Source organism: Cylas formicarius, unplaced genomic scaffold (genome assembly GCF_029955315.1).
Source record: "Cylas formicarius isolate icCylForm1 unplaced genomic scaffold, icCylForm1.1 PGA_scaffold_2__14_contigs__length_35257938, whole genome shotgun sequence".
Lineage (NCBI taxonomy): Eukaryota > Metazoa > Arthropoda > Insecta > Coleoptera > Brentidae > Cylas > Cylas formicarius.
This window is the reverse complement of record NW_026844319.1, coordinates 5,029,522-5,173,700: the sequence shown is the minus strand read 5'-3', so window position 1 is coordinate 5,173,700 and position 144,179 is coordinate 5,029,522. Positions and strand designations below refer to the sequence as shown.

The 144,179-nt window shown below is 34.8% G+C and overlaps 6 protein-coding genes across 18 annotated transcripts; 3 read left to right on the top strand and 3 right to left on the bottom strand.

Annotated features, from left to right (window-relative positions):
* Positions 1–60,045: 60,045 nt before the first annotated feature.
* Positions 60,046–66,762, bottom strand: LOC132697928 (syntaxin-6). 3 transcript variants are annotated; one of them, XM_060663697.1, is made up of 7 exons: positions 66,556–66,762; positions 66,231–66,400; positions 66,068–66,162; positions 65,956–66,015; positions 65,678–65,901; positions 65,531–65,625; positions 60,046–60,227 (listed from the first exon to the last, which is right to left on the bottom strand). In XM_060663697.1, the coding sequence occupies exons 1-7, from the start codon at positions 66,588–66,590 to the stop codon at positions 60,139–60,141; spliced, it is 768 nt and encodes a 255-aa protein (XP_060519680.1). In that variant the 5' UTR covers positions 66,591–66,762; the 3' UTR covers positions 60,046–60,138. The 3 variants fall into 3 exon arrangements, with proteins under 3 accessions (XP_060519680.1, XP_060519681.1, XP_060519682.1); XM_060663698.1 differs by having other exon boundaries at positions 60,046–60,181; XM_060663699.1 differs by lacking the exon at positions 60,046–60,227 and adding an exon at positions 64,875–65,478 and having other exon boundaries at positions 66,556–66,761.
* Positions 66,763–66,953: 191 nt separating this feature from the next.
* LOC132698066 (probable glutamine--tRNA ligase) lies at positions 66,954–85,592 on the top strand. The gene is made up of 9 exons (XM_060663918.1): positions 66,954–67,285; positions 67,344–67,875; positions 68,570–68,905; positions 68,958–69,145; positions 71,555–71,778; positions 71,831–72,142; positions 72,330–72,716; positions 85,164–85,353; positions 85,411–85,592. The coding sequence occupies exons 1-9, from the start codon at positions 67,169–67,171 to the stop codon at positions 85,456–85,458; spliced, it is 2,334 nt and encodes a 777-aa protein (XP_060519901.1). The 5' UTR covers positions 66,954–67,168; the 3' UTR covers positions 85,459–85,592.
* Positions 85,593–101,394: 15,802 nt separating this feature from the next.
* LOC132698531 (uncharacterized) lies at positions 101,395–102,879 on the top strand. The gene is made up of 2 exons (XM_060664664.1): positions 101,395–102,658; positions 102,767–102,879. Exons 1-2 carry the CDS (start codon positions 101,782–101,784, stop codon positions 102,784–102,786), a joined length of 897 nt encoding a protein of 298 aa, XP_060520647.1. The 5' UTR covers positions 101,395–101,781; the 3' UTR covers positions 102,787–102,879.
* Positions 102,298–105,893, top strand: LOC132698529 (uncharacterized protein K02A2.6-like). Of its 9 annotated transcripts, none has more exons than XM_060664657.1 (3): positions 102,298–102,987; positions 103,043–104,340; positions 104,392–105,893. In XM_060664657.1, the coding sequence occupies exons 2-3, from the start codon at positions 104,337–104,339 to the stop codon at positions 105,651–105,653; spliced, it is 1,266 nt and encodes a 421-aa protein (XP_060520640.1). In that variant the 5' UTR covers positions 102,298–102,987; positions 103,043–104,336; the 3' UTR covers positions 105,654–105,893. The 9 variants fall into 9 exon arrangements, with proteins under 9 accessions (XP_060520640.1, XP_060520638.1, XP_060520637.1 ...); XM_060664655.1 differs by having other exon boundaries at positions 102,298–103,026; positions 103,099–104,340; XM_060664654.1 differs by having other exon boundaries at positions 102,298–103,026; positions 103,073–104,340.
* Positions 105,894–109,890: 3,997 nt separating this feature from the next.
* LOC132698492 (cap-specific mRNA (nucleoside-2'-O-)-methyltransferase 1-like) lies at positions 109,891–115,296 on the bottom strand. Of its 3 annotated transcripts, none has more exons than XR_009618379.1 (11): positions 114,870–115,292; positions 114,505–114,819; positions 114,292–114,453; positions 113,941–114,240; positions 113,708–113,891; positions 113,417–113,651; positions 113,173–113,363; positions 112,716–112,838; positions 112,230–112,634; positions 111,890–112,180; positions 109,891–111,053 (listed from the first exon to the last, which is right to left on the bottom strand). XR_009618379.1 is itself a non-coding variant. In XM_060664595.1 (11 exons), the coding sequence occupies exons 1-11, from the start codon at positions 114,990–114,992 to the stop codon at positions 112,095–112,097; spliced, it is 2,073 nt and encodes a 690-aa protein (XP_060520578.1). In that variant the 5' UTR covers positions 114,993–115,296; the 3' UTR covers positions 109,891–112,094. The 3 variants fall into 3 exon arrangements, 2 of the variants coding, with proteins under 2 accessions (XP_060520578.1, XP_060520576.1); XM_060664595.1 differs by having other exon boundaries at positions 109,891–112,180; positions 114,870–114,913; positions 114,965–115,296; XM_060664593.1 differs by having other exon boundaries at positions 109,891–112,180.
* Positions 115,297–125,862: 10,566 nt separating this feature from the next.
* On the bottom strand, positions 125,863–133,077 carry LOC132698114 (uncharacterized). The gene is made up of 4 exons (XM_060663993.1): positions 133,034–133,077; positions 129,201–129,382; positions 127,333–127,454; positions 125,863–126,798 (listed from the first exon to the last, which is right to left on the bottom strand). The coding sequence occupies exons 1-4, from the start codon at positions 133,075–133,077 to the stop codon at positions 125,863–125,865; spliced, it is 1,284 nt and encodes a 427-aa protein (XP_060519976.1).
* Positions 133,078–144,179: the final 11,102 nt, after the last annotated feature.

Sequence of the window (144,179 nt, the reverse complement as noted above, 5' to 3'; positions counted from 1 at the left end):
CTACCTGACAATTATGTTTTGATTTCATTGAATGTCGTATCGCTCTTTACTAATATTCCTCTCGAATTGGTAAATCAGATTTTGGATAATGAATGGAAAAAGATAAAAGAACACACTATATCTTACAAAGACAAATTTTTTCAAACTTATAAAATTTATTTTTGATAACACCTATTTTAGTTTCAATTCAAAATTCTACAAACAAATTTTTGGTACCCCAATGGGTTCTCCCATCAGTCCAATAATTGCTACCCTAGTATTGGACCATTTACTAGATCAGATTATACCCAAATTACCTTTCAAATTACCTTTTATTTATAAATATGTTGACGATCTTCTTTGTGCGGTACCATGTGACCAAACAGATATAACCTTGAGTATTTTTAATTCTTTCAACACCAACCTACAATTCACAATTGAACATGAAAAAGACTCCTATGTCCCCTTCTTAGATACCAAGGTTATTAGAACTAACAAAAATGAAATTATTTTGGATTGGTACCAGAAAGAAACTGCCTCAGGTAGATTTATTAATTATTATTCCTCTCATCCACAGAACCAAAAATATAATACAATTATAGGCATAAAAAACAGAGTTACACATTTGAGCCATGACAGTTTTGTTCAAAATAACCTGAAAAAAATTTTCAACGTTTTTGTCAATAACGGATATCCAAAACATATACCAGGAACCAGACGCTCGGATGTGTTACAGAAAGATACCTTATATTAAAAACCTCACAGAATCTATCATAAATATTTTCAAAGTATTCAAGGAAATAAAAATTGCTAAATATAATACTGAAAAAGTCTCTAAACTTATTTCTAGAGTGAAAGATCCAACTCCGCTACTATATAACTGTAATGTCATATATCGATTGACGTGTTTGGGTTGTCAAGGCTGTTATATTGGACAGACCTCACAGTGGTTAAAACAACGTTTAACACAGCACAAAAGTGATTGCCGTATTCATAAGAATACTTGTGCAGTAGTTGAGCATTACATAAAAACAGGACATGAATTTGACTACAGCAATCCAAAAATTTTGCAATGTGTCAATAATTATAAAGCCCGATTGTTTCTTGAAATGTGCCATATTAACAAAAACAAAGATTCAATTAATTACAAGTCTGATACACAACAAATAAGCAATATATACTGTAACATTTTTCAGTTAAACCACAGATAATGTAATGTTCGGCCACCGAGTAGCGTATTCGCGTTGCGTTGTTGATCCACGGAGTAGGTTATTTTGATGCCCCCTTTTTTTTGTCATTATTTAGATCGATTGTTTTTTCTTTTTTTTTTATTGTTTTTTTTTTTGTTTTTTTTTTTTTCGCTACCCCCGTTAGCGCAACTTTTGCCTACCATTATTAAGAATTGTATACTAAGTGTTTATCCGTTTGTTTCATTATGTCGCTTCGTTCATTTACCTTAACTGTAAAGTATGGTTTTTGAGGAACTATGTGGTAGACGCTAATTTTGTAAGTATTTCTCACGATTGTTTTAATTGTCTGTTGTTTTCATTAAATTTTAGTTCACTCCTGAAGAAGTCAACAAATAAATTGACGAAATATTGAGTGTTAAAGAAAAAAGGAGCTTTCTATTTTAACCACGGACCGCTACCCGATATCCTTTGAATTCAAATAAGTTTAGTACGGTCGATATAAGAAGAAATTCCAAGTGTTATATATATATATATATATATATATATATATATATATATATATATATATATATATATATATATATATATTCTCACGTATTGATTCACGGATGGAAAAATGTGATGACACTATATTCCGGGATATTATTTCGCTGTGCCACTTGAATTTTCTTAAAAGCTGCCGCAACCAGAACTTGCTGCCAACATTTACAAGGTTGTCTTATCACACACGCACCAGAAAGACACAAGCTATCCTGGACAAAGCTAGCAAGGCCCTACTCCAAGACCAGATCAGGCGGACCCGGTACGAAATTGGTGAGACTGAGCTACAACTTTTCAGACTCCACCTGAAACTGAGCAACAAGATCCATCAGTTGCTGTGGGACCGCATAGAATTATTAACATCATGGCGCACTGAGAAAGACAAGGACATCACGTCAAAACAACTGTGGAAGAAATTAGAAATCCTTCAGATCAATTCCAAAAAATCAGGACAAGTGCCAAATACAAACCGAAGCAGTACAGTTCATAATATTTCAGCATACCATCTTTCCGATACAGAAGTCAGCGTGCTGAATAAGGGATTTAACTATGCAATAGCTCCAAAAAGAGTACCCGTTGAAGAGATCGTTTCCAACGTCGAAGCAAGTCTTTGCACCATAGACGAACAAGATGCGGAGTTAATTAGGCAAGATGTCGCCAGAGTCTTAAGACAGTCAAAACCACCGCAACCAAACTTAAGCAGAGAAGAAATGCATGCCTTAAGGAATCTAAACAAAAACGAAAACATTCTAATAATGCCAGCAGATTATAATGCAAAATTGGAGGATATTTTGAACGACCCAATATACAAACTAGTCACCAGAGATCCCACGACATATTTGGAAAAAACAACTAAGTCCAAAATTCTCGATTCATTAATAAATGAGGATACAAAGAAGAAACTTATTCCGAGGGAAAAATCAAGTCGTTGCCCAAAATTCTACGGGCTCCCAAAGATCCATAAGGACGGGGTTCCCCTCCATCCAATCGTAAGCGCCTTTAACTCACCATTATGCAAGCTGGAAAAACATCTGGCCAGTGCACTTCAGCCTATAGTGGAAAAGGCAGATTCCTATGTTAAAAACTCAGAACATTTCACTCAGATTTTAGGTTCTCTCAGGATGGACAAGGAGGACATTATGGCAAGTTTCGATGTCAAATCCCTCTACCCGAGTATTCCAGTAGAAGAGGCACTCTTGCTTATAGAAGAAAACGAAGATCTTCCGCCATACATAATGGATCTGTCAAGACATTACCTGAAAAACTCTTACTTTATGTACAACGGGAAAATTTACCAACAAATAGATGGAGCAGCAATGGGATCATCTCTCTCACCTGTGATTGCCAACCTCTTCATGATTTACTTCGAAAAGAAAGCAATAGAGAAGGCAAATCTGAAGCCAAAACTATGGACAAGATACGTTGATGACGTATTTGTTGTATGGCCTTTTGGCAAGGAGGAGCTTTTGAAATTCCTAAATCATCTGAATTCCATTCACCCAAGGATTCAATTTACAATAGAACTTGAAGAGGATAACAGTCTGCCCTTTCTAGATGTGCACATCACAAGGACCGAAGATGGACACTTGGAACACACTGTCTATAGAAAACCAACACACACTAATAGATATCTGAACGCTAAATCTCATCACCACCCATCACAGATACAGGCAGTGGCAAATACATTAATTGCTCGGTCCTTCAGGCTCACAAACGAGAGGAACAGAGATAAGGAACTGAAGAAAATTACTACCTGTCTTCGACAAAACGGATACCAAAGGCGCACCATCAGCAAGGCAATCAGTAAACAACAACAGCCGCAGCAGAGTGTGCAGGACGAGACCCAACGAAGATCGATCGCTGTCCTGCCATACATCAAGGGGGTTACTGACAAAATCGGCCGAATATTACGGAAACACGACATATCAACGGCATACAAACCTGACCATACCATCGGAGCAATACTAAGAAACCCAAAACAAAAAATTACTCTGGAAAACCAAGGAGTATACAGTGTAGCATGCGGATCGTGCAGCCTGACGTATGTGGGACAGACTAACAGAAGGATTTCAGCCAGGCTCGAGGAACATCGTTTAGCCATAAGAAACAAACAAACAACATCTGCTTTGTTTCAGCACCAACATCAGACAGGCCATAAAATTGATTTCGGCACTTGCAAACAAATAGCTAATATTCCTGATTTTAGGACTAGGATTATACGAGAGGCCATCGAAATAGAAAAGTCCGGACACCTCAATACGAGAGACGACGCTCTGCATTTATCCAACACATGGAGAACGATAATCAAACAGCAGAGCGATGCGCAGCAGCCAACGGGGACATCGCAACTACGATCGGGCGAAATTAACAACGCGACAATTCAGGGGGCGGAGCCACCTCCACCCACGCACAAGCAGCACCGTTACCATCTCCGGCGCAGAGTATAAATACCGCACGTACCGCCGAGAACCTCCCAGTGTTCGAAGTGTTTTCGGAGCACGAGCATTGAAGATGCCAAGTGAGATTTTGGCGAAACGTCTGCAGGATTCCAGTCGGATGCAAGATTTGCAGGATTCCAGTCGGATGCAAGATTTGCAGGATTCCAGTCGGAGTTCAACGAGCGAACGGATGATATCCCGGAATATAGTATCATCATATATATGTCGGAGTTCAACGAGCGAACGGATGATATCCCGGAATATAGTATCATCATATATATATATATATATATATATATATATATATATATATATATATATATATATATATATATATATATATATATATATATATATATATATATATATATATATATATATATATATATATATATATATATATATATATATATATATATATATATCCTCATTTATTAATGAATCGAGAATTTTGGACTTAGTTGTTTTTTCCAAATATGTCGTGGGATCTCTGGTGACTAGTTTGTATATTGGGTCGTTCAAAATATCCTCCAATTTTGCATTATAATCTGCTGGCATTATTAGAATGTTTTCGTTTTTGTTTAGATTCCTTAAGGCATGCATTTCTTCTCTGCTTAAGTTTGGTTGCGGTGGTTTTGACTGTCTTAAGACTCTGGCGACATCTTGCCTAATTAACTCCGCATCTTGTTCGTCTATGGTGCAAAGACTTGCTTCGACGTTGGAAACGATCTCTTCAACGGGTACTCTTTTTGGAGCTATTGCATAGTTAAATCCCTTATTCAGCACGCTGACTTCTGTATCGGAAAGATGGTATGCTGAAATATTATGAACTGTACTGCTTCGGTTTGTATTTGGCACTTGTCCTGATTTTTTGGAATTGATCTGAAGGATTTCTAATTTCTTCCACAGTTGTTTTGACGTGATGTCCTTGTCTTTCTCAGTGCGCCATGATGTTAATAATTCTATGCGGTCCCACAGCAACTGATGGATCTTGTTGCTCAGTTTCAGGTGGAGTCTGAAAAGTTGTAGCTCAGTCTCACCAATTTCGTACCGGGTCCGCCTGATCTGGTCTTGGAGTAGGGCCTTGCTAGCTTTGTCCAGGATAGCTTGTGTCTTTCTGGTGCGTGTGTGATAAGACAACCTTGTAAATGTTGGCAGCAAGTTCTGGTTGCGGCAGCTTTTAAGAAAATTCAAGTGGCACAGCGAAATAATATCCCGGAATATAGTGTCATCACATTTTTCCATCCGTGAATCAATACGTGAGAATATATATATATATATATATATATATATATATATATATATATATATATATATATATATATATATATATATATATATATATATATATATATATATATATATATATATATATATATATATATATATATATATATATATATATATATATATATATATATATATATATATATATATATATATATATATATATATATATATATATATATAAAACTAATAAATAAAATGTAAAAATAACTCTTTTTCAAATTGCAAAATTAAAAAACAGATTAATATAATCGGTGAGGTGCAACTTACAACTAATAGTAAGTAGTTGTAAGTTATAGTAAGCAGTTGCAAGTTAGGGTCAACTTATGTACTTATGTACGGGCAGTATTTGCCCCGTATAGGTCCTTTACTGCATAAAGTTTTTTTATGTAAATGGAATTTTTGGCAACAAATACTAATATTATTATTAAAACACAATTTGTTAAGTTAACAACTTTGTTAATCTTTTTCACGTAAAATTTTGAATTTGTTATATATAACATTTTTATGTTTATAAATTTTAAAAATATTTAAACCAATTGCGATTTTTTCCTGACGAAAATTTCCTTTGTTATATTGGTACTAGTGAACAAATTTCAACTGTACTCTACATTAAAGTCAATATAAAGTCCAAGAAACCTCGGCATTGTTTGGAACGTTCAAGCGAATGCCAGTAAGCCGACCAGGGATTTCAGTAAATCGAAATCGACTTTATCTTCGACGCTTAATTATCGATCGACGTTAATCGTAAACCAATTGATAATCTTGGCATTCCGCCTGCCTACCCCGAAAAAATAAACGGCGCGCGCAGAAAAAACCCAACGAACCCGTTAGAATCACCGTTGCCGTGTATAATTATTTAAATATATAAAATTTTATTAGACATTAATGACAGAGAAATTATACGGCTTCAATAATATCCTGCTGCATTTCTAAAGGCTCTAACTTCTGCGGGATGACTAATTAGCCATACATTAATGAGATGTAGGAAATAATGACATCGGGAGTTGCATTGGCGTCGTTACCAGTGGGAGAAAGTGTCAAACGGCATTCGGGATTTTAAAAAAATGGCACGATATGGTTATTTGATGTTAATATTTACTGAGGTTATTGATTTAATAGAAAAATTATGATAGATACAAAATCACGGTAAAAATCAGAACTGGTCTTTTGTTATCTAGGTAAAAGTTCAATTTGAGATATTTTTACTGTATTTCATGTTGGAATGGAATAATTATGATAGATTTCTAATCAATAACTTCTTTTATTTTCTAGTTATGACATAAACTTTCTATATGCAATTCGTACTATTTTTTTTCAAACGAACATTTCGTGATTTGGTTTATAAAACTTTTACAAGCAATAGGATATGGTCAATACACATGGAAGATAGGCACTGAGCAGAAGGTCAAACATAGCTAACGGCTTATAAATGAAAGGATTTTGAAATTTTACTACTTATAAGGCATAAAACATCGAAACAGTAGTAACTATATTTTTATTAATTTTGGGTTTGGCAGAACCAATATAAACAAAATGTGAAAATAAAGTGTGGTACTGTTTGTTAATAATTTCTAATGGCCACGCCTTCAATAGGTAACTATGGTCCAAAATCCCTAAAGGAAGCCTTTATAAATAAAGAGCCTGGAAATTTCCATCATCCTCTAGATATAATAACATATAAGTAATAGAATAACACATCGCAAATTCATATACAAAGGCTTAAGACGAACACGTACAAAATTATAGGCACTGCGCATCTATCGATTCAGATAACAAATATACAAAACAACATTTTATATCAAACGACATTAATTTCAACCGATTTCTACATTTTATGGACCCGGGCAGGAGCAACGTCCGCCATGTACCGTGGTTCCTAATTTGCCAACTTCATAAATTGTGGTAGTTGGGTTTGCCTTCTTCTTGGTAATACGTCACCCGATCAGCTATATGATTTTGCATATTGTAGAAATGATCGTAATCATCAAGATAAAAGTTATCACGGAAATTATATTTTGACCGTTGCGTTTCAGTATATAAAATTATGGGTACAGTACGAAGATTTTGATTTGATTTTTGGGGAGTTGTTTAACGAACATTTGAAACGCAAAATGTTTCAAATGTTCGCTTTCCACCGCACGCCATTGAATCCGGAATAATTTATCTAATACAGTTCGCGAAATCGATTGGATATGCAAATCATAATAAGCGGCATAATGAACGCAATTTTGTCCGTGACTTGATCAGTAAATACATCTTACTGTGTGTTTAGAGCGATAGCGCGCAATTTGCGAAATTTATATTCAAGAAAGCAGGGGACATCCTGTGTAATATTTCCACCACCCGTTAATTGAGAAATTGTAAATTGAAGAAAATTATTCCAACGAAAATTATGGTATCCTGCTGCGCGGCAAGAAATGCTAATTTTTACGTAGCGCATATTCCTTGAATTTTCCGAGACGCAATATCAAGACATAAAATGTTGGTAGAATATGTGTGATATACCAGGTGACTGCGAATGCTCTGTCAGAGAATTTGAAAATTAACCTATTATGTATATCATACAAGATCTTCTTGATTTAATCTGAAATCGAAAATATTCCTAAAATTATGTAAATTGTTGGTTATATCATATATCTTATTTCTCTTCACTATTCATTCCTTATCACCTCTTTTTAGTGTATTTTCATAATTGTCCCGGAACTTCATTTTAAGTAAAACACCTGGTATACTTTTTTTTCAAGGAAACTTCCACGGGCTACTGTAATACTGTCTACAAAACTTCTGGATTCCTGCTGCGTCGGTTGTTGTTGAGTCGAACTTGCATGAAATCAATTCTTCTACCAACGAAAAATCCGAGAATCTATAGAAATCTATAAGCAACCTAACAATCTTAACCGCGACTCAGGTCTTTACCTGTCATTAATATGGGAATCAGTCATCCGAGACAAGTTTATGTCCCGGATTAAGCTTCGCCCCCCTCAAACAATATATAAGCAGGTGCAGAGTAAAATGCTAGCCAATTTCGGTTAAGCTCTGAAGAAGCCAACAGTATGATTGGCGAAACGTTAACTAGTTCGACTCAACAAAAACCGAGGTAGGAGGAATCCAGAAGTTTTGTAAATAGTACTACAGTAGCCTGTGGAACTTTCTTTGAAAAATTAAGAAGCCTTTACGGAGAGGACATCAAGCGCAAAGGCAAAAAGTTAGAAGACTACTGACTGAAACTGGTAAGATTACTTTATACACTGACCTTTTTGTCACGCTGTGAGGACCATAACGTTATCCCCCATTTTCTTAAAACATCCCATCATGTCAAAACCTCATCCGCTTATAAATTTTTTAGAAAATATAGCTCTGCTGTATTTCGAGAAATAATTTATTACACCCGTAAGTAAATAGACCAAATCAATAAGACTTTTCTGTCTCTGCATATTGAAATTGCTTCCATCTTGTCCCCATCCGAGTTCGATACCCTTTCAAACATGAATCATGATAAAGCTTTAAATCTTTGTTTATCTTCTACCCAAAATGACATTCGGAAATTTGAAAAAATTACGTCAATAGCAGTGAAACCATCAAACTTTTCTCGACTACCACACACTGTGATAAATGTATCATCGCACCAACTTTCGGACAAGGAAAAATCAGTTCTTGCAAAAGGTTCCGACTTCGTCCCTGCCCCACGTATTATGCCAAAAGGGGAAATCATTTCAAATGTCGAATCTATCCTACACAAATTACCATCGCAAACAGCCAATAAAATTCGATTTAAAACCGTAAAAATCCTTAAAAAATCAAAATCTCTAAAATATAATCCCGACTTCGTAATCCTAAAAGCAGATAAAGGAAATGCTACGATGGTCATGAACACAAATGAATATCAGGAGATATTCTTACAGATGGATCATATCGTCAACTTGAAAAAGGTCCTAGGCCATCTATGAAGCGCAACCTTAAATCTGTTATTAACGCTTCTTCTCTATGAGACTCCGTGAAAAAGTCTGTCACCCCTCATGACTCTAAAATTCCTCGTCTCTATAGACTCTCCTAAGATTCACAAATCAGGATTACCCTTTCGACCTATTGTCAGCACCATTGGTTCCCAAACATATTCTCTAGCATAATATCTAGCTTCTACATTAAAACCTTTTACAGGGAAAACTGATGGTTTCGTACTTAATTCCTTGCACTTCATTGAACAATTAAAAATATTAGATTCACAAGATATTCTGGTTAGTTTCGAGTTAGAATCCCTCTTGACTAAAGTCCCTATTCTTAAAGCTCTCAACATCATTTCAGATATATTAAAATCCGACAATCTGGATTCAAACCTTCTCACCTTAGTTGAAAAATGCTTGTATGGAACGTATGCTAACACAGAACAGCTATGGGCTCTCGACGCCTTCCATCTAAAATCGAAATTATAGAATCGTTGACACCTTTGTTATTTGGCTTTATGGTCAAAAATCCCTACTAGATTTTCTTAGACTTCTAAAGTCTATACACCCTAGCATATGTTTTATTTTTTATTTATTTAGATATTCTCGTCAATAGAAAAGCAGGCCTAGCATTGGGTCATTGTGTTTACAGAAAACCTACGTACACAGACCAATACCTTGATGCGTTGTCACATCAACATCTGGCCCAAAAAAACTGCGTTATCAACTCTCTTGTTTACAGAGCCGTAAAACTGTCCCAGTCCGAGTCACTGAACTCAAAATTAAAACACCTTACCTCTGCTCTTCTCTCTATTAATTTTCACAGTAAAGATAATAAGCATTCCATGACAAAATACACTTCACCGCACCCTTCCAGTAGCAATGAGTCTGAAAGCAACTCCTCATTTGCCACTTACATTCAAAACAAAAATCTCTTATAACATTCGATCCGTCAAAGATAAAATTTCATTTGAGATGCTAGGAGTTTACGGCATTCCATATATATGCTGCAAAGAATACATCGGAGAGACTTAAGACTAAGACAAATAAACTCATCAGCAGTTCCAGAACGCAATCGCGAAACCGTACATAAAATTTTATTCCATAAAACTAACCAAAACTAATAAACGAAAAATCCGAGAATATATAGAAATCTATGGGCAACCAACCTTACAGTCTCAAGCGCGACTCAGGTGTTTTTCGTTTAGACAAAAAAGAACTTTAATGTGTTCAAGGTTTTACCAAAAAATGTAAGTTTGTAATTAAGTTCCTTTTGTCCCTTTCATACCACGAATGTTTTTAAATGGGAAACAAGGAAGTGAAGAACGGGACAAATAAAATCACAAATAACTCATTGAATTCAACTTCTCAGAAAGAAAACAAAATAAATCCTAAAAATAATACAAAAAACTTTTACATTAAGGACAGTTTATAAAACTGTATAAATACTAAAGAAATAACTGCCAATCCCTAATAAAGATAAAAGAAATATTTAATAATTCAACCAATGACGCATTGTGCCATAAAAATGAAACACTACCTTTATTCCACATGACTCGCATACCCATTTCTCACACAGAAATCAGAATTCTTGTTTTACGATCGCGATTCAGATTTCTTCTATAAAGGCATAGCGCTGTCAGGAGCCATCATTGCAATAATCTGATTCCTCATAGCTACTCGTGGATCTTTCTTTTTTTTGTTTTATAACATTTACTCGCTTGATGCTTTTACTTTCGCTTTTGTTTTTTGGCGTCTTTCTTTAGTCTTTTTCTCCTCAATTAATTTTGAAAAATTCATTACCATAGCGATATCCATCCTTCCTGGAGTTGCAGTGATTGTAGCTTTGGGTCGTTGTTCCGGATTCTTTCGTTGTAAAGCTATTGGGAGAGGACGAACCATTTCTGGACTAATTAGAATACATGCTTTGCTGGATTTAGGAACGCCAATCCTATTTTACGTGGATGATGCAAGATTGCTGCCTGATCAAGTTAATGGTGTGGTGTGGCAACGTCGTCTTTTGAAGTTGATAGTGTAACAAACCAAATATCTATATTCAGGATTTGTCTCTCTTGGACCCCTTCTAAAACAACATGCTCGGTTGTTTCCGCCGTTTGTTCAATTAAGGAATTTTATTTATTGATCGATTGATTGAATCATCTTCTGTAAAAATGTTTATGATATTATGTTCTGTAAACTGAACGCAGAATAATAGGCATCCTTAACAAACAGCAAAACATTATGAATAGTAACACATCCAGTTGTTCATTGATGCGTTGTATCTTGGCTTAAACGGGTCAGATACTGTAACGTCGAGGGCAGCTTCTGATCGATTCAGTGTGGAGGGAAAGTAAGAATGATTAGGTGATTTTGACGAGCAAATAGGAGTATATTTAGTTATATAATTCTGGTGATTGTCTACTATCATAAGAACTGGTTCCTTTTCTGATGGCTTAACTTGTTTTACGAAATGCTTTAAAGACTCTAGAAAACAATCCATTCCGATTGATTGGCAAGCCTTAAAGAACCAGTGGGGCGATTTTGAAGTATATTATTCTTGAAATGGACGCGCGGAAATATAAAAACTGGAGGAATACTATCTCCAGCTGCATTGGTAAATGCCAACATTGTAAACAACGAACCACGTTCAGAGGAGCTAATTTGACCATCCCTTTTGATATCCGCGCAAGCTATAATAATGTCATATCATATTTGGTAACATTTTTCCAGGTTAGTTTTGGTTAGTGATAAAGTTTTATTTAATAATAATAATAATTATAATAATAAATATATTTATTGATTTGCCAAATATACATATTATTACGCTACAAAATATTAGATGGTACTACTTTTAAGGCAAACAAAAGGCCTAATAAAACGCAGACATCCAGCAAAGCCAGAAACTGTTCAAGCCTCAATTTGATGTAAACCAAATTACCTTAAGAACAAGAAAAAAAACAAAATTAAATATGTTTCGCAGAATTTATAATAGATTAATCATTAAATATAGTTTTCAATAAAGAGAGAAGTCGCAGCACAAAGGAGAAAGGAGGGGGTAGGGTAAACAGCAGTTCTAAGAGGATATTTTTTATACGGTTTTTAAAAGTTATGGTTGATATTGTTAAATTGGAAAGACTTAATTAATTTATTGTATATGCAATGCTATAGAAAATGATATTTTAAACATTTCTTTTCAATGTTGTGGTATTCTCAACATATATATTTTTGTTAGATTCAAGTCATGAACATCTATACGTAAAGTGATTTTGTTAAAAAGATATTCAGGAGATATGTGCTTAATTAATTTAAAATAGAATGTAGCACAGTGCAACCTAAACCTATTGCAGATGTTAAGCCAACCTTAAACAACCAAGTATAGAGAAATAGGACCCTGTCGGTGAACTCCATAAACAAGCCGCAAACATGAATTTTGTATTTTCTGAACACAATATTAAAAAAAAATTAACCACGACACTGGCAATCTTCCATGTAAGCCATTTTTCAGGGGCAATTTCTAATTTGACTGGATACTGATATGCTAAGCACATTTTTGCAGAAAGTTTTAGATAATCGGACAAATCATTTGCCTTTGATTATGATGAAAAAATTTGCGATTTCCAATGTGAGGACTATATACAAATTGACTTTGTAGTAATGTTTTGCCTTCTTTAACAAGTCTTGCAAGATGTTGTAAGAATTTGCTTTTGATATATTGTGCTGTAAAACATGATTAACTGCTTGTTGAATTGTTTCAGCTTTAACGCGGACTCTTCTTTTAGGTGGCATATTTTGTCCCGTGAAACATACAGGGTGTTTCTTAATTCATTTAGGAGACTAGCTCGTAAGAATGTATATAAGTACCTAGTTAATGCACACAAAAACAATAATTCCCAAAAAAATGAAAAATCTAAAACAGTTAAAATTTTCTTACCGTTGATTCCTCTTTGTTGTAGCGAAATGGACGACAAAATTTAATACAGATAAATACTGCGTACAGAATGTAAATTAGTATTTTTTCAGAAACTACAAATAAATCCAATAATTTTACTTTTATGCACCAAAATAAACAAACATGTTCTACAACGTCACGAATAGACAGTTCATGGCCTCTCTCTACTACCTACTACTACTAGTTTCTAACATCGCTTGTATGATGGTAATAAAAATAACGCTCTTATTGTGTTTCGATCACCAATCACAATTGACGGAATCTATGGACATCAAATATTGGGTTGCGCAGGTGAGACTTCTGACATGTAAACTCGGATTTTCTTATCTAACGCAAAATCCACATATAAGTAGTTTGAAGCGAACTTCGCCTAACACATTTATAAACGCAAGGAAATTTGCTTTCAAACCGCGCTTGACTATTATCGAAATTCCCACTAAATGATGTTCTACAACAGCTTAACCACTGTTTTCCCATACATCTAGGATTCTAGCTCAACTTAGACTAACGAATAATTATTTTGTCTTATAAACTCAATCATACTGAACTGGGCATTGCATATAATCTCCATGAAAATGCTTAGATGTCCTCTTTATATTAAGAGCTAACCTGTTTAAATAGGAGTTTTCATGGAAAAAAGGTAAAAAGGTATAATCTTACACCTAGAGCGGAGGAGTCCGGGATATCATCCGTTCGCTTGTTGAACTCCGACTGGAATCCTGCAGACGTTTCCCCAAAATCTCACTTGGCATCTTCAATGCTCGCGCTCCGAAAACACTTCGAAGATGCCAAGTGAGATTTTGGCGAAACGTCTGCAGGATTCCAGTCGGAGTTCAACAAGCGAACGGATGATATCCCGGAATATAGTGTCATCACATTTTTCCATCCGTGAATCAATACGTGAAAATATATATATATATATATATATATATATATATATATATATATATATATATATATATATATATATATATATATATATATATATATATATATATATATATATATATATTCTCACGTATTGATTCACGGATGGAAAAATGTGATGACACTATATTCCGGGATATCATCCGTTCGCTCGTTGAACTCCGACTGGAATCCTGCAAATCCTGCATGCGACTGGAATCCTGCAAATCCTGCATCCGACTGGAATCCTGCAGACGTTTCGCCAAAATCTCACTTGGCATCTTCAATGCTCGCGCTCCGAAAACACTTCGAACACAGTGTTCGATGCAGGATTTGCAGGATTCCAGTCGGATGCAGGATTTGCAGGATTCCAGTCGGAGTTCAACGAGCGAACGGATGATATCCCCGAATATAGTGTCATCATCATCATCATATATATATATATATATATATATATATATATATATATATATATATATATATATATATATATATATATATATATATATATATATATATATATATATATATATATATATATATATATATATATATATATATATATATATATATATATATATATATATATATATATATATATATATATATATATATATATATAATTTTCGTGCCAGTTCGAAACCAGTTTTGTCGTAATACATGTAGGTCTTCAGCATAGGTTGAAGTCGCTACGTCCCATTTCTCCTTCCATGCCGTCTGGATAGTAAAATAAAGTACCGAAAGTGCTGCGTCGTTCCTAATATTGTCATACTCTTCATGCAGGGTTTCCTACGAGGGAATGTGAAATAGTTCAGAATCAATCCAGCTATTAAGTCAGATCGAAACACGGGAGTCCGCAGCAGAGTATATCAGATATTGTAAAAACTGTCGGAGAATGTTGTTTCTGGTCCTTAGCTTAGGGGTAGTGTTTGGCAAGTATTACTTGTACCTTGTTACACTTACGTATTTTGCAAAATTGTTGTGCTTTAGTCGGGTGTTGCGAGATGGACTCCTAGTTCTCTGTTGGCCGGTCTGTTGGGGCAACAGGGAACCTTTATTTTATGTGGGTTTGACTGAAGCTTCCATTTATGTAAAAGCTGTAACAAAAAAATGAAACAACTATCAGACAAGTAGTTCTTTAACGTATAAACAATAAAAAACAAGGGACTTATAGTTTTTGCTACTGTTGTTAAAATTGTAAGCAACAGGAATTATCATGGCACGTAAACAAAATCTAAGTTATTTCACAGTAAAAACAACAACGCTCTTTGGTCTTTGGGAAATAAACAAAAACTACTATTTTCAAAGCAACTAAAAATCTTGACATTTCAATCCTTGACACTTTTCAGCCTATTATAACTGTGACTGACGTTTTTCAATAGCATTTCCTTTTAGCAAATCATAAAACTTTTTCTTTGGAATTTAACTAAAAGATGTTTTATAGAAAAATGTGTCTTGTTCGCGGTTTTTACCAACATTAAGTAGTCTGCGGCGATCACAAACACACTAGTGGCACTAACTCTCTCTAGCGGAACGGAAGTAAAACAACTATGTGCCGCTATTGTTCATTGTTAAAATACAAATTTTCGAGTTTTTTGGTACAATTAACTAAAAATAGCTATTCTTTGATATGTGCTATGTGCACCCAGTGAGCGATATGTTTAGTTGGAAAATACGGATTAAGGGTCCGAGTCTTTAGGAAGACTGTTCGTAGCAGTGTTAGCCATTGCGATTTGCGAAGATTGTCTGGTAGCCAGTTGGTGCTAGTTCATTTAGCGTTACTCAGGGTGCACATGTAGTATTCTACTACGGACGCGAACTAGCATTGCAGTCTATGTTTGTTTGTTTGATAAAGTTGCATTGTGCTAAATCTCTATTATATCGTAAAACTGGGATTATCATCGAATTTATCCTATCCGCTTTATAGTGAGATCTCTAGTTCGTCATCCTTGATAAGCCAAAGGGCTCTTTCACGTTATCCGTTCTGTCAACAGACCGGTAATCTGACGGAGCGATGAAATTGCCGAGGCAATGTATACCAATTTAACGATTAATGATTTTATATTTGATTTACCGTCGCCATAGGCGCAAAAAGTGTCACAGCAGAAGATTTGGGGTGCAGCCAATAAATTTACAAAGGAATGACATTGGCGCTTTTGATATTATATCCATCCCTGTTTACTGTACGAAGAACAATAGTTACTTACGGATGACAATTTCAACATTTTGAATTTTACTACATCGAATGGAGTCATCCATAGCTCGACAAAATACGGTCATGAGGAATGCAATAAAGACTCCAGAAATGTTAGAGGCCACTTTAATCAATTATGATAGGTATACTATAAAATATAAATTTTCAGCAATAAGCAGCAATGTATTCTATACTTATCAATAAAGGCCTTATTAATTAACTGCAACATTTAATCGTTATTATTTTTACATTGTGTTCCTTCTTTTAGTGTTTGGCACTGTATAAAATGCTATTATCGTCAAAGGTAAGTCGTAATTATGGCATAAACCACAATCATGTCTACAAAACCACAGCGTTGAGCGTACATCTGAAAAAAAATTCCTTTTAGACTGTTCCATGTAAGTTAAGACTTTTAAAACATTCCGAGCATGTCTGGAAAAGAAAGTTATTTTATTCATCTACATTTGAGTCGAGATTACAATAAAGTATAGCTAAATTTCTACATGTATTTCTACTTTTAGCAGATAACAATTTTTAACTGGCAATTTTTTTTATGGCAGACATGATGCAATTTCTTCGAGCAAAATATGCTTGCTTATTTCGATGAAATTTCATTTTTGAATGTTATAATTTTCTTGGTAATGTTTTCCAATACCTACAATTTTTTAAACAAATTGTCCATTGGCACTTTTCATAATTATATTTACTAGACTTAAGGTGTCTATAGGAGTTGCTTCTTGAGACAACGTCGGAATTTGCAATTGGAGCTGCCATTGGTTAAAAACGAAATTTTAAATTTAGCGCATACGCGCACGTTGAATGGTCCTTTTCAAAAAAATATATTCTTGCTGCATTAATTTCTGTACTGTTTAGTTTATAAAATAACGATATGGATAAATGATGGTGCTCAAATGTGTTTTTACAGTATGCGGTAATGTCATCGGTACGTTGAAAAAACCGATAATGTGAAAGAGGTCTGAGGCGTGACCATTGGCGGCTTAGACAGCGTCGTCGTCTCCCGCCATACCGTCCGACCTGCACTTGATTAGCCTCCCCCGCCGTTCAGGCTTCCCCCGCCCGCTCTCCGTCCCTCCTGACCGGGCATCTCGCATGCATTCATCTGCATTAACACCTGCAGGTACGCGGCGCATTTTTTCCACCGGACCCGCCCGGGGCCCAGAATACAAGATCCGCGAACTGTAGTAGGTATACGACCACAGACGGAGAACGGCGCAGCACGAAAGACCGATTTTGGAACATATTTTCGCAAATCGAGCGAGATTTTAAAATAATCCACTCAGGCCAGTTCGTTTTCTTTTTCGGAGTACAATTAGATTGATTACACATGCCAACAAATATTTTCTGATTTGGTATTTTTCATATTTTGGGAGTTTTAGAGACTAAACTAATAGAAAAACAATGTTTTTTCTTTCTATCAATTAATTTTTGAGATGTCATATTTGTTGTTTTAAAAAGGAAACATTATATAACACTCTAAAAATCGAAATTGCTGCGCCACTGGCGTACATTTTGCATAAATTAACAGAATATTAGAGGTGAATCCCCGAACGTAAGATATAGTTTCTGGGATTCCCAAATATGTGGTCAAAACATTGCCGCGTCGGGTAGTGACGGCGTGTCTTGAAGAAAGCCCGTTTATCGTGTAATTGCATTTGTTGCTTATTTTGATGATCAAGACAAACCTTAGGCGCCAGAAGGTTTAAGACATTGAAATAATGAAACCAGGTAATCCTATGATATAGACAGAGCCAGAGAGGTCGTGGATATAATACTAAAAATTTGAAAAACATTGATTATCCGAACCTTAAGTCTGCAATTAGGCCAGCGTCACATGACCCGATGTCCCAATCCCTGAGAATCCAGCCAATTTAGACGATACAACTAGTTTTTCAGAACTGTAGATACCCTTAGTAATATTGGAGTGTTTCTCAGCAACCGCGGTTATTTCCACAATCAGAATTTAATAACTTAGCGAGAGACTTAGCTTTGCCTAAGGATCTTTAAAAAATTTTGGCAATTAGAATTCGAAATAAACATTTACGAGCGCAAGACGTTAAAATTTCATATTTCAGGAAGTGCGAGACACAATTTGTAGGCTATTTTGAACAAAGTGGCTTACTTGTTTATTGCACCGATATTTGTAATCTATAAAAGAAGCTTGGTACAGACTACAGACTGAGGACTGGAGACTTTTTATTGACACATAAAAGAAAAACCTTGGTAATCTTTTTTTTTGTTTATATAGGTAGGTATAATCTTATTAAATTAAATTAAATTAAATTTAATTTAAATTTAATTGTTTCACTATCATAGTCGTTATTGAGATTAATTATAATAGGATTTATGTTGTTTTGTATAGAAATGTAAGAGTCCTCAATTTTTCTAAGGTGCTGTACTGAATTTTTCCAGCTCTCAGTTGGTATGTAATTAATAACATTTTTGATCAAATTTATAACACTAGGACTTAAAATAGGAGTAACGTTTTCTGCTCCGACTTTTAATTTTACGTGGTTCCACAAATGGACCACGTAGAATGGTATACCCAGGAGCGAAATTATCCCACACATACTCCTTTTGAATTGCATATTACATAAATAAATATCACTTTTTAATAAATATTCCTGGATTTCAATTTTTGAACGTGAGGAAGCTGATGCTTTGCGTAGCAGACGGCTGTGGTAGCTTTCGTTATACATGACATTTTATAAAATGTTTTATAAAAGACTGTTTTTAAATCCATTTTCAAAAAGTTCGGCACTTGTATCCTAATGCTAGAATTATTAATATTCTTTGCAGACAACAGCAAGCAGTTTGGGACAAATCCGTCTTCTGACCCAGCATGTATTATGGTGATACGTTTTCTTTTATTTTGCAGGTGTTTTCGTCTTACAGTTTAGAATGGAATCAGCTCATCCTTGGGATACATTGTCGTATGTATCAACATAGGTTTTATCAAGGTAGATTATGGATCTGTTGTCTAATATCTTTTAATTTGGTAAAGGTAATTAAATCTCCAACAGCGTAATCTGTGTGATTATATTACTACTTGCCTTTTGTCTATTTCGTGGTACTTAAATCTCATTTTACAAACAACTCTATGGAGGGTGGCACGGCTTATATTGGTTTCACCTTCTTCTAGCTTCAGTTTACCCAAGGTAGGAACAACTTCGCTTTGACAAGGACAATATATTTTTCTTCTTATTAGACCCTGATATTGATTATATTATCGACGATATTGGCGTTTTTGTAAGTAAACAGGTTCCTTTTAACGCTTCCTGTCCCCTACTGATTAAAGTTTCATATACATTTTTTACAACCTGTTTTGCATCAAGATACAAATGATTTCGAGGCGACATTGTTATGTTTTCATAAAATAACTTTTCCGAAAAGCACAGTAACCACGCTAATTCAACACTGCCACAAATTGTCAACACTGAAGAAATACAACAGAAAGAAAGAAATATACCTGGGCCACGCCTGCCTTGTCACCCAAGTAAGAATAACTTTTTTGTTAATGGCTTTACCCAATAACAATAGGTAATAACATAGTTAAAGTTTTATTAGGAAGGATCTATCGAAAGTCAACACCATGATTGAAACAGACTATATGTTGCTCATTTTATGCTACGAAAATCTAGAACTACTGCTGGGGAGAATCAAATACGAGGATACATTGTGGTGACTTAAGACTTTTAGGATTTCTACTAGTTCAGCAGTCCCCTGTTTTCAGTATGAGTGGAACAGTAAAAACAGACAGCCACATTGGGTGAAAAAGAACTGGCCAAAAAGAGTTAATTTAACTCCCGGATCAAAACCGTCCCTGCTTCCTTTTCAAACCTGATGAAAGTTTTCATCATCATTTATTCTGATATTTCCTATCTACAAAGGCCAACAGTACCTCTCGCATTGATGGAAGGAATATTGAAGTTGATCTTCAAACGCTGAATTGAAAGTGCATCTCTCTGCGCTAGTCCATTGTTTCTTTCGAGGTTTTGTTAATAGTACGTCATCCAATCTAAACCTAAAGTAAAGAACATCCAAAGAAAGTAATATAATGTAAACTGCATGATATAGCAAGAATAAAGCACGACAAAGGGCTAAATGCAATCCGTGAACTTTGAAATTCGTATGACATACCCCCCTTTCCAATTGTCATTGATATGTCCCTATGGGAAACTTATTATTATCTCTCTTGAAAATATAATGACATGTTCCGTGGTAATAGTATGTTACTCATTACAGCAAAGTCCTTGACAGGCTTGATCACAGTGTGTTATTCACTAAAATATTTTGCACTCGGGAACAGGCGCTACGACTTTCTTCAAAAGTTACTTCTCTGATTGGTGTCAAAAAGTGTATTTTAATAACAATTATTCTAAATATGTCCATATTTCCAAATGAGTGGCATGAGGTAGTGTTTCGGGTCTAATGATGTTCTCTAGTTTATCTAAAAGTCGATCTATAATCTCATGATGGTGTCTTAAACACAGCAATTGGGTTAAATCTGACCGATACTGTCCAATATATGACTTTGTAATGTAGTCTATTCGCCTGCCTTACGTCAACAAGACAAAGTCAGCGTCTTTAGAATTATTCTGCAGGCTAACTTTAAACGAATGACTTAAATCGCAGGCCTTAGTTTTAAGTAAACAATAATCACTCTCTAAAGGCTTAAAAGGGGAATTACTCCTAGTTCAGGGATTTGTCCAGTTAATATTCGCCAGGTTCTATTTTTAAGCATTTTTTTTCCACGGGTTTTCTGGCGATAGAAGCAAACACGGGACCGCGTCCAAGGAATCTGCTCAGTGGATACTACAGGGACAATAATTTTCGGACAATTCGACAACTGTTTGAGATGTTTCGTAAAGTTTTTGTGTACAAGCCCGCTAGCTGAGATAATGAAAGGCAGATAATGAAAGGCACATTTTTAAGTTGTATAGTGCTTTTAGTTCGTAGGAAAGCTTTTCGTATTTTGCTATCTTTTCGCTCAAAGTTTTGTGTACATTGTCATCCAGACCCACGACTATATCAACGATGTACCTCTCGCGCTATGCTTTGTTGATAATAACAATATCCGGTCTATTGTGGGCTAGGGTATTTGCCGTTTGTATTAGTGTGTCCCAATACACGGTTGCAGAGGCAGTTTCGTGCTTCCAAGCGGGCGAGCTTTGTTAAGCTAAAAGTTTTGAGATTTCTGCTCACTCCCTGGTGGATGACCTTTGCGATCATGTCATGTCTGTCTAGATATTCCCGCGGCGCGAGGGTTGGGCGTCTGGGGCTGAGAGTGTCCAAAATATTCTCTTAGTTTTTGCTCCCCCTTCCTGCACATTTTCGAGATAAGTAGAGCCTTGCAACTGACGATCGCGGGTGATGAATCCTGAACCTGGGAAGTGTTGTTGTTATTTCTTGGTCTAAGTGTTGTAGTGAAGTTGACGACCACTTTATGACTCCGTAAGTGTACAATAACAGCTGGGAAAGCCCAAGGGTTGAGCGCTTGAATTTTTTTTTTTGGAATTCAACTTTGTGTTCATTACATTTCTTATCCAAGCTTTTAATTTACTGGGACCTAATTCGCGAGTCCTGACAATGGGGATGTCATAATGTTGGGTTATTGCTACATACTTGTAATATTTCCCTATCGGTGATTAGGGTTATCGGTCCATCGTTTTCTGGCTTTCTTACATCCTCGCCCCTTCTCCCTGCAGCCCACCTGTTTCGGTGCCATTACTTTATTCGATGTCAGGTGATGATTGATCTTTATTATACCTGTTAAAAGTTTTCCGTAACATGTAAGTGACTCCCTCCGTCAAGAATTCCGGTGCGCTCAGAGCGTTTTGCAATAACTGGTTAAAGCACTCTGCTACTTTTGTGTGAATTAGCTAAGCCTCGCCACCAGATTGCTCACATTCTTCCCCGATATTTGAAAAACTTCCATTTGTTCCACATCAGCTTGCAAATTTTTCAACTGCGCTATTCAAAGATTGTTAGGGTTGTATGCTACAGGATCCTCCCAAAATTTAGCCCAGAACTGCGTCATGTCCTCCCTGGTTGGCCCTGATTGCACACTTTTTAGGCCGCTAATTTTCTTGGTGCCTGCGTGATCTTTCTCTGTAGTTCTTTAATTATTTAATAAAAATTAACACAATTGCTCTAACCGTTTGTTTAAAGCTGTCAATTTTGACAACGCAGTGTTTCGCGAATCACAAGCGTTTTGCCGTAAGGGCATCTATTTTTCGGCTAAGTCCAGTTGCTGGTGTTTTTGTGTTTAGAATGGCTTGGAGGGAGTGTTTCGATCTTTTTATTCAGCCTCTGTTCCTACAGTGGCTGCATTACAGCCAGAGTAATGCAGTATACTCAGTGAACGTGTGTTTCCAGTGTATTAATCCGATTAAGTTTTTCTCTTAACAGCAAGTTCGCTTGCATTATTGTTTCAGATGATCTAAGTTTTTTGGTACAATAATTAATAGGAAGACCATCATAAATCATTAGAAAGACCTCGAATTTTTCCTTCACCTTTCTTGCTTCTATGTGGCTCCGCTCGGTAGGGTTAATATTCCTAATTAGTCGTTCTGGGGGAGGTTGGTGGGACACTCGTATCTCAGCTGTTGAAGCTCTACCTCTAATAACGTATCCGGCGGTTCGGGCAGCGTTGCGTTGTTAGTAGCCGCTCTGTTCTTCCTCCCCCCACCCGGACATCCGATCGAGGGGATAGTTTACGTCCAGAATTCTTTGATCCAGGAAACATCTTGGGTTGATGAGGATATTGGAGGGTAATTTGAGTGGATGGATGATAAGGAAGGGGTCAGCAGACAGCTGCTAAGTTGTGAAAAGAATGACCCGTAGCCCTCGTGACCTAATAGCGTCGGGGTCGGAAGAAAACAAGAGCTGGTCAAGAGAGGCTGTATAGGTAAGTAGATAGAAAAAGAGGCTCGCACCCAAGACTAGGAGAAGCAAAGTGAGAGACCAGCTAGGGTATCTCGGGAGCGCCAAGCCCATACTCACCAGGTGTGAGCCTCTGAGTTATTATTATTATTATATTCCACAATCAAGAATTACAATAAACTCCCTCTTCAACTCAGATTAGCCACTTTAAATAAAAAGTCAAGTAACATATTTTTCACAATAGACACTACTAATATTTTATTTATTGTTTTATTCATAGCCTTTTTGTCTTTTTCTGTTTCTACTGTCTGTGATTGTCGTATGCCATCTTATTATTATTAGTTTTATATAGGTAGTTATTTTTTATTGAGCTTACCTTACTATAATGATTCGATATTCATTCACTTTAATAATGATCAGTAGTGTATATCTGTGGTGATTTGCCAAAATTCACAAAATTCAGAAACGCCCTGTATATTTAAGCTTCACTTATTCAGTGCCTATGAGGTTGATTAATAAGGTTTTTTTTCCTCTTTCCATCCCAAATAGATATGCACATTTGAATACCGACTGGCCCTAAATTCCCGACAGATACCAAAACACGACATCGATCAGCATAAACCTTAACAATTCGAGTTCAAACTACACTCTTTTCGGCCACGCACACTCGTCGACCGTAAATAACCCAACCCTGGTCAGTCGTCAAGTCCAAAGCAAAAATCTGTCAGCCTTTTTAAAGCCGATCCAGTGTTCTTGTACGCGTCTGTCTCTCCTATACCAATTTGCAAGCTGCAGCTGGCGGTCTCGCTGACTGTTCTGCCCGATGAAGGTCACTTGTGCGAAAATCGCATACATATATATATATATATTCCTCCTGCGGCGTAATCTGAGTTATCGCAGCATCTCTTCTTGCGAGGGCGACCGAAGGCCGGTTTACTGGTCCTACTAGCCGCCTCCCTTCGTGGTCGAGCAGCGATCGAGTACGGTTTATTCCATATGACGTGTCCACGATTACAGATAAAGTTCCGCAGATATATATACTTTGTCCTTCACTTAGGGTTTTTGATATCCTGTTTCAATTCATTTGTCGGAAAAGGTACGTATTATCAGTCCAATTTTTGGATAGATTTTTTTAGAGCCTGCAAAAGGAAAGCAGAAATTTACGGATAAACAGAGAAAAAGAAAACTTTTGTCATGAGTGTCCTATTAAAAGTTTATGGAAAACCGGAACAGTTGGTTACTTTTGTAAGCGAATATGAGCTACCTGTGTAAAATATTTTTATCCATGCGGTGTTACCAAATATACTAGTAACGTATATCAACATCCTTGTTTTAAATGGAATACCCTGATAAATTATTGCATTCTTAGATTCTGCGAAACATTCTGGAACTTTTTTATGTAACATGTACCATACCTATCTTGAATATTTTCGAAGACAAAAAATACTTTTTAAGAAATTTGGCAATAACCCGATATAAAATATTTATGTAATTAATTAATTATATTAAAATATTTTTTTCGCAACCCGTACTTGAATTTTTGGTTGCTGTTCCCCATTAAATGGCTTTATCATAATATAGTATGAGAATTAACTTATGGCGTGCAGGGCGTTTATAAGGTAAGAGAAAAAAATCCATGTTGAGTTTCAGAGCAAATTTTTTAGTTATTTTTTTGAAAATGGAAGTTGAGGTATTTAACTATTGGTTTTTGGCAGTACGTTGCAAAATTTGCAACCAAGATAATTACATATTTTTTATAAATTCATTATTGTGTTCGTCTACAGCAAAGTTATTCCTATTTCGTGTGTATAAACCAGTATTTTGTATATATAAATGCTAATTACTCTCAGTATTTCATTGTTTTTAAAAGCGTGTCTACATCTAGCAAAAAATGGCATGTTAAATATTAATCGAATTAGACGTTTTTGAGAAGATTTAGGTCTTGTGCACTTCCCCATACGGCTATGCCTTATTCAATGTATTAATATGCATGTGCATAGTAAACAGAGATAAGGTTAGATCTACCCATCTTTAAACTTTTGATCGTGTAGTAACTTTTATTTATTTTTTTTTTAATCCCACTCCAAGCGAGTGTCTACTGAGATTTCGAGGAACTTTAAACTATTCCTGAAATGTAGAGAGAGATATTATATTTATGTCAAGTGGTTCACGCAACTTCGTTTTGAATTCCATTAAGTCTGTTTCAAGTTGATTATAAGTTTATTTATTTATCATTTCACTCATTTCATTCATCACAATTCCTGCAGTGAATTTTTTCCTGTAGATCGTGGTCGTTATTCGCCGAAATTAGAATGGGTTTTTCATACGCTAACGTAAACACGAGTCCATAATTTCGATGTATTCAGGAAGGTCATTGATATAGAGGAAAAAGTCCGTAGGACACTTTCCTACGGAGTACCTATGTGTATTTGACTCTCTAGTCTGTGACAAAGTGTTTCCAATTTTGATTTGAAATTCCTGAGTAGTAAGAAAGGAATTTAAACATTTATTCAAAGGATCGTCAATGCCTATTTTTTAAAATTTTTCATTTACAAATGTTGGCTTAATGGTGTCTAGGCGAATAATCCTGCATCGACCCTTTCACCCTTATCAAGTTTACTATTTATTTTATGCACAAAGTCTATGGTACAAGTTTCTGTCGAATGCCCTTCTCTTAAGCCATGCTAACTGGCAGTTAAACTATCATTTTGTATAGAAACGAGTTAAAAAAATTTGAGTAGTTATTTAAGAATGCGATAGTGCGGTAGTTTTCTACTGAAAGTCTATGGTCCTTTTAAAAATGAGAAGTACGTAAGCTTGTTTCTAATAGGCAAATTAAAGACAGATACCCACACTTCTCATCATTGCCATCACTAACCGAAACTTAACTTGACTTTGCTTGAAATTTTAGTGAGTCGAAAATATTAAGTAGGCGAAGCAGTCACTATTATTTAATAATAATAATTATTATTATTATTATTATTATTATTATTACCAAAAATTCCAAATAAATAAAAAATCTTTTTACAGTAAAGGAACTATAGTGGGCAAATACTGCCCGTACACAGGTTGGCCCTAAAATAACTTACAACAACTTACTATTGGCTGTGAACTGACCGATTATACACAATATAATTTTACAAATTGAAAATGAGTTATAGATAGTTTGAATTTAATTTTGAAATTTTATTTGTTCAATTGTAACACTTCTAATGTTTTCTTTAACTCTTTGTCCAAAACCAATCAAATAATCCTTTTATTATACGAGTGTTCATTTGGTTTTGTATTCATTCATTTTTTAGTTCACTATATTGATACACTATAGAATGCACCGCAAACGCTTGTTTGTTAGTCAGTGGTCTATCTGCATCTTGTTCCTTTACTCCAATAATTTTAAGAATACGCTTCTGAAGCCGATTTAATATGATGAACAGCAACCCTGTGGAAAAGACTCTAATAAATTTGTAACTACTGCTTATTTGTTTTTTTGACAGAGTCTCTATAGTTTCCCAAGGAGAAAAATCAGACTTGTCCGTGTTGAGTACCAGTTCATTTTGATAGAGATACCCAGAGTTGATGACATGGCTGTTGAAAGTTCGGGCTATGATTTTGCTTTAGTTGGGATTGCAATATCATCCAAATATGCTATTATGGTATCTTACAAACCCAATAAGTTATTTACCAAATTGTCTTAAATTTAGTATGTTGTGTTTAATAAGAAAGTTGAATAACCCGACAAAAATATTTTTTTCAAACATCTTAGCAGGATTTGAAATTAATGCAATCGGACGATAGTTGTTAACCAAATTTCTGTGACCTTACTTATAAACTGGACAAATTCCAGCTATCTTGAATTGATATGGACAAGTACTTAGCGCCCTAGCATTATTTATAATGTGAGTCAATACTGAGTTATGAACGGAGCAGCTAACTCAATTATGCATGCATGAATGTCATCACACCCACCAGCCTTATTTTTAAATCCACTAATAGTCTGATAAACTTCTGTGTCATTTGTTGCTGTGCTAAAAACAGTCTTTTCGGATTATATGGTATATCTGGTATTGTATGATGTCTTATTGGAGGAGCCACGCTTTCATTATGTTCAGATCTCACTGTGCTAAAAACTCGTCAAAATAGTTTAAATATTCTATTTATTTGCTCATTTTTTGTGCTACGATCTAATTTTCTATTTACATATCGCCACATTTTTTTGGGGTCATTTTTTACAACTGTCTATCTTCATGCCTATTTTTAGCAAACCTCAGCAGCGACTTAAGTTTTCTATTCATATGGTAGGTACTGCTTCTTTTTAACCAACCAAATTATATTGATTGCTTTTCCACACTTTCTATAATTTGATTTTATTATTGACTGAATTGATTAGAGTAATCCAAGTGTTTCTTGATTTTTGACTTTTGGGACTACTTTTAAGTTATAGCTTATAGACATTTTGAACTTTCTTTATCAAAATTTCTAATTCTTCTTCATTATTAGGTGTATGCAAAATTTGTTGCCAATTTTCAGAGGCACATAATTTCCAGATATTTCTTGAAGTTTGCATTTTATATTATTCCCATAAACGTAAACCAAAACAGGGTAGTGGTCGGAGATTGATTTAATTAAATAATTGAATCAATCTCCGTCAGGTAAAATTACCTGACTTTGGAATGTTCTCCGCGTGAAAATATGATCAATGCAGGATCCATCATCATAATTCCTAATGTTTTATTATTAACAGCAATAATATCCAAGTTAACATCCCCCATTATTATGTCATTTGTAACGGCTTTATTGCTTAGTATGACTTTCTCGTTGTTACGATTTTCTTTTTGTCTTTGTTCGTATGCCATTTCTCTTTTCATTTTTACCCTTGGGGGAGGTAGGTTATAGATCGATGGGGCTTATTAAACTGTGCCAACCGCTACGCTCAGTCAAATTCCATGTTATAAAGTGCATAATTTTGATAGGTTTGGTTGGTTTGTTAAAATATAGGATATGATATCTTGCCTTGTATGTGTGTAGCATAAATAATTTTTGTAGCGCTGCTAATACCTGAATTCGAATTACGACCAACTAGTAACGGACGGTGGGCGCGCCGAGGGTTGTAAACTCTCCCGGTTTCTAAAACTCCGTTTAAAAGCCGCATTTCCTTCGTTTCGGTGCTTGTTTTGAAGTAAACGAAAACCGCTGATGCATAGTACTGCGTACCCTGTGTGGTGGTCACAGACCTGCAATAACTCAATTGGTGGTGAATAACGTTATATTTCTCTGGCGAAATTAAAGCATTGACCAGCGAATTGCTAGCTGTTGTCTGTGGCATAGCGTTGTAATGGTGATAGCGGCGATCGTTCTCTGGTCCCTTTTTTTTTTCTTTGGCGGTTCTGGTGTTCTTTTTCCCGCCGGTAAGCAGCGTGCTTCCTGTAAGTTTTCCCTTATGCAGGCTGTTTTTGTAAGGAGTCGCTTAAAGCTCACGCATATTGCGGATTTAGAGGGATACTGATAACCCTGATCTCCGGAATAAGTGGGTAAACAGACGTGGTCGTTTGTACCCCCGACTTGGTCGGATTTAGCGGAGAGAGGTTTTCAAGGATAACGCTCAACCTATAAGGCCACCTCACATCGACGGCCTTCTTCTTTTTTTTCCTTTTTAATTTGACTTCCCGTATACTATTTGCACTGCTCGTTGCATCACATCAAGGATTGTTTTAACCACTTCACTCCTGGGGCTTCCTACTCACTGTCCTCGGATTACGTCCACGCACGGTCGCGGCCACAGATCGCGCCCACTAGAGCTTGAGCCTGGTGGAACAAATTGTATATGGTTGCAGCAGACAAATAGTTGTAGAGAGAGTAAAGCCACTTGACCCCGATCAGACGGTTCGCAGATAAGTACCTACGCGCCCAACGCCCCTAGTTCCACGGATAGTTTTTATTTAATTCGAATTTTAAAGCATGTAATGTCGAGCGCTCTGCGGCAAGCGTAATATTTGATGCCTGAGCGAAGGCTACTGTTTTTGAGTCTCAGGCCCTCCTCCCTCTTGGTTTTGAATAAAGTATTTGTTCGGAAATTGAGCAGCTGCTCGTAAATTTTGTTAATAAGTAACATCGTGATCATTAATTAACTTATTGATTTCTTAATATTAATTAATTTCTTTATTAGCACAATTTAAAGATAAGTGTAACAGTTTTCAATATTGTCGAAGATGGGACACCCTGTATAAAGTTGACAAATTCCTTCTTCTACGGGGGTGGCACGAAAACATCTAAAATCTCGTAAGAGACGCTTATCACGGAACAAACCGTATCCGAAGGACCAAGTACCGCCGCTTTGCATATAAGTTCTCCCTCTCTTTCCGGCCGAGTCTCCTTCTTCGGTTCAAGTTCTTCTCGTTATATTTTTGCGAAAGTCCGGCCTTCGTTCGCTGCTGCCGCTGCCGCAATAAGGTCAATGTTAATTACTTACGGACCGACCAAACGACCAATCAACTAACTAATAAACTCGCTATCTTCATGCATCTTTCCTGCGGTTTTAGTGCTCGTTTTATTTCGTTTTCGTGCACGCATTTCGCTTTGTACTTATAGACTAGAATATAACGACGGTCCGTGAATTAGTCTTTGATTTTGGATGAGATTTTGTAAAATAGATCTGCCTTCTTTAAGGGCTCTATTAAGTATCCTAATAGACGAATACAACCAGATAATCTCTATAGTGTTTAATGGAACGGTTGGATGCTGGTGGTGGTATTGAATATGAAAAACGGAAAGTGGTAAACCGGAATGTTACCCTGTAAAAAGCCGTCCGAATACAATGTTGTAGGTCCATTCTTTCCCAAATTTTGTTAAACATTTTGTAGCAATTATAAGAAAAAATACCTTTCATATAAATGTAGATTCATAAAATAAGAAATAACGTTGCAAGCAATGTAATTTTTTTTAAACAGAGAACCAGTAATTTCAAATATCGTCTTCTTTAGGTGCCTTGTTCATTACTGTCCACTTTTTTAAGTTTTTAAGCCATGAACATTTTCGTCTTCAGGGATCCCGACATGGCGATCACCTGATTCTACAATGTTGTGTATCAGTTCTTGTAAGCCTTCTAAAGTGTCTGCAAAGACGACCGTAGTAAATGTTAAATAAAAAAAATGCGAGAATACAGGCCTGTCGCACTCCTCTTGTTATTGGTGTTACTGACGATACGGTGTCACCAAACCGAACGAAGGCAGTGTGTTTCCACTATAAATTTTGTATTAGTTTAATGTCTCCGTAATCTAGTAGCTGTTTTTGAGTAGGTATAACAGTATCGAATGTTTGATGCGATCAAACGCCTTTTCATAGGCCCAGCAACATTTTTCAAATAATACTGTTAATCCAAAAAGTCCCTAGTCCCAAGTCTTAATCTGAATCCAAATTGTTCGGGACTTATATTTTGTTCGCATTTCATATAGATACGTCGATGTAATATTTTTAGCATAATTTTCATGGCTCATTAAACTAATTAATCTGAAATTGAATTGATATGAATAATGACTTGAGCCAATTAAGAAGGAAAGTTCCTGAACTGTAGATTTTGTTAAAAAAATTGGTGAGCTGTTGGAAATGTTCTTGATCAAACAATTTCAACATTTCTTTATATACGTTTTGTGATCCAGCAGCTTTTCCGCTCTTAGCTGTAATCTGACCTTTTAGTTAGACTTGAAGTGGACATTGATTGTCTGAAACACATGAAGTTTAAAACAACTAGTCCTAAAAATTGCATCCACGTTAAAAGTATGGTCAAAAATTCAGAATTATCAATCAATGTTAAATATGTCTTTTGAGGCAGCTGCGCAGGTACCAGTCATAGTACTGTGGGAAAGATAAAAATATACTTATGTTATTACTAAATAGTGATAGGTTGCTTCTGTTGATATCCGCCTGTTTTTTACCTACAAAATATTTTATTTAATAAAATTCTATAAATATTTGAAGACATGTTTTTGCTTGCATTTTAATAACTGGTATTTTTTTTAGGATGTTATCAGACCATACATTAACTTTACATATAGATTTGTATTTAAGGATTTTGAACCGGAAGAAAACTGTAGCAGTCTCAACTAGGTACATCAACCAAGAGCATAAAAGACACAGTATTTATTGAGTCTCATGACTATACTACAAACGGAAACACTGTATGTAATACCCTACAGGCAAAAATCCACCTTAGGTTTACCATACATAGTCGTGCCTGTGGGTGTTAATAAATTATAACTGTAGAAAAATATTGTTTTTCTCAATCTTTAAAGTGTTGGTTTGGAAAGATTTTTAGACCGTCAAGACCCTAATAGAATCCACGGGAGAGAGAAAATTGATAGTTAGCTACGGAGAAAGCAAAGAGTTTTTACGGAACCAATTAGTGGCATTAATAATAAGAAATGAACTTATAAACAATGATAAAAATAGTATATTATGCCACAAGTGCGGTAGAGGGCATTTGAGTCACGAGTCTATTTGACACGAGCGGACCGCAGCGGAGCGAGTTTTTAATAAACGAGTGAGTTAAAAAGTTTACCGAACGTGTTGCATACTATACTTTTTCTACGAGCGTTAGTTTTTGGGTACATTTTCCCAAAACAACAGGAATACATTCACGGACATGACCGTCAAAATTGACAAACGTCAAAACTCAAAGCGTGGGAAATATCTCCGAAAACATCCGATTGCTCCCAAATTCGTGCTGTAAAATCCCGGAAATGTCCCAAGTGGATCGGATCCGTGGGAAACGAAACTGACGTGGTAAAGTGACGCTTCCCGCACGCTAGATTGGTGGGTAATTAGGTATTTTACAGACGGGAGTAGAAAAAGATAATTTTTGATCAATTTTTAGGTTGTAAAATATTTTGCCTTAGTTTATTCTTGTTATACGTTTTATTTTATAATCAATTGCGTGTTGCTCAAAAACTTCACAGTAATTGGCTTCATCTTATGGCCAGGTCAAAAATGACTTATGACGTTTCGTTTTTCTCAAACCACCATCAACTTTATTTTTTCTTATGGTCGCCATATTCGATTTTTTCAGTGTTGAATAGCCCGTATTATTACCTTTTTATGTATCACAAGTTGTATTTGTGTTCTCTCAAATTCGAAATATTGAACAAAAATGTTTATACCAAATCTGTCAATGACATTTTAATACCTAGTGCATCTGTCGCTCTACTGATTTTTGTCAGGCAAAAAAACATTCATAGTATCAAAGAAATTGGTTCAGAGACACTAATTTACAGTTTCAAAACGGTTTCCGACTGCGGTTGGAACAAAGTCTCCTAATGGAAATCGCTTAATTTCGCTGTGGTAGCTCCTATTTTTTATTAATGTCGAAACCACAATCCATCGGCCCAATGTTCTGTACTATTTAGCGGATAGGGGTTTTAATTGAACAAATTTGCATCCTTAACTTACTTAAGTATAGTGAAGTCATTATAGAGTTACGTGGTTCAAATAAATTCAAACGAAAGACGTAAACATAACCCTACTTTTATTTTGGGTTTGAGACGCTGCAAAACTAGTGCTAGTCATTCGGAAAATATACAGAACTAGTTCTCTGCATTTTATATTGCGCAAAACTATTTTTTCTTGTTTAGTAGTGCTCAATAACCGTATGAAATTCATATTTCGGTTTCGGAAATATTTCTTTTTTTAAATTAAAAAACAGAGCGATTAAGGTTATGTGTGGTATGCTTTATCGTGCCCATTGCGGATCCCTTTTTCTCAGCCTTTGTCGTGCATCTTTTTTAATTTTAACCTAATTGAAGTTCATCATAAAATGCCAGACTTACCATCCACAGGGTGTCTTTCTTTCTTTTTCGAGTGGTCGGTGATGTTTTGAATATAGGGAAGGACAACAGTGGCAAGTGTGGGATTGCTTTCGGTTTCATTGCTATTGGATGATGGAACGCTTAATATCTTTAATGCTTAGAGAGAAGAGTAGAGGTAAGGTGTTTTAATTCTGGTTTGAATCCCTCGGGCTGAGATAGTTTTACGGCTCTGTAAACAAGAGAGTTGATAACCGATGATTTTTGGGCCGGATGGTGATGTGACAATGCATTAAGGTATCGATCTGTGTGCGTAAGTTTTCTGTAAACACAATGACCCTATGTTAGGTCTCATTTCCTAAAACGTATGTTAGGGTGTATAGAGTTTAAATGTCTAAGAAAATCTACTAGGGATTCCTGATAATGAGGCCAAATAACAAAAGTATCATCGACGTAGCGTTTCCATAATTTTGGTTTTTGATGGAAGGTGTCGAGACCTTTGTTCTCAAAGGCTTCCATAAATATATACGCGATGACTGTTGATAGTGGAGAACACATAGTTATTCCCGATGTTTGTTCAAAAATTTGACCATTATAAGAAAAATATGTTCCAGACAAGCATTTTTCAATTAAGGTGAGAAGGTTTGGTTCCAGATGCTCGGATTTTAATATATATGAAATGATGGTGAGAGTTTCAGGAATAAGAACCTTTAGTTCTTGTTCTTATTTTAAGACTATGTCTTGTGTTTTCAAGGAAGTAGCCTAAGTTGTGACTCCGAGGTCCAGCTCATACCAGCGCTTTGGTGGTCTGCCGGGAGGTCTACTTGTATTGGGTCTCTCTTCCTTTGCGATTTTCGCCAGTCGATCGTCTTCCATTCTATTGACATGATCTCTCCATGCTCTTCTTCTAGTTCTGGCCTATCTCACTGTATCCGGAACGTCTCACAACCTTTTATCCGGGCTTGGGACCGGCAACATGGGCACTGAGCTACTCAATCCACCCAGTGACCATGTTGACCATGTAATAATTTTTATTTGTTCAGTGAAGTGAAAAGAATTAAGTACAAAACTGTAAGTTTTCACTGTAAAGGGTTTTAATAAGGAAGCTAGATATTTGACTAGAGAATATGTTTGGAAAACCAATGGTGATGACAATAGGTCGAAGGGGAAATCCTGTTTTGTGAATCTTCTTCTTAACCGCTACCTGCCACCAATATGGCTATCAGTCACGGTGCTTATGCTCCTAATTTAGCTTCGCCCTCCTCAAACAATATAAAAGAAGGTAAAAGTAAAATAAGAGCTAGTTTCAGTCAAGCTCTGAAGAAGCCATCAAGATGATTGGCGAAACGTTAGCTAGTTTGATTCAACAAAAACCGACGCAGGTGGAATCTAGAAGTTTTATAAAAAATATTACAGTAGCCTGTGGAAGTTTTTTTGAAAAATTAAATAGAAGTGTTGTTGGAAAAAAACGGTAAGCATCTAAAAAAATGTATTTTAAATATTTTAATATTATTAATATTTACTAGTTCTAGTAATATGAACATTTTGCCAACCAATTTTTGCCTCGTTGTCCATGTCCAATAAAAGAGGTTATATTTATCGACGGTACATCCACACAGGCAATTAAAACAATTGAAAAATAATCTTTGTAGATAAAAAAGAGCGAGCGACTCTTTTTTGGAGAAAATATCCTTATCCTTCACCAGTTGTTAAATAAGTTATAATAATAAAAATTATTGCTTATAATATGACTAATTAGATATAAAGGGTTTCCCAACGAAAATTTTAGACGTCGATTTTTTTTAAGGGAGAGGGGTGTGCCCATACCTTACTTCCAAGGTATCATCGAATAGGTACTCTTTGGTCATAAAATTTCTCGTCCAAATTTCCATTAGTAACGAAATGACAGCTACAATATTTTATAAAATATTTTTGAAAATTGTGACAAGAAATTTTAAAATTAAAGAGCACTCGAAAAAATCTTTAAAATGAGGTATCGCAACACCCCTCATCCCTATTCCAAATGAGGGATTTGAGGATAAGGGAATTCAAAAAAGCAAAAAAGTTGTTCTGCTATTTTAATTTTGAAACTGGAAAATCGAGGTGTTAAGTTTTCGATGGTACACCCTGTATATATTATATTATAATTAAGTTTGTGGGTTTTTTAAATTAAACTTATTACTTGCCTATTTTAGCTGAAGAATGTAAAATCCGATGGAGAAATATAAGAGACAATTATTTCAAGCATATAAACCAAAATAGCATCTTCACAAGCAACTGACATTTCTAGAGTTAGTGAAAAATAAAAGAAAGTAAGTTTTCAATATATCCAATAGTAATAAGTTTTAGCAATTATCCAAGGGCAGAAATTTCTCAATCGGAGGTGGATGAATTTATGAGCCAGGAAGATGAATCACAGAGCTGACAATTTTCGTACCTAGTAATACTTCTCCAATATACCAAGAATTGCCATTGAATAAAAGAAATAAATTCTTAGCGATGCTACATCTCAATCTTCAAAAAGTAATACTTCCTTCAATAGAAAACAAAATAAAAGTGATGATTTTTTAAGGTATGGAAGAAAGATCACGAACAACGAAGATGGCGAGATAGATTTATTTTTTAAGAGTATTGCTCTTAAAGTTAAAAAAATGGAACCCCACTTTATAACTCAAAAACTCAATTAAGAGTATTAACGGTAATCTCTTTGGTAGAAGAAGAAGCGCAATTATTTACAACTGAAGCAACCACTTCCTCGTGTTCAATTCAAATAAATACTCAATCATTTCCTATTCAAGCAAACACGTACTCGTTTCCACCTCAAACAAACCCTCAACCCTTTCAAACGAATACTTACTCGCTTTCTTCTGAAACAATTTAACATACAATCACCGAATACTACATGCCCTCAAAATACCAATAAGAAACAGTATCAGCCAGAACCCAGAACACTGCAAAAATAAGCCCCATAAGAATCATTCCTTAGTAGGATCTTTAGTAGTTATTTTGTTCTGTGACAACTTTTTGTTTACCTTGTATAATAGTTTTTTTATTTAAAAAAAAAGTTTAATTGATTTACTATATAGTGAGTACGATAGTGAGCCACCCTGTACCTAATTTACTTTAGTTTTATTTTACTACTTTAATATACCAATAAAATAAAACATAATTCTCCCTCAGCTGTTATGGGATGCCTTACAAATCGTGTTGACATTTTGTGAAGATCTTCTTTTACAAAGCGTAATACAAATTGACTCTGAATTTATGATCATCCTCGTTTATATAATTTCTTTTTAAAATCCTATAGTAGCCATCTGTGGCTCGTTTTTTAAAAATATCCTCTGTTTTCTGACATTTTTCCTCCAATAACGTCAAATATTCTCCTTCCTCCCCCTCTTTCAATACAAGAGCAACCAACAAGCGTTCATCTTTTACACTATTTCGCGATATTTCTACCTTGGTGTCTTTACTCGTTAATATACAGCACAAGACTGCCAAGTTTTTAAAGTCTGAACGCATAAGTGAAAACACTCACCCGCACGGCCAAGCGCTTCAGCCGGCGGCGGCGTCCGTCAGATGCAAAAGTGAAACCATACCTTAACCTAACTTAATCTAACTTACATCTCCTGTCCTTCCCCACACTACCGCATGAGCAGAGACCCATAACATGCATCGACAACGAAAATTCATAAATCACCTAATAGGCGGGTCGGTTACAAAGTAAAATGATGATATAGTACACCATCAAACCTCTATCCCAAATAAAACTAAAAACGCATCTGAAAAAAGTTGATAACCCTAAATGAGACCTCTGGCGGATAAAAACGTTTATCTTATTTGGAAGTAAAATATGCACTGGTTGCGTTTGTTTCATATGAGTTTCATGTTTTCGTTTTGTGATTTATGTTGATATTGCTTTAAAAAATAATTCGCGATTCAGTTTACACTCAGCTTACCAACTTACAGATTATTAGTCCGGCGAAATCCAAATATTGGATTTAATAATACTAGAATTGCCCCAATAATCTTAGACCTATCCACCGAGAAATTAGAAAATCCGTAAATCGTAGTGTATGTATGTTGCATTTTGTAAAAAAAAAACGGAGATTGGATAAAACAATAATTATTGTTTCTTAACGACTGATTTAGAGGCACGGTCTTGTCTGAACAATTTAGTGTAGCGTAAAAACTCAAATTCATATTGAATGAATTCTACCCAATATAGTGAACTCTTGGAACCTGCAAAAATTGCAAGAGAAGCAAAATCTAAATATAGAATACAGTATCGACGATTAAAAAGGTTCGATATTTGTATAATTGGCGGTATTGAAAGGCTTGTTTCTCCAGCGAAACAAACATATTATAAAAATACTGCGTGAAATCCATTAGGCAAGAAATATCAAAAAATAGCAAGGAATTGTGTTCATATGGTAGATGCCATATGGTAGATGCCATCAATGGTAGATGCCATATGGATTGAATAGACATGCAGTCAATCCCAGATGAGGTATATAAGTTTATTACGGACTATCAAAATCGTCCAACAAAATTACCACCGAGTAGTTGTGCATGACGTGGGGAGGACTAAAATTGTTCATGAAAAATCGAGACATAGCCAGCCACAGGTAAGTGAATCAAGGCCTTCAAAATAAACTCATGACATAGATGAAAGATGAGAAAAGCAGAAAAGCAGGAAATAGACAGAAGCTTTGCGATTGGTTCAATAGATCGTATCGTGATGGCATAAAACCCCTCACCTATGCTTGGATCGGATGTCGAAGTTGGACTTAGACCGTCTTCTTTACCTAAAGAGGTAATTCTATATATCAGTAAATTAAATTGCACAGTCCTTAATTTTAATTTCAGGTTGTCCAAGGGATTCGCACAGAAGAAGAAACATATAATTAATGCAGTAGAGGCTCTTAACAAAGAAGGGCTAGAAAACGTAATCGATGAAGCGAAAACGAAAAAGCTGTTATTCCATAAAGCAGCACAAAAATTGGTGAGAGGGAGGATGAGCCTGAAAATCGCTATTCATATTACAACACGAAAGGTTCTTTAACAGGCGAAACATGTTTAATTTATTCAAGAAAGAAACACAGTATTAAAATTTAGGCAAAGAAAATGATGCAAATATCGGTTGTCAAATTCTCTCAAGCAATGGCTTAATGTCTGGATAAATAGCTCTATGCTTTAGCTAAGTAATTTCAAATCCTTAAGGCACATCAGTTTTGGGCAATAAGAGTGGAAGAGTAGAACATATGTTTTTAAGGATCCCGTTGATGGCATACGAGAACCAACGGATTGATATGAATTTTCATCTCAAAAAATACCTTTACAGCAAATTGAAAATCGTCATTCAAAGTCTGGAACTCAAGAATATAAAAGATATCTATGTAGAACAAAATGTTTTACGCTTAAACATATTTTTTAAAGTTTTCATATTTATTCAAGTATTAGTACCCTTATTCTAGAGTAGCTTTTGCCCATTGGTTAGATCTAGAATTGCTCGGATAAAATCAGAAATTATTTAAAGCCTCGCATATTACCCAGCCGGTTATTATAATACACGAAATGTCTGGTTAAAACTAAATTTATATAATTACGGGCCTTATAGATGGAAAGGAATATATCCATCGAGTCTCTACCAACAGACACGAGTACCAAACCAGGTCAGTTAATTTGATGACCCTTCTCCCCAATCTAATCAAATAAATGTATATGATATTCTCCCGTCTAATCTTAGAAAATTAAAAAAAAAAGACTTTTTTATTCAGGATGCCCTTTATAACACTAACGGATACTTGGAGCTACTTAGGCTACTGGTATAACACCTCGTATTTTGTTTTGTTTTATTTTGGACATACGATTTGTTCTATTAGGTTTTATTAAGGTCTGCAATTAATAACTTTATCAATGACATCACATCATGTTTTAAGCATAGTCTTTTTTCCTTCTTTTTGCTGACGACTTTAAAATTGCCCTCATAAGGCTAGATATTTTGTGAGCTTCGCCTATTGCATTGGATTTGAGCGTCCTATCGAAATCCGACTTAGATTTTTCAGTCCACATCGGTTCGTATGTTGGGGTTAGTTGGCTTGTTGGTATATTAAATAAAGCCACTGAACAAACAAAGGTAGCTACAATTTCGTGACTGCCATAGGTATAGTCTGTCTCAATCTTAATCGTGTTGGCTTTCGAGGGACCCTCCCCAATAAAACTAACAATATTATTACCTATCGTTATTGGGTAAAGCCACGAACAAAAAATTCTTGAGTGGCTAGATACTGATGGCCCAGGTATATTTCTTTCTTTCTTAAGTGTTGACCATTTGGAAATATAACAATTTCGTGTCGAAATCATTTATGGCTTGATGCAAAACAGGTTGTGAAAAATGTGTATGAAATTTTACCCAGTAGAGAGCTGATTAAACAAGAAGCTTTAAAAGACACCTTTGGACTTACAAAAACGCCAATATCGCCAATTAGGGATATTTTTAATAATAGAGAATTGATGAAAAGAAATAAACGTAGTGAAAACATATTGTTTTTATCAAAGCGAAGTTGTTCCTACCTTGGATAAACTGGAAGAAAATAAGACCAATAGAAATATTAACCATGCTACCCTCTATAGAGTTGTTTGTAAAATGGGATTTAAGTACAGCAAAATAGACAAAAGACAAGTGGTAATGGAATCACACAGATTACGCCCTTTAATTTATTTAATAATTTAATTACCTTCAAGAAATTAATAGATATAGATCCGTAATTTACCTTGATGAAACAGGGTTCGATATATACGAAACTGTATCCAAAGGATGGGTTGATTTCACTCCAAACTGCCAGACGAAAGCACCTTCAAATAAAGGAAAACGCATTACCATAATACACGCTGGTCAGAATACAAATTTGTCAAAAACTGCTTGGTATTGTCTGCAAATTATCACGATCCAAGTGCCGAACTTAAAATTGGTTTCCAAACAGTCTTTTATAAAATATTCCCAATAATTGTGTTATGGTCATGGATAACAATTAAAAAGCGGTATGTACACGATAATTTGGCTAAACAGGCTGATTGGACATAATGTTTTATGCCTTCCTCCATATAATTGCATCTCTCTCTCCCATAAAGCATTTCTAGAACCAAGTAAAATCAAACGTCAAAGCAAAAAACGTTACTCCTACTTTAAGTCCCAGTGTTATAAATTTTATAAAAATATGTAATAATATATATATATATATATATATATATATATATATATATATATATATATATATATATATATACATATACATATACATATAATCTCAATGACGACTATAATAGTGAAACAGAATTAGATTTCAGATTAGCAATCTTACACTTGCCACCGTTGTCCTTCCTTACATTCAAAACATCACTGACCACATATCATAAGTTCTTGAGAAATATGACGTCAAAACCAGATCAGAGACTTGTTCAAAAAACTCAACATCTTCGATCCGTCAAAGACAAAATTTAATTTGAGATGCTAGGAGCTTACAGCATTCTATGCATATGCGGCAAGCGAACGAAAAATATCCACTAGGCTCAAAGAACGTGAAAGCGCCTTAAGACTAAGACAAACGCATCTGCAGTTGACGAACATAATCACGAAACTGGAAATAAAATTTTATTCGATAAAACTAAAGTTCTTGCATGTAATCAGTTCTTCTACCAACGCAAATCCGAGAATCTATAGAAATCTATAAGCAACCATTCAATCTTAACCTCGACTCAGGTCTTTAGGTCAATATAGTAATCACTTATCCGAGGCAATGTTTAATAAGATTATAAACAAATAAACAAAAAAAAAGTTATTATTACCAAAACCTTTGAGAGTCCGTCTATAAAAACACTGTATTATTCATATGTCAGATTACATCTAGAATATGCTGCTTCAGCATGGAGTCCCAAGTACACCTGTCAAATACAGCGGATACAAAGTGTTCAGCGCAAATTCTGCCGATACGTGAACTATAGATTTTATAGCCATCAGAAATTCGACTATATTAGCCTCGGCTCAGCATTACATTTACCAACTCTCGAAGGAAACAGAGGGAATTTAGAGACTGATTAACTCTACAATCGACTGCCCTTCGAGGATTTGTCTACATGTTCCATCCCGAAATATTTGTGCTAGACATGCCAGTAGTTCCATAGAACTATGTTTATCACTCATTCATCTCTCATACCCTCCGATTGTACAACAAATCAACGGACTTTAAATTTTTTCGTGTACTGTTAAAATATCTGAATTTTTGTTTTGTATTGTTTTGTCATAACCTTTTATAATTATATATTTTGTGAGTTTTAATTGTTATCGCTCTTGTAAAAGTGTGTAGATGGGTTTGACCCACCACTAAATAAATAAACAAATTACTAATTATCACATTATCGGTGAGCTGTAGATAAACACAAACCCAAATTCACCGTTCCGAACTTAGACGAACCGAATTTAAAACGATCAGTTTTATTTGGGTGTCTGCCCCACGACCGCCGCCACGGTCTCGATCCGCTCATCAATTTCTCCGGCCAGACACCCTGAGCTTGGTGAGCGATGTATGACGTGACGCGGGAGATGCACCGGCGGATGGCGCTCAAACCCGCATCCGCGTCATCGTGCATCTCGTCCAAAACCGCCGTTGCCAGACTGTGCACTTTTGCGTTACATAAAATCAATTTTCGAAAGCCACGATTTTAGGAAAACATCTGGGCGCGCAGGAAAATAACCCCCGTCGACTGACTCTACATACACCTTTACACCTTTCCCACAGACGAATACAATCAAATGGGTTAAATTAAAAATACTAGCGTCCAAAAATTAGGAATTTCGATTATTTTATTTTATTTTAAATTACACAATGTTTCGAGCACTCAGAAACATTTTGTACTTTAAAATAAAATAACCACCACCATTATATGAACTCTTAATTTTTCAAAAAACTTCCACAGGCTACTGAAATACTAATTACAAATCTTCTGGATTCCTGCTGCGTCGGTTGTTGATGAACTGAATTTCCTGACCTTTCGCCAATTATCCTGTTGGCTTGTTCAGAGCTTAACTCAACTTCCTTAACAACTGACGTAGGAGGAATCCAGAAGATTTGTAAATACTATTACAGTAGCCTGTTGAAGTTTCATCAAGCGCAAAAACAGAAAGTTAAAAGATCACCAACTGAAACTGGTAAGATTACTCTGTATACTGATCTTTAGGTTACGTGGTAGAGGCCATAATATCATTAGAAATCGCAAATCTAGTTTTGCTATACTTCAAGAAAAAATTCATCATACCGTTTCTACATCTTGAAATTGTTTCCATTTTGTCCCCTTCCGAGTTCGACGCCCTTTCACACATGATTCAGGGCAAAACTGAAAATCTTGGTTCGTCTTCTACAAAGAATCACAACATTCAAACATTCAACTACCAAACATTGTGGTAAGTGTACACTCGCACCAACTTTCTGAGATTTCGGAGACGGACAATAAGTCTGAAAGCAACCCCACACTTGCCAATGTTATCCTTCCTTATATTCAACACATCACTGGCCACATAGCAAAAGTTCTAAAGAAATATAACGTCAAAACCGGATTTATCACTTGTCCAAAATCTCTCGACATCTTCAATCCGTCAAATACAAAATTCCGTTTTAGATACCAGAAATTTACAGCATTCCATGAATATGCGGCAAAGAATACACTGAGGAGACTGCACGAAAAATATCAGCTAGGCTCAAAGAATATGAAAGAGAAATCTATAAGCAATATTAGGGTCATTTGAAGATGTAAAAGATATATGCAACGAATTTTAAATATAGGAGGGTAGTATACAGGAGAATAACACCGTTTATGCAAGAAAATATACGAAATAGACTAAACATGTGTGTATTCAAATAGAAGAGAATATTTTTGAACATTAATTGCGCCATATTACTAATTAAAAATAAGATGAACTAGTTCATTTAAAAAAAAGTGTGCTTTATTCGTCCCTCTTTTTTGAGCCTGCACACTTTAAAATAATTTTAAATTGTACAATCTAACAATCTTCATAATTCGAAAGCTTCAAACCTATTTATTGTTGAAGTCTTCAGAGTCCACGTTTCATAACCATACAAAAATACCCACCAGACGTAACGCTTAAGAAATCCCTTTGTGAGATACTGCAATGCGTGAAATTATTTCTTCGTCAGAACCTCCTCCTTCGTTGATCCAGCTTGAAATGACCAACTTTTTCATGTTGTCTGCCAGCTAATAAAGGTCGGGTCTGATCTATGTCTATTTTTTCTGTAACCATTGATTGCATATTGAATGCATTTTGTCTTGCTCACATTTATTTTGAAACCTCTGAGCCACGCTTAATCGTCATCATCTCTGTAAACATTTAGTTTTGATGGAAGCTACTTGATTAAAAATATAGTATTTCAATAGTCTGAGTTCGTAACTTATTTTGATGCATGGTATCCTGAATGCCTGAATGATATACCGTGCACCCACTGGAGTTGAATATCTGTCCATCCACGAGATATCTAACCTTTTAATTTTAAGCAGAAGGTTCCGCAAATTCTTTGCCTCAAATAGAAATTAAAGATTAAAGGTTTCTATATAGTTTTTAATTACTACATGTAATTTAATTGCCAATCTAATTCGATTCCCAGACATTTTATGTTTCTCGTACTGCAATTGTATTAATTTAAAATTCTCTATATCTAAACCACTTGTTCTATGTTTTTCGACCTTTTATTGCATTTGTTCCTCCATATTCAGCAAATAATGTAATTTTACTATTTTTTTACAGCTCTGACAATGTCGTTCATATACGAAAGGTGCAATAATAGCTGTAAAACGGTCCCCAAATGGAAACTATACAATATTAAAGCAATAATTCAACTTTTTATCTTAATATTAGGGAAATATTCGTCCTTCGAAGTTTGTAGTAACAGCGAACACCCTTGTTTGAAATTACTACCCATTCTATAATTCTATTGATGCCCTGGAAAGTCGTAAAAGTAATGGGCAAGGTTTCAAATGAATGGTTGGATCCGTCACAATCAAATAAGAAACGAAACCAATTCTGACACTGTCTAGTGACTGAAGTGCATTATCCTTGTAAACATATAGTTACTTTATTTAGTTTAGTTATTTTTGCAAAATTTGGAATTCAGCTGATTTGGTAGTTAGGGCATTTTCGAGTCATAACCCAACAAGGCACAGGCTTCCAGATTGATACAGGAACAACTAACTAATTTTTGCTTCGACTACTTCATACTTCTTTTAATTAGTTGATCAACTGTTTTCCTTATTCCCTAAGAGGCTGCGCAGGTTGTATTTATACCAATGGGCAGATTTGACTTCGATTAACTTCAAGGTTACTTACCTTGAGATATCGATCGGCAAAGCTCGGAAATTCCTGAGGGTCAGATTTGTGATCGAGCTGAGCCTCGTGGTATTCTTGCCTTCTGTTGATTTTATTCGTATGTTTGTGAATAAAATAATAATAATAGTAATAATAATACTAAAAAAGTAGCTTTATTGATCTAACAAATTTGCAAAATTATATCTCAATTTAAATTTGGCAACAAAGGGCTAAAAAAGTCAGACATCTGGCGTAGTCCGATACCGTTACAGCCCACAATTTAGCAAAAAATTAATAGACACATAAACACAGACAACGCTTGGAGTGAAAATCAGAAGGAATTAAGAACAAAGAAGTATCTAAGTAAAGGTTCAATTAGATAAAAAACAAAAATTGAATCTTGCTGACCCAATAGCAATTTTTAAACGTACTTTTCAGGGTCAACTGGACCTGAGAAACGTCTATTAAGGAGACTTGAATTGAATTATTTGCAATTTGGAATGAGACGAACCTTTTTAAATGCTCTTTTCGATGCTGTGGCACAGTAAGGAGACCCCGTCTACGGAGATGCAAATTGAGGACATCTGTCCGAAATATAATTTTATTGTAGTGTCGCATATTACATGATTTTGCAATAGAATAAGAGGACGTAAATTTTATAATGATTGAACATATTCAAAACACCTGAATTAACTAAATGTGATGAAACATCAGTTTTGAACCATTCGAATACGATACTTCTCTATATTATCTAGACAAGGCAAGAATAGGCCAATACAATGATTAAACTGTGACAGCACTAGAGTATCGCAAAGAAGTTTTTTAGTATCCTGTAAGAGACAATGACGGCTTTCTTAAATTTAATTTGCTTGTAACGTACTCTCCAAGTTTTAGCCGAGAATCTAGAGTAAGTTCAACTAGAGTAACTGCTAGCAAAAGGCAAAATAGAGTCCTTTATAGAGAATTTTGCATTTCTTTTAATATTATAAATTTGATTGTCATTTATCGTGGTAAAAGCTATTCTAATCAGAATTAATTCTGATCTATGCTTCTTTGACGCACTTCTCAGAAAAAGAAAAATGCAGTTGAGTGTCATCGGCACAAAGATGATAATCACAAAACTATAGTGATGTTTTAAACCTAGATGTAAAAATCGCAAGCAGAAGCGGATCTAAAATACTACCCTTCAATAGTCCGTTGTCAACAGCCAAAGGCTTAGAGATTGATTCGTTAAGTGTCACTTTTTGCGTCGAGACACTTAAACGCCATTGTGATAACCCACTGTCTTCGTTGTATAGTACGTGTTCTGCAAACCAAAGACTTTTTTATTTGTTCTAGCCGGCAGACTGTTTAATGCTCCTTCAGTCTTTTGGGATGTGCGATATATTTCTTCAGCTGAAGGTAGGTCTCTTGTCCTTCGTTGATTTAATTCGATGTAGTGTCTCTTGAGAGCCCGAGCAATCCTGTTTGTGACTTGGAATATAGTAGTCGGTCCTCCATTGACCTCTCGAGCTCCCTATTGCTATAGCCATTTTCGAAAGCAGTCTACAGGTGCCCGAGCTCGACTTAATATTTCTCCAGTTCACAAATGATTCCATGGTATTGCCTTGGACAGGGTGTGCCGATTTCTGTTGCCTTCTTGATTGGTTGTTAGAAGAAATGCATATCTAGAAGAAGCGTTTGATAAACAACACTTTAGTCACGATTTTGTTTAGACACGAGAAGTATGACCTAACCTAAAATATTACTTATTAATCTGAACATTATTGTGTATTTTCGAGTAGCAGCATACATAAAAAATGAACGAGATATGGCAACGTCGCCTTGCGCCCCGCTGTTGTTATCGCATCGCAGATCATCCCGATGGGCGAAGCGGGGAGGACCTGTCTCGATGCAACTCTGATGATGATGAATGCGCCCGACTACCCCTTTCTTCCCGCCGTTTTTCTGCGACAGTGGCGGATCAATTTCATCCGAAAATATTTTTCGGGGCATTCGTTCGAGTCTGTGCTATAAAACTTGACGAAATTAATGCAGTTCGATGAACTCGAAATAGGAGCATATTTTTATCTCTTTATACTTGGACGACAACGTATATGGTCGGTATCTGTTATATTTTAACGTGTTTCTTGTATTTTTCTAGAAGTCGGGCCAAAAAGATGTAACAGTGATAACAATAATAATCAGAAACCAGAAACCGTTCGGCATATTACCACTGCACGCAACATAATTGCTCCAAAAGAATATTTGATTAGGCATAAAGATGTGGCGAAAATTGTACCCTGTAACATCCGCTGCGAAAATATATGACTATGATCAAGACTAAGTAGCAGAGAAAATATATTTCCCATTTTTTGCCTGTTTTGTAAAAAACACATTTTTTTCCAATAATACAGAATTTATTGCATTTTATTGCCAAATAAAGACCCTGTCCGGCCCTTGTGACACGGTACGTGTTTATTAGTTTATCATATTACAATGGGTCCGACTTAGGTATAATCTATCTCAATCTTCATTGTGCATTTATGGAAGTTACCTGCCGACGGCAATAAAACCCGGATCCGGTAGGTATTAAAGGACAAAACATTAGAGGCGGACTGTTAAAGGTTTTGGTAATTTTTTTTTTGTTTATTTAGGTGGGTATAATCTTATTAAATAACACTAAAAAAAAACATTTTAAAAAGATTGTTTTGAAACCAATTTTCCAAAAGTCCGGTACTTGTCATTATAAACCAAAATCAGAATCCTTAAGATCCTTTGCAGACAACAGCAAGCAGTTTGGGCAAATTCGTTTTCTGACCCAGCCTGCAATATGGTGATGCGTTCTCCTTTATTTGAAGGTGCTTTTGTCTGACAGTTTTGAGTGGAATCAACCCATCCTTTGGATACAGCGTCGTGTGTATCGAGCCATGTTTCATCCAGGTAAATTGTGTATCGGTTGTCTAATCTATATCTTTTAATTTCTTGAAGGTAATTTAATCTCCAAGTACGTAATCCGTACGATTCCAATACTACTTGCCTTTTGTCTATTTTGCGGCACTTAAATCCCATTTTGCGAACAATTCTATGGAGGGTGGCACGGCATATATTTATATTGGTTTAATCTTATTCTAGCTTCTTTTTCAGTTTACCCAAGATGAAATTTTCAAGATTTACACTTTTTAGAACGTCTTCACTATTTACTTGATGCTCAGACATACATACCACATCTAAATGCTTATCTATAAGGAACAGAGACAACATATTGATCTTGCCTCGCCGGCCCTGCCCGTTCTGTACAAATATATAATATATAATAATAATAACACAATAATAATAATAATAATAATAATAATAATAATAATAATAATAATAATAATAATATAATAATATCCCTTATCGACGATAGTGGCGTTTTTGTAAGCCAACACGATGATGATTGAGACAGACTATACTTTACTGCTTTCCTATATATGAATAGATTCAGAGAATTACCCAGGATAAAACCACACTATAGGATATTCGCAATAAAAGCAAAAGGTTGGAAGATGGATTAGCAGTCAAATCAGTAAAACATCAGCTCGACGAGCGAAAATTGCAACAAGGGGAACTTGCCTGCAAACAATACAACATTGTTTTGTTTAACAAACTTCCACAGGCTACTGTAATAGTATTTAGAATTTTATAAATTCCTCCTGCGTCGGTTGTTGATGAATCGAACTTGCTGACGTGTCGCCAATCATCCTGTTGATTTCTTCGTCTCGTATAGGTTATTAGATAGGATCCGTAGAAGTATAGGTGAATATCCCTTTTACCGATTCTACTATACTGGTATGCTATTAATTTTTTGGGTATACAATTTATGGATTTTAGACCCTCGTGGAATCACCATATGTCCTCTTTGTTGTAAATATTGAGAGTCTACCTCACAGACTTTCAAAAACAAAGACAGTCCTGAGACAGCATACTTTGCTCCTATTCATTCTCCCGGTGTCGTGGGTGTATGGTTTATATAAGAAAAAAGCTACTCGGCTTTTTTGTTCCTTTACGGAATGTAGGGTTATTGCGCTGCATGTACCATCTGTCATGATTAAGGAGCGGAAAAAATACAAACGAAAAACCCCAATATATGCGCATTTGAAGGCACAAAATATTCAGAATATATGCATCGAAATGAACAAAAAGTACAAATATGCATTTTTTTAATAAATGAAGCAAAAAAAAAATAGTAAAAGTTTCTGGATCGTTTACCTGTAAACACAATATTAAAATTGGAAAAACTTAGCTCAACATCTACGGAAGTTATCGGACAGCATTTAGTTTTGTAATTGATTGTGTTTCTAATTTATACATATCCACTACGAAATTAGTGAAATTTGCCTATAAAAACTTCCTCATTTTTTTAGGATTTTGAACCCTAGAGTAGACAACAGATCCAAAATTTACCTTGATGAAACATGGTTCCACACACACGACACTGTATATAAAAAAAGGGGGTTGATTCCACTGTCAAACGAAAGCAGCTTCAAATAAAAGAAAACGCATCACCACAAGACACGCTGGGTTAGAAGACGGATTTGTCCCAAACTGCTTGCTGCTGTCTGCAAAGAATGTTAAGAATTCTAGCTTGGATTATCATGAGGACACAAGTGCCGAAATTTTTGAAAATTGGTTTTAAAACAATCGCAGCAGACATCCGTCTGCTACGCAAAGCACCAACCTCATCAAGTTCAAAAACTGAAATCCAGGAATATATTCTGTACTGTACTGAAATTTTCCAGCTCTCAATTGATATGTTATTAATTACACTTTTTATCCAATTTATAACACTGAGACTGGAAGTAGGGGTAACATTTTCTGCTCTGATCTTCGATTTTACTTGACTAATATGTCATTAAAAAACAATATGTGATGTGTGTGATGTGAGTATGCGTTAATTTGGCTGAACAGGCTGGGGATGCTGTTTTACGTCTTCCTCCATATCATTGCATGTTTAACCCCATAGAGCATTTGTGGAACCAAGTAAAATCAAAGCTCAGAGCAGAAAATATTACTCCCACTTCCAGTCTTTATAAAAATTAAAGACTCAATTTCTATTCAAAACAACATAAATGCATTATAATTAATCCCAATGACATCTCTGATAGTGAAACAGAATTATATTTAGACATTTACAATAAAAATGTAATTTTGTATACATATTCCTAGCTATGAATTTATTATGCAGCAAGTGTGGTAAACGGTATTTGAGTCACGAGTTTATTTGGCACGAGCAGAACGAATGTTTAATTAACTAGTGATTTAAAAAGTTTACCAAACGTTTTGCATACTATACTTTTCATACGACCGGTAGCTTTTGGGTACATTTTTGCAAAACATACACAATATTCACATGGGTTAAATGCCACCGACCTGCAAGAGTGCAACGATTTCGAAAACGCCGTGTCAACGATATGTCGCAACATCCGCAGCCGTCGACCCCGTCGACATCAGCATAAAATTACTATAAATACTATTTTTTTATTGTAAAACGTTGTCTTATAACATTCTCTCGTCACGAGTTTATTATGTCCATTTGCGTGAAATATAAAAATTGGTGCAGTCGTACGGTAACGAACCCCCTTAATAGAGCCTGAAATATACACATTGTATCGTATTTTACCTACCCCAATTTTGGGCAATCGAAAACGATTATTTTATGTAATTCCAACAACAATAAAATATATTGTGCATAATGACGATTCTTTACTCTATGTACTACCTGAAGATCTGAAAAGCAGCATCGCCGATGGTAACGATCTTCAACCACCTCCGAAGCCAAGTCGAAGATCGCTAAATCAAAAAGACGGACTAGCATCCATTCAGAAGTAATCATCCATTAGTATACGAAACCCTGTAGCAAGGCTTCACCTTTCACCTTCAGCTTCACTTAATGGGGGAACCGTTACGAGTATATCCGGAAATCCTGTTGTTCACATGGGTTAAATGCCACCGACCTGCAAGAGTGCAACGATTGCGAAAACGCAGTGTCAAGGATATGTCGCAACTTCCGCAACCGTCGACCTTGTCAACGTCAGCTATAAATAGTATTTTTTATTGTAATTTTTAAACAGTGTTCCAAGTGTTTTCGGAGCGCGAGCATTGTAGATGCCAAGTGGGATCTTGGCGAAACGTCTGCAGAATTCCAGTCGGAGTTTAACAAACGAACTGATGAACCACCTGTCGGTATTACTTCAACATTTCGTGCTTTGCCAAGCTATTGCGTTCGCCGAGTCGTCTTGTCTTCTTCTTTGCGCCTTATGATTTTTATGAATAACGCTGCAGATTATGAGCCACTTTTCCTCACTCGCTAGCATGTGATTGACAACATTTTTAGGGATTAGTTTCTGTACTATGTGCTGTTCAGCATCAAGGCGTTCTACGTTCCACCGTGCGCAAACAAAAAAAGTATGTTTGACATTATCTATGTGGTCGCAGTAGTTGCATTGGGGTGTTGCGCTCTGGAAATATGCCTGGAAACATCCATGTCTTGATAAAATCTGGGAGACGTAATAGTTGACTTCCCCGTGTCTTCTTCCAAACCAAGGTCTTAAATCTGGAATTATCCTTTCAGTCCATTGTCTCACTTCTGTATTTTGTTGCCAGATTGCCTGCCATCTGCTTAGTGTTTCCTCTCTCATCACTATTTTGTCGCTGCTATTTTCCCTTTTGTTCTGCGCCGTTCGTTTACTTGCAACTCTATCGGGATTTTCCTCGCACCTCCTGCACACGTTGAAATGGTGCGGAAGGAGCTGCATATACGTATAGCGAGCTTTCTTTGAAGCTTCTGACACATTCCTCTATATTTTGCGTAGCACAAGAGTTCACAACTAACAGGAGCTGCGTAGAGAATAATTGAGTGCGTAAATGCACTCAGCATTTCTCTTTTTCTTGCGCTAGGCCCGGTCTTGTTAGGCATCAACCTACACAGAGAAAGAGCAGACGCCTCTGCATACATATGTGTTCTATATGTTTTTTCATTGTTGCCCCTGTGTCAAGAATAGCTCCAAGATATTTGATTTCCAGTCCGGTCTCGATCTCCATATCTAAAACATCAATGGTTACCCTTGTTGCATCCTTTTGCGTATTTAGGAGGACAGCTTCGGTTTTTCCTGGTGCTAGCTGCAATTTTTTGACATGCATCCAGTTGGCGATTCTCTGGATAGCAATGTGCGCTTCTGCCACTACTTATCTTTTAATTTTGCCAGTTATGATTACGCCAAGATCGTCAGCGGATGCTACAAGCTCAACTCTCAGGCATTGGCAGTCGCAGTACATCGTCACAGTACACAACCCACTTGTGATGTCCATGTGATTTTCACCTATAAGTAGTTTACGGGCAGACAGATAGCTTCTTGCCAAACTCAGGAGATATGGAGAGATATTTCTTCGTTCCAGACTTTCACTTATTCCCTCCCACGGAGCAGTATTAAAGGCATTTTGGACATCTAGCGTGACGAAAAGACAAATCTTTCGGTTTGCCCAGGCGGCGTTTTTTGCTTCTCTTACCTTGTCCAGAACTCTTGTCAGAGCATCCACGGTAGAGCGACCTTTCAGAAACCCAAACTGAGACTGAGCAAAACCACCCTTTGCCCCTATTTCGCAACTTGGCCTATTCTCCTATTCTTATTAAGGTGTTCTAAGACTTTTCCTACGCAATCTAGTAAGCACAGCGGTCGATAAGAAAGCTCTTATCCCAGTCTCTTCGGTGCCAGCGCCTTGCAGTTTTCTATATCTTAGGGAAAACTCCTAATTTCTTTTGTTGGTTCATCACCTCCAGACATTTATCGGGCAGGTTTTTAATTACGCACTGGGTGATATCAGGTGAAATTTTATCAGGCCTTCTTCGGTTTTACTTTACCTGTTGCATCTCTGAGTTCATCTAGAGTAAATAATGTCCATATATATATATATATATATATATATATATATATATATATATATATATATATATATATATATATATATATATATATATATATATATATATATATATATATATATATATATATATATATATATATATATATATATATATATATATATATATATATATGATGACACTATATTCCGGGATATCATCCGTTCGCTCGTTGAACTCCGACTGGAATCCTGCATCCGACTGGAATCCTGCAAATCTTCGAACACTGTGTTCGAAGTGTTTTCGGAGCGCGAGCATTGAAGATGCCAAGTGAGATTTTGGCGAAACGTCTGCAGGATTCCAGTCGGATGCAAGATTTGCAGGATTCCAGTCGGATGCAGGATTCCAGTCGGAGTTCAACGAGCGAACGGATGATATCCCGGAATATAGTGTCATCACATTTTTCCATCCGTGAATCAATACGTGAGGATATATATATATATATATATATATATATATATATATATATATATATATATATATATATATATATATATATATATATCGATATACCAAATCGCCAGTTAGATGCTAATAAATTTACCATCGTTTTTAATCGAGATTCAATATTTGCCGTTTCAACTGATGGTCCACTTTTTATGGTCATATAAGTTGCAATATCGCAACACTGTCTCAGAGATGTGGAAATATTCACAGCATATGTGGGCGCTACAAACACTTCCTTAATGCTATCAAATCTGGCCATAGATTTTGTAGCTTCCACCAGTTTATCATAGTGCTTTGGGTGCAATGCTTCAAATAATTTGCTATGTTTGGATCCATTTTTTTAAGCTCTAATAAAATTCTTGACAACTCTCGCATTTTTCTACTTGTAACATTAATAAAATGTTTTTCGCGATGGGTCTTAAGATAACGAGCTCCAAAGGCACATATTAAAAAGTCATTCTTTGCCTTTAAAGAAATCTTATCAGGTCTCATTCTAGGAAAAACCTGATCTTTTAATTGTTGGTCAATTCGGGTCAAATTTTTTATCAAAAAGTTTTGACTTGCAACTTGAGCATTTTTTCATGAACTGTGCATTTCTTTGTGTGTCGATATAAAAATTTCGATCTGTAAAATCCCAAGCAGTTTGTGCATGGCAAAAATGAGTTCTCTGGCTCCCGTGCTTCTTTCATCGGTTTGACACAAGCTTCGGAATTTTTAATAAAATTGCCCTTCTTTTTTCATAGGGCTAAAAGTTTTCTCCTTTCCTCACTCTTTTTAGGTTTGGAAAAAATTTGTACTTCTAATTCATACGGGTGATTCCTTTCGATATGTCGAGGAAAATTTTGAACATCGCTTTCGCAAAAGTAGCACAAGTCCTTTTTCCTAGTATATTTTTTATTTTCTTTTGTATTTCTCAAAGCTTTAATTGTGTTTATTTTTGTATCCGTGGTTTCGTCCTGAAACGGTTCTTAATCCGTAAACTATAGGCCACCAATAGCTGACAATACTTACAGAGTCTGGTTGAGATTCCTCTGAATTTTGCACTCGAACATTCTGCAAAACCGTAATTTTCTGTAAATGAAAACCAGGTTATAGAATGTTAAAATCACATGACAAAGCAAAGTGAAGACATTCTTGTTTATACTACGATAAAGCCTCTAAATCACTGAACCAGTTTTGAAAAAATTGACTTAAACCGACGATTTGCAACCAAAATGTTATGATATGCTTTAAATATATTTTTTTATATTGCAAGATACCTTGTTAAATTACCACAAAAAGAAACCTATAACTTCCAAGGTATGGTTTAACACTCCCTCACTTATTTGAAAATATAATAAGAAAGTGTATGTGAAAAGAAGCCAAACACAAGAAAAACAAAAAATAATTAAACGATCAAAGCAAAGAATTGTTTTGTTTTTTAGCGGAAAGTTTCTTGCTCTTGGGTAATCGTCCAAGTTATTTATTATTACCTTCTTAAATTTACAGATCTCTATTTCTGAGTCTGATGACGATCTATCTGGAAAAAATTCTGGGTCGGCATCGCTGTCGTCGAATGTTGAATGTGGCGAAAAATCACCCTGCAAAAGTTACTAAAATATAATATCAGCATTTTTCTTAGTTAACAATTTAACATCTTGACTCTGATTTTATTACATAAAAGAATAATAACTTACCTCAACCTTTTCAATCTCCTATTTTACTTCATTCTCCATTTTGCACATACTTAAACCATGCGAGCTGGATAACTAATATGCATCCGAGATTATGATTTAACCTTAGAATATCGCCCAGCGACTCTGTCTAGTTTTTCCGTAAATGGAAGCAAAAAGATGCGCGCAATGAAATAAATAAAATATACTATATGGTATACTCCGTCTACACCAAGCATTAAATTGCCTCCATTTGTTTATACTTTTCATTCAGTGCACCATTTTGCTTCCCTCTGTGTTGCCAAATTTAATTTTTTCAATGAACATAGAGAAAGTAGCAATTTGACCAAACGTATTGATTTCGGAAGTTGATAATACTTGAAATAGAGGAATCCAATTTTGTTTTTAGTGTTTCTTAATTGTTTTTACAAGAATAACACTTTAACACACTATTCCTTCAATCCAAGATGTTTTGTTTTTTTTTTAAAGGAAAAAGTCATAAAACGACTAACAGATAATAAAATTTAATATTTTACTCAGTGCATCCTCTGAAAAGTCTTCGACAGTTGATAATAATCGAGATATATGTAGGTTCTTTTTTAATATATCCTATTTGGTGATGGGAAAAAGTGACTAGATGTTGAGAGACAAAGAGAATACAATCCGGTAATGCAAGTCGTCTTGTTTAAATTTATTTTAAAAACTGAAAAAATTATAAAAATGCTAACGGCTAATAAAAATTTGTTTGTTTTACTCAGCGCATCCAACCAGGAGTAATAGGAGCATTTTTCTTTGTTTATTGCATTTCAATAATATTTACCACCCAAAAGCACTTAAAGAATTCAATAAACAAACACAAATTTAATCCATAAACTAATTCAAAAAAGACACAAAGTTCAAAATAAGCCATAAAATAATATATTGCAACGTTGCCATTACTGTTCGTGAACTAAAAAAAATATACGTTTTCCATATCGCGAACGAAATTGCTTCCGGAACATTCGTTACCACAGTTCTACTGAAACTCACAGAAGGGCAAACTAAAACGAATCAGAGAGATATAGTGGATACTGAGTGATATATATATATATATATATATATATATATATATATATATATATATATATATATATATATATATATATATATATATATATATATATATATATATATGATGACACTATATTCCGGGATATCATCCGTTCGCTCGTTGAACTCCGACTGGAATCCTGCAAATCTTGCATCCGACTGGAATCCTGCAGACGTTTCGCCAAAATCTCACTTGGCATCTTCAATGCTCGCGCTCCTGTGTGTTCGAAGTGTTTTCGGAGCGCGAGCATTGAAGATGCCAAGTGAGATTTTGGCGAAACGTCTGCAGGATTCCAGTCGGATGCAAGATTTGCAGGATTCCAGTCGGATGCAGGATTCCAGTCGGAGTTCAACGAGCGAACGGATGATATCCCGGAATATAGTGTCATCATATATATATATATATATATATATATATATATATATATATATATATATATATATATATATATATATATATATATATATATATATATATAATATATATATATATATATATATATATATATATATATATATATATATATATATATATATATATATATATATATATATATATCACTCAGTATCCACTATATCTCTCTGATTCGTTTTAGTTTGCCCTTCTGTGAGTTTCAGTAGAACTGTGGTAACGAATGTTCCGGAAGCAATTTCGTTCGCGATATGGAAAACGTATATTTTTTTTAGTTCACGAACAGTAATGGCAACGTTGCAATATATTATTTTATGGCTTATTTTGAACTTTGTGTCTTTTTTGAATTAGTTTATGGATTAAATTTGTGTTTGTTTATTGAATTCTTTAAGTGCTTTTGGGTGGTAAATATTATTGAAATGCAATAAACAAAGAAAAATGCTCCTATTACTCCTGGTTGGATGCGCTGAGTAAAACAAACAAATTTTTATTAGCCGTTAGCATTTTTATAATTTTTTCAGTTTTTAAAATAAATTTAAACAAGACGACTTGCATTACCGGATTGTATTCTCTTTGTCTCTCAACATCTAGTCACTTTTTCCCATCACCAAATAGGATATATTAAAAAAGAACCTACATATATCTCGATTATTATCAACTGTCGAAGACTTTTCAGAGGATGCACTGAGTAAAATATTAAATTTTATTATCTGTTAGTCGTTTTATGACTTTTTCCTTTAAAAAAAAAACAAAACATCTTGGATTGAAGGAATAGTGTGTTAAAGTGTTATTCTTGTAAAAACAATTAAGAAACACTAAAAACAAAATTGGATTCCTCTATTTCAAGTATTATCAACTTCCGAAATCAATACGTTTGGTCAAATTGCTACTTTCTCTATGTTCATTGAAAAAATTAAATTTGGCAACACAGAGGGAAGCAAAATGGTGCACTGAATGAAAAGTATAAACAAATGGAGGCAATTTAATGCTTGGTGTAGACGGAGTATACCATATAGTATATTTTATTTATTTCATTGCGCGCATCTTTTTGCTTCCATTTACGGAAAAACTAGACAGAGTCGCTGGGCGATATTCTAAGGTTAAATCATAATCTCGGATGCATATTAGTTATCCAGCTCGCATGGTTTAAGTATGTGCAAAATGGAGAATGAAGTAAAATAGGAGATTGAAAAGGTTGAGGTAAGTTATTATTCTTTTATGTAATAAAATCAGAGTCAAGATGTTAAATTGTTAACTAAGAAAAATGCTGATATTATATTTTAGTAACTTTTGCAGGGTGATTTTTCGCCACATTCAACATTCGACGACAGCGATGCCGACCCAGAATTTTTTCCAGATAGATCGTCATCAGACTCAGAAATAGAGATCTGTAAATTTAAGAAGGTAATAATAAATAACTTGGACGATTACCCAAGAGCAAGAAACTTTCCGCTAAAAAACAAAACAATTCTTTGCTTTGATCGTTTAATTATTTTTTGTTTTTCTTGTGTTTGGCTTCTTTTCACATACACTTTCTTATTATATTTTCAAATAAGTGAGGGAGTGTTAAACCATACCTTGGAAGTTATAGGTTTCTTTTTGTGGTAATTTAACAAGGTATCTTGCAATATAAAAAAATATATTTAAAGCATATCATAACATTTTGGTTGCAAATCGTCGGTTTAAGTCAATTTTTTCAAAACTGGTTCAGTGATTTAGAGGCTTTATCGTAGTATAAACAAGAATGTCTTCACTTTGCTTTGTCATGTGATTTTAACATTCTATAACCTGGTTTTCATTTACAGAAAATTACGGTTTTGCAGAATGTTCGAGTGCAAAATTCAGAGGAATCTCAACCAGACTCTGTAAGTATTGTCAGCTATTGGTGGCCTATAGTTTACGGATTAAGAACCGTTTCAGGACGAAACCACGGATACAAAAATAAACACAATTAAAGCTTTGAGAAATACAAAAGAAAATAAAAAATATACTAGGAAAAAGGACTTGTGCTACTTTTGCGAAAGCGATGTTCAAAATTTTCCTCGACATATCGAAAGGAATCACCCGTATGAATTAGAAGTACAAATTTTTTCCAAACCTAAAAAGAGTGAGGAAAGGAGAAAACTTTTAGCCCTATTAAAAAAGAAGGGCAATTTTATTAAAAATTCCGAAGCTTGTGTCAAACCGATGAAAGAAGCACGGGAGCCAGAGAACTCATTTTTGCCATGCACAAACTGCTTGGGATTTTACAGATCGAAATTTTTATATCGACACACAAAGAAATGCACAGTTCATCAAAAAATGCTCAAGTTGCAAGTCAAAACTTTTTGATAAAAAATTTGACCCGAATTGACCAACAATTAAAAGATCAGGTTTTTCCTAGAATGAGACCTGATAAGATTTCTTTAAAGGCAAAGAATGACTTTTTAATATGTGCCTTTGGAGCTCGTTATCTTAAGACCCATCGCGAAAAACATTTTATTAATGTTACAAGTAGAAAAATGCGAGAGTTGTCAAGAATTTTATTAGAGCTTAAAAAAATGGATCCAAACATAGCAAATTATTTGAAGCATTGCACCCAAAGCACTATGATAAACTGGTGGAAGCTACAAAATCTATGGCCAGATTTGATAGCATTAAGGAAGTGTTTGTAGCGCCCACATATGCTGTGAATATTTCCACATCTCTGAGACAGTGTTGCGATATTGCAACTTATATGACCATAAAAAGTGGACCATCAGTTGAAACGGCAAATATTGAATCTCGATTAAAAACGATGGTAAATTTATTAGCATCTAACTGGCGATTTGATATATCGAGTCGAACTGGCAATGATCTAAACATCAATAAATTTAATAAAATAACAATTGTTCCCATATCGTCTGATCTAAAACTTCTAAAAGAATACTTAATGTCTACTGCAGAAGAAGCTGCCAATTTACTCTCTGCAAATGCAATGAATGTCAATGCCTTCTTAATTTTGATGGAGACAGTGTATTGTAGAATTATTTTATTGAATAGAAGGAGACCAAGAAAATTACAGCGGTTATTAAAGGATACTTACGTTGCTTCAGAAAAATCATCAAACTCTTACGAAGAATTTAGTGAAGTTATCTCGAAAGCAGAAAAAATTTTGTTACAACACTTTAAAAGAATAGTGATTAGAGGAAAGAGGTGCAGAGGAGTGCCAGTCATATTTAGTCACGATGTGCAGGTACATATTGATCAACTACTAGAGGCGAGATCAAATTTCGTCAATGACAACAACCCCTACCTTTTTGCAAACCCAAACACGAATACTCCAATATGTGGCTACAAAGTTGTTGCAAAATATGCTAAAGGTTGTGGCGCTAAGAATCCTGAAGCTATAACATGCACAAGGCTACGAAAACATCTTGCAACGCTAACACAATTATTCAATCTAACCGAAAATGAAATTGAACAACTGTCAAATTTCATGGGCCATACATCCAACGTGCATAGAGGATCATATAGATTGCCAGACGATGTCTATCAGACAGCAAAGATATCCAAGCTTCTTCTTTTAATGGAAAAAGGAGAGGCAGGTATTCATAAGGGGAAAAGCTTGGACGAAATTACAATTGATTTAGAAGAAAATCTTTTAAATGAAGAAACTAGCGAAGATGAAGATCTAGAAACGTCGACGAAAACAAGTAGGAAAACGGAAAAAGAAACAAAAGATATGGATTAAATCGAAGAATTAGTCCAGGATGTAAAAAAAACAGAAGGAAAAAGCATTAGTTTAGAACCAGTTTTAGAAGTAAAGGACAAAACGCGAAAAAGGATTTTGATTCCATGGACAGAAGAACAAAAAAATGTAGTTACATTCTATTTTTCAAAACAAATAAAAAATAAGAAGGCACCCAAAAGATGTCAATGCGAAGAATTGAAGGAACTATACCCAGCGTTGCTTCAAAATAAAGATTGGTATAAAATTAAAGTTTTTGTACAAAATCAATATTCAAAAAAAAATAAAATAAATAAAATAAATAATTGTGTGCTCGAAAAGCGTTTTATTTAGTACATGAACCACCAATGATTTTTTAAAGAAACGTCGGCATGCTGTCGAGGGTAGACTGACTCCTTCTAGATTTTTCCTCGGTTAGGTATGGTCGCTGACAACCAAAATCTGTGGAGAAGAAATCCAGCAGAAGTCAATGTACAACCAGCTTTCCCTAAAAAAGCAAAATAATGCGCTGAGTAGAACTATCTAGCGTAGGCCGTCGCTATCTCGAATTAAATTGCTGCCGGTGAGATTTAGTTGTCATTCAATGAATCATGTTAATTCATGAGAGCTCCATAAGACATCAACAAAAAAAACAATTGAATTAGGACAAATGGTGGATTGGTAATGCCTCAGTGTGCTGACAGTGTGTGAGAATGGGACGAGTGGTAACCTGACATGTTTTTGTCACAGCCGGCATTAGCACCACACCACCCGCAATTCGTCTGCTTTTTATGACTATATGTATGGTCCTAATATATCAAAAACTGACATGTAGAATATTTTGACTTGCACATTTTTTTATATGAGAGTAATACGTTTGTTATCTTTCTCAAGTACTATACAGTTCATCAGGAGGTTTATTGTGCACCCACCTACGTGGTTACGTGCGAAGTAAATATTATAAACTTGGCAACATCTGTGGACGCAAAATAATCTTATAATGTGCCGTATATTCCCCCTCCAGAAGAATACGGATGCAATTTGTTTTAGCATATAAAAGAAAATTATACAAAAAGGACGCAAATTAGATATTTTGTACTGGATGTAAAAAGTTGTGCAACTTGAAAAAAAATGTATATTTAAATTTTTGTGTTTTCGGAAAATAAAGTACATTACGTTTAACCTATTTTTTTTCTCTTCAATATACATGCAGTACATATAGTGTAGCATGCTTAATTGCAAAGTTGCAGAATAGTCGCAAAGTGAAATGATGCAAAATAACCGCGGGATGTAAAATATATATATATATATATATATATATATATATATATATATATATATATATATATATATATATATATATATATATATATATATATATATATATATATATATATATATATATATATATATATATATATATATATATATATATATATATATATATATATATATATATATATATATATATATATATACACTATATTCCGGGATATCATCCGTTCGCTTGTTGAAGAACTCCGACTGGAATCCTGCATCCGACTGGAAGCACTTCGAAGTGTTTTCGGAGCGCGAGCATTCTGCGTATAAAATGGCAATAAAACCACCCACTTTAGAATAACCGAGATGCGAGGGGCGTTGCATTGTTCGCATCATTTTTCTAAATTTAATAATGTCTTCTTTGGTTATTTCGTATGTGTGCACGTAATCAAACACAATGAGTTGTGACTTCTCGTAACTTTCTGTATCAGAGCACGGATCAAAACAGTCGAACAAGTACTCGCAAACAAAAAGCAAATTGACCGAGAACGGCACCACGACAATTCAAGCATGTAAACCGAATTAATAACACATTAGAATAATCTTATTGAAAAAGTGTCGGGCGATTTTTCTAATTTAACGCTCCGCGGATTGCCGGAAACCGATTCATCTCTTTACGAGATACGCGTTTTTAACGCTGCGCCAAATTGAAATTATTTTTTCACTTACCACCGTTACCGTTTCTTTCTGCTAAACCCGACAATACAGTTTCATAACTAGAAGGTAAGACGCGGTCAACTGGAGTTACTTTGACATAGTTTTCAAAGCTTTTTATAGTGACGTTTTTCACCATAATTATCGAACAAGTTGGTGCTTATGCGAGCCTTAACATCAATATTGTAATAAACAACTTTTCAACACCAGTCCTTTTAAAAATGCTGTTTCTTTCAAGGAAAGGTTTTATTTAATAGAATTACAATGAGGGAGAGGCATAATTTGGTAGAATGATAATAATTCGTTAGTTAAACGTAAACAGGTACTAATGAAACGCGTAAACGCAATGTTTTAACTAGTGGACAAAAAATGGATATTTTAAAACAATTTGAAAATAACATAAGCAGTGTTGCTGTGTTGGCTAAAACATATAAAGCCGAATTACAGAGCCTTGTAGCCAAAGTTGACAGTGTAAAAGCTATTATCAGAAGGACCTATGTGTTCTTGGCAAGTCTTGCCCGGGCAGTTGAAAATTAAAGGAAACTTTTGGACATCTTCTGGTTCGCTCTATATATTTAAAAAACTGTGCAAGCGGAGAAATTAAGTGCCGATGAAGTAGGTATAGTAGAATTTTGCTGTGGTTTAGAAAATCCTATAACAGAGCATGAACTTAAATCTAAGCAAACGTATAGTGAAGATAAAACTGGACTTTGTTGGAAAACTATACTGAAAAGAATACACGCTTCAGACTTGAAAACTGGTACATCAGGTTAGTTTTGGCTGTCAATGTTTTTAATATTTTTTTAGGTTTCAAAGTAAGCAAAGACCGTTTAACAATTTTATGCTGTGCTAATGCATCAGGCACCCATAAACTTAGGTTAGCCGTTATTCAAAAGATCGAGTAATTTTTAAAAAGAGTTTTTTTTTTTTTAAATGTATACCCCAACTTAAAACTTATTCGCAAGAAAATAAGCTTTCACCCAAGGCTATACTATTACTGGATAATGCGCCATGGTATCCTGAAGCAGATTAACCAAAGTCAGCAGATGGGAACATACTCGTAGTGTATTTTTTCCTACAAATGTAACACCTATTGCCCAGCCGATGGACCAAGGTGTTATAGAAATTATGAAAAGACTTTATACGAAAGACCTTGTGCTTCAACTGTCGGGAGAATGCGATTTTATAGGGTTGCGGAAACGTCTAACTTTCAAACAAGCAATTTATGCTGTAGCTCGCGCTTGGAGTGGAGTGAAAGAGACTAATATTAAGAAAGCATTTTATAAAATATTGATCTTAAATAGAGGTGACTTCTGTAACTTCTTCGCAAGTTAAAGGTTTGAAAGAAATAAAAAACGAAAATATACATGAATGAATGGAATGTGACCACAAAGAAAAAGGCATCAGATGATGGTTGACCATTATGCAAATAACCAGACTTATGCAGAAAGTTCTAGCAAAAATAGTCATGACGATGAAAATAATTACTTCATCAAGATGAGTTATCGAATGAATGTTCTTATCAAATATTTTGAAGAACAGTCTGAAAATGAAGGAAATTATTAAGAACTCTAAAACAAAATTTGTGATTTTTTAATTGATTTTTTTTTACTCAATATGTATATACATTGGAGGTGTGTTCAAAAAAGTAAGGCGACTTTTGAAATTGGGAGAGCTACGTACATTCAATCTCCGATATTTTTTTATTATGTTGGTACTCATGTCCCTAACATATGTTCACAGTTTCAGACAGTTTGCAGTTTCATTTTTTTTTGTGATTTTCTGCTATCAAAAAAATGGAACAAAGAATTTGCACAAAATTTTGTGTAAAAAATGGAATACAGTGCTGCAAAACATTTGAAATGTTGACAACGGCATATAGTCAATCTACTTTGAGCAAAAAAAACGTTTATAAGTTGTACAAGCTGTTCCAAGATAGCCGAGAAGTCGATGACGAACCTCGCTGTGGACACCCCAGCACGTGAATAACTGATGAAGACTAAAAAACAAATGGTTTTGAAAAATCATCGAATAACTATTAGACAACTGGCTGAAGACGTCAGCATCTCTATTGGCTCTTGCTATGCAATTTTTTCCGAAATTTTGGGCAAAAAAATTGCTTAATCTTCATCAAAAGAGCTGTTTAATGAAGTCAATGATGATACTGATATGCCGAAAAAGGTCCTAACTGATCACGAATCATAGGTATATGGTTATGACGTCGAAACCAAAACCCAGAATCGACTAGACCGAAAAAAGCACATCAAGTTCGATCAAATGTCAAGGTTTTGCTTACTTTTTTCTTTAATTATCGTGGCGTAGTTATCAACAGTTTTTACGACAAGGTCGTAGGTCAATAAAGAGTATTACCTTGAATTTATGCACCTACTCACTCATCGTTGCTTGTGTCTAACTTTTTGGCCAAAAACAAAACCAGAATCATACCTCAGCCACCACATTCACCGGATATAGCCCCCTGCGACTTTTTACTGTTCCCAATTACAAAAATCACCTTACTTTTTGAACACTCCTCGTATTCATAAAATTAGAAAAAGGAACATTTCCGGGGTGCTGTCCTGTGGTACACTCCTATACACCAACTATAACTTACTCCAAATTTAATTTGTAGTTAAAAAACAAGCCTGTAACTTTTAGTTTTTTTTTTCATCCAGTTTATGAATAATGAAGTTTACTATGTGTGGACTTACCTTTTTGGAAGTCGAACTGATCCTCAAATAAGCTATTGAACTTATTAAGAAACATGGTAAGTCCAGTGCAATAAAAAATTATCACTTTTAATGTTATTGTATGGATTAAGTTTTGTTTGGGTCAACTGTTGGGTGTTTTTGGACTTCATGAAAAAAATCTTTGAGAACCTATAACACCTTGCGGTACATTTTTTGATAAAGCTTCCAGTATAGCACATCTCTAAAGGACACAAGAAATAAAGTGATTCATTTTATCCCCTCCATATAATAATTCTTTATGTTGGCTGCAGATTTCTAGGCTTAATTCCAAGAATTTGTCAGATCTCCATTATATAATTTGGAACCTACTGTAGCATGTAGTTAATATGTATATGAGAGCATTGCCACATAATTTTTGATACATCTGCACAAGTTTTAAGAAGTTTAAATAATTATCTCAATATTTACTGTTTCTTGCATTATGGAATAAAATTTCTTAAAAGGAAATGGATGGGTTTACAATTTATTGACTAGTCAATATTACATGATAGAAACCCTAGATGACATCTACCTATAATATGCAAAGGATATAAAAAAACCTAATATAAAATAAATATAAATAAATAAGATTTGCACACTGTAGCTTAGGCGTTTAAAAATATTTTCTATAAATAAATGATATCTATAAAATTGCAAGTTATGCATTATACAAATCTTAAAACTCTTGGGACTCTAAATCTTTATAGAATTTTGGCTAAAACCGACCTTTTAACTACATGACCTTAATAAAGAAAAAGAATTGTATCTTGGACTTTCCAATAAATAGACCTCAATTTACAGCGGTAAAAAGAAGTTTCCCGAACAGGGTGTCTTTTATGAATTCATTATATTTTACTGAAAAATATGGCACTCGATAAATGGAACAAATGGATTCAGTCCATGAAGTCTGAATAAATTGCACATTTGAAATTATATTTTTTGTACTAGAACCACCTATAGATGGCTTAAACAATGCTTCTCATCACAGAACAAAAAATAAAATTATCACAATAAAGAGTACAACTATTAAAATTATAATAGCCATCCACTGCCTCCGCTCTGAAAAATTCTGAAAATTACTTAACTGCGGTGAAATTGCAAATCGTCTTACCATTAGATATTCTCAAAACTTTGGCAACTTTCTTCATGGTTGTATCTAGCTTAGACTCTGTATTTTCGAGCTCAGTACCAAATTCATCAAGCATTCTAAAAATTACCCTTGTACTAACACAGAAATTGCTAAATTCAAGAAACTCACCCTGCCTGTTCATCCAACTCAATGCCTATATGCCTCGAAACTGTTTTTAATGACCCTAGAGAATCACTAATGGCTTCTAGCTGCTCATCTTGATTTTGAATTTCCTGTATTTGCTGCCGGTGTATGAATTGATGCTGTGGACTTTCAATTTCATTCTCAAGTTTAGAATATTTGGCACTGGAGTGCATATTGCCTATTCTTATTGGACTTCCATTCAACAAAGGCTGCAATATTACGAGTTTAGTTTGGTATAAAAGTTTGTTCTATTATTATTTTACCTGTCTTGACATTAAATCTCGTTCACGGTGTTTATTCATGTTAATCCTATCTTTCATTGACTACAACCATTGAAAAATTACGAAACTCCTAACAGAAAATACAAGCGCTCACCTGAACTTCATTTTTGGTAGAATCAATGAAGTGCCTCCTCTTTGTTAATTCCTTGTTGTCTATTTTAAATTTTGTTGGATTTTTTTCAACAATATGTAATAAAATGTTAAGAAAGTACACGCTAAATAGTATGGCAAACTGTTAACAGTCTAGAAAAGGATATCAATAGTGTCTTCCAAATCTTCCAAATCCCATTCAATACTTCGCAAGGAATTTTTCAATTCTGTATTGGTCCACTCAAGCTCCTCTTTAGTTACCAAGTCGGACTCCTTTTGAAAATCAATCCAGCGCCGATACAAACCCCTGGTTTTTTTCAAAGCACGAAACACCTCACTACAACAGACTTTCTCAGACATATAGCGACATTGAGCATATTTCACTGGCGTGTGATTACTTGCAACCGAATACCTATGCACTTCTAACGCAAACAAAAAATCAAGACCTGGCCAATCTTTGCATGCAAAAGACGCAAGCGAACACCTCCTTACTCTTTCACTACAAAAAATGGGTCCTCCAATGTCATGTTAATGAATGTGGCGAATTATGGTTTACTCTTAATGCATTTCCGTCGCGGACAGACAATATTTATTTCCCCATCAACATTTAAAATGGCCCTTCTTTCATTTGAGAGTGTATTTTTGATCCCCTTTGTCACATTTGACATATTTTACCTTTGACATCTGTCAATTACCGAAATACTTCATCTTTTTTCTACTTGTCGACAAATTAATAAGAAAACTCGGCCAATTCGCAAAATAATCATTTTTAAATGGATCATGTGATGAAGGACATGGCAGATTAACTAACCCAGTGTTATGTTATTATGTTAGTAAAAGTTTTATACTGTTTTATCGCCTTTTTTTCATCCTGGTCAATATACACCTGTCAAAAGGTGTATATTTGTTATGATGTGGACGGTGTTAGAGGTTTAGGATAATGTATATTCTAAATAAATAAAGATAACAAAAATCGCTATAGAAGCGAATGATCAAAACATTTTCGTTCGAATGAAGAATTTAACTGTGCTTAGACCATCCTGACGTCAGATTTCTAACCTATAAAAGGTTCACAGTTGGTTCATATTTTTTTAAAGGTTTTAAAATGGCTGAGGAGGCAAACGTGTCGGAGTTTGTGAAGTTAGGTTTAAGTGAACAAAAAGCTCGAGAAACTACAAAAAATGCGGCTGTGACAAACACTCTGCTGGCAATTGTAAAAGAGGTATCTAATTCACTAAAATGATATAAAAGGTGAGTTAAGTTGATTAATATAATTTTAGGTGAGACAAGTGGCTCTATCAGATGGAACAGGAATTCTCCTTTATCATCTGGCAACAAGAATTAAACCTCAAATTCACCACCACCTTCCCCTTCTCATTAAATATGTCGTTTCAAAGAAATTGGACTCTACTATGCGTGTTGACAAAGCAATAGAGTTTGCCTTGAATAATATTAAGAGTTTGGACACAAATGATTTGGAAAAGTACTGCGGAGTGGGTGTGCTTGTTACGCCGGAAGAAATCGAGAAAGTGGTTGATAAACATATATCTGAAAATAAGAAAGAAATTCTAGAAAAAAGGTACAAATTCAATGTTGGACCCCTAATGCAAAAAATTAAAATTGAGTTGCCTTGGGCGGAAGGGAAAGCAGTTAAAAGTGAAGTCGACATTCAATTGTTGGACCTGCTGGGCCCAAAAACTGAAAGTGATTTCACACCTTTGCAAAAAAATGACAACAAAGGCTCAAAACCACAGAAAGGGAAGCAAGAGAAAGTAGTTAAAAGTATCATAGCAAAAAAAGAGGAAAATAATGGTATGATAGATAATAATTTTTGTTTCTTAAAATATTGGGTGGTCCAAATTATAGTGGAGAACCTTTAACAGTGTATGCAGCAGATAAAAGTTTAAAAAATTCATGTAATCAAATTTAGAACCTATTATTGCCACTTAAAAACAAATTTACACCATAGGTAAATTTTTTGTTTCACCAGTGGCTTTTGTGAGACAGGTTTAATTAATTTAAATTAAAAAAAAAAGTGGTATGCCAATTAGGTGCACATACAAACAAAAATTTTCTCGAAAACGATTTCTTTTAGGACAAAAACTGAAGACAACCCTCTCATTAACGCCACTGGACAAACAAAAACAAATTTATCTGTTCCATACATTTTTTTTGTTGCAAAAATACCTCCAAAGTTTGAAAGTAAAATCTAGAAGAAATTTTTTAAATAAATGAAATGCAATTTTTTTGAAGCATTTTAGGGCATAAGGTTATCTGAACTATTTTATTTATTTTTACCAATAAATAATAAACAATAAAGCCATCTTTAAAGTTTCTCCATTATAATTCGGACCACTCTATATAAGATAGATATAAGATAACCTTTTAATAAAAAAAATGTCTTTTTGCAGATAAACATGTTATTTTTGAAATATAAATGTCATTGTTGCACTCTGATTGGAATGTGTATACAGGTTGTCTGAAAAGTTAACTTTATAATTTTTAGGTTCTGAAAAACAAATTTTAAGCGTGTTTGATGTGATGAGAAAAATCAACTTTCATAGTCCTGGTGAGAATTTTAAAACTGATGGTTATGTGGTCACAGACAATACAGAGAAGCTTTTAAAGGAACATTTAAAGGTTACTGGAGGAAAAGTAAGGACCAGATTTCCACCAGAACCCAATGGAATTTTACACATTGGGCATGCAAAAGCCATTAATATAAATTTTGGCTATGCAGCGGCCAATGAAGGTTTATGCTTCTTAAGGTATGATGATACAAATCCGGAAAAAGAAGAAGAAAAGTTCTTCACTGGCATCCTGGACATCGTCACATGGTTAGGTAAGTAGAAAATGTGTTTTGTTTTATGTAATTTTTAGTTTTTGCTTTTTAGGCTATAAGCCGTACAAAATAACCCATTCTTCAGATTATTTTGATCAGTTGTATATTTGGGCCGTGAAATTAATTGAGAAAGGTCAGGCGTATGTTTGTCACCAAACTGCAGACGAAATGAAAGGTTTCAATCCTATGCCTTCTCCATGGAGGGATCGCCCAATTGAGGAAAATTTACAGTTATTTGAGGTATTTTTTCTAGTTTTTAGCTCTGTCAAAGGAGCTCTTGCAAGCTTTTCATCTTTAGGTTCTGTTACAATTGCACATTTCAAATTTATTACCTGTTGATGATGATTGTTCTAAACTCAGTTTTCACAGAAAAAATTCATTAGGCAAGAAGTTATTACATTTCAAGATATGTAATTACCTACGCCAATTTATCTGCTGTCAGGAAGATATTCTTGTGTAAGTGAGAATGGTCTTCAACTCACACACCTTCATATGTTAACTTTCTCTGTGCACTTAACTCCTTTTATTCCTGAAAATTTAATTCCATCTGGAGATATTTTGACAAAATACCTCGGCCACTTGAAAACTCAAGATTTTGAGATGCTCAACATGGCATCTGAGAGTTCTTTAATTTGACAATTTTCCGTTTAGATGTGGCATTTTTTCAGCAGTATTTTATCAAAATGTGTGCGACACGTATTATATCATCACATTAAAGTGAAAGGTGAAAGATAATAAAATAAAAACGTCTTAATAATTGCTTTATATTGTTTTAAAGTATTACAAATGTGTAGAATATAATGGTCTAGACTGTCTAGTAGATATTTTAAAAATTTTACTTCATTTTTGTGAAGAATATGTATATTTTTTATTATATTTAGCTCTATATCAAAATTATTTTACTAGGATTAACTAATATAAAATTAAATTTTAAGGAGAAGTTGAAGAAGCATTAAGAGGTACCATACGTGCAATATAGATTATTAAAAATAAATAAAAAAAAATATAAATTAAAACTATTTTTAATCAACTCATGGACTTTTAACTTGGCTGTTAGTACTTCCCCTGATGGTTCAATAGTGTTGTTTGTAACACTTTCACTTTCATGAATTTGAAAATGACTTCACCTTAAAAAGAAGAGGCAATTTTTAACATGCTAGCCCATCTTGTACTTACTTTTATTGACAACTACAGTAAGACACATCTTTGTGTTTTTTCTTGCAACAAACAAATCTTCTCTTTGCTTGAATGCAATTTTTACAAAAGGCATCTGCATAGTTTAAATATTTACGTATTAGTATTATGGTATTATTATGTAAAAAAAATAACACAAATATTTCGATCTCATACATTAATTTGCACTGTTTCTTTTAATTTGTAATACCACTTTAGATATTTTAATAAAATTTGGCTCACATCTATCAAGAGGCATTATTTAGGGTACCACATTTTTTTTAAAATATACCAGTGGTGGGCGTACGGAATTTCACCTGTCTATTTTGGCAGATATTGATCGTACGCCACTGATTTATTTTAAAATTAAAATTCTTACAATCTCCAATCTTTTTTTAAAGATTTTTTTTTCTATTATACAATGAACTCGCGTCTTTACTTAGATAGCTGCCCAGGTTTTTCCATATATCAACGAGTAAATTGGGCAATTTTTGCCAGTCGTTAAAATCGGACAAACACAAATACACCCACCCAAAGGCTCCCGGTGGGAATCGAACCCACAACCTCCGGCAAGTTCGAGTTGGCAGGTCAACGCCTTACCAACCGAGCCATCCTCGGTCCCTTAAAGAAATTTCATTTCTTTTTTTTTTTCAATCGATGTTCGGTTTTCGCTTAAAAAAATAAAAACCTGTTCTCTGCATGGTCAACAATATTGTTAATGATCGCATGCAGAGAAATTAATTTTTGTTTTTATGTGAAGACCGTGCGGCGGACTAAAAAAAAAAATAGATCAAATATGCTGATAAGTAAATGCAAATCTCTTTATCTTTTTAAGGATGTCAGTGACGTGCCTGGTTAAATCGAGAACTATTTTTTTGTGAAAATTAAAATATCTATCTAAAACAAAATATCTAGTTTTTAGTTACCAACTCCAAAAAAAAAAAGTTAGAAGACTTTTTTTTATGTCACGTTTAAATGAAATAACATAACACCGTAAAAACAAGATAACTAATAAAAGATTCTTATTAAAAAAACTACTTAATATTAATAATTTTTAACAAAATTATCTGTTAATAAATTAATAAAAATGGAAACTAGATGAGTTGTCGAAAGTGTCCTCCACCTTGAAGGATACAGGCTTCAGCTCGTTTCCTCATATTGCACTCTGTGAAGTATACCCCAGTGTTTCTTATTAAATTGCAGGAAGTTTTTATACTATCCTTAAGCTCTTCTATAGTGTTAACTTTTTAGATGCCCCCATAAGAAAAAGTCCAAACTATTTAAATCTGGGGACCGAGGGGGCCATGGTTGAGTCCGCCGTGTTCTACCTAAAATTTCTCAAAAGTTTAGATCTTCAGGATATATGTTCATGTGAAGTTTTCATTTTAAAATGGAGCCAAAAATCGAGCTCTTAATTATTGACATTCAATTAGAAAACACCATGTATATTAAATTGAAGTTGATTTTTCGAAGTAGGATATGAAGAATGGGAAAGTAGACGAGGGCGCCGCTACTCTAAGAATGAAAATAACTTTGGAAGAAGGTAAACTGGACCCCGTCGCATATAGGGTGCGTTTCACTCCCCATCATCGAACCGGAGATAAATGGTGTATTTACCCAACCTATGATTATACTCATTGCCTGTGTGATAGTATCGAACATATAACTCACTCTTTGTGCACGAAGGAGTTTCAATCCAGGTTAGTCGAAAACCAACCGTGAAGGACGTTTGTTGCATCTAAAGAATTTTAGGCGATCAAGTTATTATTGGTTGTGTAACACGCTTGATATTTATTGTCCGGTACAGTGGGAGTACGGCCGTTTGAACATGAATTATACGGTGGTCTCTAAAAGGAAAATAGGTAAACTAATCGAAGTAGGGATCGTGAAGGACTGGGACGATCCGAGATTGTTTACTCTCACCGCTTTGAGGAGAAGGGGATTCCCGCCAGAGACTGTCAATAATTTTTGCGCTCAACTCGGAGTTACTGGAGCGCAGAGCTCTGTGGATCCTTCAATGCTGGAAGCTTTTGTACGAGACAGTCTCAATAACTCCGCGCCTCGGTAAGGCTATAGTAGGTACTGCGTCGCTACGGCCAGACAGGTTGGTGCATTTGAACTACTTCGTATGCTTGACATATACTTCCATGAATATCTCCTTATAATTCAAATGTACCCACCTGTCTGGCCCTAGTTACACAATGCCCGTCAATTTCGCGCAATTGTCGAAGCTTCAGATCAATTTTTTTAGAACAATGGTGGTCTTGGAACCACTCAAAGTCACGATCGAAAACTATCCCAACGAAGGGCCGGTACAAGTCTCCATTCCCAATTTTCCAAATAAACCGGATTTGGGCCAGCACAGTATAACTTTTGATAAGGTTATATACATTGATAGGAGCGATTTTCAGGAAATCGGGGAGAAAGGGTACCGCCGCCTGACCAAGACACAACCGGTTGGCTTAAGGCACGCCGGGTATATTTTAGAAGTTGCAAGTGTTGAAAAAAATGCAGCCGGCCATGTCGTACAATTGTTCTGCAAGTGCGTCGATGTAGATAAGGCGTCGACCAAGCCAAAGGCTTTCGTTCATTGGGTTGCCGAGCCGCTAGAAATTGAAGTGAGGTTATATTCTTCTTTGTAAGTTGATTTAAATAGGCAGTTGAATAGAGCTGATCAATATGGTCGCCAGAGGACAAGGAAGGAAGGGGCACATTATCCTAAATTAAAAAAAAAATATTGATAATATGTTAAGGATAATAAAACGACTTTAATGCGTCGGTTTTAACGAAAAATTTGCTGATCGCTTAAATTTCGCCAAACGCAGATTTCTTAATTTTTTAATTTTTCGACTAGCAAACCTTCACTACCATTTTCTTGCAGTACAAATTCTTTGATTTAAATACTAATTCAGAGCTTTTAAAAACAACGTCTCGTCCAACACATTACCATGTCCATGTCTATCTGCGCCTGGGTCATAAACTAGCATTAAAACAAGTTTAATATTAGTTATTTGAGAAATACGTCAAAATTTGGATAAGAGGTTCACATTCGAGTGCGACAGTGCTTTTAACAAAATCACTAACATTAAAAAGTTCTACCCTAGTTATTTGACAAGTCATAGTTTCGTTATTGAGTCATTTGCAGTGTAATGTTTTGTACTGATTTACTTTATCAGCTACAAAAACAGTTGGATCTAGATTGGACCGCATTATAAGAAATTGCATTAAAAAAAAAAACAAAAAGTAACTTAAACAATAGTCCTCTAAAAAAGTATTGATCGATCAGTTGTCGACATGGGCATGCGCTTAAGCGGTTTAACCTAGGCGCGGCGAGTTTCGCTCCGACAATATTAATAATAATTTATTGTTATTGTTAAAACATTAACCATCAATAAATACATTATATTATTATTAACAATTAGAGCACACATTATCAAAAGTGAACAGTTACCAACAATAATTTTTTGGGCGAACTATAGTATAATTTTATTTCTGTCCGTAAAACTTGTATTTTTAAAAACGATTTTTATTCAATACGAGCGTTTACAGGCAGCGTTACGACAAGAAGCGACTTAAGAGACTGACTAAGCACATGCACAATACTTGTATTTATAGTATATAAAAGCTGAATAAGCTTATCCTTATCGAATGCGTTCTTATTATTATATGGGTCATCATAAATAGATATATAACTCCTCCCTCCTCAAGTCTGAGAAAATCGGGGTTGATTTTCGAGGGTTCTCAGTTCTATATCTACTTTTACATTTTGTTGTCTTTTCTTATAGTAACAATATACCCAAATTATTATACCTATGATTATAATAACAATTATTAATATTAAAGTAATTGGAACACCTAATTTTACAAAGTCCAAACGTTTTAGTGGGTAGGTTGCTAGATTTTGGGCATTTACTATATCCTCCTTTATATTTTTGAGATTAATTTCTCTTAATTGCAAAGGTTCGACATTTTGAACCAATTTCTCATCAATGGTTATTGATGGAAGTTTTAGTCTTAAATTAATTATGTCTATTTTTTGAGAATCATAATTATTATCCTGAATTTCAACGTTACAGTTTAACGGGAGAATTAAAGAGGCTTTCTTTATTATTTCAATACTTTGTTGATTTGGGCATTGGAAATATGCTTTTTCCTGTGAAGAGGGGATTACTAAAATTGAATTGTCTTTTAATTGAGGTTTCCAAGTATTTTACCTGTATCATTGGGCAATGGTTAGTTAAATTAATTGTTTGTGGAACGCATGGTTCATTTTTATTAAGTAAGCTTCGTGGGCATAACGATATTTCTTCAATTTTATAACAGTTTTCCTTTAGGTTGAAGAAATCATCCATGGATTTTAATAGATATGGGTTATTTATAACAGGTATATTATTATTTACAGGTATCGGGTAGATACGATAGAGAGTAAATGGTTTATTTAATATTAAAGGTATTGCCATATAGAATATAATAAGTTCATTCTTAATTACAACGTCTGTATGTATCACCTCATAATATTTAATAATATTATCAAAGGGAATTCGTGTTTTCGGGTCAAGTTTAGCGATGACGTTCTTAAGTTCTTTATACTTAAAAATGCTGTGATGCATTACGTTTATTTCTGCGAAGTTAATAGCAGTCTGTACGTTACTACGGATTTCATTAATAACGCGGAGATTGTTCTCTAAATTATCGAGTAAGATAATAAAATATGATGTCGTCGTTAGCGTCTGTGTCATTTTTGCTAAATAGTTAATCTGAGTTAGTATTTCTTGTTGATTATTTTTTATATTATTCAATTGGGAGTCTATGTCTTTTGTTAGTCGTTTAACAATCGTTTGAGTCGAGGATATATCTTGATGAAGAATTTCTTGATTTTCATGTAGTGTTTTAATATATTGATCATAACGTTTACCATCGTCTGCGTCTAAAGTACCAAATAAATACTTTTGAGCTTTTCCCCAGAAATTAAAGAGTCCTCTTTTTATTCTTTTATGTAAAGTAGTATAATGATTAATAAAAGTTTGAATAGATTCTGCTTGGTCTATAAGATCTAGAGTTCGGGTTATCAATAAGTGGCCTATAGGTGTATTTAAATTATTTAAAGTCGAATTAATACTTAAAAGCGTTGACTTTATTGCTTTTATACTATCTTGTAAATTAGTTAGATTAACATGATAGTAGACGTGATGGAAGTTCGTTATTATATAACTATCTCCTTCGTAGACTGGTAATAGAGGATTTTCTATTTCTTCTATTTTATATTGCGCACTCACAAGCATTGGCAGTAGGAGTACAGAAGCTTTCATTCTTATACCTGAAATTACAAACGTCTTTTAACATCTTTAGGGTGTCTTTGATTTTTAAATTCTATCAACTTATATTTAGGTTGTAGTTTTTGAGTTAGTTTTTGAGGTGTATTTATTAATTGATTTGTACCTTCGGGTATTTCAGGGTCATTTTCACGTTTTTCGTTTAGTTTAGCTAAGACATTCGCTTTCTTGGCATTAAGTTTCATATTTATTTTTTCATCAAGTTCGTCGAAAGTACGTGCGAGGTCATATATATAATCGGTTTGCAGTTGATTCAAGTTTTTCTCGAAATTTAGTTGGTAATTAAGATTTCCTTTTAGAATTTGGAAAGGAGTATATTCATAGGAAGAATGTATACTATTATTATAATTTAGAATTACAATATCCATTAGTTCTTGAATCGTTTTGGTACGGTGATCAGGGCAACAAGACTTTCCTTAATAGTTAAATGTAATCTTTCGACTGGTGAATTCGAGTTTGGGTTATATGGTGTAGTAAAGTGTAATTCTATTTTATATGTTTTACACAAATCCTCTAGTAATTTACTTTTAAATGTCTGCGCGTTGTCAGTTGTGATTTTACTTGGCGTACCATGGTGTGAAAAGAATTTGATTAGGTTTTGGCATATTTCGAGAGATGTCTCGTTGATAGGGTATGCCGCTGCAAATTTAGAAAAGTTGTCCAATATTGTAAGATATTTTTGTCCTGAGATTGAATATATATCCATATATATGTGTTCTAAAGGTTTAGATCCAATTGGCGTTGGTTTATAAATGACCTTGTAAGGATGTCTATCATATTTAGTTTTCTGGCATACTTCGCATAAATTAACAAAGTTAATTACGTCTCTTTCAAGACTTGGCCAATAATATTTTTGTTTGATATTTTTGATATTTTCCGTCATTCCTCGGTGAGATGTTTTTGTAGTATGATATCTGTTTACTATTTCTTTTTGTTCGTCCTGGTCGGTTACGTCTTCAAGCAAGGTGTTAGAGATAACTAATTTGAATGCATTATTTTTAAATGTTTCCTGGAAGGTTCTTATAATTACCGGTTCTAATTCTTTATTCCAAAAGTATAAGCAGTAAGTATCTGGTGGTAAGTTGTCTCGTAATAATATTTGAATTCTTTCCATTATTGGGTTTTCATTTATGTACATCATTATTCTCTTCTTAGTTTCAAATAGTTTTTCTATTTGAACGTGGGGTTGTTCTTTGTCAGTCCACTTAAATATAATTTGATTTTTAAACGTATTTATTGCTTTATTAACGTATGGTGCTCCTATGATTGGGTTTTCCATAGATGAATGTATAGTTTCCGTATCAGAGTTGCTTTTTTCGTTTTTCGTTACTTGCTCACTTATTGATGGTTGAGGGTTGTTTTCTTCGTCCGGTTGTGATATCTGATATTTTATTTTATTCGGAGGTTTTATTTGGATATCTGAAATTATGTTAATTTTGGGGTTCTTTACGATGTCGCTTTGATTTGGTAGCTGGCATACAAGAATTTCTATATTTTCATTTTTAAATATATAGTCGATCATTGCTTTTACTTTTTGCCAATCTAGTTGGTCTAAGCCGCAACCTATTTTAGGGATTGCTATCTTTACTATATAGTTTTCTTTAGCATGAGTTTTCATTTTATTTAGGGCTTTCCATAATGTGAAATAAGTAGGTTTTTTATTGGACTTTTCCTTAGTAATTAGGTAATAAATAAATCTATTATTTTTTTCATCAAATAGCGTAGCTATTCCTCCTGGTTTTGGATTTTGGTCTAGAAGATATTTTACATTTTTGAATTTATTTTTAAAGTCTACGGCGATGCCTTGTTCCATTCTAAGGTCAGCTGCAACACAATGTGCTAGCGAGTAGTTATTCTGTTCAAATAAATCACCTTTAACTTCCTTAATTATATTTGAATGTTCAATGGGTTTCCAATTGTCTTCGAATTTTTTAAATTGAGCAGATTCATTATCAGTCATTATTTTCTGTGGTTGTCCGAACAAATTTTCCTGTGATTCAAAAAAGTGTTTAATTTTTTCATGCCAAATGTATCGCTCATCTTTTCCTTAATTTTTTTCGCATACGGCGGACATGTGTGTTAATGGTGGTTTTAGTAGATCTACAGGGTGAATTTACCTTTTTTATATTGAACAATGTAGTCGAATTCCTGTAATTTTAATTTCCACCTGACTCATTTCGAGTTAGGTTCCTTAAGAGAGAAGAGCCATTGTAACGGCTTGTGATCCGTTATTATCGTAAATTTCCTACCAAACAGGTATGGTCTAAAATACTTAGTAGCCCACACGACAGCGAGAAGTTCTTTTTCTGTCGTAGAATAATGGCATTCTGCAGAGTTAAGTGTTCGGCTGGCGTATGCTATTGGTAGATCCGATCCGATAGGTCCTTGCGAAAGTATTGCACCAATTGCATAGTCCGAAGCATCCGTTGTTAAGACAAAAGTTTTATTAAAATCCGGGTATTGTAGTATGGGGTCATTGGTCAATATATTCTTACAATGATTAAAAGCTGAGACGAATGCTTTATCGTGGGTTATTTTAACGTTTTTCTTTAGGCAATGTGTCAATGGTTTTGTAATTTTTGCGAAGTCTTTAATGAACTTCCTATAGTATCCAACGAGGCCCAAAAATGATTTAATTTCTTTTGGAGTACTAGGGATTTTGAAATTCTTAATAGCCTCAATTTTCTTCGGGTTTGGTTTAACTCCATCCGGGGTTACTATATGTCCTAAGAATTCTACTGTCTTCTTTAAAAATTCTGATTTATCCAACTGTATCTTCATATGGAAGGACGAAAGTCGTTCAAAGACTAATTTTAATGAGTTTAGATGTTCCTGCAGACTAGTTGAAAATATTATTATATCATCCATGTATACAAGACATATTTTACCCAATAGTCCACGCAATATATTATCCATCGCACGCTGGAATGTAGATGGTGCGTTCTTCAGTCCGAAGGGCATACGTGTGTATTCATAGTGTCCGTGTTCTACGTTAAACGCTGTTTTCGGAATACTTTCAGGATCCATTTCTATTTGATGGAATCCGCTAGCAAGATCTATTGTTGTAAAATACTGGCATCTTCCTAGTTTATCAAGTATATCGGCGATATTCGGTATTGGATATTTATCGTCTATTGTTTTTTTCATTTAATTTCCTATAGTCTATCACGAGTCTCCATTTCCTATATCCGGATGCGTCTACCTTTTTGGGTACTATCCAGACTGGTGAGCTCCAGGGAGAACTTGATGGTCGAATTATTCCTCCTTGTAGCATTTCTTCTATCTGTCTATTCACTTCTTGTTTATGGATATACGGGTATCGATAGCTTTTCGCATGTACGGGAATTTCATCACTAGTTCTAATAATATGTTTAACTTGGTTTGTAAAGGTTAAAGTGTCTCCGGGTTTATGTAAAATTTGTTCAAATTTTTTAATAAGTCTAAAGAGCTGTTCCTTTTCTTCTAGATTTAGGTGTTCATGCCGTATTAAATTTTTTATATCGATTTTCCCAGTGATTTCTTTTTTTATTGTCGGGTTATTAAAGGCCGTTGTTTCGAAATTAAAGATTTCAAAATTATTAAGTTCGAAGGGTTCTAAGGGTAAGTTGTTATTAATACTACCTTCGAGGGCTATTGATTTTTCCGAATGATTATATATATCAATTGTATAAGTTTTATTTGTAATTGTTACAAGGGTTGGTTGTATTTCAATTTCGTTGTCACGATAATATGGCATTAACCATGTCGTATTATCAGGCAGATTAGTTTTAAGTGTTGCTTTTTGTATAGTTTTTGGGGGAATCTCTACTACATAGTCATCAAAATTTTGTCTATATTGGAAAGGAATTTCAATGTATTGGTTTTTTAACTTAGTATTTTTTAAGTCAATGTTTAGATTTAATTTACAAAGGTCTTTTATTCCTAAGATACCATCAAAATATTCGTGGAAGGGATATAAAATAAATTCAATGGGTTCGGTTATACCAAAACATGTAAAAAGTGGAATAGTTGCCTTATGTGTAGCTTTCTTTGAACCCGCGCAAGTTTGAAGAGTATTTACATAAGGTTTGATTAGTTCTGGAAAATAAGCTTCGGCTAACGAAGGTCTAAGAAGTGACGCATGGGAACCTGTATCTATAAGTAGTCGAATTTTATAATTAGGGATTTCAATATATGGTAACTGGTTTATTTGAAAACTATTTAAAGTTAGGCAGGGTTGGTTTCGTCCGAGGCCGTTAATTGAAAATTTTCAAATTGTTCGATTATATCATTTTCTTGTTCAAAGCATTCTTCTTCATCATAGTCGGGGTAATAGTTACTTTCATTAGAGTTAATCGAGTGTGTTTGTTTTTTCGTTAATTTCGTAATTATTGTTAGAGTTTTCTACGTGTGTTAATTCCTGAAATGTAAAGTTTGGTTTACCTGTTGATTGAAAATAATTTTGTTGTGGTCTCATTTGCGGAAACGATCTTTTAGGTTGTATGCTCACGCCTGACATAGGTTGGGGGTATTGATTTTTTGAATTTTGGGGATTAGTTTGATTAGAAGTTTGCGGTTGTTGCATCGGATGTTTAAAAAATTGGTTTTGAGGTTTAAAGAATTGATTTTGTAGCTTGAAAAATTGATTTTGAGGTTTAAAGAATTGATTTTGTGGCATTTGATGGGGATGTCCAAATGGTAAATTTTGCTGTCTAAAGGGTTGATTTGGCTGTCTAAAAGATTGATTTATCAGATTTAATGGTTTCTGCATATTATGTCGTGTAGACGTACTATTTTGGAGATAAGTATTTTTAAAATGTGTTTGACTTGTTAATATTTCATAATTATTAATAGTATCTATAGCTTCATCCAAATTCTGAGGATTGCGAACTATAAGTAACGTTCTCAATTCATTAGGAATGTTTGCTAAAAGATTTTGTGTAGCGGTTAATTCATTTTGAGAAATTAATATCGATCTAGCTTCAGCGTTTTCAATTTCTGAACATATTTTAGTATTAATTTTAGTGACTAAGGCTTTGAGTTTTTGAATGTAGTCTTGAATAGAATCATTTTTCCTCGATGAGAATATTAATTGTTGTTGAAGGTTAGTACGAGTGATCGGATCACTAAATTTCTGAATTAAAGCTGATTTTATCTCGGGCCAGGTTCTAAGGTCTGGTCGAGTTAAAAGAAAATCTTCGGCTGTACCTATAATTTTTGATTTTATTGCCAAGATAACATATTCCTGCTGTGATTGATCATTATTAAAATATCTTACATTAAAATTCTAAACGTGACGGCGTACCATCGAAGTTTTTTAATAGAGAAACAGTTGATCTCAAAGCGTCGGCCATATTGTTAATTTCACTAATAGTTAAATCTAAGCTAGTTTCTAAAGTATCCGTAAGAGTAGAATTATTTTCTTCACTTACACAATGCAACAAAGTAATACCAGAATATAATTCGTTTATTTGATTACTACGTGATTGATTATTTTCCGCACTATTTATTCTTCTAGGATAAGTAATATCGCTTAGCCTATTTTTAAATTTCCTAATGAAATATCATAAAATCTTTTACAAATTCTTAACTAACAGGAGTCACAACTATAAGGAACAGTTTAGTAAACGCACTTACAATTATATGTTCCTAGTCTCGTTCCTGTATCAAATGGTCACGTCCAGTTGAGAAGCTGCACTGTCCCAAGAACGATGCCGTTTGTAGTGGACGCTGGCTCAGGCTAGTTCGTCCTACTGGCTATCGAAATGGTGTACCAATGATCGATGTTGCCAGGAGCCCCAAGTGCCCCGTGTAACGATGATGTTCTGAAATCCTTTTCTTAACTGTTGAAACAGAAGTGTGTCACGATCCCTTTCGCGATGCACTGATGATCCAAACTGGCGTTTCAGCACACTAATTGCGAAGAAACTTTCGAGAAGTACAATGCACTGACAATCCAAAAACGGTAATCCAGCGCACTAATATCGAGTAAATTTTCGAAAACACACCGAAAAGTATCCTACTGACTGCGCCAATTTTATTTCTGTCCGTAAAACTTGTATTTTTAAAAACGATTTTTATTCAATACGAGCGTTTACAGGCAGCGTTACGACAAGAAGCGACTTAAGAGACTGACTAAGCACATGCACAATACTTGTATTTATAGTATATAAAAGCTGAATAAGCTTATCCTTGTCGAATGCGTTCTTATTATTATATGGGTCATCATAAATAGATATATAACTGTATCTTAGAGTACTCTGTTGTTTGCCCAGTAAATACAAAAGTTATACTATAGAGCTTTTATTAATATTTTTTGGTTTATTCCATATAAACTAAATCAAAACCTCCTAGGATAATCCAATCAGTTAACTCTTTTTTTACTCTATTATATGATTTAACCCATAGTACAGGATGCAGAACATTGAACACTTTTGGTCCAGTACAGTATACAGACAGGGTGTTTTCTAATCGAATGTCAGTAATTCAGGGGGCTATTTTTGGGTCCATTTTAATAAGAAAACTTCATATAAACATATGTTCTAAACGTCTTAACTTTTGGGATACAGGGTGGTAAAGTTTTCAAAAATAAAATATATTTTTTGAATATATATATAATACGATTTTAGATATTTTAATGAAATTTGGAACACATGTCCTATGCATCAAGAGGCATTATTTAATGTACCACATTTTTTTGAAAAAACACCAGTGGCGGGCGTACAAAATTTCGCCTATCTATTTTGGGAGACATTGATGGTACACCACTGATCTTTCTTAAAATAAAAATTATTCTTACAATCTCCAATCATTTTTAAGAAATTTAATTTCATGTTTTTTTTTTCAATCCGATGTACGGTTTTCGCTTAAAAAAAATAAAAGCCTCTTCTCTGCATGGCCACAACAATATCGTTAATATGACAGCATGCAGAGAAATTAGTTTTTGTTTTTAAGTGAAAACCATCCGACAGACTAAAAAAAAAAAGAAATCAAATCCGCTCATAAAAGAATGCAAAAGTCGATATTATTTTTTTAAGGAAATCATTGGCGTACCTCTGATTATGCCACGACACTGGGGAAGAACTATTTTTTGTGAAAAATAAAATATGTATCAAAAAACAAAATATTTAATGTTTAGTTACCAACTAGTGTCCTTCAGAAAAAAATATTAGAAGACTGTTTTTACGTTTTTCAGTTTTAATGACATAACATAACATCCTAATAACAAGATAAATAATAAAATATTCTTATTTAAATTTATTTTATTTATTTAGTTTTACATACTTCGTATTGATTCTTCGATTTTTATCGATCGACAGACAATTGCTTAAGTAAAAATCAATAATAATTCTGTCATATGAGTTTTTTTATTTTTTTAAGCGAAATCCGTTCATCGGATTGAAAAAAAAATCAAGAAATTATATTTCTTTAGAAATGATTGGAGATTGTGAAGAATATTTTTTAGTTTCGTATGCCCGCCACTGGTGTATTTTAAAAACATTATGGTACATAAAATAATGCCTCTTGATACATAGTACATGTGTGCAAATTTCATGAAAATATTTAAAATGGTATTACAGATGCTAAAAAAAATATATTGAATTTCGGAAAAATTCTCAAAAGTTAAGACTTTTAGTTCATATGTTCATATGAAGTTTTTTTTTAAATGGGTTTAAAATTCGCCCACTTAATTATTGATATCCAATTAGAAAACACCCTATATATGTTTCTGGCAAGCTACATGTTTGAGGTTCTGTACATCATGCTGGACAGCAGACCTTGTCTTAATAACATGATTTATTTTGGTTTTATAAAAGTTGGTTTTTAACATAAATCTTATCACTGATTTGATATAAAAGTAAGCAGATTGCTCTCCTTGAAGAGTAAGTTAGTCGGGTATCGCTTTTTAAAAGAAATACATGGTTTTTACAACCCATTTTGGAGCCACCTTCAACCCCAGCACATGACTGGCCTAGGCGCATGAAAAGAACAGTATGACTCTAAAACTGGAAAGTTTCGAGACCCATTTTTTTTCGTGAATGGCTCCCTCAACTAATAATAATAGACATAGCAAAAAAAATTTAGTTTTAGTTTAGTTTAGTTTATTTAGTTCCTAGAGGAGAACGAAATATTAAGTAAAAATCAATATGGAGTCTGGCAAGGTGAGTCTACAGAAAATACAATAGCCATTTTAATTTCACAAATTTACAGCTCACTGGAAGACAATAAAAAAGTTTTTGCAATTTTTCTCCATCTTTCCAAATCCTTTTACACAGTTGATCATAAACTGTTGTTGGATGTCTTGCGGGACTCTGGCGTACGCGGAATCCTTGGAAGCTATTTAAAAGTTGTCTTACGGAATGAATACAGAAAACAAAAATTAATAATACTTACATTTTATAAAAAAAATCCTGTAGTGTCCCCAAGGGATCCATTTTATATAATATTATTCATTCTTTACATAAATAATTGGTACCATGTAAACACGCCAGGGACCATTCTTGGTTCTGCTGGCGACCAAGTTTTCCTATACAAATATGATTCTTGGGATGATCTTAAAATCAAACTGGAAAATGGGTCCAGTAAACATTTGAGTTGGTTTAAACAGATGTCACTTACAGTGAATTAAAAATAAAAGTTTAGATATACAAACAATAAACAATGAACACCATTCAATAAAGTCGACAGAGAAAACAAAGTACTTAGGAATAACAATGGATACACATTTGCAAACAATAGTGAACAATCTAACGCCACTGATTTACAAATTCAAATATTTGAGAACCATTTTAAATAAACATCAAACACTTTATTATGCATTAGTGCTGTCACGTTTACAATATGGTATTTTGGGATGAGGAGGAATACTGGATGTACATCTTAAAAAATTGAAAATTATTCAAAAATATTTCCTAAAAATAGTTTTCCAAAAAACTAGAAATTATTTTTTAGGCAGTCGAAACGTTTTACGGTAAGGCAGTTATTTTTTAAAACGGTTTTAAATATTTTCAAAAACAAACGAACTACAAAATTCTTCTTACAATATAAGAAATAGAGAAAACGGAAATGTGATAACAAATAGGCCAAAGATCTTACACATTTTTGCAGGCCCATTTTTATAATTTCCTAGATGATTTAAGGCAGAGATTCATAATTTTAACATCTGTAGGTGCTTTTAAGAAACATCACAAAAAGTTTATCTATCTGTACCCTTGAAGCAATAAACAACTTAATAAATATAAATGCACAAAGAACAAAAAGTATATATACAATAATAAATAACAAAAAAAGAGGAAAATGTCTAAAATAATAAGACTTAATGTTATGTAGGTCAGACTGTATTTTATATAAATTATTTAGCAATTCCTTTAAAATCTGTTAACGTCACTTTCTGCAATATGTGGCAGGGTAAATTCTGCACAACTTGAAGGTTTTACGGAGAATATTTACTTGTTTATTTTGTGAATATCGAAAATGAGATGAATTATTTTTAATTTAAATTTTTCGTTGTTTACAGAATAAGCATATTATTAGCTTTATTATTAGTATTATTATGAATATAAAAAATTATGCTTTAAAAAAAGAGTTGAAGGAGCTCCAAGAAAAGTGAATTAGGGCCAAAAAAAAAGATTATTTCATTTCAAATTAAGTTCTTTAATTCCAAATTCGCAAAATTGGTTTCCACTTTGTCCTCTGCGTGACATTGAACAGCCCATGACGAAGTTATCGTACAGTTGGTTAATTAGTTAAAAAAATTCACGTTTGTACTTTAGGTTTATACATAAAAATCCGGAGAATTCCAGCGAAGTACCGGGTGGTTTCTTGTCAGATTGCAACCGCGATTCTCTGAAAATTGTAAAAAGTTTAGCGGATAAAACATTATCCAGCGCGAAGATTTACGATAGATTTCAGTTCGAGAGAATCGGTTTCTTCGCGGTAGACCAAGATTCGACCGAGAAGACGGCAAGTTTTTTTTATTTCCGATAACATTTATTTAACAATTTGTGCGATTTCTTTTAGATTGTGTTCAATAGAACGGTGGGACTAAAGGAAGACACGGGAAAGTAACCTAGTCCTTGTAAACCTAAGTAAGAATAAATAATTTATTTTCTTCATGACAATGTTTATTTTAATGTCACAACAAACATACTCCGAAAACTGACACTTACCTAGTGACGTGTCGTATTTCTCCTATTTATAATTTTAAGATTCCAGAAAAATAATTGGACAGGCTCCTTCATTACCAAAGAGTTTGCAATGAATAAACGAAATAATTTTTTAAATTTTTTGAATAGGCATTTAATATTTCCTACAAACAATGCTAAATGTAACTAAAAAGTTACTAGATGGACGGTATAAAAAAGCTATTTATCAGAACATTTATTATTTTACATATATACATAGATTGTTTTCTAATTGATTGTCAATAATTGAGGGGCTATTTTTGAGTCCATTTTAAAAAGAAACTTCATATAAACATATGCCCTAAACGTCTTAACTTTTGAGATACAGGGTGCTAAATTTTTCAAAAATAAAATTTTGTTTTTAATTTGTTATATCACGTTAGATATTTTAATTAAACTTGGCACACAAGTACTATGTATAAGGAGCCATTATTTAGTATACCACCATTTTTTGAAAATACACCAGTGGCGGGCGTACGGAATTTCGCCTGTCTATTTTGGCGGACACTGATGGTACGCCAGTGATTTCTCATAAAATTAAACTTATTCTTACAATCTCCAATCTTATTTAGAGAAATTTAATTTCTTGATTTTTTCAATCGGATGTACGGTTTTTGCTTAACAGATAAAAACCTCTTCTCTGCATGGTCATAACAAGATCGTTAATATGACGGACTAAAAAAAAATTGATCAAATCTGCTCATAAATGAGTGCAAATGCTTTTTTTTTAAGAAATCAGTGGCGTGCCACTTACTGTCTATGAACAAATAATATTTTGGTTATTTAGATCGCCACTGCACTGGATAAATCGAGATTTTTTTTGTGAAAAATAAAATATCTATCTAAAACAAAATATCTACTTTTTAGTTACTAACTTCAGAAAAAAAAAATAGACGACTGTTTTTTTACTTTTTACGTTTACATGAAATAACATAACAGTAGATCTTATTACATGGTAGGACATCCCCACTCCTCTAGCTCCTCCCCCTTTACCCCTTGAAACTGTCCTCCATTGGATAAGCAAGCACCAATGGGGTTTAATTAATCTCCCTCCTCTAGTTTGTGTTGGCGGCGAAGCCGATCAGAGCCCAGATGTTTTCCCACCCGTAAGAAAAGCAATGGCGTCAATGAGACTTGGCATGATCATATTGTTCGCGTCACCATCTGCACTCTCTAGCGGTTCGAATGTAAACTAGTGTCCCCTCTTGGAATAAGATTTTCTTTAATAAGGTCACCCACCTAGTGAATATTGACCAAAACATTTATTTTAAAAACATAAAGTTCTGCGAATGTTACCCTCGCGGGTACAAACTGTACTTTTTACTATTGCACACAAGGACAGGGGAAATGAACACGAAAAGTGTTGGATTTCTTTTTTCGGAACTGGAAGCTGCCTGACAACACCAATAATATCTGCAAAGCAAAAATATGGTTACAATTTTCATTAATAAAATAAGATATTAGAAACCATATACATTTTTTTAATTTACTAAGCCATCTACCGTGCGTTAACTACATGCATATTACCGCATGCTTCTGTTTTAAGGTATCGTGAAATATTTGACTATTTATCTGGGAAAAGTTCATATTTCGAAAATATTATGTGTATGTGGCCGTGGTGGGTTTTCTTTGCTATTTTAATTTTATTTGTATTATTTAATATTTACAAAATTAATTTATCTATCTTATTGATGATTTTGGTTTTCTTTGCTATTTTATTATTTGTTTTTATTATTTAATATTTTCAAAATTAATTTATCTATCTTATTGATGATTTTAAGATATCGCAGTCAACTTTACTATTTCATCAATTTCTTTTATTTATTGCTGATCCTTGAGGATAGTGTACATACTTTTTTTTTCGTAACTTATCTGTATCTACCCTTTAATCTCCGATCAACCCATGAAGCAAACTCGAAAGGCATCTTAACTAAAAAGTCATATACTTTAAAGCTCCTGCTACTACTACATGAAAGTGTGTTTCTATGGCAGTCTCAACAACATTGAAATCTGGACGCTTATACTAAATACTGCAATACTCTTCTCTGCTAACGCTCTAGGAGACGCTATTTGAACCCCGTTCAAAGAAAAACTTCTACAGCCCAAATAACCTCTCTGAACCACACTTAAGCGCATCACTCTTTCACTGTCTTGCAGCCTTTAGATTAATATTCCGTACTAACTACGTATGCCATATACGAAACGTTCTCTCTTCTAATTTTTTTTCTATGCGCTACATTAACGAATAGTATCTGAACTTTTCTGTCTGTGTATTTTGTTAGCCACCTTAAAAAATTAAAAAAAAAGGTATGCGAACCTAGAGGATATTTTCCATATTTTTCACAAATAGTGACAACAATTAATGCAAGTATTATTTTTAATAATAATTCATCTTTCGCTATGACATGAAAACATCGATTTTTTAATTCTAACTTTTCTCTTTAGTCTATATCTGTTCTTTAATTAAATCCCCACCTTTTTGAAAAACCATCCTCTAAAAATAGTAAATTTTCTCTAATATAAAGTTATACGTTTTCCCCAATGTATGTGAATATTTTTGCTAGAGCATTTAGTTATTCAGTACATGTCCTAATCAATATTTTAAAAATATAATTCTAATGATACGTGTTTACGATTTGAAGATATCGAAACTTTTCCCAGTTTAATAAATGAGAGCTCACCACCAAACTACCAAACATCACAGTACAAACTATCGTACTACGCATCCTTGGACAAAATCAGGTTAGTCAGTGTCATTAATTCTACCTGCGATAACGAATAGCGTATTGTTAAGTAAGGTTTAATACGCAGAAAATTTAAGTAACAAATAATTGAAATGAAACTCACTAACATCATAAATTATTTTAAAAAATTAGAACAGTTGGAACTTACTGGAGTAACCAATTTGGCACCAAAAATGGAAATTTTCGAGACTCTACTAGGTGCCTATTTTGTGAATTATGTTCAAAACAGACACCCTCTGGGCCTACGAATTCAGCTACCACCTACTACTTTCAATACTATTAACAAAAAAAAAATAGGTGACTTTTCTATAATACGTGCAAAGTTTATGTGAAACTGAGAGGAAGACAGAGTAATGCACAAATATGTTCCTAAACATATTTCCATAGAATTCCGTAAGAGCTTACCTCCAAGTTTTCTCATAGTCAGTCAAACCATCAAATGGGAAATTCCAATCCAACATATGTAGTGGTGGAAATATATCAATAGCCTACGCTACCGATGGTACCCGACTGAAGTTTCTGCGTCTTCTTTACCTCACATGCCGACTTAAAAAGATACTGGTCTACGTCTCAATATTCCTGTTTAAAAAAAACAGAGGTTCTATTTGCCATAAAAAAGGCGAAATTATTTTTAAAAAGGTATATTGTTGCTAAATAAATGATTTTTTTTTAAATTAAAATATTTGACTCGTGAAGCAACATCTCAGAATTGAATCGGTGAGTTGTGTATTTGCGGACAATCCGAGCTTGCTCCGCGGAAGGCCTGGTTGAATGAACGTTGTATTCATCGAACCTCTAAAGGTTAAGGATTTGTATCATTTTGGAAGATACATAGTCCGCGCTTTTCAAAGCGGACAGACGTGCCCTTGTTCAACTTGATAAAGGCGGAATTGTTTTAGAAAAGGTATATTATTTGTACAAAAATAGACAATTTTTTAAGTAAAATATTTGACAGACCATGGCAACTAGTAACGCAGAATCCGAGAATTCAATCGGCGGCTGTGTGTTGACTGACAAGAATATAATTGCTGTTAATCCGGCCCTGCTTCGTGTACAAATGCATAGCGGCGAGACATGAACATTTTTCGAAATTGCGGATCTATCCTCTTGGAAGTCTACGTTGGACAAATTCAGAAACGACCCCAGAAATTCAATTTAATGGCCTCAGCATCTCTAAACTGTTGTAGGAAATGGTCAATTCGTGATATTCAAACAAGTCCGAAACGCAACAATATATTGACACTACAAAACGCAACATGAAAAAAGATGAATCCAAAAGTACAAAGTAACCACGCGTCTCTTATTCTGACATAACCTTCTTCTTAACTAGACCCTAGCCTACATTCGTTCCTCGGACCATAGATGTAGGATATATTTTATTGGTTCGTTTTACGATTACCAACACGCCCCCTCAATAAAATAATTCCTTACAAGGTTATGATCCATAACAAATAACACTTATTTTAGCTTTTCTATTCTAAACCTAAACCCAAACGTAACGTTTTAAATTTTACGTATGTTAATAGTTTTGTAAACAAATCTGCTAGTTGATTTTGTTGTGAATTTATGAACACACGGATGTATTAAACTAAAATAACTTTATTAATAATGAATACACTTATTTTAAATTAACACTCTCTCTCATGTTAGGTTAGGTTCTGTTCTGCACCCAGTGTTGCCAACCCCAGCATAGAGTAAAACTGTAGATTTGCTTGAAAAAAACTATAGAAAACTGTAAATATAAAATTAAAAAACAGTAAATCTACAGTTTTATGTTATATTATATTTTGTATAATTGTATGAATGGAATACATTATATGGAGGGTATTAAAAATAAGAAAACTCGTATAATTATCAAAATTTTAATCAAATTAAATGTAACATTTCAAGTATCACTAGCTACTATGTTATTTTCAATTTCTAAGTCTTCCTGATTTTCCGTTTCATTTTTATTTTTATTGAATTCGTACATATTTTTATTGAATTTTTTAAAATGGTCATTTGTCACATTGAACTCCAAACAATTATTAATTTCTGACTTTGTGTGCAAGGTACCGTTTATTGTGGTCGTAGAAAGTTTATTTCTTAGTTTGGTTTTCATAACATTAATGCTCGAAAATAAACGTTCTACCGTAGCGGTACTGTGCGGCAAACATAGAAGCTTCTGGTTAAAGTCGATAATAGTGGAAACATTGCAGAACCGTCGCCTTTTTTTAATTTGGAAACATTCCACCAAAATTCCTCTACATTAGGCGTATCAGTCTTATCAAAATTTAAATTGGTATTACGCAGATTTCTCCATTCTCTATCTAATTCTGTTATATTTTCTGGACAAATACCTGGGAAATAATACAACATCTCAGAAATTGAAGTTATACGTTTTTGGGTCAAATCATGACCTAAAATCGCTTGTGGGTTCAACATCTGTAAATACTTCAGTGCCAGACGTTCTTTATCATCGAAAGGAAACCTTTGTTTGATTTGGACTAATGCCTCAATATAAAATTCTTTACATTTCCCGTAAAAATTTGACAATTTATCGTCGTCCGATTCTTGAGTGTCTTTTTTCAATCTAATTAAATTTGGTACCATTCCTCCAACATATGTTTCCATTAACGGTAAATGGATCTCCTCGTCATTTACATCAACACTTAATATTTTCTTTTCTTTGGCATCTAATATATCTTTGGTTTTGTTTATCTCTTCTTCTGTCAGTTCTAAATAAACCGGTTGTATAAAGCATTCTAAAATTGTCACATATGCTGTGTAGACCTGATTATATAATGAGTACAACTTTGGTTTTTCTGTTTGCATTTCTTTATTCAAATCTGTGAATATTGGTAAAACAAATCGCAAGAATTCCAAGTATAATTCGGTTGTAGGTTCCATGGCTTTTGTTAAAATACTTTGGGCAGAAAGTAGACGATCTGTAAACACTGCTGATTGGAAATATAATTTTATAGCTGGCAGTTGTTCCAACAATCTATTTACAACATCGTTCAACGATAGCCATCTGGTTTGTGCGGGGTGCAATATTTTATGTGGTTTTATATTTGTAAACGCCTGAAAAGTTTTAAAATCACCGATGCGTTTAGGTGAATTTTGGATGTGATTGAAAACTTCACGGCAAAAATCTTCGAGACCTCTCGGTAATTTTTCACAAGCGCGAGATGCACAAAGCGCAAATGAATGACATATACATTTCATGGTGAAAAGATTAGGTATGTCATTCTTCAAATTAGTCATCATGGAGTTATTCCCACCGAACATGACGTTGGCGCCATCAGACGCAAATCCTAACATATTCCTCTTGCATGGAATTTCTTTCTCATTAAAATATTGGATAGTTTTTTGGTACAAAACTTTAGCTGTGCCGTCGGTGATTGGTATCAGAGTTAGAAATTTATCTTCTACTTTATAATTTGTGTTGACTAACCTTGCTATTAAAGCTAAATGCTTGATTGTTGATTTATCAGTGCTCTCATCTACCAGCAATGAAAACTCGTTTTCCCTTAAATTTTTTATCAAGTTTTCTTCAGCAGTTTTTCCTGTCACATTTACTACAATGGCTCTTGCTTTTGCTCGGCTCATAGACATATATTCAGCAGTTTTTGAATCTGGACACACCGATTTTATTAAATTAGTCAGATGTGAGGCAACATTAAATGCAAGGTTATGTTCCGCAATAAAACATGCTAGTTTAATTTCGCCGGCTTTTGCCATTTGCTGTGGATCTTGTGATTTTGATGTTGATGGGAACAAAGATGTGAGCTTAGGTTGCTTTTGTATTTTTTTACAGTTTGCTAGGTGCTTTGATGAATTTTTATGTCGAATCAATTCTTGAATTCCGCATTTACGATCACAGTCACATGCAGAGCAGTAAAAATAAGTGTTACCTTTCTTACTTTTTACGAGCCATCCACTAAAATTTTCGTCATTGAGCCAAGAGTCGAACAAATTTCTGCTCATATCTCATAACTTTCTTCTTTCTTCGTGGGGATTTATCAACATCTGACTCATCACTGCAACTTTGCATATTCGTTAATATTTGCTCAACTCACAACGTCACATAATAAAAAAGAATCTAATCAGATAAGGAATGAACTAGATAATGACGTATAAATTATTGTTTTATATCGACAAAGCAGTTACGGGGATTCCCCAGTAAAAATAAAAAAAGCAAACCATAGAGAATGTCGGTAAAATATTGCCTGAACGACCTACCACTAACGCCATCTATTAAAATATCCACCGTTTCCTCTTCTCTTTTTACAGTGGATAAAATGACAACTAATCACAACAGATTTTCGCTCTTAACATAAGTTACAGTTACAATACCATCATCGATCTTTTCTTTGATAAAGTAAAACTTAACATCAATATGTTTTACTCGTTTATTGTTTTCAGGAATTTGAGCTATACAAATTGCTGATCGATTGTCTTCATATATTGTTGTTGGGCTATCAACATGAAAACCAAAATCATACATTATTTTTCTCAGCCAACATGCTTCAGTTACTGCTAGACTCAACGCTATGTATTCTGACTCTGTTGATGATATGGCTACTGTTTGCTGCTTCTTGCTGGCCCAGGCGATAGTACAATTAAACATCTTAAATATAAAACCTGTGGTGGATTTGCGATCAATCGTATCTCCACCCCAATCGGAATCAACATATCCTATTAACAAATTTTTGTCATCTGGCTTAAACATTAGTTTTAAATCTAGTATAAACGCAAAACCCTTTTTAAAGCTTTGTATAAGTTTTCATTTGCTTTGTCTTGAAATCGACTTAACAAATTAAGGCTCTCACATAAATCAGGTCTAGACTTCATTGCGGCGTACATTAAACTTCCCACAATACATCTGCATAATTTTTGCAATGCCAGGTCAACTTTTTCACATTTAAAGATTTTCAAATCTATATTACTGTCTAAAGGAGTGTTTATGGATTTACAATCCTGCATACTGTGCCATCAGGCAACCGATGCAACCAGGGAGATTCCATGGTTCGCGCGGGACGCGGTTCTATGGTAGCCATGCTAGTGGAAGGTTACGGAAATAAAGGTGTTAAAAACGTATATTCGGCGTATGTTATTTTAAAATGTTATAGACAATAACACGACATGGTGGCAGCGGTGCCTTGTGAAACTTTGAGAAGTTGAACAAGTGAGTGATCGAGTCCCGTTTCCCAACTTGGAGAAAGTTAACCTAAAAAAGACTTGACGTAAAATACCGCGCGATCCGAGGATCGGCAGGTTGCAGCTGTTCGCAAGTTTTAAAAAGGGGGAGAAAGTCAGGTTATTTCAGGCACCACGATGCCGAATACAAGCGACACAAACACAAACTCAGGCACTAGTCAGACTACAGGAGGAGCGCAGCCCGAGATATTTGCGAATGTCCAGGCGCCTTCGGAATTCAATTTTTCACAACCACAGCAATGGGCACAATGGAGAAAACGTTTTGAACGTTACATGTCGGTGAGCGGTTGTAACAAGAAAACCGACGTCGAAAAGACGGACATGCTGGTTTACTTGATGGGCAACGAAGCTGAAGAAATTCTGCTGCAGAAAAACTTGAATGGGAACAAAACCTACAATGAAATATTGACAAAATTCGATCAGTATTTTATTCCTCAAAGAAATGTTATATTTGATAGGTACCAGTTCAACTCAAGAGTTCAAAAATCTGGCGAACCTGTGGAGAGTTTCCTAACAAAATTACATGCTTTAGCTGAACACTGCGAGTACGGCATCTTAAAAGATGAGTTGATTAGAGACCGCATTGTGATAGGCGTGGCCGACATAAAGGTTAGCGAGCATTTACAACTTCGAGACAAGGTAACACTGACAGAAGCGATTACAGCAGTAAGACAGGCCGAACTCCAAAGTTCACAGAACAAAATAATCCGACAGGAACAGTCAGTTAGTACAGTAAAGCATAACCGAGGCTATAGTAACCAGAAAAAGTTAAATAAAATCAGAGAAAACAACACGAAGCATCAAACATCTTCAAGCAAAGACAATACCAAGTGTGATTACTGCGGTTTGTTTAAATGTGAAGGCAAGGATAAATGTCCAGCGAAGACATCTGTATGCCGTTCGTGCTCTAAACGTGGGCACTGGAGTGCCATGTGCAAAAGTCATAAGAAGAAGGTTCGTGCTGTAGAGTGCGAAGGTACCAGTCAAAGTTCAGACAGCTCCGAAGACTCAGAAGAGCAGATAGTGTCTCAAATAACCAAAGGTGAAGATCAGAAAGCAAACGTCATCGGCCAGGTATACTTAGACAAGCAGGACAGATGGTACGTAGACATTTTAGTAGATAGAGAGTATAAAATCCCATTCTTTGTGGACACCGGAGCTGATGTAAACTGCTTGCCATTTGAAATGCTTCCGAGAAGGTGTTTTAACAGAATTACACCGTGCTATCCTATTGGGGCAGCAGACCACCACAAGTTAAATACAGTTGGTCGAATCAAGATGGATTTGACATATGCTGGAATTACAAAAAAGGAAACTATCTACGTAGTGTGTAAGTTAAGACAACCTATTCTAGGCAGAAACGCAATCATTCGGTTTAAAGTGTTGAATTTTCCTACTAAAAATGTTTGCTTTATAACTGATTATGTTAGTTTAGATACTAATATTAAGAAAAGTGCAGAAAATGTGTCTAGGTTAAGTTTAGATTCAATAGGAAAAGAGTTCCCAGGAATTTTTAGCGATATAGGGGAATTCAAAAATGAAATATCAATTGAAATTATACCTGACGCTAAGCCGTTTGTTCAATCAGTACCTCGAACCTTTCCATTAGCTTTGCTTCCTAAGCTGAGAGTAGAATTAGACAGATTATTGAAATTAGGCATAATTGAACCAATTGAGACTCCAACTAGGTGGGTAAGTCCGATAGTTTGCGTAGACAAAGGAGATGCAGTTCGCCTATGCTGTGATTATACCAAGTTAAATGAAAATGTACTTCAATATCATTTTCCACTCCCGAAGGTTGAACATACTCTGGCACAGCTAAATGGATCTATTTATTTCTCAAAATTGGATACCACAAGTGGGTTCTATCAAATTAAACTTGACAAAACAAGTCAGCTTTTAACTACTTTTATTACACCATATGGTAGGTTTTTCTTTAAACGACTTCCTTTCGGCATATCGTGTGCACCCGAATATTTCATGATAAATTTTTGCAAAATATTGACTGGGATAGAGGGGGTAGTTTTCCATATGGATGATATTTTGATACACGCTAACTGTATTAAAAAACATGACGAAATATTACATAAAGTTCTGTCAAAACTACATAAAGAAGGAATTACTTTAAACCCAACAAAATGTGTTACAGCGAAAACAACAGTAAAATATCTAGGTCATGTGATTTCCGAGAAGGGTATTTCAGTGGACCCTGACCGTGTAAAAGCAATACGCGAATTTCCTATTCCACAGAATAAGATAGAACTAATGCGACTATTTGGAATGATTAATTATACGGCTAAATATATTCATAATAAGTCAGAGCTCTTGGAACCACTAACTTCTTTACTCAAAAAAGATCACGAATTTATGTGGGGTGCTGTGCAACAAAAAGCATTCGACACAGTTAAGTTTATTTATAAAAGTCCTCCCAATTTAGCTTTTTTTTACGCAAATAACACCATAATTATTAGTGCTGACGCGAGCTCATACGGATTAGGTTGTTGTCTTTTACAGGAAACGCCTGACAAAACACGAGAAATTGTAGCTTTTGGATCAAGAACGTTAAGTCGAGCAGAAACAAGGTACGCTCAAATCGAAAAAGAAGCTCTCACGTTAACCTGGGCGGCGGAATATTTTGCAGATTATATTTCGGGTATTAGAAATTTAATTTTTGAAACAGATCATAAGCCATTGCTACAGATTCTACAAACCAAAAATTTAGATTCGTTGACTCCGCGACTGCAGAGATTTAGAATGCGTCTAATGAGATACAAGTATACAGTTATTTATACTCCGGGTAAAAATCTCGTAATACCAGACACTCTAAGTCGCGGCCCTATTCCAAATTCAAACTTAAAAAACGAACTAGAGATAGAAGTAGACACTTTCGTTAGAGCAGTTAAAAGGAATCTACCGATAAAAAACTATTTTCTAAATTTAATAAAACAAGAACAAGAAATTGATTTTGTCTGTAGAAAACTTAAGGAATATTCTATTACCTCTTGGCCGGACAAATCAAAATTACCGATTGAAATTTTACCGTATTATGAGCATAGGTATGACATATCATATTGTGAAAATTTGTTATTAAAAGGTAAACGAATAGTAATCCCGAGCAGCTTACAATTAAAAGTTCTCGAGTTTATTCACACCGGTCATTTGGGTATTGTTAAATGCCGTGAACGTGCTAAAATGAGCGTTTGGTGGATAGGTCTATCAACACAGATCGAAAATCTCTTAAAAAATTGTCCAAATTGTGTTGAACACCGACATAACATAAAAGAAACATTTTATAAAGATAAAACTGTAAGTAGACCATGGCAGAAAATCGCGGTCGATTTTTATAAAATCGAAAAATGGTATATGATAGTTGTAGATTATTATTCCCGGTTCTTTGAATTCTTTGAGCTAAGTAGTTTAACTGAGGACGCTATTATTCCAAAAATGAAAGAGCTGTTTTCCAGATATGGTATTCCTGAAGTTGTAAGATCCGATAACGGTAGCCAATTTTCTAAAAAATTTAAAGATTTTTCCTATAAATACGATTTTACACACATTACTTGTAGTCCCAATTTTTCTCAAAGCAATGGGGCGGTGAGAGGGCTGTTCAAACGGCAAAGCGTTTGATTAAAAAGAATAGAAATGATGACATATTTCTAGCATTATTAGCTTACAGGACAAGTCCTTTAGAACATGGGTTCTCACCCTGTGAACTTCTTATGAACCGAAAATTGCGGTCAACACTTCCCATCTTGTCGAGCAAATTAGATGAACCGTTACGTCCTCAATCGCATTTTTTGCAAAAAGAAAAGTCTTTAAAACACAGATCACAGAGGAATTATAATAAACGACACAATGCTAAAGATATGGACACACTCAAAGTGGGCGACTCAGTGTGGGTGGTCGATATTCGCAAATATGGCAAAGTTATCGAGATTTATGGTGAACCGCGTTCTTATGTAGTCGAAACTGACTTTGGTCAATACCGCCGAAATCGTTGGCACCTAATCTTAGCACCCTATTATTTACCACACACCCAAACTGGATTGCCACAAAATTTGTTGGATACTAATCTAAGTAGTGCGTCATTTTCGTCGTGGCAATATCGCGAATCTAATCCAAGTGTGTCAAAAGAAACTAACGGAAATCCAAGTATGGAAGGGGGTGCTCTTCCTCAGAGTGATTCAAGTGAAGTTCGCTACCTAAAGACTGAAGTTACGCAAGATATTACAGTGCATAAAACTGCGACACCGGCTGGGCCAAAGCGTGACGTTAAAAGGCCTGCATATTTATCCGACTATGTTTAAGTTATTTGTCTGCGAACCCCAGTTTTGTTATAAAAAGGGGGATGTGCCATCAGGCAACCGATGCAGCCAGGGAGATTCCATGGTTCGCGCGGGACGCTGTTCTATGGTAGCCATACTAGTGGAAAGTGTTAAAAACGTATATTCGGCGTATGTTATTTTAAAATGTTATAGACAATAACACGACACATACCAAAACGATTTAACACATTTTTTAGATATTCTTTTTGTTCTAATTCAGTAAGTCCCTCATTTAGTCTCTGTTTAACTTCTATACCTAAGTAATTTGAAATAACTCCTAAATCTTTCAAATGAAAATTTTCATTTAAAACTAGCTTTAATCTATCTATCGCTGTCATCTGTACATAATATTAAAAGATCATCAACATATAACAATACAAATGATTTGTTGTTTTTATTCAATTTAAAGTATAAACAATAATCATTCTGTGATCGGTCAAAACCTTGATTTCGCATGAAAGAGTCAAATTTTTTGTCCCAACATTTTGGAGATTTTTTTAGACCATACAGTGACTTATTTAGCCTACATACTGTATTACTATTACTTTTATTTTTACCTGGTAACACCATGAATACCTGCTCTTCTATCTCCATACAAAAAGGCACTTCTCACATCCATTTGGTGTATTGGTCTACCCATCTTGCTGCTCACTACCAGTAAGATGCGGAAAGTTGTTAACTTTGCTACCGGAGCATATATGTCATACAACTCAGGATCACTTCTTTGTTGAAAACCGCGCGCAACAAGTCTTGCTTTATATTCTCGGTCACCTTTTTTTTTATACACCCACTTACTATCTATGACGTTCTCATTCACGGGCCAAGGCACTTCAGTCCACATATTGTTTTCACAAAGCACTGCCAATTCTTTTTCCATCGTATTCTTCCATTTTTCACTATCTGTACTGGTTATGGCTTCTTCGAAGATCATAGGTTCTTATGTTTCGGTGTAGAAGGTCACATCATAGTCTCTCATCCAATCTGGTCTTCTAACTTTTCTCTTTTCCAACTGTTCATTCTCTTTTCCTTCTTCTGCATTCTCTTTGTCTATTTCAAATTCTGATTCTTGTATTGGTTTATCTTCACTGTTTATGTCTGTGTCCAAATCTAACAAAACTACGTTAACTTCATTTTTCTTCTCTTTTCGGTCAGCCTCCTCACTATACGGTATAAACACTACATCTCTGTGGATTTCTAATTCCCCTCTTTGTGGAAATAAAATTCGATACCCTTTAGTTGTCTGTCCATATCCTATCAAAATTCCAAGTTTGCTCTTTGAATCCAATTTCTTTCTTTTGTTTTTAATTATGTGCACTGCTACTTTGGAACCAAATTCATGAAACATATTCATGTCGCATTTTTTGTCAAACCAAAGCTCATAAGGTGTTTTGTTCGGAATGGAACTACATCCAATTCTATTTAACACAAAAACTGAAGTGTTAATAGCTTCTGCCCACAGATTTTTGTCCAAACGTTTGCTATGCAATAACGTTCTAGCGGCTTCTACACGGATCTATCCTCTTGGGAGTCTACGTTGGACAAATTCAGAAACGACCCCAGAAATTCAATTTAATGGCCTCAGCATCTCTAAACCCCCATCTTGAGACGCGTTAACGATCCGAATCGAGTTCCGTCGAGTAATTATGTCACTTTTTTTTTTCATTAAAAAATAATTGAAAGAGATGTACCTACCATACTTTAGGAACCCCTACTCCCCTTTGGAGGTGATGAAATAAGTTTTGGCATAAAATATAAGTTTCTCATATTACTTGATATAATAAGTACAAGCCTTGCCTCGTTTTTTTAAAGGAGGTTCAAAGCGGTGCGAGGTGAGCTTTCATATATGAAACAGACCAGTCATGGGGACACGAGATATGAAATGTTTAAGCGTAGTCGTCGCCACATTGCTGCCAACGCAGCATATATAAGGAATCACGAACCATTCTGGTAAAATTTTGAAAAAACATATTTATGGCAATATAGAATCTCTCTTTTTTTTATCAGGAATATTGAGACGTAGACCAGTATCTTTTTAAGTCGGCATGTGGGGTAAAGAAGATGCAGAAACTTCAGTCGGGTACCATCGGTAGCGTAGGCTATTGATATATTTCCACCACTACATATGTTGGATTAAAATTTCCCATTTGATGGTTTGACTGACTATGAGAAAACTTGGAGGTAAGTTCTTACGGAATTCTATGGAAATATGTTTAGGAACATATTTGTGCATTACTCTGTCTTTCTCTCAGTTTCACATAAACTTTGCACGTATTATAGAAAAGTCACCTATTTTTTTTTGTTAATAGTGTTGAAAGTAGTAGGTGGTAGCTGAATTCGTAGGCCCAAAGGGTGTCTGTTTTGAACATAATTCACAAAATAGGCACCTAGTAGAGTCTCGAAAATTTCCATTTTTGGTGCTAAATTGGTTACTCCAGTAAGTTCCAACTGTTCTAATTTTTTAAAATAATTTATGATGTTAGTGAGTGAGTTAGTTATATGTTACTTAAATTTTCTGCGTATTAAACCTTACTTAACAATACGCTATTCGTTATCGCAGGTAGAATTAATGACACTGACTAACCTGATTTTGTCCAAGGATGCGTAGTACGATAGTTTGTACTGTGATGTTTGGTATTTTGGTGGTGAGCTCTCATTTATTAAACTGGGAAAAGTTTCGATATCTTCAAATCGTAAACACGTATCATTAGAATTATATTTTTAAAATATTGATTAGGACATGTACTGAATAACTAAATGCTCTAGCAAAAATATTCACATACATTGGGGAAAACGTATAACTTTATATTAGAGAAAATTTACTATTTTTAGAGGATGGTTTTTCAAAAAGGTGGGGATTTAGTTAAAGAACAGATATATACCAAAGAGAGTAGTTAGAATTAAAAAATCGATGTTTTAATGTCATAGCGAAAGATGAATTATTATTAAAAATAATACTTGCATTAATTGTTGTCACCATTTGTGAAAAATATGGAAAATATCCTCTAGGTTCGCATACCTTTTTTTTTATTTTTTTAAGATGGCTAACAAAATACACAGACAGAAAAGTTCAGATACTGTTCGTTAATGTAGCGCATAGAAAAAAAATTAGAAAAGAGAACGTTTCGTGTATGGCATACGTAGTTAGTACGGAATATTAATCTGAAGGCTGCAAGACAGTGAAAGAATGATGCGCTTAAGTGTGGTTCAGAGAGGTTATTTGGGCTGTAGAAGTTTTTCTTTGAACGGGGTTCAAATAGCGTCTCCTAGAGTGTTAGCAGAGAAGAGTATTACAGTATTTAGTGTAAGTGTCCAGATTTCAATGTTGTTGAGATTGCCATAGAAACACACTTTCATGTAGTAGTAGCAGGAGCTTTAAAGTATATGACTTTTTAGTTAAGATGCCTTTCGAGTTTACTTCATTTGTTGATCGGAGATTAAAGGGTAGATACAGATAAGTTACGAAAAAAAAAGTATGTACACTATCCTCAAGGATCAGCAATAAATAAAAGAAATTGATGAAATAGTAAAGTTGACTGCGATATCTTAAAATCATCAATAAGATAGATAAATTAATTTTGAAAATATTAAATAATAAAAACAAATAATAAAATAGCAAAGAAAACCAAAATCATCAATAAGATAGATGTGGTGTATTTGGCAACACCGCGGGGCGACCAAAAAGTTAGTCTCAGCCGGTGTGTCCAAGAGGCAACAACGTTTTCACGTGCGGTACCGTGGTCAAATAAAGAACCTTTATTTTTGTGATATTAAAGTGGAAGTAATTAACTTTACTGTTTTCTTTCGAAAACCCAGTCCGCCGACATATCATTTTGGCGACGAGGATGGGATACCACGAGTATTCGCGCTAAAGTCTATGAAGAAACGTGTTACTTTTCCCGGTACGTAAGCGCGACACGCCAGCCGAAAAAAGTTAACATGGCGTCCTTCGGAAACATTGAACATTTCAACGTTAACGATTCGAAAAGCTGGGACTCTTACAAGGAACGCCTCGACTTTTACTTGACCGCTAACGACATAACGGACGCGGGAAAGAAAAAGGCCGTATTTCTGAGCATCTGCGGACCGGCGACCTACGATATAATTCGATCGCTCATAGCACCAATGAAGGTAACGAAAAAGACTTACGAGGAAATAATCAAGGCCTTGTCTGATCATTTCGCACCTCGTACGTCAGAGATCGTTTCCCGATTCAAGTTTTATCAGCGGGACCAGCACCCCGAGGAATCCATTTCCGTCTACATCAAAGAGCTACGCCGGTTGGCCGAAAGTTGTGAATTCGATAACCTTGAGATTATGTTGCGTGATAGACTCGTATGCGGCGTGCGCGATGACGGGCTCCAACGACGACTTCTAGCGGAAGAAAACATTACCTTCAAAAAAGCGCATGATATGTGCCTTGCTTACGAGGTGGCAGCACGCAGCCTTGCAATCATCAAGGAAGGCGGCGGACAATCAGCTGATGTGCATGACGTAAACGCACGCGAAAAGGTAAACAAAGATCCCTCGAAGCTGAAAACAAGCGTTTCGCGAGTTTCCAAAAGGTGTTTTCGCTGCGAAGAAAAGCACTCCCCAGACTCGTGTGTTTACAAAAACGCAAAGTGCAAATTTTGCTGGAAAATAGGACACGTAGAACATGCATGTTTCTCAAAGAAAAAACATTCAAAACAAAAACTAAAAGTGAACCAACAATCTAGTGAAAGCAGTTTCGAAAACGTGCCACAAAACGAGAACAGTTCGGAAGACCAGGTGTACCATTTTTCGCTTTACAGTGTGAAATCGGACAGCATCACTGGTAAATAGCTGGTAGACGTCCTCCTGAATAAGAAACCGATAAGAATGGAAATCGATTCGGCGCCGGACATTCCATAATAGGCAAATCAAACTTTCAAAAACTTTTCAGGGACAATTCTCCAAAGGTGAAACCATGTAATTTCGACAATTGGCGAGTGTTACGTGAACGTACAACGGGGACAAAAAAGTGCTACACTTCCACTTATTGTTACTGAAGGCAACCGAGCAAGTCTGCTTGGAAGAAACTGGTTTGGAAGACTAGGTTTAACTATTACAGGAATAAATCAGATAAGCGATTCGAACCCAGACTTTGTCAAGGAATACCCGGAAGTATTCGAGTCAACTCTAGGGAAATTCAAAGGGCCTCCCGTAAGTTTTTCCTTAGATCCGAACATAAATCCTATTGTTCTCAAAGTCCGAAAGGTACCGTTCGATTTAAAGGACAAGATTGATCGTGAATTGGATAGACTTGTCGATCAAGGTGTGCTGGAGCCAGTGACTCATCCAAAACGGGCCACTCCCATTGTTGTTGTCGCCCAGGACAATGGTGACGGAAGTACCATAAACTAGGCGTTACGTACAGACCCCTATCCAGTTCCGTCTGTTCAAAATATATTAGCAGCTCTAGCAGGTGGTAAAATATTCGCAAAACTAGACATGGCTCAAGCTTACCTGTGTAGTGTAGATCAAGAAGCTGCAGACGCACAGACCATTATCAAGGACCTTTTAGGAGCAAACGCTTACAATTTGGTGTCTCCATGGCACCCCAAATTTTCCGTTTCGTGGACATGAGACTCACCGGAATCCCAGGAGTTCTTCCATATTACGACGACATTCTCATAGTTGGACATTCCGAAACAGATTTGGACCGTAAAGTGCGTGAAGTACTTACCCGTTTTCGAGAAGATGGACTTAATCTACGCCGTGATAAATGCATTTTTCACACGAAATCTATAGAATTTTTAGGTTTTAGTATTAGTGCAGAGGGAATTCGACCGACCAAAGAGAAGGTGAAAGCAATTGTTAACGCGCCTGCGCCAACCAACAAAAGGGAATTGCAAGCTTTCCTCGGTTTGATAAATTTCTACCATGTTTTTCTTAAAGACAAAGCAACGATTACTAATCCATTGCATAATCTGCTACATAAAGACGTCTCGGCATGCAGAACATGAAAAAGCGTTCAACTTACTAAAGAATATCCTAATTTCAGAGCCCATACTAGGACATTATGACGAACATAAACAACTCTACCATAGTCGCACATTATCCTCAACAGAAAGGAATTTCTCACAGCTGGACAAAGAAGCTCTCGCCATCATTGTAGGAGTTAAGAAGTTCCACGATTACCTATATGGACGAAAATTCTGCATCCGAACAGGCCATAAACCTCTCCTAGGTATTTTTTAGCCCGAGGAAGGGAATCCCAGAAATCCTTTCTCCGAGATTGTTAAGATGGACTCTGATGCTCACAGCATATGACTACGATCTACACCATGTTCCAGGCTCAAGAATTGGCAACGCCGACGCGCTTAGTCGTTTACCCCAGAAATTAAACACTCCAGAACCACCGAATGCACCCGCGATGTTTTGATGTTTGAGAACATCCCGGAAAGAGTGGTCGATGCTAAGCGTATCGCCAGTGAAACAGCCAAGGCTCCAATTCTATCCAAAGTTTTACAATGGGTATGGAAAGGTTGGCCGATGGAAAGATCTAAATTCCCTGACGAATTTCAGCCTTTCTTTCAACGACAGAACGTTGTTACCAAAATTGTTTGCTTTGGGGAACCAGGGTCATAACACCTCCAGGAGGGAGGAAAAGTGTGATCGATCTTCTTCATTCTGGACACCCAGGCATGGTAAAAATGAAGGCTCTTGCTCGCTCATACGTTTGGTGGCCAAACCTTGACCGTGACATTGAAAATAAAATTAAAACTTGCTCCGAGTGCCAGGAAGCACGAAATATGCCTAGAAAAGCTCCGGTACATCCATGGGAATGGTCTCGTGCACCCTGGACACGACTTCACGTGGACTTTGCAGGCCCCATGAATGGTAAATCATTTTTAATTGTAATTGATTCATTCTCTAAATGGCTGGAAGTTCGTTTGGTCACGAACACGTGCAGCAACTATCAAAGTCATGAGGGAAATTTTGCAACACATGGCATTCCATATGTTATTGTCTCCGACAATGGTACAGCTTTTACATCCGAAGAATTTCAACAATTCCTCAAAACAAACCAGATTCGTCAAGCTTTGGTCGCTCCCTACCATCCAAGTAGTAATGGACAATCAGAACGTATGGTGCAAAATGTAAAAAATGCACTCAAGAGAATGGGGAACGAGAAGGTCCAGTTAGCTTTGTCAAGATACCTACTAACTCAGCACATTACACCCCACAGCGTAACAGGTCGATCTCCAGCAGAAGTCTGGATGGGACGAAAGTTAGCGACGCTTTTAGACCGTATGCAACTAGATTTCACCAAAGAAATGTCAGCCAAGCAAGAAGACAAATACTCTTCTAATGAAACCTCTCGATCTTTCCAAGAGAATGATCCGGTGTTTGTAAGGTCTTACGCTCCCGGTCAAAGGTGGTTACCGTCAACGGTAATAGAATCAACGGGACCGCTCAGCTACAAGGTGAAAACTCCCGATGGTAAAATCACACGTAGACATACCGATCAAATTCGTCCGCGTACACTCACCGAAGAGACCGTACCTGTCTCAGACAGTCAGAACTACGACGTTTCGCGATTCGCGGAATCCTCAGAGATTCTTCCAAGGGTCGTTATCCCTTCACTCCCGGCCGGCCAGAACAAGGCGCCCTCCACGATATTTGGAGGATTACACAACCTAGAGGAAAATCTAGGGGGGAGGAGTGTGGTGTATTTGGCAACACCGCGGGCCGACCAAAAAGTTAGTCTCAGCCGGTGTGTCCAAGAGGCAACAACGTTTTCACGTGCAGTACCGTGGTCAAATAAAGAACCTTTATTTTTGTGATATTAAAGTGGAAGTAATTAACTTTACTGTTTTCTTTCGAAAACCCAGTCCGCCCACATATCAATAGATAAATTTATTTTGTAAATATTAAATAATAAAAATAAAATTAAAATAGCAAAGAAAACCTACCAGGGCCACATACACATAATATTTTCGAAATATGAACTTTTCCCAGATGAATAGTCAAATATTTCACGATACCTTAAAACAGAAGCATGCGGTAATATGCATGAAGTTAACGCACAGTAGATGGCTTAGTAAATTAAAAAAAAGTATATGGTTTCTAATATCTTACTTTATTAATGAAAATTGCAACCATGTTTTTGTTTTGCAGATATTATTGGTGGTGTCAGGCAGCTTCCAGTTCCGAAAAAAGAAATCCAATACTTTTCGTGTTCATTTCCCTTGTCCTTGTGTGCAATAGTAAAAAGTACAGTTTGTACCCGCGAGGGTAACATTCGCAGAACTTTATGTTTTTAAAATAAATGTTTTGGTCAATATTCACTAGGTGGGTTACCTTATTAAAGAAAATCTTATTCCAAGAGGGGACACTAGTTTACATTCGAACCGCTAGAGAGTGCAGATGGTGACGCCATTGCTTTTCTTACGGGTGGGAAAATATCTGGGCTCTGATTGGTTTCGCCGCCAACACAAACTAGAGAGAGATTGATTAAACCCTTGCTTATCCAATGGGGGGCAGTTTGAAATTCTTATTTAAAAAAACACTAGCTACTATTAATATTTTTTTACAAAATTGTCTGTTAATAAATTAGTAACCTTTTTGAAAAAAAAAAAAAACAGAAAAAAGATAAGTTGTTAGAAAGTATTCTTCACGTTGAAGGATACATGCTTCAGCTCTTTTCCTTATATTGCCACGCACTCTTTAAAGTCCTTCAGCTCTTCCGCAGTGTTAACTGGGGCGCGATGAACCAGACTTTTAAGATGCCCGCATAGAAAAAGGTTCAAACTATTTAAATCTGCGGGCCTAGGGGGCCATGTTTGAGGTCCGCTGCGACCTACTCATCGGCTAGTAAATGTGCGATTTCAATATTCTTTTACTGCAATACTAAAGTGAGCAGGCGTGCCGTTATGCATGACGAACCACATTTTGTTCCTATTTAAATATAATAATGGTAAATATGGTACTGGGCAATGTTGGCAAATTCTCTTCTAAAAAACGGCGATAATTATAGCCATTTAGCCTTTCTTGCAGGAAAAAGGGTCCAATTAAGTAGTTTCCAACAATTTCAGCCCAAATATTTGCCGAAAATTGTTCTTGATGTTTAAATTCTACAACTGCATAAAATAATAACCAACCAATTAATAACTAACCAAAACTATTCTCTGTGTGCTGTCATATTAACGATATTGTTATAACCATGCATAGAAGAGATTTTTATTTTTTTAAGCGAAAAAATTAAGAAATTAAATTGCTTTAGAAATGATTGTAAGAATAATTTTTATTGTCAGAGAAATCAATGGCTTACCATCAATCACTGCCAAAATAGACAGGTGAAATTCTGTAAGCCCGCCACTGTATTAAAAAAAAAATGGGGTACACTAATTAATGGCTTGTACTGAGGTGGCTTTTACTTGATGAAAATCTATTTATCAAAATAAATAAGAAATAAAAGTTCAAATTTTCACGAAATTATATATTTTTACATGACAATTGTTTCGACAACACCGTGCCTTTATCAAATGTAATATTCCCAAACTACCTGCTACTATATATACCGAAAAATGACCATAAAACCTTAATTAATGTTGTGAGAATTTAAGTTCAATAAAGGAGAGGTTATTAAATCTAATTGATAATTAGGCAATACATTTCATTGTCTCATTTTGTTAATCTCCATGGCTTCCAATAAATCTAATTTTCTATTTTTTGTGGCTGTATGTAAAACACCAAAATTGTCGTCAAAAATGTATTTTTCTGCGTTCAAGTGTGTAGCATAATTAGAATCTAGACTATTGTTTTTAAACGCTGTTTTATGTTCGTTAATGGGTTTTCTGAAGGATCTACCTGTTTGTCCTATATATATTTTAGGATAAGATCCGCATTTCAACCTGTAGATACCTGATTTTTGAGATTTTGGACATTTCGTTTTATTGTTTTTTAAAAATTTTCCTATTGCGTTGTTAGTTCTGAAAGCTATTTTTAAACCACATTTTGACAAATGTTTTGAAACTTTTTCACTGGGTTCTCCTATGTATGTTTACTGTTGTCTGGTTTTGTTTTTTATTTATAATTTTATCTATAATGGACGGATTGTAGCCGTTGTTCAGTGCTATTGTAAAAGTGCTTGTTGTAATTTTCTGTTGAGAGTGGCGCATTAAGAAGTCTGTGTATAAAAGAGTTAAATGCAGCCATTTTGTGTGTATAAGGGTTATTTGAGCTGTTATCTATGACTGTGCCCGTGTGTGAAGGTTTATGATAAATGGAAAAATCTAACTTGTTTTGCGTTTTCGTAATAGTTAAGTCAAAAAAATTAATAGAGTTATCCTGTTCAATCAAGATGGTGAAATTTATACGATTATGTAATGAGTTAATGTAATTCAATTTTCTGTCCATTCCAACAAAGCAAGCAAAGACATCTTGCATGTATCTATACCACCATAGAAAACTTTTACTTAAAGGATGTTCTAGTAAGATATTTTACAAATTATCCATAAAAATCTTGGCTAACAAAGGACTAAGTGGGTTTCCCATAATCAAACCTTAGAGATGTAAATCTATCCATTAAATTCAAAATAATTTTGGTATACAGATACTATTAAGCAATCTAATACATCTTGTTTCACCAATGGGTTAACTTGTTTCGAAGTTAGGGTGAAATCTACTAAATCTATCTACAGGAAAATAAAAGACAATGGTGTTGCGTTAGAAGGGATTTTGATATCTTTAATTTTGTTGATTAATTCAAAAGAATGTTTTATTGCAAATTTTGGTTTAAAATCTGTGTGGAACTTTAAAATATTTACTAATTTTGCTGAGAGTTTAACTGCTGGAGCTGTTACATAAGACACGACTGGTCTAATGGGCATATCTTGTTTATGTAGTTTAATTAAAGAATATAATTTCGGACGTTGTGGACTCATAATTGTTAAAAAATATTGGTGTTTGTCACTAAATAGTGTGGAGTTAGTAATTACTACCTTGACTTGTCTTTGATATAACTCGGTAGGATCGTGTTTGATACATTGGAAAAGTTTTGGTTTTAAGAAAATTGTTGGTTTTTGACATATATTCTGGGAGATCGATAGCTATGACTATACCAGAACTTTTCCAATGTATCACAAACTATCCTAAAGAGTTATATCAAAGACCATTATGAATCCACAACCGCCGAAATTATATTCTTTAGTTAAATTACATAAACAAGATAAGCCCATTAGATTAGTTGTGTCTTATGTAACTGCTTCAGCAGTTAAAATCTCAACAACATTAGTAAATATTTTCACACAGATTTTAAACCAAAATTTGCAATAAAAAATTCTTTTGAATTAATCAACAAAATTAAAGATATCAAAATCCCTTCTAACGCAACACTAGTGTCTTTTGATGTACAAAACTTATTTCCCAGTATTCCACCTATGGATGCGATAGATTTAGTAGATTTCACCCTAACTCCGAAACAAGATTTATTAGATTACTTAATAGTATCTTTAGACCAAATTTTCTTTGAATTTAATGGGCAGATTTACATCTCTAAGGTTTGATTATGAGAAACCCACTTAGTTTTTTGTTAGCCGAGATTTTTATGGATAATTTGAAAAATATCATGCTGGAACATCCTTTAAGTAAAAGTTTTCTGTGGTGGTATAGATACGTGCATGATGTCTTTGCTTGCTTTGTTGGAATGGACAGACAATTGAATTCTTTTTTAAATTACATTAACTCATTACATAACCGTATAAAATTCACTATCGAGATTGAACAGGATAACTCTATTAATTTTTTAGACTTAACTATTACGAAAACGCAAAACAAATTAGATTTTTCCATTTATCATAAATCTTCACACACGGACACAGCCATATATAACAGCTCAAATCACCGCTATACACACACAAAATGGCTGCATTTCACTCTTTTATACACAGACTTCTTAATACACCACTCTCAACAGAAAATTACAACAAAGAACTTAATATCATTAAACAAATTGCACTGAACAACGGCTACAATCCGTCTATTATAGATAAAATTAATAAATAAAAAACAAATCCAGACAACAGTAAACTCTATTTATACGAAACCTAATACAGAACACGAACAATTTAAAACAATTACATACATAGGAAAACCTAGTGAAAAAGTTTCAAAACATTTGTCAAAATGTGGTTTAAAAATAGCTTTCAGAACTAACAACACAATAGGAAAATTAAAAAAAAAAAACAATAAAAAGAAATGTCCAAAATCTCAAAAATCAGGTGTCTACAGGTTGAAATGCGGATCTTGTCCTAAAATTTATATTGGACAAAGAGGTAGATCCTTCAAGAAACGCATTAACGAACATAAAAAAGTGTTTAAAAACAATAGTCTAAATTCTAATTATGCTACACACTTAAACACAGAAAAACAAATTTTTGACGACAATTTTGATATTTTACATACAGCCACAAAAAGTAGAAAATTAAATTTATTGGAAGCCATGGAGATTAACAAAATGAGACATTCAAATATATTGCTTAACGATCAATTAGATTTAAATACCTCTGTTTTATTGAACTTAAATTCCCACAACTTTAATTAAGGTTTTATAGTCATTTTTCGGTATATATAGTCTCAGGTAGTTTGGAAATATTACATTTGATAAAGACACGGTGTTGTCGAAACAATTGTCATGTAAAAATATATAATTTCGTGAAAATCTGAACTTTTAGTTCTTATTTATTTTGATAAATAATGGGTCCTGATCTACGTGCGTGTCAAATTTCATTAAAATATCTAAAATGGTATTATAGATATTAAAAAAAATTATTTTATTTTTGAAAACTTTACCATCCTGTATCTGAAAAGTTTAGGAAATGTGTTCATATGAAGTTTTCTTTTTAATATGAACCCAAAAATTGCCCCCATAATTATTGACATTCAATTAGAAAACACGCTGTATATAGATGAATATTTCGAAAATAAACCTTTTCGTGTTATTTAATTGCCGCTGAGAACAGATGAACAATTTCGCCCCTTATCGGTTCTTTGTTGTTGCGAAGTGATTCTCAAAACAGAATGAAACCGACTGACTTCACCCTCGCAACCGGACTGCTCACTGCAGGAATTTCAACGAATTCTGAACTCCCGAAGCAGATCAGCGTCCCGACGTTAAGCCTTTCAGCCATAGGACTTGGTTGTGAGCCTCCGCAGCAAAGGTTTATCGCATTGTCTTGATTGTTCTGCAAGTGATTGCTAAATGACCATTATTTAATATCTGACGCTTCCAAACGTGGTTTGAAATGCAATAGGGCTAGGTTAAGTATTCACCAATCGGAAAGTGATAGTATTTCCGAAGATTTTAATAAATCATCAACGCCTATTCCAGAGGATATAGTAGACTTGTTAGATAATGTATTAGTTATAAAAACGAAATGGAAAACCTTTGATTCCGTACTTCACTTTTACCTACATTTTCCGGAAATAGAGGTCATTTGGAGAGCTTTATTTTGTTTATAGATGGATTTTGTTCGTTGTATTTTAATAATAACGAAGATCAAAGAAAAGTAGTTTTGGCCGCAGTAAAATCGAAATTAGTCGACGGCTAGGCCCGATTTTACCACTTGGGCTTCAATTCAGCCTTCAACTGCATATTAAATATGACAGTAAAAAAGATCCTAAAAAAAGTTTTTGGCGTTTATTGGAAACAACTATGTTTTCGACAGTCATTTTCAAACTTGAGTTTTTTCAACAATTTTAATGGCATTAGTAACTTGCACCACTCTAAAAATATAAACACAAAGATGTTCTCCGAATATGAGCTGGTTAGAGTAATTAAACCTAAATTCACAATGGGTCCAGATTTAATTCCAGCATTAGTTAAACATGACTGTAGTTTTGATCTGAATCATAGTTATCAAAATAATTGGCATTGTTACTCTAAGATTTCGCTAGAGAGCATTCTGGTCCATAAGATATGATAAATAAATGCTACCCTGATTGAAACACGCTTGGAAAGAGGTTTGCGGTTACCCTACATAGGATCACTTCCAGTTTTTAAGACTTCATGCATACTTACGAGCCCAAACAAACTTGTAGCTGACATTTTTTAGTTGATAGACTGATATTTTTTTGTGGTTGTCAATAAACTTTTAGATGACCCAATTAATGAAAATGTTTTCCTGAAATTTCCAAATTATTTTTTATTGAGTTTGTTTCAGATGTCTCCATTAGGACACGAACGAAAACTTAATAAACATAAAAAATTTATTAGCACCAAAAGATTATCTTGCCATCTTTGCCCTTAAGTATTTGAATGTTGAATCTTCGTCTGATATTTCTATCAGGTACACAGATTCCAATGAAAACTCTGAAACACAACCTATCAGTCAGGTCAAACTTTTCCTGGGATCACTTACTTTGTTTCGCATTAATTAACATGATTGATTTAATGTGGTATCCTTCTGATAGATTTCCGTAACCCAGCACAGAGAGCCGATTGTCGGATGGCAAATATTTCAACTCTCGAAATTCCTTGTGTAGAATCTTCACCGACTTCCCAGCTTGTGACCCTTTGTTGACAGATTTACAATATATATCTATCAGCTCATGCCTTTCATGAAACCCGGATTCTTGCAATTTGTCGTTTCCCAAAAACAGGGCGTCAATCACATGCAAACTTAACTTTTCCGTTTGCTTATCATGCATTTCCACCTGCTCAGTAACTTGGTCCCCATATATCAACGTTCCCGGAGTCAGTAAAATGTTCGGAATGTATTTCCAATTACGGTCCACAAATTTGTAGACGTTTGAACGATTATCACCTGTAAAATTTAATATATTAGAAAATAATAAAATAAAATTTCCAAAAACATTAACAACAAATATATAGTAGGGCAGTTTACCTAGGAAAAAGGTAGTACTGTTCTGGCTTCCAGTTAAGCAATAGTACCAATCGTTCACATTTTGAACAACAGCTACCAATAATTCCTCTTGAAATGTGCACGTTGGAGTTTTCATTAAAAAGCCTGTAAAATTAATTAGCTAATTAATATAACATTTTCAGAAAAACCAGTTGGGCAACCTATTGTAACAGTATCTACTCTTAAATTTTGTCTCAAAAGTTGCCAAATTTAAATTATCTACCCAAAAAAAAGGCAAAAAAGAAATAAAATAATAAATAATAAAATAAAGTTTAGTATAAACCCAACCAACCTTTCAAAATCTGATACTTTTTTTATGAGAAACTGTATGAGGATTGTAATTGTTCTTTTTGAGTTTTGAAAATCAATTAATTAAATTTAACTTTTGGGACAATGTGAATATGGGTTATCAATACTAAATTATGTTTTAGAATTTTACCGAAAGGAATGTCATGCTTGGAGAAAAATTTACGGATTGTAAACTTAGGTTGAGGCTTTTTAGGATTATCTGGAATTTTCCAGTACTCCAAGCATTGGCTCCTCAGCTCTGACTGCCTATCATCCATTAATCTTGGGTTCCGGCAAAAGCAAGCTAACTTTTTCAGTGCTCTTATTTGATTCAACGCAATTCTAGAAAATAATATGTCTGTTATGATCTTTAAGAATAATCTAAATAATTTTACTCATTGTTGCTAGTCATGATATATTTAAAAAAAATTGAATCTCTTTGCAGCACTTTAAGAGGTACTAGCTGCAAAACATTGTAATTTTTATCATCTCTCATCTCCCATAGCCGATTTACAATTTTCCATAGGTACTCCCGCACACAACTTGTGCATGAACTCTCTCTAAATCTTTTGCATATAAGGTATCTTTCAGAATTGGCGGGTCTCGAAGATTTTGGTTTCAAAATGGTAACTAAAATATTTAGGTGTTTGAAAAAATGTATTCATTCTTACTCTATTAGAACATACCTTTTTCAAAGCATAAATGGATTAGGTACAAGAGTCCGACGCTAAAGAGGGTGAAAACATCAAAAAGTTTAGTTACAAAATGTCCATTTGGCTTTAAAACTTTTAGAGCCACCATACATTGGCATATGTAAATATTCCTAGATAAAATTTCTTGCATAGCTTCATTTCCATCAACAGAAAAACCCTTTAAAAAAATTTTTAAAGCAAAATTCATGGCAATTAAATGATTTTACCCCATCTGCCATGATAAAATGTACACCTCCACCACTCTCTTCCCTAACTCTTTCTGCAAAGTCAGTAATATTCTCTGGATTGCAGACATCACCATCTCCACTCTTTCCATACAATGCTTGGAACGTGGCAGAACTGGCGCAATTTGACTCTCTTATTCTAAAATCATTATCACATTTTAATGTCAATCCAAAACCTTTATAAAGCCAATTCTTTCTCCATAGTACATATTCTGTAAAACCTCCTGGTCCGGCACAGATATCTGCAAAGTATATTGGTCCTTTTTCATCCTGAAAATCAATCTAAAAGAACTATATTTAAAAATACAATAATTTATACAATAGCATTCATACACTTTTCTCAATGCGGGTAAACATAAAATTGGTTGCAGCATCAATGTTAGCCATTTTTAATGCTGCTCGATTCATAAAAAACACTGATTTAATAGTTTCAAAAGGGTTTGACTTGGCCCTAGCTCTAGAGAGCTCTAGTAAATCTAACTGATCAAATATGGTCTAAAAATGAAAAGAAAAAATGATACATGGAAAGCAATTCTGTCTACTTACTTTAGCTTCAAAAACATCAGCCAATATTTGTGCATTACAGAAGGTACTATCAATACTGTGGTTGCTTTTACCATCTTTTAACCAGCTGTTCAAAGTGTTCTCATGCAAACTTTTATTTTCAGACTCAAGCCAAAGCAAGTTTTCCTGAACCTCTACATCATCTTCGCTAAAATCCCAAGTCTCCTCCGAAAAATCTAAGTCGTTTATTACATGACCAAAACCACGTCTACCCAAATTAGGGATCAGGTCTATAGCTTGTGTAATTCCCTGTTTGTTTTTGCCCAATCCAGATCCATATATGTAACCCATTTTTTGCTAAATTGTTTAAACAATTATTAACATATAAACTTAAGGCATTGACATACCATAATGCGCAAGGCGTTGGACGACTCATTTTTGCTTGTGGTGCCTTTAACACAATTAACAAAAATTTCAATAAAATATATTATTAAATGCTTACCTTCCTTCCATGAAGTTAGAGTCGCCATTAAAAAGAATAATTTAAAGGATTCTTAATATTTACTAGCTCAAAAAGTTTTTTGCACTGTTATCACGAATTATACAGCCCAACAAATTTTATGCAAAAACATAATGTACTAGTAAAAATATATATATAGATTTTTTTAGGTTAGGAGGGTATGTTTTTTATCACTTCTATTGGAGATATATGGACTGAATCATTCGGCCAAAATGTCTCTTCTTGTTTTGCTTTAATTCGGTCCGCTGCCAGTCAAAATCTCGAGAGACGCTTTCCTGGGTCAGTGCGGGTAGGTTTTCGTGGTTAACTAACTGGGTATTACTTTTTAGTTCTGATTCTCAGCACCTACTTCTCCTCGGTTTATCAAACCCTGGATTAGACTAAAGTTGCTTGGGCTTAATGTCTTGGCGGTTCCATTTTATCTTTGGTGAAAAACAATCAGCGGACTGCAACATAACCTGAATTTTTCTATTTTTTGTTTCTAGCGACGACCGGTTTAATTGCTTTTTTATGATTTAGTTATTAGTTTTGGGGCCCAATCTTCGAGCTTTATGTCTTGTCTTCTTTTATTCTTTCATGAGTGATAAGTGTAGTTATGAAAAGAAGCGAGATTATTAAAGGAAAGAACTTCCTCAAATCAGAGAAAATATTAATAAAACTTTGCAATAAGTATAAACACATTATACAGTGCAAAAGATCAGATATGAACTTTTTAAAGCATAAAGAGACAGCTTGGAATCAAGTAAGCGGACAGTTCAATGCTGCATTTGTTGGAAGTGTGCTAAGTTTTTATCAAAATAATTATTTCAGATAGATTCAGATAAATAGATTGAAGTTTGAATTTTGAAAAAATCACAACTTAAGAATTACGGTACCTAGAAAAATAGGTTTTTCACACTTTCAATTTGTAACAAAACTGGTTATTATTTCAAAGTTTCTCAGAAAAGTCAGTTTTGGAATGTGAGAAAAAAATTTAAAATGGTATTTTCTAGTCAGAATAGCACATAATTTTATGGACGGCTGTACTCAACGCCATTCCGCTTGTTTTAATTAAAATTTGGCAATTCATATTAATAACAAATGATTTTAGGCGAGAACAAGTAGGCAACTTAGTGAATGAATATTGACCAAAACATTTATTTTAAAAACATAAAGTTCTGCGAATGTTACCCTCGCGGGTACTAACTGTACTTTTTGCTATTGCGCACAAGGACAGGGGGAAATAAACACGAAAGGTATTGGATTTATTTTTTCGGAACTGGAAGCTGGCTCTCACCACCAATAATATCTGCAAAACAAAAACATGGTTAAAATTTTCATTAATAAAGTAGGATATTAGAAACCATATACATTTTTTTTAATTTACTAGGCCATCTACCGTGCGTTAACTTCATAAATATTTCCGCATTCTTCTGTTTTAAGGTACCCTGAAATATTTGACTATTTATCTGGGAAAAGTTCCTATTTCGAACATATGTGTATTTGGCCGTGGTTAAAAATATGGACATTAAGGTTTTCTTTGCCATTTTAATTTTATTTTTATCATTCAATATTTACAAAATTAATTTAGATAAATAGATTAAATAGATATCTTATTGATGATTTTGGTTTTCTTTGCTATTTTTTTATTATTTAATATTTTCAAAATTAATTTATCTATCTTATTGATGATTTTAAAATTTCTCAGTTAACCTTACTATTTCATCAATTTGTTTTATTTATTGCTGATCCTTGAGGATAGTGTATATACTTTTTTTTTCGTAACTTATCTGTATCTACACTCTAATCTCCTATCAACCCATGAAGCAAACTCGAAAGGCATCTTAACTAAAAAGTCGTATACTTTAAAGCTGCTGCTACTACTACATGAAAGTGTGTTTCTGTGACAATCTCGACAACAATGAAATCTGAACGCTCATGCTAAATACTGTAATACCCTTCTCTGCTAACGCTCTAGGAGACGCTATTTGAACCCCGTTCAAAGAAAAACTTTCTACAGACCAAATAGCCTCTCTGAACCACACTTAGCGCAACACTCCTTCACTGTTTTGCAACATTCAGACTAATATTCCGTACGAACTACGTATTCCATACACGAATCGTTCTCTTTTCTAATTTTTTATGCGCTACATTAACGAACAGTATCTGAACTTTTCTGTCTGTGTATTTTGTTAGCCACATTAAAAAATAATTTACCAATTTACTTAAATACTTGATTTTGTAAAAAGGTATGCGAACCTAGCGGATATTTTCCATACTTTTCACAAATGGTGACCACAATTAATGCAACTATTATTTTTAATAATAATTCATCTTTCGCTATGACACGAAAACATCGATTTTTTAATTCTAATATTTATTATAGTGCCTCCCTTTAGTCTATATCTGTTCTTTAACTAAATCTGCACCTTTTGAAAAACCAACCTTTAAAATTATTTAATTTTCTCTAATATAAATTTGTACGTTTTCCGCAATGTGTATGAATATTAAGTTAGTGCAGTACATGTCCTAATCAATATTTTAAAAATATAATTCTAATGAAATGTGTTTACGATTTGAAGACATCGAAACTTTCCCCAGTTTTATAAATGATAGCACACTACCAAACTACCCCCCCCTCCCCAACCGGACAAAAACAGGTTAGTCAGTGGCATTAATTCTACCTGCGATAACGAATAGCGTATTGTTAAGTAAGGTTTAATACGCAGAAAATTTAAGTAACAAATAATTGAAATGAAACTCACTAACATCATAAAGTATTTTAAAAAATCAGAACAGTTGGAACTTACTGGAGTAACCAATTTGGCACCAAAAATGGAAATTTTCGAGACTTTACTAGGTGCCTACAATAAATTTTATTATTATTTGTAATTCACTGACACAACGATTTTCTAGTTCTGAATTTGATCACGGTATATGACCATAGTTTACACCCACTCTAAAAACCATCCAGTCTAAGCAATGAGAGTTATTGAACGTCCATTTTGTGTATTATGTTCAAAACAGACACCCTCTGGGAGGCGATATTCGAAAGTCCACCCATATTACTAACATTGGACTATGAATTCAGCTACCACTTACTACTTTCAATACTATTAACACAAAAAAGTAGGTGACATTCCTATAATAAGTGCAAAGTTTATGTGAAACTGACTGGAGGACAGAGTATATATGTTCCTAAACATATTTCCATAGCGTTCTGTAAGAGGTTACCTTCAAGTTTTCTTATTTAGTCAGTCAACACCATCAAATAGGAAATTACAATCCAATCAAGGGAAGACTTTTCAGTGGAAACATATGTAGTGGTGGAAATATATCAGTCGCCTACGTTGCCGATGGTACCCGACTGGAGCTTCTGCGTCTTCTTTACCCCAAATTCCGACTTAAAAAGATACTGGTCTACGTCTCAATATCCCTGTAAAAAAAGAGGTTCTACATTTTCATAAATATGTGTTTTCAAAATTTTACCTGAATGGTTCGGGATTCCTTATATATGCGGTTTTGGAAGCAATGTGGCGACAAGTACGATCAAACTTTCCATATCTCGTGTCCCCATCGACTGGTCTGTTTCATATATGAAAGCTCACCTCGCACCGCTTTAAACCTCCTTAAGAATAACGAGGCAAGTCTTGTACTTATCGTATCAAGTAAAATGAGAAACTTACATTTTATGCCAAAACTTGTTTTTCATTTTCCACTTCATAATTACAAGATTTTGGCTCTTATTTCATCACCTCTAAATGGGAGTAGGGGCTCCTAAAGTATGGTAGGTACATCTCCTTCAATTTTCTTATGAAAAACGTGACATACTTACTCCACTTAACTCGATCCGGATAGTTAACGCGTCTCAAGATGGGGGTTTAAAGAGCTGAGGCCATTAAATTGATTTACTAATTCCTGTACATCCTGAAACCCCTTATTTCCAAAATAAAAAATTGTTAACTGTTGACACAAAAAAAAAACTATTTTCTCGCCAATTATATTTCTGGGGTCGTTTTCAGAATTGGTCCAACGTAGACTCCCAAGAAGATAGGTCCGCAATTTCGAAAAATTTTTATGTCTCGCAGCTATGCATTTGTACACGAAGCAGGGCCGGATTAACAGCAATTATATTCTTGTCAGTAAACACACAACCGCCGATTGAATTCTTGGATTCTGTTTTACTAGTTGGCATGGTCTGTCAAATATTTTACTTAAAAAATTGTCTATTTTAATACAAATAATATACCTTTTCTTTATCCTTCTTATCCTTTATCAAGTTGAACAAGGGCACGTCTGTCCGTTTCGAAAAGCGCGGCCTATGTATCTTCCAAAATGATCCAAATCTTTAACCTTTAGGGGTTCGACAAATACAATATCCATTCAACCAGGCCTTACGCGAGGACAGTTTCGAAAATTGTTGATTTAAACGGAGCAGGTTCGGATTGTCAGCAAATACACAACTCGCCGATTCAATTCTGAGATGTTGTTTCACGAGTCACCATGATCTGTCGAATATTTTAATTTAAAAGAAATCTATTATTTAGCAACAATATACCTCTTTAAAAATAATTTCGTCTTTTTCAAGTTCAACAGGACACGTGTGTTCTCTTCGAAAGGTTTCGTAGGTTTGTCGAATTCTCCAAAATTCGTTAAACCTTCAGATATTTTCAAAATTTCTCGGATTCTACTTGACGAATTACATCTGTATCGACGCGCAAGGTAAATCCTACCTTGCTTGTTTAATCGCAACTGACTAGGTGCCGTTCTTGTTCCTTTTTGTCGATTGTCATTTCATATGCATGATTCAAATTTTGGCAAGAAAATTTTCTTTCGAAAACATTTTTGTGAATAGCATATAACAAAATATTATTTTTCTAATCCCGTCTGTAAAATACCTAATTACACACCGATCTAGCGTGCAGGAAGCGTCACTTTACCACGTCAGTTTCGGAGATATTTCCCACGCCTTGAATTTTGACTGTCAGTTCTGCAGGTCATGTCAGTGAATGTATTAGTGTTGTTTTGCGAAAATGTATTCAGAAACTAACGGTCGTAGAAAAAGTATAGTAAGCAAGACGTTCGGTAAACTTTTTAAGTCACACCGCTGCGCTCCGTACATGTCAAATAAACTCGTGAGTCAAATGCCGTTTACCGCACTTGTTGCATAATATAGTTGGCCTTCCTAAAGTTAAATTCGGTTTGATCGTACCTATTGATTCGAAAATTAGAGACGCGTGGAAAAGCGGCTCGGAGAAAAACTATTAACGAGGGATGATGTGGATCCTCGTCGATAAGTGGTACTGCTTTTCTCACTATCTCAACGTTTATGTTATTTTCAGAAGCTTTGTTTTTGATAGTTTTTACTAGTGACATTTGAGAAATGTCTTTGGCAGATGAAATGTCTGTTCGAACTCTATAATCAAATGTGTCAAATTCTAGGGGATTAAGTCTATGAGACAATTCAGAATGTATTTATTACCTTTACATAAATGTTGTTTGTATCCCGTTTTCTGTACTCGTGTCTTCGTTCTTCCTTTCGTCCATTTCGTCTGGCCTTGGATCTGGGCTTTCCTTGCAGCGGGACTTCTGTTGTTTTTTAATAGTTCGGGAGCCCTGGACCTTTTTTCAAAATGATAAGCAACAAGCTAATCTTTTGGAAATGGTTTCATTTCACCAAGACGCCCAACCTTTTCCTCTACGAAAATTGTTGTAGCAGGTAGCTAACTATACGCGCAGGTATAAAATCATGTCAATTTAGTTACCATACCAAAATGATCTGCAACAGTTTAGTTTTTAGTTAAATCTATAGATATTGAAATATATAATTTGAAATTAAATTTGGCCGACAAACAAATAGGTTTGGTATAGAGTGGCTACCCCCTCAAAGTTGTGTCTATTATTTATTTATAAAAAGTGATGAGCAACATGCTAAATTTTTTACTGTAGCTTGCTAATAATTTTTATAAACAAATGATCACATTGTCCTACAAATAAACTGGTAGGATGTTTCAGTCCTACACTTTAAAGTTGTTGACCTCACGATAATAAGTAATTCATCAGCAACTGTAGGACACCAAAATTAAATGAAACTTTATGACATTTTCTATCTAAATCAATTAATGTCCTACATAAAAATAGGTAGATTTCGCTAGTCCGACAAAAAATAGGTTGCAAGTTCGACTCTTGAACATTATTCCTGCTTAACCTCTGAATTACGGTCTAACCTATAAATTTAGTTGAGCGTTTAACTTTTTTTTTGTTCTTAAAATATTCCTACAGCCATTATCCATAATGCTGTTTTTTACAAATGAGTTTAATTAAGTTGTTTCATGATTATTTATAATGTAATAAATCAAATTTATTTTTTTTCATATTTTTTGTCACGCCGGATTTTTTTTACTTGTTTTTAACTCATATCAGTATCATGACAGTGTTTGATCGCAACGCAACTCTATTGTCTTTTGATGTACAAAACTTATTTCCCAGTATTCCACCTGTGGATGTGATAGATTTAGTAGATTTTACCCTAACTCGGAAACAGGTTAACCCATTGGTGAAACAAGATTTATTAGTATTTTTAGACCAAAATTATTTTGAATTTAATGGACAGATTTTTATCTCTAAAGAAGGTTTGATTATGGGAAACCCACTTAGTCCTTTGTTAGCCGAGATTTTTATGGATACTTCGGAAAATATCATACTAGGACATCCTTTAAGTAAAAGTTTTTTATGGTGGTATAGATATGTGGACAATGTCTTTGCTTGCTTTGTTGGGACGGAGAGACAATTGAATTCTTTTTTAAATTAATTTAATTTAATTAACTCAATACATAATCGTATAAAATTCACTATCGAGATTGAACAGGATAACTCTATTAATTTTTTAGACTTAACTATTACAAATTAGATTTTTCAATATATCATAAACCTTCACACACGGACACAGTCATACATAACAGCTCAAATCACCCTTATACACACAAAATGGCTGCATTTAACTCTTTTATATGCAGACTTCTTAATACGCCACTCTCAACAGAAAATTACAACAAAGAACTTAATATCATTAAACAAATAGCACTGAACAACGGCTACAATCCGTCCATTATAGATAAAATTATAAATAAAAAACAAATACAGACAACAGTAAACTCTATTTATTCGAAACCAAATACAGAACACGAACAATTTAAGACAATTACATACATAGGAGAACCTAGCGAAAAAGTTTCAAAACATTTGCCAAAATGTGGTTTAAAAATAACTTTTAGAACTAACAACACAATAGGAAAATATTTAAAAAACAATAAATCGAAATGTCCAAAATCCCAAAAATCAGGTGTCTACAGGTTGAAATGTGGATCTTGTCCTAAAATTTATGTTGGACAAACAGGTAGATCCTTCAAGAAACACATTAACGAACATATAAGAGCGTTTAAAAACAATAGTCTAGATTCTAATTATGCTACACACTTAAACACAGAAAAAAACACATTTTTGACAACAATTTTGATATATTACACACAGCCACAAAAACTAGAAAATTAAATTTATTGGAAGCCATGGAGATTAACAAAATGAGACATTCAAATGTATTGCTTAACTATCAGTAAGATTTAAATACCTCTCCTTTATTGAACTTAAATTCTCGCAACAACATTAATTAAGGTTTTATGGTCATTTTTCGGTATATATAGTAGTCGAAACAATTGTCATGTCATAATATATAATTTCGTGAAAATCTGAACTTTTAGTTCTTATTTATGTTGATAAATGGATTTTCATCAAGCAAAAGCCACCTCAGTTCAATTAATGCGGTACACCCATTCATTATAATACAAGTAATAAGTAAGTGGGAACGGTAAATAAAATTAATAATTTTTATTTTCTTCAATGGCTTAGATTAGTTTTGTTGTTAACGTGAAATATTTACAGAATACAATGAAAAACAAAATTGATAAAATAACTTTTATTTATTAATTAAAATATATTTCATGACAAGTCGTCGTCATCAGTTTCACTGGATAATTCATCGTCCTCTCCGATGCTAACATCATCCTCGTCATCTTCGTCACTTTCGTCGGTATCCATTACGTCACTCATATAGTCGAATTCTGTAATCAAAGAATTAAGAAATTAGTTAATTGCAGAATAATTAACGGGGAAATTTTTTATTTATTGTTTACCTGGATGTGTAGCAGAAATTTCAACAAAAGATGGACTTTGCGGACCGTTGAACCGATAGTATTCGTATTTGCCATTAATAATTGTCCATCTGTAATCTTCAGGCTGCCTGTCAGTAGGATTTTGCATGTGTGAATTACACCACACGCTGCAAATATACTGAGTTCTTTTAACTTGTTGCAACAGTTCCTCTTTAGTCGGTGGTAAATTTGATGGTTCAAATGGCACAGCGAAAATGGAATGGGAGCCAGAGGATAACTTAATACATTTTCAATGTCAATGTCACTTTTTATTGATGCATACGAAAACGTCTCGCTGAATCTTGATTTCTTTAATTTTGCCATCAATTTTTACTTTTTTGGTATTTTTATAATCAAAGTTAATTATTTTATTTCTGTTGATGGCTTTATCAAATCGGTCAGGTGTTTCACGGGTTTCAGTAATAAACTTTATACGTTGTTTTTGGCCTTCAGATTCAACGGATGATAAAAAATTGTATATTTCGTCACTAACCGATTGTCCTTTCGAAATATTGTACAGGTGATAAATCTGATGGAAAGGGGTTAGTCGACTTCATTATTAATTGTATTAATACTTCCCAGTCTTTTGCTGATTTTTTCATTTCCGGCTTCTTTAAGTCTTTGGTAATATCATCTTCTGACCTCATATCAGCGGCGTCCGCATTTATCGTTTGTTCAAGGGTCAAATCTACAGGAATTCTTGAAAAAGATTTCGATGTTCTTCTGACACCCAAGAAACTCTGTTTACAATCATCTAACAATCCAGGATGTGTAGCTTCAATATTCATTAATTTATCAACGTAAACAGACATATACCGTGCATAATTTTGGTGGTTCATTGGTTATTTTCGGTAATACGTAAGTAGTATAAAGGTACACTATAGTCCATCCCCACTCTTCTCCCTTTTTGTGGGCGTGTCCTCCTTCCCCACGGCCCTCTAGCTCCTCCCCCTTTACCCATAATCCCTTGAAACTGGCCCCCATTGGATAAGCAACCAGAAATGTGGGGTTTAATCAATCCCCCTCCTCTAGTTTGCGATGGCGGCGAAGCCAATCAGAGCCCAGATATTTTCCCACCCATAAGAAAAGCAATGGCGTCAATGAGACTTAATCATATTGTTCGCGTGACCATCTGCACCCTCTAGCGGTTCGAATGTAAACTAGTGTCCCCTCTTGGAGTAAGATTTTCTAGTGAATATTGACCAAAACATTTATTTTAAAAACATATAGTTCTGCGAATGTTACCCTCGCCGGTACAAACTGTACTTTTTACTATTGCGCACAAAGGTCAGGGTAAATAAAGACGAAAAGTGTTGGATTTCTTTTTTCGGAACTGGAAGCTGGCAGGCACCACCAATAATATCTGCAAAAACAAAAACATGGTTAAAATTTTCATTAATAAAGTAGGATATTAGAAACCATATACATTATTAATTTACTAAGCCATCTACCGTGTGTTAACTTCATACATATTTCCGCATTCTTCTGTTTTAAGGTATCGTGAAATATTTGACTATTTATCTGGGAAAAGTTCATATGTCCAAAAATATTATGTGTATGTGGCCGTGGTAGGTTTTCTTTGCTATTATGATTTTATTTTTATTATTTAATATTTACAAAATTAATTTATCTATCTTATTGATGATTTTGGTTTTCTTTGCTATTTTATTATTTGTTTTTATTATTTAATATTTTCAAAATTAATTTATCTATCTTATTAATGATTTTAAGATATCGCAGTCAACTTTACTATTTCATCAATTTCTTTTATTTATTGCTGGTCTTTGAGGATAGTGTACATACTTTTTTTTTTCGTAACTTATCTGTATCTACCCTTTAATTTCCTATCAACCCATGAAACAAACTCGAAAGGCATCTTAACTAAAAAGTCATATACTTTAAAGCTGCTGCGACTACTACATGAAAGTGTGTTTCTATTGCAATCTCAACAATAATGAAATCTGGAAGCTTATACTAAATACTGTAATACTCTTCTCTGCTAACGCTCTAGGAGACGCTATTTGAACCCCGTTCAAAGAAAAACATCTACAGCCCAAATAACCTCTGTAAGAGACTCAATGTTTCCTAGACTTCCTTTTAGAAGCCGCGTGTGGAATAATAGTATACAAGTTCATCGAAATAAATTCTTAATTTAAAATTTGATCACAAACAAAACAAAACTACGGATAAACCCTCGAATTATAAAATAAACGGCCTACCTTATGTGCACTCTAGTGTAAGACCCCCGAGGCCTCTCGGATTTTCTTTCTCCACACCATGTCCATTGCAGCAATGTAGTAGGGGTTACCAATCGCAAACACGCGAAAACTATGCGCGGTAATTCGGCCAAACAAAACCCGAGGGCTCATATTATCGCGGTGAAATGACACGCGTTTTTTACCATAAAGTATATAAAAAATTAAATTAAAATAAAAATTGATAAATGTATTCGATTAACCCCGAATCATAAAGAAATCAATATATAGAAAACCCAGGTAATGAATTAATATTTAGTGTCAATATACAAAATAAATAACCAAAACTGAACATAATGAATTAATATTTAGTGTCAATATACAAAATAAATAACCAAAACTGAACATACCGCCCACCAAATACAACGGTATTTCAAAAAACAACAAAAAAAAAAGAAAATAAACAAAATATGCTAATATTAAAGTTTATCAATTGTGATTAATTGGCCGGCAGAGGACATACCTTAATAACCGGTCGTTTGATTAAACCGTTTTGGGTTCTGACAGTGACTACTCGTGGAACACCGTCAGCACCAGGGTGAATGGAATCAATCCGTCCCAGTCTCCACTGGAGGGGAGGTAAATTATCCTCCTTCAGTACAACTAGAGTACCCGGCGTGATAAGAGTGGTATCTTTATCCCATTTAGCTCTCTGTTGTAAAGAATGAAGATATTCCATATGCCATCTTTTCCAAAATGATTGATGCATTTTGGTCAGTAACTGCCACCTATCAAGTCTATTCATAGGAACACAAGTGAGGTCGTGATCGGGAATAGCTGATAAAGGAGCTAAGGAGAGAAAATGACCTGGTGTTAAACTGGATAGATCGTTGGGATCACTACTCATAGCGCAAAGTGGTCTAGAGTTGAGTACGGCCTCAACTTGAGTGAGAACTGTGTAAAATTCTTCATAGGTAAGTAATTGTTCCCCTATGATTTTAGTAATGTGGGTTTTGACGCTTTTAATGCCAGCTTCGTGTAACCCACCAAAGTGAGGCGCTGAAGGCGGGAAAAATTTCCACTCGATTAATTCCTCAGCGGCTGCTTTAGCCATGCAATCTGCTAAGTATCGAGCTGCACCAACGTAGTTGGTACCGTTATCACTGTGCAGTTTGGAGCATCTACCACGTCGACTGATGAAGCGACGCAATGACGCAAGAAAGGCAGAAGTGGATAGGTCTGATACCAGTTCCAAATGCAGGCACTTTGTAGAACAACACACAAAGAGAGATAGATAAGCCTTTTGAGTACGGCAACCTCTATGTCTTGCCATCAGTATCTGAAAAGGGCCACCGAAATCCAAAGAAGTACATTGAAAGGGCTTGGCTTGGGTAATGCGGAAACTAGGCAAATCGCCCATTTTTGGTTCTATTACCTGAGGATGTGTTCGAAAGCAGCGGAAACACTTATGGACAATACGTTTTATAGCTCCTTTAGCACCCAAAATCCAAAACCGTTGAGATATAAAATAGCGCAAGGCCTGCTGTCCACAGTGAAGGTATCTTTTATGAAAATTATCTATTATAAGATCAGTCAACCTATGTTTGTTGGGAAGCAAAACGGGATGCTTCTGATCGTAATCAAGTTGAGAGTGAGTAAGGCGTCCGCCTACCCTGAGAAGTCCTTGTTCATCGATGAAAGGAGCAAGCTTTCTTAACGGCTTGGAACAAACACTCTTGTTCGAAAGATTGGAAATGTCTTCATAAAAGGCTTCTGCTTGTACTTGCTTCACAATGCGGAGAAGACTCTGAAATAACTCGTGCTCCGTGAAAGGACCCTTTTTAACCACTGAAACCACTTTAAAACGAATGCCAAGAAAACGACGCCAATAAGTAATAAGGCGAAGTATTTTCTGTAAGCATGAATACCTATTCAAAATATCACCAACAGGATGATAGCCTTTTATTACCGTGAGAATGGTCCCTCTTTCTTCTGGTAGTGGTTCGTCCAATTCACCAAGTTCGTGTTTGGGCCACTCTTCGGAGGGACGCGACAACCAAGCTGGTCCCGCCCACCATAAGGGACAGTCAACTAAATCAGACGGAAGGACAGGGCGACTCGCAAGGTCAGCTGGATTGTCTTCTGATTTGATGTGAAACCAACGTTCAGGTGCTACATTGTCTTGAATCTGACTCACCCTGTTTGAGACGAAAGTGCGCCAACGACAGGGCGGTGACCTTATCCAACCTAGGACTATAGTCGAGTCAGACCAAGCATAAATATTTTGTACGTCGGGAATGTTGTAGACATTTAAGGCATATTTAAGCAATTTGGAAGCCATTAATGCAGCACTTAATTCCAATTTAGGAAGACTCAATCTCTTCAATGGAGATACTTTACTCTTAGCATAGAGGAGATAAGTAGAAATTTGGCCATCTGGAGACACGAGGCGAAAATAGATACAACTTCCATAACCTAGCTCTGAAGCATCCCCAAAAGCATGGAATTCTAAACTAACATACTTTGAAATAAAACAATAACGGGGTATTTCTAATGCTGAAAGACTTGGCAATTCATTTTTGTAGTCGGTCCACCTTTGGGCAATATCTGCGGGCACTTCACTGTCCCAGTCGATACCTCTCGCCCATAAAGATTGCATTAGCTGCTTAACTAATAGAGTTATGGGACAAAGTAATTCAATTGGATCAAAAATTCTGGAGATTTCAGAAAGTATAGATCTCTTAGTACATGTCGAGTTGAGAAATTGTATGTCGTATGAGAAGATATCCTTCTCTGGAGACCATCTGAGACCCAAAACCTTCAAGTAAGGATCGGATTTAGTGTCAAGCGCGAGAGGTTTCTGTAGAATATCTGAAGGTATAGTAGCTAAGAAGTCAACACAATTGCTAGACCATTTTCTAAGGAAAAAACAACCCTCATCCAATAGAGCAATAAGTTGTTGTTTGATATCCACAGCATCCTCTAAAGATTTACAAGATACACATATATCATCAACATACACTTGGGACGCTAAAATTGCTGCGGCCCTAGGAAATCTATCTCTACCCTCGGTGGCTAATTGTAAAAGACATCTCAGAGCAAGGAAAGGAGCTGAATTTAATCCGTAGGTTACGGTTTTTAGGCGAAAATCTTGAACAGGTTCTCGAGGGGAGAATCTCCATAAAATACGTTGGTAGTCTTGGTGGCTGTCATTAACAAGTATTTGTCGATACATCATTTTGATATCGGCAGTAAATGCTACAGGAAACCTTCGAAAACTTAACAGAATACTTACAATTTCATTTTGTAGTTTGGGACCAATCAACAAAGTGTCATTCAACGATCGATCCCGCGGACTGCAAGATGCGTCAAAGACTACGCGCAATGCAGTAGTCGTACTATTCGAATTAGTAACCCCATGGTGAGGGATGTAGAAGTGGCGCTGGGCAACGTCAGAGACAGGAGCAGACACGGGTTCCATATGATCCAGCTCTAAGTATTCCTTCATAAATTTGGAATATATCTCAAATAATGGAGGATCCTTAAGAAGACGGCGCTCTAAGCTATAAAACCTTTTTAGGGCTATGGAGCGTGAGTCAGAAAATAATGGCTCACCACTGGAAAACGGTAGAGTAACGATAAAACGTCCTTCAGGAGTTCGAGAATGAGTCTCGTTAAAAGAAATTTCAGCGGGATCGTCAAGGGTTAATGAAGACTTGCTACTTGGAACTTCCTCCATTTCCCAAAACATTTGAAGAGTTTTATTAATATCCCGGTTTTCTTCCAATAGTGTGCAACAGGAATATGAGGACTTGCTTTTTATACGATCAATTTTACCCATCACTACCCAGCCAAATAATGTATTGAATGCGACAGGTTCCAACTCTTTACCGCACACCTTCTCAGGCAACAAAATTAAAGGGAATAACTCGCACCCGATGAGAGCATCTATAGGTCCAGGAGTATTGTAGGTGTCATCAGAAACGACTAAATTCTCCAAATGTGACCAGTTCTCGCGACTGAAAGATACAGAAGGCATGTAAGAGCAAATCTGCGGTAAAACGATACATTCTATGGGAAAAGAAGGTGTGTTCTTACCCACCGGGCGGACCGTACAACAAGTAACACCATTCGACGATACAGATGTCATATTACCTAACCCATTAATTGGAATGTTCAAACGAGAGCGGGAAAGTCCTAATTTCTTAAAGCATCTTTCGGATATAAAATTGCCTTGGCTTCCACTGTCCAGTAGTACTCTAACTGTGTGGGAATAACCTTGGCTGTCCAGAAAATCCACTTTTGCAGTCGCAAGGAGCGTAAATGCACTATTAGAATTTATGGAAGTGGTGCCACAATGTGGTTGATCTACGGAAGAGTCATTAGCACTGGGCAAAACATCGTCATTAGGTGGACTACGTTCATTACCATGTGCCGACTCGAAATGTAGTAAAGAATGATGGCGTTTCGTACAAGAAGAACAGGTCTTATTAGAACTGCATTTCGAAAATTTGTGAAACGAACTCAAACAATTCACACACAAACGGTTGCGTTTAACTAGTAAATAGCGCTCATGAGGAGTCTTACTTAAAAAGACGGAGCAGTTTATAATGGAATGCTGGGTCCTACAGATACCACAATTCAATGTAGGAACGTTATTAGAAGGAGTATTAGTAAAAAATGCTTTGGAGTGATCACCATTATTCCTAGAACCTGACTTATGTTGACGGTTACTGGCAAAAGACTTACTATTATAAATGGTTCCGGCATTTTTTGATTTATTTTCTTCCTGAGTATAGGTCAACGTATCTAAAACCTTACACCTGTTATTCAGAAATAATTTCAACTGCGCAAAAGTGGGTATATCAAATTTTGCGTGCTCCATTTCAAATCGTTGTAAGGTATCAGAATCGATTTTCATTAAGAGTAAATTAAAAAGCAAAAAATCCCATTCCGCAGTAGGAAAGTTCAATAATTTTAATGCCTCCACATTTTCACAAAACTTATCAACAACATTACGCAGTGCTTCATTCGATGGATTTGAAATTTTGGAAATGTTCATTATTTCATTGAAGTAATGAGTCGATAAAAGCCGTTTATTGTCGTATCTTTTTATTAAAGTATCGTAGGCTACTGCGTAATTGTCATCAGTTATAGGAATATTTCTCAATAAACTGAGCGGTTCTCCGGTTACTGTTTTAAATTGCCTGAGAAAACAGGTATATCTAAACGGGGAAGATTAAAATTTAGGTAAGGCGGCAAATTATGGCTCTGGCCTGGTGGCGAAGGTGGTACCATCATGGATATTTCAGATTTTATACAAAGTTCACTATAAATGCTTTTAATTGAAAAGTATTGATCATCAACTTCCGCTCGAATTAGCTCCTGCTGCTCAAGCATTACATCCGTTACTCATTATATGTTGATTCTAACGCCGAATATCGTATTTTAAAATCATTAATTTTAGCTGGGTTCTGTGTAGCAGCAGTAGCTAAATCGTAGATTTCTTTCAATCTTTGTATAAAAACGCTTCTTCTATTTACTTTGAATCTGCCATGGTTTAAAAATATTTTTAGAAATTTTCTATATCATAAAAAAATGGCAAGAAAGAAGAAATTAAATTCAATTATATTAAAATATGCGAACAACCTCGTAAAATCCACCAAAACCACAATTGATAACAAAAAACAATCAAAATATCGTACACAAAATCAAGACCGCAAAAAACTCTAAACGATTTAAATTCTTTACCTGTTTTCCGATACTTCGTCAAATTTATTCAAGGTCGTCTTATTTAAACGCCTTTATAGTGAATGAAATCAAAATTATTTTTACCAATTTAGTATTAGAAAATGAATTTAGAAAAGACAAAATAATTTTATTTTTGAATTACTGATTCTTTAAAAATCCGGGCTCGAAGACCATATGTAAGAGACTCAATGTTTCCTAGACTTCCTTTTAGAAGCCGCGTGTGGAATAATAGTATACAAGTTTATCGAAATAAATTCTTAATTTAAAATTTGATCACAAACAAAACAAAACTACGGATAAACCCTCGAATTATAAAATAAACGGCCTACCTTATGTGCACTCTAGTGTAAGACCCCCGAGGCCTCTCGGATTTTCTTTCTCCACACCATGTCCATTGCAGCAATGTAGTGGGGGTTACCAATCGCAAACACGCGAAAACTATGCGCGGTAATTCGGCCAAACAAAACCCGAGGGCTCATATTATCGCGGTGAAATGACACGCGTTTTTTACCATAAAGTATATAAAAAATTAAATTAAAATAAAAATTGATAAATGTATTCGATTAACCCCGAATCATAAAGAAATCAATATATAGAAAACCCAGGTAATGAATTAATATTTAGTGTCAATATACAAAATAAATAACCAAAACTGAACATAATGAATTAATATTTAGTGTCAGTATACAAAATAAATAACCAAAACTGAACAACCTCTCTGAACCACACTTAAGCGCATCACTCTTTCACTGTCTTGCAGCCTTCAGATTAATATTCCGTACTAACTACGTATGCCATACACGAAACGTTCTCTTTTCTAATTTTTTTTTCTATGCGCTACATTAACGAACAGGATCTGAACTTTTCTGTCTGTGTATTTTGTTAGCCACTTTAAAAAAAATAAAAAAAAGTTATGCGAACCTAGAGGATATTTTCCATATTTTTCACAAATGGTGACAACAATTAATGCAAGTATTATTTTTAATAATAATCCATCTTTCGCTATGACATGAAAACATCGATTTTTTAATTGTAACTATTCTCTTTAGTCTATATCTGTTCTTTAACTAAATTCCCACCTTTTTGAAAAACCAACCTCTAAAAATAGTTATTTTTCTCTAATATAAAGTTATACGTTTTCCGCAATGTGTGTGAATATTCTAATGATACGGATTTACGATTTGAACATATCGAAACATTCCCCAGTTTTATAAATGAGAGCTCACTGCCAAACATCACAGTACAAACTACCGTACTACGCCCCCTGGACAAAATCAGGTTAGTCAGCGTCATTAATTCTACCTGCGTTAACGAATAGCGTATTGTTAATTAAGGTTTAATACGCAGAAAATTTAAATAACAAATAATTGAAATGAAACTCACTAACATCATAAATTATTTAAAAAAAAATTAGAACAGTTGGAACTTACTGGAGTAACCAATTTGGCACTAAAAATGGAAATTTTCGATACTCTACTAGGTGCCTACAATAAATTTTACGATTATTTTTAATGCAGAGACACAACAATTTTCTAGTTCTGAATTTGATCCGGGTATATGACCATACTTTACGCCGACTCTAAAAGCCATGCAGTCTAAGCAATCAGAGTTATTGAACGCCCCATTTTGTGTATTATGTTCAAAACAGAGACTCTCTGGGCTTACGACTACAGCTACCAGCTACTACTTTCAATAATATTAACACAAAAAAAAGTAGGTGGCATTTCTATAATAGGTGCAAAGTTTATGTGAAACTCACTGGAAGACAGAGTAATGCACTAATATGTTACTAAACATATTTCCATAGAATTCCGTAAGAGCTTATCTCCAAGTTTTCTCATTTAGTCAGTCAAAGCATCAAATGGGAAATTCCAATCCAATATATGTAGTGGTGGAAATATATCAATCGCCTACGCTACCGATGGTACCCGACTGAAGTTTCTGCATCTTCTTTACCCCACATGCCGACTTAAAAAGATACTGGTCTACGTCTCAATATTCCTGATAAAAAAAAGAGAGGTTCTATATTGCCATAAATATGTGTTTTCAAAATTTTACCTGAATGGTTCGTGATTCCCTATATATGCCGTGTTGGCAGCAATGTGGCGACGACTACGCTTAAACTTTCCACATCTCGTGTCCCCATGACTGGTCTGTCTCATATATGAAAGGTCACCTCGCACCGCTTTGAACCTCCTTAAAAAAACGAGGCAAGTCTTGTACTTATCATATCAAAACTTATTTCATCACCTCCAAAGGGGGGAGTAGGGGTTTCTAAAGTATGGTAGGTGCATCTCCTTATTTTTTTTAATTAAAAAAAGTGACATAATTACGCGACGTAACTCGATCCGGATCGTTAACGCGTCTCAAGATGGGGGTTTAGAGATGCTGAGGCCATTAAATTGATTCACTAATACCAGTACATACTGAAACCCCTTATTTCAAAAATAAAAAATTGTTAACTGTTAACACACAAAAAAAAAACTATTTTCTCACCAATTATATTTCTGGGGTCGTTTTCTGAATTTGTCCAACGTAGAATCCCAAGAGGATAGGTCCGCGATTTCGAAAAATGTTCATGTCTCCCCGCTATGCATTTGTACACGAAGCAGGGCCGGATTAACAGCAATTATATTCTTGTCAGTCAACATACAGCCGCCGATTGAATTCTCAGATTCTGCTTTACTAGTTGCCATGGTCTGTCAAATATGTTACTTAAAAAATTGTATATATTTTTTTTACAAATAATATAGCTTTCCTAAAATAATTCCGCCTTTATCAAGGTGGACAAGGGCATGTCTGGCCGCTTTTAAAAGCGCGGCGTATGTATCTTCCAAAATGATCCAAATCGTTAACCTTTTTTTGATTTTTTGATTCCTCGTTATGCAAATCTAAACGGAGCAGGCTCGGATTGTCAGCAAATACACAACTCGCCGATTCAATTCAGAGTTGTTGCTTCACGAGTTACCATGATCTGTCAAATATTTTAATTAAAAAAAAATCTATTATTTAGCAACAATATACCTTTTTAAAAATAATTTCGTCTTTTTCAAGTTCAACAGGACACGTGTGTTCGTTTCGAAAGGTTTCGTAGTCTGTAGCTCGGTCGAATTCTCCAAAATTCGTTAAACCTTCAGATATTTTCAAAATTTGTCCAACGCAGACTTCCACTCACGCAGTTTCGAAAACTTTCAGGTCTCCCCGCCATGCATTTGTACACGAAGCAGGGGTGGACTATCAGCAAACAGCACATCCGTCATTTTTCTTCTCGGATTCCGCTTGACGAGTTACATCGATCTGTCAAATATTTAATGTAAAACAATCTTATCTATTACTTTTACCCCAATATTAAGTACCTATTTAAAATTAGTAGCGCCTTTTCGAGTTCGAAAGGTTTCGTAGCCTATAGCCCTGCCGAAATGGCATTGCATTTGTACACGAAGCAGGGTCGGATTGTAAGCAAACAGCACCCCCGGTCACTTTTCTTCTCGGGTTCTGCTTGACGAGTTACATCGATCTGTGGAATATTTAGCGTAAAAAAAAATTATCTATTACTTTTGCCAAAAATGAAGTACCTTTTTTCTTTAAAATTTGTTCGTCCTTTTCGAGTTCGGAATTTTTCGTAGTCTATATCGTCTGCCAATTGTCCAAAATCGTTGAACTTTCAGAGATTTTCAAAATTCGCCCCAACGCAGTCTTCCACGCACGCACGCAGTTTCGAAATCTTTCATGTCTTCCCGCTATGCAATTGTACACGAAGCAGGTTCGGATTGTCAGCAAACAGCACCCACCGTCACTTTTCTTCTCGGGTTCTGCTTGACGAGTTACATCGATCTGTGGAATATTTAGCGTAAAAAAAATTATCTATTACTTTTACCAAAAATGAAGTACCTTTTTTCTTTAAAATAGTTCGTCCTTTTCGAGTTTGAAAGGTTTCGTAGCCTATAGCCCTGCCGAAATGTCATTGCATTTGTACACGAAGCAGGGTCGGATTGTCAGCAAACAGCACAAGCCTCACTTTTCTTCTCGGTTTCTGCTTGACGAATTACATCGATCGGTCAAATATTTAATATAAAAAATATCTATTTTACCAAAAATACGTACTCTTCTAAGATAAATTAGCTCTTTTCGAGTTTAAGAGGACACGTATCGTCAACTGTAGGATGTTTTATTATTATATTTTCCAGTGTCTATAAATTAATAAACAACAGGAGCTTCCGAATACAAAAATTTCAACTTGAGTGTTTTTTTCTTGAAACTTAAAAAGTTCTAACCCCTAAAACCATATTTTTAATACGCTGGCGGACGTATGACAATCCCCAAAAATTACCATATTTAAATTGTTACTATTGATATATTTCTATTCCGAACTTAACTCAATACATTCAAAAAAAAACTAGCGAATGTTATTTATTATCTCCGATGGGTGGATGATTGAGAAACGTTTAAATAAATCTACCTTTCTGTCTCTCTTTTTCTATATAGGTAACTCATTCTCTCTATCTGTTACTTTCCACAATCCGGTTACTCATTAAAGTCGCAATTCCGAAAGCTTCTTACCTATCTTTTTCCAGTCTTTTTTGTTTTATTTATCCGTATATGAAATACACAATGAACACAAAACTTAAACTCGTTGGCGATATTGCATTAAGCAACAAACGTGGATAACAGAAACAAACCCTTAACACAAACGCTTCTTTAAACTTCGACTGACACGTGAAACAACCCGCATTCCTACGAAAGGCAGGTAAACCAAGCAGGTCAAATTTAAGCTACCCTCCAGTGTCGTCGTAGGTTCGGGCATAGTAAATAACGAATACAACAAAGCGGTAATTTTTAATAATTTAATTTGCATTTTATTTAACTTAAGTTGTTATATAGAAAATGTGACATTTCTACAATTAATCAATATACTACGAGTACTTTTCCGCTTAATTACTACTTTGAGAAACAAAAGAAAACGTTAGATTCCATTCAAACTTTTTCGGTTTTCATATCTCGCGTTTATTTAGAAGCTAATGGCCTGTGGCCATTAACCAGACGTTTCCAAAGGCTGGTTTGATATTGTGTATATAAATCTTAACAAACACAAAAATAGAGTTATATTGCCACCGAAAATCTGAATTTATGTTTAAAAATGTAACTTCCCTTATTTAAACTATTGCCTGCATTGGCGCCTATATTTTATAGTTTTTTTGTATCCTATTTTTTTTGTTTTGCTTGCAAATGTGTGTCCATTTTTGGGTACTGATTTTTTTTTCTCAAATTATTACAAATTACTCAAAACGGAGTTAAAAACAGACGAGGAGAAAAGGGAAGAACCCTTATTTCTCCGACACTGACCTCCGATTTTTATAAAAATTGACGCCTTGACACCCTGCCCGTGAATATTTTGCAAAGGATTTTTAAAATTTAACTTCCAAATAACGCATACTCTCGCCTAGTGTCACAGTTTTGAGCCCCATTTTGCTATGGTTAGACAGGTTTATTCTTGTACATTGTCGGAACAAAAGAAGCATCTCCTTCATCCAAATGGACTTTTTCATACCTAATACAACAGCTCCCGGGCATCATCTCGCCTTAAATGTTTCTATTAAATTAATTTTAGTTACAAAAAATTAGATGATCGTCAAAATTGGCATAAAAAGATAATCAAGATTTAATTAAACAAGAATATGTACAAAAGAAAAGAGATAAACTCCGACACGGGAAACAAGGAAATATCGCTAAAACGGCGACTGATCGAGCGCGCGCCTTTTTTAAAAATAATAATTATTTTTCAAAAGAATTCTAGGCTAAGCTAAATACCTGGTGCAACAAAATATTGAAGAATCTTCATGATCCTACCTGTGAGCGAGTAGAAAATTATTTGCAAAGAGGATAAAGGTATATCTTAATATAAATCGTTTATAAATTATTTCACTATTGATAATATGTCCCCTTTTAAAATGGCGCATTATTTGATACGTACTTTTTCTTGTCAGAGCTTGTCTAAAAAAAAAAGCGGGATGGATGGAGGTACTCCGTCAGGTTTTTTCCTGTCGAAACAAGTATGTGAGGCGTTCGCTTTGGATCTGGGGAACGGGTGGGGGTTATACATATATAAGCTATAAGAAATTTAAATTTTTATTCAGTTTCCACTCATACAATTTTTTGATAAGTGCAGAGTGAGAAAAATGTCCGAAGTCGAAAATTATCCAACGCAAGCATTGGATTCGTGGGGAAGATTTGTGGTCAATGCGGAAATAATCCGCGAACAAAAATACATTTACGAGGCAGCAATTACGCTGTCGGAATTCGGACTAGAAATTACCTCAAGTCTTAGCCCCGCAAGAATTTTCGCTCCAGCAGTGAAAGTGAGCTTTCTCCCCTACGCTTTGTCGGAGAAAAGAAGCATTTCGTTCGACGAGATAGACTTCACCGAATTAATACAACAGCTTCCACTGATATTGTCAGCAGACCCGACTTGTAAAGTTATGTATTTAACCTGCTTCAAACTCAGCTGTCTACAATGTGATGGTGAAGTCTTGGTCAAGATTGAAAATGGCGAGGGTATACTCTATATTTCGAAAGACTGGGTACAGGAATTAATTACCATAAGCAAATTGGTATTTAAAAGAATACGAGTACTGTCTCGTTTAAACTTTTACGAGTACTACGATAGAATATTGTATTTGACTATACATAAAAATTTGCTGGAAGACGCCAAAATCTTTGCGCATATAGAATATTTATGTTCTACAGAAGAGAGTGAGCAGAGCTACTGCATGGAGACTACATGCGTTTTGGAAAAATGCAGATAAAACAAGATATCAACAAAAGGATAGCGTGGGACATACCAGTGTTTTAATAGAAATTTATCTGTAAACTAATAATAATAAATGTTTTATAACATTCAGTGTGTGTGTCTTTTATCCTTACCCCACATAAAAAAAGTAAAAAAAAACAACTAATTTCGTAAAATAACTTTATTAAAGAAAAAAAAAACAACAAAATATAATCAAACAAAACATCGATATCGACTATTTGGTAGTACGGTTTTTGTAATTCGACTTCATAAAACGAAGCTTTGATTTAACGCCCCTCCATATCTTCCAAAATATACGTAAGAGGGAAGGAACCACTTACTTTAACAATCTTGAAATTTTCGGGGTGTCCAATTAATTTCATAGCTTTTGTCAAAAACCGATTTTGTGCGACTTATGCTCACTGCATCGCCAACTTTGAACTTTGACTTTTTCACTGCAAATTTTTGTTTGGGAAATTATATACGAGAATCTCCGTTGTAGGGGTAATTTCTGAAGGTTTCATTCCGGTGGTACTATGTTTTGTTTGATTATATTTTGTTGTTATTTTTTTTTCTTTAATAAAGTTATTTTACGCAATTAGTTGTTTTTTTTTTACTTTTTTTATGTGGGGTAAGGATAAAAGACACACACACTGAATGTTATAAAACATTTATTATTATTAGTTTACAGATAAATTTCTATTAAAACACAGGTATGTATTTTGGCGTCTTCCAGCAAATTTTCATGTATAGTCAAATACAATATTCTATCGTAGTACTCGTAAAAGTTCAAACGAGACAGTACTCGTATTCTTTTAAATACCAATTTGCTTATGGTAATTAATTCCTGTACCCAGTCTTTCGAAATATAGAGTATACCCTCGCCATTTTCAATCTTGACCAAGACTTCACCTTCACATTGTAGACAGCTGAGTTTGAAGCAGGTTAAATACATAACTTTACCAGTCGGATCTGCTGACAATATCAGTGGAAGCTGTTGTATTAATTCTGTGAAGTCTATCTCGTCGAACGAAATGCTTCTTTTCTCCGACAAAGCGTAGGGGAGAAAGCTCACTTTCACTGCTGGAGCGAAGATTCTTGCGGGGCTAAGACTTGAGGTAATTTCTAGTCCGAATTCCGACAGCGTAATTGCTGCCTCGTAAATGTATTTTTGTTCGCGGATTATTTCCGCATTGACCACAAATCTTCCCCACGAATCCAATGCTTGCGTTGGATAATTTTCGACTTCGGACATTTTTCTCACTCTGCACTTATCAAAAAATTGTATGAGTGGAAACTGAATAAAAATTTAAATTTCTTATAGCTTATATATGTATAACCCCCACCCGTTCCCCAGATCCAAAGCGAACGCCTCACATACTTGTTTCGACAGGAAAAAACCTGACGCAGTACCTCCATCCATCCCGCTTTTTTTTAGACAAGCTCTGACAAGAAAAAGTACGTATCAAATAATGCGCCATTTTAAAAGGGGCATATTATCAATAGTGCAAATAATTTTCTACTCGCTCACATGTAGGATCATGAAGATTCTTCAATATTTTGTTGCACCAGGTATTTAGCTTAGCCTAGAATTCTTTTGAAAAATAATTATTATTTTTAAAAAAGGCGCGCGCTCGATCAGTCGCCGTTTTAGCGATATTCCCTTGTTTCCCGTGTCGGAGTTTATCTCTTTTCTTTTGTACATATTCTTGTTTAATTAAATCTTGATTATCTTTTTATGCCAATTTTGACGATCATCTAATTTTTTGTAACTAAAATTAATTCAATAGAAACATTTAAGGCGAGATGATGCCCGGGAGCTGTTGTATTAGGTATGAAAAAGTCCATTTGGATGAAGGAGATGCTTCTTTTGTCCCGACAATGTACAAGAATAAACCTGTCTAACCATAGCAAAATGGGGCCCAAAACTGTGACACTAGGCGAGAGTATGCGTTATTTGGAAGTTAAATTTTAAAAATCCTTTGCAAAATATTCACTGGCAGGGTGTCAAGGCGTCAATTTTTATAAAAATCGGAGGTCAGTGTCGGAGAAATAAGGGTTCTTCCCTTTTCTCCTCGTCTGTTTTTAACTCCGTTTTGAGTAATTTGTAATAATTTGAGAAAAAAAAATCAGTACCAAAAAATGGACACACATTTGCAAGCAAAACAAAAAAAATAGGATACAAAAAAACTATAAAATATAGGCGCCAATGCAGGCAATAGTTTAAATAAGGGAAGTTACATTTTTAAACATAAATTCAGATTTTCGGTGGCAATATAACTCTATTTTTGTGTTTGTTAAGATTTATATACATTATATCAAACCAGCCTTTGGAAACGTCTGGTTAATGGCCACAGGCCATTAGCTTCTAAATAAACGCGAGATATGAAAACCGAAAAAGTTTGAATGGAATCTAACGTTTTCTTTTGTTTCTCAAAGTAGTAATTAAGCGGAAAAGTACTGGTAGTATATTGATTAATTGTAGAAATGTCACATTTTCTACATAACAACTTAAGTTAAATAAAATGCAAATTAAATTATTAAAAATTACCGCTTTGTTGTATTCGTTATTTACTATGCCCAAACCTACGACGACACTGGAGGGTAGCTTAAATTTGACCTGCTTGGTTTACCTGCCTTTCGTAGGAATGCGGGTTGTTTCACGTGTCAGTCGAAGTTTAAAGAAGCGTTTGTGTTAAGGGTTTGTTTCTGTTATCCACGTTTGTTGCTTAATGCAATATCGCCAACGAGTTTAAGTTTTGTGTTCATTGTGTATTTCATATACGGATAAATAAAACAAAAAAGACTGGAAAAAGATAGGTAAGAAGCTTTCGGAATTGCGACTTTAATGAGTAACCGGATTGTGGAAAGTAACAGATAGAGAGAATGAGTTACCTATATAGAAAAAGAGAGACAGAAAGGTAGATTTATTTAAACGTTTCTCAATCATCCACCCATCGGAGATAATAAATAACATTCGCTAGTTTTTTTTTGAATGTATTGAGTTAAGTTCGGAATAGAAATATATCAATAGTAACAATTTAAATATGGTAATTTTTGGGGATTGTCATACGTCCGCCAGCGTATTAAAAATATGGTTTTAGGGGTTAGAACTTTTTAAGTTTCAAGAAAAAAGCACTCAAGTTGAAATTTTTGTATTCGGAAGCTCCTGTTGTTTATTAATTTATAGACACTGGAAAATATAATAATAAAACATCCTACAGTTGACGATACGTGTCCTCTTAAACTCGAAAAGAGCTAATTTATCTTAGAAGAGTACGTATTTTTGGTAAAATAGATATTTTTTATATTAAATATTTGACCGATCGATGTAATTCGTCAAGCAGAAACCGAGAAGAAAAGTGAGGCTTGTGCTGTTTGCTGACAATCCGACCCTGCTTCGTGTACAAATGCAATGACATTTTGGCAGGGCTATAGGCTACGAAACCTTTCAAACTCGAAAAGGACGAACTATTTTAAAGAAAAAAGGTACTTCATTTTTGGTAAAAGTAATAGATAATTTTTTTTACGCTAAATATTCCACAGATCGATGTAACTCGTCAAGCAGAACCCGAGAAGAAAAGTGACGGTGGGTGCTGTTTGCTGACAATCCGAACCTGCTTCGTGTACAATTGCATAGCGGGAAGACATGAAAGATTTCGAAACTGCGTGCGTGCGTGGAAGACTGCGTTGGGGCGAATTTTGAAAATCTCTGAAAGTTCAACGATTTTGGACAATTGGCAGACGATATAGACTACGAAAAATTCCGAACTCGAAAAGGACGAACAAATTTTAAAGAAAAAAGGTACTTCATTTTTGGCAAAAGTAATAGATAATTTTTTTTTACGCTAAATATTCCACAGATCGATGTAACTCGTCAAGCAGAACCCGAGAAGAAAAGTGACCGGGGGTGCTGTTTGCTTACAATCCGACCCTGCTTCGTGTACAAATGCAATGCCATTTCGGCAGGGCTATAGGCTACGAAACCTTTCGAACTCGAAAAGGCGCTACTAATTTTAAATAGGTACTTAATATTGGGGTAAAAGTAATAGATAAGATTGTTTTACATTAAATATTTGACAGATCGATGTAACTCGTCAAGCGGAATCCGAGAAGAAAAATGACGGATGTGCTGTTTGCTGATAGTCCACCCCTGCTTCGTGTACAAATGCATGGCGGGGAGACCTGAAAGTTTTCGAAACTGCGTGAGTGGAAGTCTGCGTTGGACAAATTTTGAAAATATCTGAAGGTTTAACGAATTTTGGAGAATTCGAAACCTTTCGAAACGAACACACGTGTCCTGTTGAACTTGAAAAAGACGAAATTATTTTTAAAAAGGTATATTGTTGCTAAATAATAGATTTTTTTTTAATTAAAATATTTGACAGATCATGGTAACTCGTGAAGCAACAACTCTGAATTGAATCGGCGAGTTGTGTATTTGCTGACAATCCGAGCCTGCTCCGTTTAGATTTGCATAACGAGGAATCAAAAAATCAAAAAAAGGTTAACGATTTGGATCATTTTGGAAGATACATACGCAGCGCTTTTAAAAGCGGCCAGACGTGCCCTTGCCCACCTTGATAAGGCGGAATTATTTTAGGAAAGCTATATTATTTGTAAAAAAAAATATAAAATTTTTTAAGTAACATATTTGACAGACCATGGCAACTAGTAAAGCAGAATCTGAGAATTCAATCGGCGGCTGTATGTTGACTGATAAGAATATAATTGCTGTTAATCCGGCCCTGCTTCGTGTACAAATGCATAGCGGGGAGACATGAACATTTTTCGAAATCGCAGACCTATCCTCTTGGGATTCTACGTTGGACAAATTCAGAAAACGATCCCAGAAATATAATTGGTGAGAAAATAGTTTTTTTTTGTGTGTTAACAGTTAACAATTTTTTATTTTTGAAATAAGGGGTTTCAGTATGTACTGGTATTAGTGAATCAATTTAATGGCCTCAGCATCTCTAAACCCCCATCTTGAGACGCGTTAACGATCCGGATCGAGTTACGTCGCGTAATTATGTCACTTTTTTTAATTAAAAAAAATAAGGAGATGCACCTACCATACTTTAGAAACCCCTATTCCCCCCTTTGGAGGTGATGAAATAAGTTTTGATATGATAAGTATAAGACTTGCCTCGTTTTTTTAAGGATGTTCAAAGCGGTGCGAGGTGACCTTTCATATATGAAACAGACCAGTCATGGGGACACGAGATGTGGAAAGTTTAAGCGTAGTCGTCGCCACATTGCTGCCAACACGGCATATATAAGGAATCACGAACCATTCAGGTAAAATTTTGAAAACACATATTTATGGCAATATAGAACCTCTCTTTTTTTAACAGGAATATTGAGACTTAGACCAGTATCTTTTTAAGTCGGCATGTGGGGTAGAAGCGGTAGCAGAAGCTTCAGTCGGGTACCATCGGTAACGTAGGCGATTGATATATTTCCACCACTACATATATTGGATTGGAATTTCCCATTTGATGCTTTGACTGACTAAATGAGAAAACTTGGAGATAAGCTCTTACGGAATTCTATGGAAATATGTTTAGTAACATATTAGTGCATTACTCTGTCTTCCAGTCAGTTTCACATAAACTTTGCACCTATTATAGAAATGCCACCTACTTTTTTTTGTGTTAATATTATTGAAAGTAGTAGCTGGTGGCTGTAGTCGTAAGCCCAGAGAGTCTCTGTTTTGAACATAATACACAAAATGGGGCGTTCAATAACTCTGATTGCTTAGACTGCATGGCTTTTAGAGTCGGCGTAAAGTATGGTCATATACCCGGATCAAATTCAGAACTAGAAAATCGTTGTGTCTCTGCATTAAAAATAATAGTAAAATTTATTGTAGGCACCTAGTAGAGTATCGAAAATTTCCATTTTTAGTGCCAAATTGGTTACTCCAGTAAGTTCCAACTGTTCTAATTTTTTTTTAAATAATTTATGATGTTAGTGAGTTTCATTTCAATTATTTGTTACTTAAATTTTCTGCGTATTAAACCTTAATTAACAATACGCTATTCGTTAACGCAGGTAGAATTAATGACGCTGACTAACCTGATTTTGTCCAGGGGGCGTAGTACGGTAGTTTGTACTGTGATGTTTGGCAGTGAGCTCTCATTTATAAAACTGGGGAATGTTTCGATATGTTCAAATCGTAAACCCGTATCATTAGAATTATATTTTTAAAATATTGATTAGGACATGTACTGAGAAACTAAATTCTCTAGCAAAAATATTCACACACATTGCGG

Bases quoted from the DNA above. Each gene is read 5' to 3' on its own strand.
- LOC132697928 (XM_060663697.1), bottom strand. From the start codon at position 66,590: ATGACATTGGAGGACCCATTTTTTGTAGTGAAAGA. The intron at 66,016-66,067 runs GTGAGCGCTTGT...CAATGGTTGTAG, and splicing joins CTACCAAAAATGAAGTTCAG to TCAATGAAAGATAGGATTAA. The intron at 60,228-65,530 runs GTAAGACGATTT...TTGCTTTTTTAG, and splicing joins AGTTTTGAGAATATCTAATG to GGAAAGCTGGTTGTACATTG.
- LOC132698066 (XM_060663918.1), top strand. From the start codon at position 67,169: ATGGCTGAGGAGGCAAACGTGTCGGAGTTTGTGAAGTTAGGTTTAAGT. The intron at 67,286-67,343 runs GTATCTAATTCA...ATATAATTTTAG, and splicing joins TGCTGGCAATTGTAAAAGAG to GTGAGACAAGTGGCTCTATC. The intron at 85,354-85,410 runs GCAAGTTTTTTT...GATTTCTTTTAG, and splicing joins AAGATTCGACCGAGAAGACG to ATTGTGTTCAATAGAACGGT.
- LOC132698531 (XM_060664664.1), top strand. From the start codon at position 101,782: ATGGCGTCCTTCGGAAACATTGAACATTTCAACGTTAACGATTCGAAA. The intron at 102,659-102,766 runs GTAAATAGCTGG...AAAACTTTTCAG, and splicing joins GAAATCGGACAGCATCACTG to GGACAATTCTCCAAAGGTGA.
- LOC132698492 (XM_060664593.1), bottom strand. From the start codon at position 114,992: ATGGCGACTCTAACTTCATGGAAGGAAGGTAAGCATTTAATAATATAT. The intron at 114,241-114,291 runs GTATGAATGCTA...TAGTTCTTTTAG, and splicing joins TTACCCGCATTGAGAAAAGT to ATTGATTTTCAGGATGAAAA. The intron at 113,364-113,416 runs GTAAAATTATTT...ATTATTTTCTAG, and splicing joins ATCATGACTAGCAACAATGA to AATTGCGTTGAATCAAATAA.
- LOC132698114 (XM_060663993.1), bottom strand. From the start codon at position 133,077: ATGTGGGGTAAAGAAGATGCAGAAACTTCAGTCGGGTACCATCG. The intron at 127,455-129,200 runs GTAAAATTGATC...CGTCTGATTTAG, and splicing joins ATTTGGCTGGGTAGTGATGG to TTGACTGTCCCTTATGGTGG. The intron at 126,799-127,332 runs GTAATAAAAGGC...ACACATCCTCAG, and splicing joins AAAGAGGGACCATTCTCACG to GTAATAGAACCAAAAATGGG.